We start from the raw sequence: 140212 nt of genomic DNA, 5'->3' as shown, positions 1-140212 counted from the left end.
GACCATTCCTAACAGGGGGAGGTGCAAGCAGGGCCGAGGAGGGGCTGAGGAGCAGGTTTCGAATAATTTCCCTGCCTGGCCTCAGGACAGGGCTGAAAGAGCAGCCGCCTGTGAAGGAGGCAGGAGGCAGGAGGCAGGGGTTTCAGGGGCCCAGAGGGCCGAGGGGTTCAGAGCTGGCCCCTCCCAGCCCGTCTGCTGGGCAGCAGGGGGGGGGGGGGAGGGGGGCAGGCAGGGGCAGCTCCTGGGGGTGAACAGCGGGGCTGGGGCCGCGAACGCCTCCTCGAAGTCGAGGCCTGGCTGCTGGGCTCACAGCAGAGGAATACCAGAGCGTGCGTGCGAATGTGCGAGAGAGAGTGTGACCGTGTGCACGTGACTGTGCGTGGTGCGTTGGCCACCTGCAGAATGCCCAGAGCTTGTCAACCCGCATGCACACGCGCGTGCATACACGGGCACGCGGACACGCAGAGACGTGCGTTCACACGCACCCACAGTACGTTCACAGACATGTGCACACAGGTACACGCAGGTACCCGTGCCGGTCGGAGGTAATGTGACAAGACGCTCCAGAAGGAACAAAAACACGTAGAGGCTGCGGGCTCCTGGCTGCTTGTCGTCAGCCCCGCGGAGTTGAGTCGTGACGGAAGCAGAAAGCCACTGATTTGCCCGCTGACCGATGTGCCACGGAAGGGCCCCTGAAGTCAACTGTCCCGGTGGCTGTGCTTTTCTGGCGGCAGAGAAGTGGAGAGCCGGGTGCCTGGGAGGACAGGGGCAGATCTGGGCTCGGCCGGGCTGAACGTGCTAGAGATTCCGGTCCAGCTGCGTGAGACCCAGCCCCCTCCTTCCCTGCAGGTGACAGAGGGCAGGGGGTGACAGTCCCTCCTGCTGGCCTGCAGAGCTGAAACCTCAGCCTGGCTCTGCTCGGTGACCTTTGGAAACTTGAAAACAGAGCTGGGGGTCATCGCATTGGCCCTGGGTGCGGTGGGGCCACCCCCTGGGCCTGGGAGGCCGCGGCCCTCGCCAGCTTCTTGGCTCCTGGGTGGGAGAAGGCTTCCTCCAGCTTCTGGCCGGGGCGCTTCCCCACCTGGCTCCCCTGTGCTCTCCTCACATCCAGCCCTCCACCCCTGCACACGGCCTGCACCTGCACTGCCCCTTTCTCAGGCCCCCACCCAAAGGCCTGCCCCTCCTCTCTGGTTCAAAGGCCTGCCGCCTCCTTGCACGCTTTTAAAAAAATTTAATTAAGATGTGTTTAATGTTTATTTTTGAGGGAGAGAGAGACAGAGACAGAGCGCAAGCAAGGGAGGGGTAGAGAGAGAGAGGGAGACACAGAATCTGAATCAGGCTCCAGGCTCTGAGCTGTCAGCACAGAGCCCGATGCGGGGCTCGAACCCACGGACCGTGAGATCGTGACCTGGCTGAAGTCGGACGCTTAACTGATTGCGCCACCCAGGCGCCCCCCAATATACCTTTTTTAAATGAGCCTTTTTTCCTCATGGAATTTGCCCCTCCTTCTCTCTTTCTACCCACCTTATCCTGGGAGGAAGCTTTTTGGTAAGGAGAGCTTCCTTTGCAGGATTCTGGCCAGGGTCCGGCTAGGAGAGGATGAGCCTCTAGCCCGCGGAGGTTTGCAGGAATGAGGTGTCCTGCGGGGTCTGACTTCAGGACGGAGCGAGGACCCTGGGGTGGAGAAGGGGAGGGGACCAGGGAGAGAAGAGTCCCCAGGAATATTCGCACCGTGCCGCTCTCTGGACGCCGTAAGGACCCAGTGCACCCACACTGAGACTTTCCTTAGAATGCTTCAAACCACATGGTCCCCGATGCTACAGGGACAGCCTGCAGGTGACAGACAGGCAATGGAGATGCTGCTTGACCCGGCCTGGGGCTCTGAGGGCCCAATCTCAGGCCACGGTGCAGATTCCCTAGGTTCCCTCTGTCCTGGGGTGAGGGGAGACGGTGCCCGTGGTGGCAGCCTGCCAGTGACAGGGACCACAGGGAGCCAAACGGGAGAAATAGTGGACGGGGCCATGGTGGGGGGTGGAGTCAGGATGGCCCAGGCTCCAGGTGGCCCACTGGAGGGCGAGAATTCAGCAGGAGGCCCCCTACCCACTGGAGGGGCCGCCTGTACCTGCCCCAAAGACAGCATAAGGCCTGCTCACCGGGGTTCCCTCCGCACTCAAGACGAAGCCTGAACTTCCCGGAGCCATGCTTGGTCCCAAGACCATCCTCCCTTGTGAGGCAGTTGCCTGAGCAGGCCCAGTGTTCCGGTCCGCAGCCCAAGGTCACAAAACCAGAGCGGACCCAGGGTTTGAATGCAGGCCTCTCTGACTCCAAAGCAATGCGATCATGACCGCGTTGAGGTGGTGGCGGCTGGGGGCTGGGGGCTGGGGGCTGCTGGCTTACCCTCTCCAGACTGTTCCGGATGCTCCCTCCGCCTTGCGCCTCTGGTCCTCACATAGCCGGCAGGCCGCGTGTTATTTGGACCACTGTTTTATGGACAGGGAAACGGAGTTATCATTGAGGACTGGACAGGGAGTATTTCAGGGGACAGAAGAACAATGAGAAACGGTGAAGGTAGTCACTTGGGAGATGTTTACCAGGCAGCAGTGTGCCCAGAGCTGGGCCTTCCGACTACAAAGATGGAAAACAGTGGTCCCTGAGCCCGAGGCCTCCTGGCACAGAGGCGACACGCTGTAGCAGGTGCTCTAGGAGGGTGGTGAGGACAGGAGCCACCAGCTAGGAGGACGCACACGGCACACCAAGGCATGTGGACAATTGCCACGAGCCCTGGGACCCATCAAAGTAGGGGAGGGACAATCAGATCAGCAGACGGATAGTTTCTCCCACGCCCCTCCCACCCCAGCACTTTGGGGACAGCATGCTTCATCTGTGGCGGGAAGAACGACATTGATATTTGAGACAACACTCAGTGGAACCCAAGCGTACCCATTTCTGTCCATCCCTGGGGGGGGGTTCTGGAACAAGGGCCTCACATCAAAGCCCAGTATTATCTGCTGCCTTGATGTCTAGTGATGTCTCCTGCGCAGAAGTCCCCTAGACAGACAACTGTTCTTACCAGGCTGATGGAGCATGATTCCCGCTTGTCCCTGAGCCGTGGGCTTTAGCTTTTCTAGCAGTCCATGGAATTGTTCAAACAAGCCAATCGCTTCCTACCAGAGAACCAGAGGTCACACCATCCTTTTGATACTCCTTTAAAAATTTTTTTAAATTTAATTTAGGGGAGGGCAGAGAGAGAGAGAGAGAGAGAGAGAGAGTCCCAAGCAGGCTCCTCGCTGTCAGTGCAGAGCCCAATGCAGGGTTCAGACCCATGAGCTGTGAGATCATGACCTGAGCCAAAGTCAGATGCTTAACCGACTGAGCCCCCCAGGCACCCTGATACTCCTCTTGAGACCGAGTCTGTCTCCCAAAGCCCACAGCCACGTTCACTCTGTTCCCGAGTGCAACTCCCTGCATGGTGTGTGGTGTCCTTCCCCCAGGCCGTGAGTACCTGTGACTAATAAACTCTGGAGAATCTCATCTGTCCTGTCCAGGGCTGGGTGCTGTGTGTTTAGTCCTCCCTCACTGACAGGGTCAGGGGGAGGTAATTAAACATGCGTGCCTGGTTCTGCAAGGAAGATGCATCGATGGGACTTTATGGTGGAGACGGCAGGTGGGGGCCTCTGAATGAGGCAGAGTTGCACTGGGAGAGGAGAGAGAATGTCCCTGAGCAAGGGGCAGAGAGTCCCGGGGAAGCAGGGCTGTGGGTGAAGGGTCCCGATGGGAGAGCCCCTGAGAACCGCTGGGGGTGGGGCCTGAAGAAGGAGGGCAGCGGGGGAGAAATTTTCCTTGACTGGGTTCTCCGAGGAATTCAAGAACAGAGGATATTCGCTCACGATAATGATCAGAGCTTCTTTAGCATGTGGCTTGTGTCGGGTGTTGTTTTTGCTGCCTCTAATTTTCAACTTTGCCCTCAGAGCAAAGTGCTTTTCCCATTTCATGGATGAGGAAAACAGAGGCTGGAGAGGCCAGTCCCTCGCCCACAGAGACCCACAAGACCCGTGGGGGGTGGAGTCTGGCTCCAAATCCATGTCATTTCGGCCACAGAGGCTTCACACCTCACCATTGACCTTCATGCCTCCGGGTGATGGGAAGACTGCCGTGTGGCCGAGGCGGGCCAGGGTCCCAGCTGACCCACCTCCAGGATGTCCTTGTGGCTCTGTGTTCTTCGTTTTCATAGACTGAGGAGTAGCCCTGGGGGGAAGCCGCTGGGGTGCGGTTTGGTATGGGCATCGTGTTTGGGTCACAGGGCCCCTGGACTGCCTACCTGGCTCTTTTTCGGGGACAGCAGGTAGTATCCAAAGTGACATTTTAAGCCAGGGGGACTGGCAGGGCAGAGAGGCAGCCTGCAACGTACAAGGCACGTGGGGAGGAGGAAGAGGCTGGAACTTAGCTTCTGTCACTGCCTTTTGGATAAGCTTGGCCTTGACACGGTTGACATCAGAGCACGACTGAGGGAGTTTTCTATTTGCATCGTTTTCAATTTATCTTTTGCTGTTTTTTTCTGATGCTTTGAAGAGGTTTTAAGTGCCCATCAATAATACTTTCCAAATGTTCACAGATGTTAGGTAATTGATTGGGTCTGGCATCAGAGCGTGAATGAGGACGGAAGGAGAGTGCCTGAGAGGCATCCTTAGCATAGTCAAACATGCTCTAGCCCTTTCTCCGTCCAACTAATGGGTTAGTGGTGTTAATCAGGGCCAGGATTGGGGTCCCCGGCAGGGAGGACCAAGCACCGACTTGTCTGCTCTTGGTTTCCTTTTAAAGAATGTTCTCCTTCCCATTTTATTCTATTTCTGAGAGGGAGTGATAACAGGGAAGGGGCAGAGAGAGAGGGGGACAGACGATCCAAAGCGGGCTCTGTGCTGACGGCAGCGAGCCCGATGTGGGACTCGAACTCACAAATTGTGAAATGATGACCTGCGGCGAAGTCAGATGCTCAACCGACTAAACCACCCAGGCGCCCCTCCCATTTTATTTTTAAGTGAAATCCAATGTTAATGATAATATGCCTATAGTTGAAAACATCAAACAATAACAAAAAAAATTACAGCCCCACCCATACACTGCCCAACCCTCGGTTCTGGGACAGCCAATTATAACTTTTCATCTTTTTCTTCTGTGTTTCGTCCCCATGATTCTAAATGCTATGCTCACGTTGTTATTTTCTTGATTTATTAAATGTAGATATTATCTATTTATTTCCTGTTCTGGTAGGTGAGGGTTTAGCTCTCTTATATTCCAACTCCCACCCTATATTATTTCCCCAAATCCTCTCGATATGGTTATATAACTTTTGTTGTTGTTGTTAAATAGTCAGTGTTTACATTATTATACATATGTAAATATTGCCATTTTCTTTCTTCTACAGCTTTTTGTTTTTCCTGGTGTTAATCATTGCCTCGGTTTTTCATTTGTATAGTTTTCAATTTAGCTTTTGATGTTTTCCCACATGCTTTGAAAAGTTTTCAGATGCCTACAAATAGTATCTTCCAAATGTTCATAGGCATTAGATAATATATCTGTTCCATTCTTTTTTTGGAGACCTTTCTTTTTGCTCTGATCTGCAACCATCCTTTCCTTTAAAAAATGTTTATTTTTGAGAGAGAGAGAGAGAGAGAGTGAGTGCAGGGGAGGGGCAGAGAGAGGGGGAGACAGAGGATCCAAAGCAGGTTCTGTGCTACAGCAGAGAGCCTGATATGGGGCTCAAACTCACCAACCATGAGATCATGGCCTGAGCCTAAGTGAGATGCTTAACCGATTGAGCCACCCAGGTGCCCAGGAGCCATCCTTTCCATCATTTTTTTCCTTCTCCACCATTCTGAGACTTCCTCTCACTATTTTCCTGTGGTTGAGTCTCCTGTTACTTGGATCCTATGTTTTTGTCTAACTTGATTTATTTACTCATTTTGCTGTAGCACATCCTCCAAAGCTTTCATAGAAAGGGTAAGTGGGAGTAAGTGTCCTGGTGACTCTGAAATCCTCCTATACAGAGGGTCCTACTCTGCTTCATCCTCCCACTATGATCCATGATCCAAAGAGACAAAGTGGTCTAGAACGAAATCTCAGGCCAGAGCTAGATGAGTTCCTGATGTCAAGAAAAGGACAGGCTGTGGGTCCTCAGTCTACAGAGGAGACTGCCTCTTACATCTGCCCAGGGTTCGTTCACCCTAGTTGGACTGGCCTTGCAGATAAACCCCTGCCCTCCCAATCAGCCTGCTCAAGTGCTAACCTGATCTCATGATTTCTACCTTCTGCAAGATCATACGGAATGAGCTCCCGCCTTGGATACCAGCTTGGGAGTTCAGCCTTGGGTGAGCCTCACACACTCAGTGGCCACAGATTTCCCCCCATGCCCTGATGTTCTTTTTCTGCAGAAAATAACACCCCCTCCTACCCCTATACAGCCTACTTCCCTTCCCAGGCTTGTCTCTACTTTATGTCCTAAGGCAGTTCAGGTGGAAAGTCTCTGAGCCCAGAGTCAGAGGCCTGGATTTGAACCCTAAACCCAGCAATCATGAAGTGGTTACTCAGCTCCATTCTACAGCTGGGTAAACAGAAGTTCAGAAGTTCATATGTTCCCGTGGTCGAATGAGAACATATACAAAAGGATTTCTATGGTATTTGAACACTACACAGAGTTTGGGATTATTGTTACTTTTGAAAGAAATCAAATCATTCTTGGGGGTCCAGTCTATCAGCTAATTTGCCAAGTTACTGAGATGTTCAAAGTCTATTTTACCTGTGGGCAGGTGCTATGCCGAACGGAGTGACTTTCTTGAAGCTAGAGGGACCCAGAGTTTCCAGGAGCTCATTTAAAGCATGAAGAAAAAGTGTTTAGAGCAGCAGAAGCAGCAGCACAGCCTTGGCTGAGCATTAGGCTTACCTGGGGAGCTTTAAAAAATGCTGTGCCCAGGTTGTGCCCTGGGGCCCTTAAATCAGAGTCTCTGAAGCAGGGTCCTGGCATCAGTATTGTTTAAAGCTTCCAGAGAGTTCCAGATGCAGTCAGAGTTAAGAAACCCTTGCATCATGGGTTCCCTTAAGGGAGTGGTTCTCAACTCTGGCTGGACATTCAAACCCCCCTCATAGGGGGATCGTGGAAACACTGATGCCAGAACCTCACCCCAGAGAGCATTTGACTTGGGACAAAAGCAGCCCAGGTGATTCAAATGTGCAGGCAGGTAGAGGAATTTTGCTGCAAGGCCATTATCGCCTTTCTCGAAGACCCCCCAGGAATTAGAGGGCAGAGGCTGAGTGCGGGTGTCTTGTGATCCATGGAGCTTTAGGGTGTAAAATGTGCTTTGCCCGGAGGAGTCACAGGGAGCTGATGTTGCCTCTCTCTACTTCTTGTTCTGTCTCCACAGCTGCCACGGGCGCTTCTTTCCAAAACATTTCCTCCACCGTAGTCCCTGCCAGTGCACCAGACCTTGCAAGCCCAGGGGTGACAGAGTACCGCCTTCCAGCTCAGCTGGAAAATGCTCTGTTGGCAAAGTGGGAGGGGCCAGGGCTGGAGGGTGCACTTGCCAAATGTGTGCCTGCAAAAGAGTCTTGAGTTGGTTCCTTGGTTCCTCTGCCCACCGTAGTGGAGAGGTCAACCTGGTATCTGAGGACACTCAGAGATTGCATGCAGAACACCTCAGCCCTGTGAGCATGCCATGATGGGGAGGGTGGTTATTGAGAGTGGAAGGCACTTTTCCCCCCCACTGGATAGAGATTAGGGGATCTGGCTTTGTCTTCCTGGAGAGAGGAACTTTCTCATTGTCTGAGCCATGGCTTGCTTATTGCCTCCAGGTGTACGGAGCATCCTCCCAAAGGGGAGGTAAATCCATTCGCCTCCTGGTCCACATAGGACTTGCTGCAAAACAGCAGGGTTTGGGTTCCACTTCCTGGGCACCGAGGCAACAATATCCTGGGATGGTCGTTGTGAACTGTTGGGTTCGCCCTCGCTGAATTAAAGCTAAGTGCCAGGCACTGTTGGGCTGCCAGCATTCCTGGATGAAGAGTACAGTCCATGTGTTTAGGACCCCCAGCCCCACCCCTTGTGCCATGCTGGCTGGAACCTGGACCAGGCTCAGCATCGAAGCAGGTGGGTTCTGTGCTGGCATTTTCACTCACTCACTCACTCACTCACTCACTGTTGACTTCAGACCTTGGACAGCGCTTTTCTCACCTGTCACATGGGGTAATAACTGGTTTACTTAACAGGATTTTGTGAGGCTCAAACATGATAGTGTGAGCGAATTGGCTTTGAAAAGCATTTCCAAGGCATATAAACACAAGGGATTATAGGGCGAGGTCCCTCTGGATCAGTGGTGCTGTGAAGCTGTGTGCACAGCTCACGATCCCCCATGGAACTGGAGATTGTAGAATTCATTGCCTTTGGAGGCTCACTTTGTTGCGTGTGCACAGAGGAGAAGAACGGAGGTGGCGGGGAGGGGCTGGCCCTTGCCTTTTATGGCAGTCTGGGAACTTGAAACACTCAAATCCATCATTCTTAAAAAGCTTTTTATAGTCCTTCAGAAGCTTGTGTCTCTGCAGATCCACACATCACAGGTACACAGCTAGAGAGGGCTCGTTAAATCAGGAGCTAATGCAGGGGCTAATTAAATGCTTCTGACACTTGTTACCATCTGCCGAGCTGGAGTGAAGTCTGAAAGTTCTGTGTGTTTTATGAAAGCCTCAAGCCACCACCACCCCGTGGGGGCTGAGCTCTCGTGGTTGAGACCTAGAACTAGGGAAACAATATCAGAAGACAAATTTGATCCATAAGATTAAGGCACAAGCTGTGGGGATTATTACAAAATTGCTTCAGTTAATTAAAAAGGAGAAAAGCTTTGAAGTAATTTACTAGTGTTTATGCGTTTTGTCCCAGAGTGGTCTCTGCGGATATACCAAATTCCGGGACTGCGTGGCTTTCTCTTATCACTGACTGCAACAGAAGAATCTGTGAGATTAATTATGGACATTGGTTTTCTTGATCCTTCAGTAACTTGGAAGAAACCTGGTTAGTCGGGCTTTGAAAATTGATCGACTGGTTTTTTTTCCAAAGTAGCCCCTCCCTCCTCCAGTAAACATGTGAAATGTTCATTTCTTCTTCTTCTTCTTCTTCTTCTTTTGATGTTTATTTATTGCTGAGAGACAGAGTGTGAGTGGAGGAGGGGCAGAGAGAGAGGGAGACACAGAATCCGAAGCAGACTCTGAGCCATCAGCACAGAGCCCAACGCGGGGCTTGAACCCACAAACGATGAGATCAAGACCTGAGCTGAAGTCAGACGCTTAACCATCTGAACCACCCAGGCGCCCCGTGAAATGTTCATTTCTACGGTTGAAGAGAGGTGGATGGATTGTCGTCACGTCCCCCCATCCCCTGTGCTCCCTTTCTCCCCAAAGCCTTTTCTGTTTATTGGTTTTTAGATTTAGATTCAGTTCCAGGAGAAAGGAATAGGAAGGATTTTATTCAAAAAGAATGGGTTGTCTATTTTTTCCTTAATGATTTGTAAGGGTTCTTGATATATTCCAAACATGACTCCTTTGTCAAATACATGTATTGCACATCTCTCCCTCCACTCTGTGGGTTGGCAGTCCCTGAGAAGCAATCAGTACCTGACAACTTCACAAGAGAGAGAGAGAGAGAGAGAGAGAGAGAGAGCCCGCATTATAGGGTACTGATGATAAAGGCTACTTATAAAGTAGTCTTACCAACACATCAAACCTGAGTGTGACTGCGCTGCCTGATCTAACTGCTAATCCATAGGAAACATGGCAGACAGAGGAAACTGGGAAACCACACCACAGCTCCTGGGAATCTCTACAGGACAGGTGATCCTCCTTTTCAACAAATTAGCTACAAGGAAGATGGGTAGATTATAAGAAACAAGAGCCATCCCCACCAATTACAGTGCTTGAAACTTCTTTGGGTCCTGATGACAATAAAACCGTAAACCAAAAATTAAGACACTTGGAGACATTTGAACACTGGGTATTCGATGCTGAGAAGTCAAGGTTATTTCTTACAGGTGTGCTAATGATGCAGTGGTCTTTGTTTTGAGGAGTCTTTCTCTTTCAGAGATGCCTCCTGAAGTACCTACCTGTGAGTGAGGTTGCTGATTTGCTTAAATACAGTCCGATGGGGGCCAGCAGGTGGGGGATAGGAGGTTGCTGAATTCACCAAGGGTTGATCATTAGCGAAGCTTGGTAACAGGTCCGTGGATATTCACTGGAGTGTCTCCGTGTGTAAGGATTTGAAATTTTCCACAACGAAACGAATTTTTAAGCAAGTGGTCTGCTTTGAGCCAGGGTGTCGGGTGAAACCTCACTAAAGTCTCGAGAGCAGCAAGTCCTTCCTATGCCCAGAGTGTGGTTCTCTGGCTTAACGTGCTGCTGGTCCTTAAGAGTCAGCCCCGTGTACTGCCCCACCTTTGGCAGCTCCCTTCATTGCGTGAGGACGATGTGAAGGCTTCTAGTTGCCTAGCAATGGCTGGCAGCAAATCGATCCCCCGCTCTGCAGCACAGCAGTCGAATATTGATTATCTGGGTGATTTGGAGATTTGACTCCCTGGATGAACAAATTTTTTTCCTGGGCGGTTGATCAGGGCCATGACAGAGCGTAAGCAAGAGACATTGAAGAGAAGGGCTGGAACCAGGTGGCGAGGCTGGCAAGGAAAAGGAAAGAGTGTAGGGCAGAGGGTGGAGAGAGCAGCTGACTGATGTCAGCAAAGCCAGTGGTGTCCCTGAGTGCACAGCCCTCGAGCTCTGCTCTCCAAGACCTTCCAGAAGGGACCTCCCTGGATTCAGCACCGCCGCGGCTGGACAGAGCTTGGGGGAGGCCGGGTTTCTGAAGGTGGCCGTCGCCACTGCACTTTTCCCGAGGGCTGGAATGGTCCTTGTTATAGCTGGCTGGCTCAGGCGGTTAGCACATGATGTTACGGAGTCTAAGTCCCAGCTTGGAGCCTGGCATTGACCGATTGGCTTGAGCCGTTGAGATAGCTTTGCTCTGCTTATAGCCATATTGATAAGCAATCGGGGTGGCTGTTTGCTGGGAAGCCTGGTAAGATAATGGGCCTGACTCCATGTAATGGGACCTTCAGTCCTGGCAAAGCTACTGGAAGTTTCCATTCTTCTTTGGGCACGATCAGCAACGCCAATTGCTGCCAATTTCATATTCAAAAGCACAGCTGGGGAGAATGTGGAAGGAAAGGAAGCCTGCCCCCTTGAATTAGCTAACTATTCTTGTCTAACAACCCATTCCAAAACTCAATGGCATACAACAATAAGCATTTCTTCCTCGCTCATTTGTCTGTAGGTCAGTGGGAATTTGGCTGATCTCGTTCGGGTTCAGCTGGGCTCGGCTCCAGGATCTGAGCGGGGTCTAGACCTGCTCTGTGGAGCTCCTGTCCTCATCAGACCTGGAGTTTGCTCAGGCCGCATTCTCGTCATAGGACAATGCCGGTGAGCAAGAGGACAAGCCCATACACGTGAGTTTACTTCTACCCATTGTCGTATCACATCCGCTAACATTTCGTTGGTCGGAGCAAGTCCCAAGGTTAAACTCGATCTCATCGGGGCAGGGAATTATGCTCTGCCCACAGCGCACATGGTGACTACTTCCCGAACGGTAATTTAATTTACTTGAAAAGTGGTCTGTAGTTTAGCTGGAACAGTCCTGAAAGAGACAGCGACGGAAGAGGGGAAATCGACAGTGCATATTCTAGTTAGCAATTGCATAGGGAAGGGTCTGTCTCCGTCCCTCCTGCCCTCCATGGGTCCCTGAAGGTAACTGATATAGGAACCCCGCAGCTGCTGGTAACTGGTGTAGGGGGCCGAGGGAACCTTGGAGACTGGGGAAATGTGCCCGCGGCTTTATTGAGCTGAGCAGTCTTACAGCATTAAAAGTTCTCCTCATGTGTGTGTGTGTGTCCCTCTATTTATAGACTCTTGGGTGGGGGGGCAGGGATAAGTAAGGCCTCCATCAACACCAGGCAAAGAAGGCAAAGGGATTGTCAAGCCTGCCAAAGATGTATCAAAGACGCAGTGGTGTTTGCATAGAAATCTCTGGCGTGTAATAAAGGCTGGGAGGAACAGGAAGACTGAAATTAAAACACAGGCTGGCTAGTTACTAAACACAGTGTTTCCTGGGAGGCGCTAGCAGCTGTTTAAATTCCAGAGCATGGAATAGCACGTAACTCTGTCTTCTTCACCTGGCGACACCACAGGACTCTTGGCTGGGCACTGACGCGGAGTCACCGGGTAAGCAAACCCATCAGGGTCCGACAGATTCCGAGGTTGGTGCAAATAACACGTGTGCCCAGAAAGCCCCCAGCTAGTTCCCGTGGCTGCACCTCAGAGAGCGGGAGACGGTCTCCTTCCTCCTTCCTGGGAAAAAGTGAAGAAGAATGACATCAGCCCTGGCACACAGGGGAGCCGTGGACCCCTTCCCTGCCTCCTACCTGCCACGATGCTTTTTCTCCAAATGTAGGCTCAGGGGAAAAGATGGCATCATTTCTGGAAATGGGGGAGGAGGCTTCCCGCAGACTATAACAGTGAGCTAAGTCCTGACATATCTGTAGGCTAAGGAGAGTGTATAACAGCATTCCAGGCCGAGGAGAAAGCGAGACAGGGCAAGAAGTCCAGGTCGGTGAGGCACAGTATACAACGCCTTAGGGTCTGTGTCCGTCAGCTGTCGCCGCGGTGATGCTGTGGAACAAATAACCCCACGACAGAGTGGCTGAGAACAGCAGTTGTGTGTTCTTGCTCAGGTCCGTGGGTGGGCTGGAGTGAAGTCGCCGTGTTCCATGTGCATTCACCTGGGGCCCCAGGCACAGCAGGTACCCACAGGACGCCCTTCTTCTGGAGATGGCAAGGGGCAAGCTCAAGGGCATGCACTTGGCACCCCTGCCCGTGTCACCAGCCAGGAGGAAGCCTTCCCTCCTCACCTGCACCTCCATGGTGTGAGACGTCAAGATGCTGCCTTGACGCCTTTGAGCCTCACAAGACCCCAAAGGCCTTCCTGAATTTGGCTACTCTCACCAGATACGCTCCCCCATGGGAAAGGTTTCCCGAGAGCAGCTCCCCTATCAGCCTGACCAGCTGCACCTCACGTGGTCCTCACCTCATGGGTTCCATCTCCTGTCACCTGCAGAATTATTCAAACAAGCCAATCCCATCCTCCACGGGAACCAGGAGGAACCTCACCCCCCTGCTGCTATACGGCCGGCCTCCCAAGGCCCCGGGACTTCAGTGCTCCTGCGTGCAGCCCCCGCGAGGCCCTCTCCCCCAGGCTGTGAGTATCTGTCGCCAATAAACTGGGGACAACCGCATCCGTCCAGCGTCAGGTGCCGTGTGTTTGGCCATATTGCGCTATTTAGCGAAGGGTTCCCTCCTTCCCTGTGGAAGTGCTCGGAACACCTCCCTTCCTGCTCTTGTGAGGCCTTGGGTTGGTTACGTGCATTTGGCCCTTATGTCTCTTTCCCTCAAGGTCAGGGACGGCGTGGCCCCATCTTGGGGGCCCCAGCACCTTACCTGGCCCGTGCAATCAGTTCTGCAAACGTGCGTCGACCAGATGGTTCCTTCACTCCCCTCCCCCACCCCTCCCCAGCTCTCCCAAAGCCCCTCCTCCAATTCCTCACCCCTCCAAGACTCACGGCACCCTTGTAATTTGGGGCTACGTCCTACTTTCTCAGTCTTCTTTGTCCACACCTAGGCTGAGTTGGGGAATTCCGGGCAAACATTTATAGACCACCCAGGAGCCCTTGCAAAGACTTCCTCCAGAATCAATACCCGAAGGCCATTTAAACACTGTCTGAAAGCAAGCCAGTCCCCCCCCCCCCATCTCCCCCGCTCACCTCCCAACGATGTTTAATTTTTCTCTAAATGAACTTACACTGTGTCACAGCACATTACCGCACCTTGGAACATTCCTACCCCGGATCCGCGAGCAGCTGACATGCCGAGCGAAGGCAGCGCTTCCTCTAAGGACATTTTCCGGTAATGTAGCTGATTAAAATACAGCTGACTGCGGGAGAGGCACAGGCGCTCCCGCCAGCCAGCGTGAGCCAGGGAAACGCAGAGATAATGAATAATGGTTTGTGGCAAAACGGATAATGCGCCCGCTATTATATCGACCGGGGCCGCGGCTTCCGTTAATCGCGCTAAATTGTTGGGCTGGAGCTGTGTTCTGTCGGAGGCCTGGTGGCTGCCCTTCCCCTTCTCGGAGCGTCCATTTGTCTGAAGTTGGGCCCTCGCTTCTGCCTCCTGTCATTCCATTCAAATGAGCTGGCTACTTTTGCTGCCGGCCGTGTGGGAGTGTGAGTTTGGAACCGGGCTGGAGCCGTGCGTTCCATCTGCTGGCGGGCGTGCCCGCCTCCCACGGGGGTGCGCGCCACGTGCGCTGGCTGCCCGGCCGATGAACGGGGCGCTCGTGGTCCCGGGGAGCAGACAGACCCCCGTCCGTGGCGAGGGCGATGGCTCCGGCACCAGCCCCTGGGTCGGAGGTTCGAATCCGGCCTCCTCCACTTTGTGGCCCGGAGACCTTGAACCTCAGCCCCTGGAGGATAAAGCGGCGATACTCCTGTATGTACGTGAGACGGTCGTGGCCTCAAAGGGGCCACGTGAGGGGACTGCTTAGCACTGAGCTTGTCGCAAGGGAGGCCTGTGCAAAGGGCCACCGGGGGCAGAGGAAGCAATGGCCATTCCCTTGAAGGTCAAGGCAGCTTCACAGAGGAGGTGACCGGGAGCTAAGTCTTGTAGGGGTGAGTAAGGCAATGGGGCCAGGTCCTCGCGAACTGCCAGGGGCTGCCCTGACCCATCTCCCCCATCTGCTCACGCTCAGAGAGGCCCTGAAACGTGGAAGGTGCCATCGCCTCCGGAGACAACTTCGGCCCCCGATCGGAGTCTCAGTCCCCTGCCCTGTAGTGGGTGAGTCTGGGGCACAGCCCATGTGGCTCCTGGGGCCCCAGCAGGCTTGAGCCTGGGTTCCCGGCACGTCGTTCGCTGGTTTGTCTTGTGGTCCTGCCTCCTGGGGTCTCCCCAGATAAACGACCCACTTCTTTTTATTTTTTTTTAATTATTTTTTAATGTTTATTTATTTTTGAGACAGAGAGAGACAGAGCATGAACGGGGGAGGGGCAGAGAGAGAGAGGGGGACACAGAATCTGAAACAGGCTCCAGGCTCTGAGCTGGCAGCACAGAGTCCGACACGGGGCTCAAACTCACAGACCGTGAGATAGTGACCCGAGGCCAAAGTCCGAGGCTCAACCGACTGAGCCCCCCAGGCGCCTAAACGACCCACTTCTATATCCTGGCCTCAGGTTCTGCTTCAAGGGGAACCCAACCTGCTGGCAGTTGGCACGTGGCTGGGGGGCTGACTGGTCTGGGACAGCCACAGCTGGCCTCCGCGTCGCTGCCATCCTCCCCCGGGCCAGCCTGGGGCTTGTGCCCATGGCGGGGGCCCAGGAGAAAGCGGAGGCCGAGGCTTGGGGCCGACATTACTCTGGCCCCATCCTTGTGGTGAGTCAGGCAGCCAGGTCTAAGAGGTAGGGAGCAGGCTCCGCGTTGTCACAAAGGGTGTGGGTAGAGGGGAGCGTGGAGGAAATCAGTCCGCCCGCCAAAGCGCGAGGCAGCCTCTTGTGCGGAAAAAGCCAGGCCCGGTCCCCGCTCTGCTCCTCTTAGCCGTGTGTCCCTGGGTCGGACGCCGAACTTTATCCGCAAAAGGAGATGAAGGCCACTCTGAGGCTTCTAGGGACAATTCAGTATTTATTGAGTGTATGCTATGTGCCGAGCAGGTCTCTAGGTGCGGGCACTGGGACGGAGCTGCGGGAGAGACAAAGATTCCGGTCGCTGACACGGTAGCAGCCGGAGACCACGAACAAGCAGCATGCTAAGTAAACGGAACAGAACGGTGGAAGGTGCTAAGTGCCGTGGCGAAGCAGGGCAGAGAGGAACCGCGGGCTGGGGGAGTGTGCGGTGTCGGGGGGAAGGATGCGACCCGAAGTAGGGTGTCAGGCTTCACTGACAAGGTGACACTCGACCCCAGGCAGAAGCACGAGCCAGTGCAAAGGCCCTGAGGCAGGAGTGCGGCTGGCGGGTTTGAAGAACGATAAGGAGACCCACGTGGCTGGGACAGAGTGAGTGAGGAGACGTGGGTGCAGAGGTGACGGGGCTAGATTGTGAAGAGCTGGGGAACCTCCACAAGGACACTTATGGGGTAATATGGGAGCCCACAGAGAAGCCCGAGCATTTGGCTGCCACATGTGAGAAGGCTCCTGCCCTCTGTGCCGAGAATGCACTAGGAGGGCTATGCCATCAGGATGTGGCATCTGTGACCCGTGAGAGTGGCGGCTGGGGGTGGGGTGGGGGGAGTGCTGGTCTCCCTCCGGGTGTATTTTGAAGGGGGAGCCGGGATTTGCTGGGGGCTGGTTGAGGCACGGGAGGGGAAAGGGAGCCAGGAAGAGTGTCCTTACCTGAGCGCCTAGAACCGCGAGTCCAGACAGAGAGGAAGGAGACGTAAGGCAGGTGAGGCACAGCAGGGTGGGGTGAGCCCTGCGGGCCTGGGTCTGAGTCCCACTGCCACCACCTGCTGGCTGTGTGGCCTCAGTCAAGTTGCTGCCTTCTCTGTGCCTCTTTGCAAAGTAAACCATTAACGATGGCCTCTTCCCCCACGGGGCACATGAGGACACGGGGGCTGATGTCTGAGGCACCATGTATAGGACTGACTGGACACTTGGCCGATGGGGTCCCGAATTCTGGACAGGGATGCCTCTGTGACGAGTGGCGTGGGGCCCCTGGGTGCCGACCGGCCCTTCTCCCAGCCTGGCAGGGGCCCAGGGAGCGGGAGGCCCTCTCAGCTGCAGGTGGGGCTCCCCACCAGTCCCTCCCCAGGTCCCACCGACGACCCGGGGTCGTAGTTTGGGTCAAATGACCGCTCAGGAGCCACGGAGATTTTCCCCGAATCTCTACCAAATATTTACCACCTCCAGGCCCGGAGGGAGCCACTTGCCAATCGTGCCCTGAACCTGGGACCCCAGCCCCGGCATTGCCCCTCTCCGAAGACCCCTCCCACCCTCTACCCCCACAGCCCCGTCCCCCATCCAGGCCAGACCACCACGTCCCCCAGGGGTCGAGGCTCAATCCTGCCTGTGAAAGGTGACTCATTAAATGGACAATCAAATGCAAATTGGCGTGCACCCTTTTCCTGAAGCTTTTTATATAAGTAAACGGGCTAAATCAGGAAAACATCTCTGGGCAGACCATCTGTCTCGATTTGAGCTTTGAAAAAATACGGTCACCTAGCAATGTTCCCGTGTCAGACCCTGAAAGCGAAACACCGGGCGGGCAAGGGACCACCGGTCCCGCTCTGAAAGCGGGTGTGTGCCTCGGACCCGGGGTGGAGGCCACCTCCGGGGGACGAGCCCCAGTTCACCACACCGGCCACACGGACATGTGCGGGGGTTTCAACAGTGCTCTGCTGTTTTGTATTTTCCACGTCTCTGTGGCTGTCACTGTGGCCACACCGGGCTGCTTGGGGGGCGCCCCACGTCCCCCGCCCACCTGGCCCTCTCGATGCAGGAATGAGGTGCAGCCGCTAGCCGGCCTCTAGAGCAACCCCTCCCACTCTATGTTGCTGGCGGGGAGGCATCGGATCCTCCCCCCCCCCCCCCCCCCGCCCCCGTGGAACAGGTGTCCCTGGTGAGGCCGTGGGAGGAGCCACCGCAAGGGTGTGGCCCGAGGCAGAGGGAGGCGGGGCAGCTCTGCCTACGCCCACCCTCCCATTTCCCATCAGCACCTCCTTCGGCCTGAAACCAGTTGGAAGCCCCAGGAAAAGCCTGCAGGGTTCAGACCCCCCCGAAGCTTCAGCCCCAGAAGGCGAGGAATGGATCTGAGGGTGCACGGGGCCAAAACTGGCCCGGTCAGAGGTACACCGGACAAAACTCAGGAGGTACCGGGATAGTTTCCTAAGGCCGCTGGAAAAAAAATCACACAAGCCTGGTGGTTTAAAGCAATGTGTGTTTCGGGGGCGCCTGGGTGGCTCAGTGGGTTAAGCGTCCCCGACTTGGGCTCGGGTCGTGATCTCACGGTTCGTGGGTTCGAGCCCCGTGTCGGGCTCTGTGCTGATGGCTCAGAGCCTGGAGCCTGCTTCGGATTCTGTGTCTCCCTCTCTCTCTGCCCCTGCCCCCTGCTCACGCTCTTTCTGGCTCTCAAAAATAAACCTTTTTTTTTTTTTTAATTAAAAAAAAAAAAGCAACGCACATTTCATCTCTCGTTCTGGAGGCGAGGAATCCAAAACCAGTTACACTGAGCTTGAATGAAGGAGTCGGCTGGGCTGAACTCCCTCCGGAAACTCGGGGAGAGTCGGTCTCCTTGCTGTTTTGACTTCTAGAGCCGCGTTCTTTGTGACCCTTCTCCTGTGTTCAAAGGCGCAGGGTGGCGTCTTCGTGCCCCCGTCACTCTGAGGTTCCCCACACCTTCTCTTTTCCTTAAGGTCAAATCTCCCTCTGCCTCCTTCTCATAAGGACACCTGTGATGACATTCGAGGCCCTTCCAGAAAATCCAGGATCATCTCCCCATCTCAAGATCACTAACTTAATTGCATCCGCGAAATCCCTTTTGCCACATCAGGTTCTGTTCACCACATCCTGGGACCAGGAGCTGGATGTTTTTTTGGAGCGTTATCTAGCGTTTCACGGGTGTAACAGTGCACGGCGTCTGTAATGTCTAGCTGCTGCCATGTAACAAATTCTCCCCAAATTCGGCAGCTCACAACAGCAAACGTTTATCGTCTCACACAGTGTCTGCGGGTCAGATACCTTGGAGTCGCTTAGCTGTGTGCTTCTGGCTCCGGGCATCTCAAGAAATTGCAGTCAGGCTCTCGGCCAGGGCGGTGGCCGTGTCCGGGCTTGGCCGGGTGGGATGAGCCACCCCGAGGTGGCTCACTCACGAGGCTGTCGGCAGGACGTCCCAGCTCCTCACCTCGGGGGCTTCTCCACGAGGCCGCCTGAGTGTCCTCACTGTGGCAGTGGGCTGGCTGGCTTCCCCCACACCGAGTGTTGTAGGACAGGGGGGCCAGGCTGGAAGCCACAGTGCCTCTTCTGAGCTAGGCTGTATTCATTTGCTGCTGGGACAGAGCCCCGCAGGACTGGGCGGCCGAAACAACAGAAATAATCTTTTCTCACAATTCTGGAGGCTAGAAATCTGAGATCAGGTGGGGGAGGGTTGGTTCCCTCCGGGACCTCTCTCCTTGGCTTGCAGACGGCCACCTCCGTCCTGTGTATTCACATGAGCTTCCTTCTGTGCGATTCCGTGTCCAGATTTCTTCTTCTTCCTCCTCCTCCTCCTTTTCTTTTTCTTCTCCTTCAGGGAGAGAGAGAGAGAGAGAGAGAGAATGCACACCAGCAGGGGAGGGGCAGAGGAAGAGAGAGAGAGGATCTCAAGCAGGCTCCGTGCCCAACGCAGAGCCTGACTCGGGGCTTGATCTCATGACAGTGAGATCATGACTGGAGGCAAAATCAACAGTCAGATGCTTAACTGCCTTGGCCACCCAGGTGCCCCCTGATCTCCTCTTCTAATAAGGGTACAAATCCTATAGCTTTAGGGCCATGCATATGGCCTCATATTACCTTAATTACCACTTTATTTTTTTAAATGTTTATTTTGAGAGAGAGAGAATGCAAATGGGGAAGGGGCAGAGAGAGGGAGGGCAGAGGATCCAAAGTGGGCTCTTCACTGACAGCAGTGAGCCCGATGCAGGGCTCCAACCCACGAACCATGAGATCGTGACCCGAGCTGAGATGCTTAATGGACTGAGCCACCCGGGCGCCCTCCCTTAATTACCACTGTAAAGCCCCCCTCTCCAAATACAGTCACGTTCTGAGGTGCTGGGGGGGAGGACCTCCATGTGTGAATTGAGGAGAGGACCCCATTCAGCCTGCCGCACAGCCCCAGCGGTCTGTCTTCCCTCGGACGCACAGACCGTGACATGCTGCTGCTGTGACAGAGGGGACCAGACAAGGGTGTGAATACCAGAAGCTTCTCCCTCCCTCCCCCCACCCCCGGGGAGAATTCTTCTTCCTAGCTCTTGTAGGTGTTTCCAGGACTCCCGGTATGTGCAGCCGGCCACGTGCATGTGCTCGTAAGCGCACCAACCCGCTCTCCTCTCTGAGACAGCCCGCAAAGAGTGGCCTCCTCCCTGTAATACTCGTGTGCGAGCTGCTGCCCTTTACTGAACTGGATGTTCGCGTTGTGTCCGATATTTTGCCACGGCGTGTAACGCTACAAGAAATATTCACGTACTGCGGCCTGCTCGCGTGTGCTGGCGGATGGATGGGACAAGTGCCTTTCGGCAGAAGTGCTGGCCCACGAGCTCTGGGCCTGAGACCGAGGCTGTCTGATCTCTGAGCTGTTCCCCTGGACCTTCTCCCACTGACGCTCCTGCAGACCCCGCTTCCCCACCGCCCTGCTGACGGCCACCGGCTGCCACGGGCCACCGGCTGCCACGGCCACCAGCCCGGTTACTCCTCTGCCAGGCAGGCTGGTGGAAAATGCTACCTTGGTGTCGTCGTTTCCAATTGAGGTAAAAACCACAGAACGTGAAGCTAACCATTTTTTCTTTTTTTTAAAGCCGTTTCAGGCTCCGAGCAAAACTGAGCAGAAGGTGCCGAGATTTCCCAAATACCGGCCACCCCTACGCACGTGTGGCCTCCCCCGCGTCACACAGCACATTTGTCCCAACGGGGGAAGCTGCACAGACACGGGGGTGGACCTCAGGGTTCACCTTGGTGGTGTGCGTGCTGGGGGTTTGGACACGTGTGCGGCCACACGGTGGCATCACGGGGTCACGTGGGACTTGCGGGGCCCTGAGCTTCCGGTTCACCCTCCCCCCCCCCACGCACACCCCCCCAACGACTGATCTTTTTACCGTCTCCATAGTTTTGCCGAAATTAGCCATTTTAAAGCGAACAACTCTGTGGCATTTCATACACTGTCAGTGTTGTGCAACCACCGTCTAGTTCCGAAACGTTGTCTTTGCCCCAAAATAAACCTCCGTACCCATCACCACTCGCTCCCCCTCCCCCCTCCCCCACCCCCGGCACCCCCTTCCCCCCGGCAACCGCCAATCTGCTGCCCGTGGCTACAGATTTGCCTTTTCTGGGCAGTTCGTGTAGATGGAATCACATAATACGTGGACCTTTATAAACAATTTCCTCCACTTGCCATAAAGTTTTCCATTTTCACCCACGTCAGGGGGTGCACGGCGCCTCCCTCCTCTCCGTGGCCACATTTTCTTGATCCACCCATCCCCTCCACTGGTGGACATTCCGGGTGTTTCCATCTCCGTGTAGTTTTGACTTGCCTTTCCGTAGTCGAGGCTGAGGCTGAGTTTCTTCTCGCCTGTTCGATGCTCTTGAGGGTGAGTTCCAAACCAGGAGAGGGTGACAGGGGACAGGGCGAGGCTCAAAGGTTCACGTAGAGCTGCCCTGAAGTCTCTCGTTCCCACCCCTCTTGGGGTCAGGGGCCAGGACCTTCTGGGTGTCACAGGACAGTGGGCTTCTCTCGGGGACGTCATGCCTGGGCATCTGGTCTGGTGGTGGAGGGAGGGCCCGGGGAGGTCACCACTAAGAACCACTGTTTATTACTGGGCGTCTGGCACTTTCCGCATGTATCACCTCCTTTGGTCCTTGCAGCGGCTCTATAGGCTGGGTCACGACTGCCCTTTGTTGCTGAGGGGACTGACACGGGAGGTGTTACACGCCATGCCCTGAAGCAGCGCGTGGCCAGCAGGTGCAGGCTCCATCAGCAGGCCTGTGTGACATCTGCCCTGAGCATGTGCCAAGGCCCCCTGGGAGGTCTCACCCTCAAAAGGGCTGCCTCAGGGAAACCGCACACCCCCCTGCTCCCCATCCCCAGCACCTCACCCCCAGCCCTCTAGAGAGGAGCAGGATTTGCCTGTCTCATACTCCTTGTATTCGTAGTCCCCAGCTGCTTAACAAAACGCTCCAAAACGTAGCCGCTTGAAGCAACAAACATTTACTATCTCACAGCACGTGAGGGTCAGGATGTAGAGGTGGCTTAGCTGGTGTGGTTCTGGCTCAGGCTCCCCAACGAGGCTCTGGGCAAGCCATCAGCCAAGGCTGCCGTCATCCGAAGGTTCGACTGGGGCTGGAGGATCCGCTTCCAAGATGGCGCCTCTCACAGCTGTTGACAGGAGGCCTCATGGCCTCCGTGGTTGTTGGCAGGATGCCCCAGGCCCCAGGCACGTGGAGCTCTGAATGGGGCTGAATGAGTGCCTCGACAACACAGGGCCGACTTCCCCGGAGTGGTTGGCAAAAGTTCTTTTAATGTTTATTTAGTCTTGAAAGAGAAAGATAGAACGTGAGTGGGGGAGGGGCAGAGAGAGAGGGAGACCCAGACTCCGAAGCAGGCTCCAGGCCCCGAGCTGTCTGCACAGAGCCCAATGTGGGGCTCAAACTCACGATCTCTGAGATCGTGACCTGAGTGAAGTTGGTCGCCCGACCGACTGAGCCGCCCAGGCACCCCAAAAGTTCTTCCCTCTTAACACACTCTCTTCTCGTATTTCGTTTTCTGGGGAAAAAAGCGGAAGTTCACGACAGACCGATGGAGCCACTTCTCTTCCCAGCTCCCTCCTCTGAGGACAGTCTGGGGAGAGTCACAGGCAAGGGGAGGGGAGGGCTAACTGTGTAGAGCTGGGGTTTTGAACCTGATGTGCAGGGATCCCGAGAGGTTTGTGGATAGGATTTAGGGAGTCCGCGAATTTGGCTGGCGGGGGTGGGGGTGAGTGGATTACTTCTTTATTTTCACAAAAGTCTACCTGAAATGTAACATTTCCCTCCATTAAAATGCAGTCAGGGGGCGCCTGGGTGGCTCAGTCGGTTAAGTGCCTGACTTCAGCTCAGGTCATGATCTCGTGGTCCATGAGTTCAAGCCCCACGTCGGGCTCTGTGCTGACTGCTCAGAGCCCGGAGCCTGCTTCAGATTCTGTCTCTGTCCCTCTGCCCCTCCCCTACTCGCTCTCTGTCTCTCTGTCTCTCTCTCAAATATAAAAAATAAAACCTAACACGATTTTTTTTCAATTGTCCCAAATCTATAATTCAGCCTTTTCCCTTGGCAAGACTGAGCTCGACCCCAGGGAGTCTAAATGAGGGCGGGCTCTGGAAGCTGACAGCGAAGGAGGGGACCACCTGCTGGCCCCTGTCCCCTCCTCCCAGATTACCTGGGAGCCCAGGGTGACGCCGGCTCCTCTCCAGGTGCAGAGGCTGGGACTCCGCCAAAAGGACTGGTTTCTCCACACAAACACCTATCCCTAAGCCTCTATTATTTCTCTTTCTTTTTACAAACCTGAGGGCGCCATGATTCTAGGGACCAGGGATACAAACATGGGCCGGTTTGGACCTTGCCCCACCACCGCCCACCGCCGGGGGCTGGCCCTCTGGGCCTGGACTCAGCCTCCAGCCCTGCCTTGCCCACTGCCTTGATCTACATTTCCTCCCCCTGCCCCCGGGGGTGTGAAGCTGTTGCAACCCTAAGGCTCGCTGGGGTTGGTGGGACAGGGGGGTTGGGAGCACCAGTCAGATTGCTTCCAGCCCTGGCCTCTGCCCCCTTTCGGCTGTGGGGGTCTTGAACAAATGCCTTAGCCTCCGTGCCTCGGTTTCCCCCTCTATAAAATGGAGATAGTAATGGCATCGGCTTTGCAAGGTGGTTATAAGCATGTGATAAAAGAATAGCTTTTTAAATTATTTTAGAGAGAGAGAGAGTGCAAGCGAGCAGGGGAGAAGGGCAGAGGGAGGGAGAGAGAATCTTAAGCAGGTGCCACGCTCAGCACGGAGCCTGACGTGAGGCTCGACCCCACGACCCTGGGATCATGACCTGAGCCTAAATCGAGAGTCAGACGCCCACCTGACCGAGCCACCCAGGCGCCCCAGTGAAGAAATAATTGTAAAGTTCTCAGAATGATGCCCGGCCCAGGGGACACTCCACCTAAATGTTTGTTAAATTATATCCAGTCATTCACTCGGTATTTATTTAGGATGACCCCACTCTTTCATTATCATTACTTGTCCTCTTTTTATTCGTCCAGTGACTAGTCTCCATTTGTCCCATGGGCACCGAGTGCCTGCGGAAGCCCAGGCCCTGACCTCAGAAATGGAGACGCAAGGGTGAGCGGGTGAAGGCAGCTTCTGTCCCGGAGGACTTGCCCAAAGACCACGTCGCACATACACACACACCTCGCAGAAAACATCACCCTCCGTTTCCACACTCGAGAACGCAAGGCCTCGTCAAGGTTAAGTGCCGGGCCCAGACTTCATAGCTGGCAGGTGGCAGAGAAGGGTCCGACCCTCGGGGCAGTCTATCTTGTTAGCCCCTCCGACTCTTGGAGCCCCCCACCGGCCAGGCGTGGGCAGGAGGCGTCTGAATGAATGCGACATGCTCCTACCAAGCGCTGGTGGTGACAGATGGTGTTCAGCCCAGCTCCTCGGACGCCCCCACCCACACCTGCAGGGCCGCCTGGGGCTCATAGAAACCCCAGGAAGGAGAGTGGTTACGGGGAGGCTAGACTGGCCCAGCTTCTGGTTCCAGAAAGGCAGCTGGGAAAGCGGTCCGTGGGCGCACGCTTGGAGCAGCCCCGCTGAGCTCTGACGGTAGAAACGCTTGGGGTTTCAGGAAGATTGGCCCTCCTCCCTTTGGTGTCCAACACTGTAAGTGCTTTCCAGAATCTTCCCCCCAGGGGACAGCAAGGCAGCCAATGACCATCAGCACCCTCCAAGTGCGCAACGGGTGGGCAGTCCTCGTGGGGGATCCCTTGTCCCCAAATCCCTCCCTCACCAGGCTGGCTGGAGTCCCCAGGTTCCCGAAGACTCTTGTCCTGGGTGGGTGTAGGTGCCCCGCGGACAGAAAGCTTCTCAAACCCAGAGCTGTGTGAATGGGGAGTGTTTCAAGCCCCTCCCGGGAGGCAAGTTTGAGGGCAGGGATGGGGGGTCGTGGTGGAGGGGAGAGCCTGGGGCCCCGGGGCTCTATACTGGAAAGGTCAAGGGTGCAGACTCCGGAGACAGTGAGTCTGGTTCTCTACGCCTGCTGGCTCTGGATGGTTCTTCATTGGGGGCGGTGGGTTTGGGGTCCTGAGTCTCGGCTGAGCCTCAGGGGCCTGGGAAGCGTCAGCTCCCATGACAAGGAGCATCAGGGCTTTGAGTATTCACTTCTTAACTTCTCTTCGTACTGACCCGGGGAGGCAGACGATCCTATGGTCCCATTTTGCAGATGGGGAAAATGAGGCTTAGGAAGGTAAATAACCATGTCCGGATGACACGGAGGCGGGGACAGGGGCAGGGCTGGGACCACACTCTACTCCCTCACCCCCAGGACCATGTGGTCGGCCCTGCCTCAGAAACAGCCGATCTCGCGGCTTCCCAGAAACTGCTCCTGCGTTAAGCTTGGGGCAAGCGTTACACTTGCAGGGCCTAGGGTAAGATGGTATTTTAAGAAAGACACGGGGTGGGAAGACAGAGGCCAAAGAACTCCGAGAAAGCGACAGCTTCGGGAAGGGACAGCACTGAGTTGGCCTTGAAGGATTCAGGAAGACAGAACGGGAAGACGGCGTTGTGTTGAGGGGGCCACTTTAGAGAGGAAAGGGTTCTCATCTCTCATGACGGCACCAGGGACTTCTGTCCTCCAGGACCGTGAGGAAACAGATATCCGTTGTTCCAACCACCCAGCCTTCGGGTTTCTGTCCCCGCAGCCCAGGACCGACGAGGTCCGTCCATCTCATTTGGAAGCAGTAACTTTGCAGACGGAATTAAGGTCTCCACGAAGCATAGTGCAGAGGGGAGGGGGGCACCTGGGCGTCAGTGAAGCGTCGGACTTCGGCTCAGGTCATGATCTCACGGTTCGTGGGTTCGAGCCCCGCGTCGGGCTCTGTGCGGACGGCTCGGAGCCTGGAGCCTGCTTCGGATTCTGTGTCTCCCTCTCTCTCTGTTTCTCCCCTGCTCGTGCTCTCTCTCTCTCTCAAAAACAAATAAATGTTAAAAAAAAAAAAAGAAAAAGAAATTTAAAAAAAATAAGAGGGGAGGACGACAGAGGAGAGTGCCACGTGACAACAGAGATTGAACGATGGGTCCACAAGCCCCGGGAACGCCGAGGGTGGCCGGCAGCCCCCGGGAGCTGGGAGACCGGCCTGGGACAGACTGTCCCCTCCCGCCTCCCAAAGGACCAACTCCGCTGACATCTTGTTTTCCGGGAGTTCTGTCGTGTCGAGCCCCAGGCTGCGGTGCTCTGTTAGGCAGACCTGGGAGCAGAGCTCTGTGTCCCTCCCACACCTCACGGCAGGAGGCCGCGCCACCTGCGTCCCCCAAGGGGGACCCGTCTGTCCTGTGGGCACTGTGCTCTGGAGAATGAGCCCATCCTGGGCAGACCAGGCTCGCAGCCCTGAGCACAGGGCACTTGTGAGGGGGGCTGGGGGCAGGAGGCAACCGTCTGGGCGTTCTCTCTGGCCGCAGGCAGAGCCCGTGCCCTCTGGACGTCACGGCCTCAGCACGGGTACCAGTTCTGGAGGTTGACGGAGACGAGGTTGTTGACTCTGGAGGAGGGTTCGGGGCTGCAGCCACCAACACACGTAGGATCCTGTCTGCCTCACTTCCTGGGGAGAGGGTTTCTGTTTTGAGATCCAGCAAAGGTGAGAGAGGTCTCGTATCTGTTCTGGCCAGAGTCCCTCCTGCCCCTGGGCACATCTTTCTGTAAACGTGGTCCTTACTTTCATTAACCCCTGAACGAATACAAGAACTTGATCAGCACTGATTTCCTACACGATTTAAATCTCTCCGGAGTTTTGCAGTGACGCCCCTTGAACGTAAGTGACATGAGCCGACGCACGATCCCGGCACAGAAATAAAAATAGAGTCTATGTTATTTTACCTAAATATTCCTGTATACATGTTCTGATGTTTGATTTCTGGGCCTCCTGCCACCACGCTCAAATACCAGAATGTGCCTAGCTGCGTCCCAAGTTTGGGTTAACGCGTTTTTTTTTTTTTTTTTTTTTTTTTTTCCCCAAGGCCTTTCTGAGGGCATGGCCTGGAACGTTAATTTTGGAAGAAAACGCACCATGACAGCGGGACATGTGGCACTGCAGGCTGGGACTGGTCTGGAGCTGCCTTAACCACCTCCTGCCCAGAAAGCGGTTCCGAAGTGAACCGGCAAGCTGGCCCAGAACAGCTTCATCGTCACAAAGCACTCTGGGAAGTAATTAGCAGGTGCTTTTCCAGTCACTCGTGCGCAGTCCGGCCTTTTGGCTTGTCTTGACCTGGCCTGCCCAGCACCTGGGCGCTGGAAGACCGCAGTCAGCGGTGGGGAGTAGTTAACAGGGGAGCTGAGCAGCTGGCCTGGGGCCTCGGCCATCAGGTCACCAGACGGCAATGCCACCCCCCTCGAGGCCACTAGCTAAATGGGGGACAGACCCCGGTAGAGAATCTAAATACTGCCTGTCGATGGGATAGGTTCGAGCGGTCTCCGGGAGGGAGGCTGGGGTGAGGGGGGCAATCTAATGAAAGTCAGGAAAGGTTCTGGGGGGCTTCTCTGCGCAGCTAGAGAAGGCCCAGGGCTGGTGAACCCCATGGCATGAACCCCTTGGCATAAACATCCATCAGGATCGGCCCAGCCATGCAAACGTGCAGACTCCCGGTGCCTCCCAGGCCTACATCGCCAGGGACTCTGCACTCAGTGCTCGGTTTCCAGGGTGAGGCCGGCCCGCCCTCCCGGCTGTTGACGGCCATGCCCCAAAGCTGGTGGCCCTCTGGGCAGGGGAAGGGCTCTATCCCCATTCACCTGCTCCCTTTGACCTCGTCCCCTCCCCTCCCCACCCCCCCAGCTCCCGCTCTCTAGCCTCCTGTATTAGACAGCATGCTTTGACTGTTCCCGTATTCCTTTCCTGTTGCTGCTGTAACAGGTGACCGTGCGCTTGTGGCTTAAACAACACGCACAGGTCACCTGACCGTTCTGTGGCTCCTAAGTCAGACACAGGTCCCCCTGGGTTCCTTTCTGGAGGCTCTGGGGAGGACCCGTGTCCTTGCACGTTCTCGCGGCAGAATTCAGCCCCTTGGGGTTGTAGCACCGAGGCCCCGTTTTTCTTTCCGGCTGTTGTCAATTTCCGGAGGCCCCCACATCCCCTGGCTCACGGCCCCTTCCTCCACCTTCAAAGCCAGCGATGCCCCGGCACGCCGAGCTTTCTTTCCCATCACGGCCAGGGGAGGGCCTCCGCTTGTAAAGGTTTCAGGGGAGGAAAAGCTTCCCTCTCTCCCCTCAAGAACAAGGTTCTAGGGCCAGGGCCTAGGAGCTGCACTGTCAAAGGCCCGTGCGCGAGACAAATGGCACACAGATTTCATCGGATGCTAGAATGCTCATGGTTAGGTGCACAGAGGACATCAGAGCAAGAGGACGAAGGCCCGGAAGGGCAGTGACACTCAGGGGACTTAACGTGTCACTTCAACAGAAGGCAATAGCTTATGAAGAAGGGACAAGGTGACAAAAAGTGCTTGTGAGCTCCTAGGGGCAGAAGGTGAACACATGGGGGAAACCGAGGGACGGTAGGGTTGTTTGGTGAGGTTTCGTTTGTGCAGACTTAACTCGGCCATCCCCGCCTCTGGTGATAAATGCTGTTCTTTCCTTCCAGGGGCAGGACAGGGAGCACACTTCCTTCCCAGGGCCGGCTTCCTGGGGGGCCCCCTGTGTGTCTAATGCTCCACTGGCTGAAATCCTGAATAATGTTTGGACAAGAGGCCCCACATTTTCATGTTGCATCGGTGGGGGGGGGGGGGCTGTGAATTATATCGGTGGTCCTGCCCCTTCCATATCGGAATTTGGGGCTCTCTTGGCGGTCACTCCTTCTGGAACACAGGCACGGGACCCTGTTTTATCTACACCCGACTTCCCAGGGAGTTCCTGCTCTATTACAGGACCCTGCAAACGTGGCCGAATGGATGAGCTTCCCAAGCAGCCGCGACTGGTCGGGTCTGCGACAGATTCAAAGCCAGCGCCCTCCCGCCTCCAACAGGCCGGGGAGGAACTCCTCCTTCTGGTTCCAGGTCAGCACCTCTTCCAGAAGCTGGTAGCTGGCAGGCAGGCTGGGACGCTCCGTTTCGTGGGCGGCTAGAGCGAGCGTCTCGGGCCCCGAACTCCACTCCTGGGGGAGAGTATGACAGCTGGGTTCACACTTAAATATCCTAAAATCGATGCTGTGAGATTAATCTAGGGTAGAGTCTCACTCATGCAAATAAAACCATTACTTTGCTCATGTAGTGAGCTTGGCAGAAAAGCATTTGGGGAACAAAGTGGGCTGGTGCGTGAGGAGTGTGGGCAAGGGAACAGGCTGATCCAAAGAGGGGCCTGTTCCAGAAGGGGCCGTCGTGTGTCCCTCCTTCCGCAGACGGGGAGAGGCCTTGTCTTTCCGTCAGGCAAAGCAGGTGAGGGTAAGAAACCAGTGTTTTGGGCCTGTCTACCAGGCCCTGTGTGCCAGGCACCAAAAATAAGGCACAAACAGGAATAAATTTTTGGTTTTGACACTTTAATTTCATCCTTTTCCCCTGAAGCTCCAGACTGAGCAGCTGTTTACCAGGAAAAGAAATTCAGAGCGAGGCAATAAAAAAGGTCGGAAGGTGGGAGCAGTCACCGGCGTGTAACTGTATCGACCGCATTTCCAGTTTCTGGAGACGATCTCCGAACCTCTGCCCTGCGTGCATATGTTGGACGTCCCTGGGTCCCCTCGCCTTGGCGTCCCGCTTCCCTTGACCTTCTTCAGCCACACCCTATGGCCAGAGGGGACGTGCTTTTCGAATACAGATCAAGGGGCACCTGCATGGCCCAGTGGTTTAAGCGTCCCACTCTTGGTTTGAGCTCAGGTCATGATCTCACGGTTCGTGAGTTCGAGCCCCACGTTAGGCTGTGCGCTGACAGTGTGGAGCCTGCTTGGGATTTCCTCTCTCTCTCTCTGCCCCTTCCCTGCTCTGTCTCTTAAAAAAATACTATACAAACACAGATGGATCAATCCAGAGCCCCCTCCCCCTCACTCTCCTAAAAAATATCCTTCTGTATCACGATGCACCTGTCCTGATCACTCCAAGGCCAGCTATCAGACAACTTGGGGTGTCTCCTGTGCCCTAGAGCCTGCTGAGATTTTTCAAAGTAGCCAATCCTAAACCTGCTTATTCTGCCTCGAACGTTCCTTTCCACGGAAACTACGCTAAAGGCAGATGCGCACAGTTCTCTCTTCTCCCTGTGCCCCTGACCGAGCCTGGTGCTTCCCCCTGAGGCTCCCTGGCAAGAGGTATACCGCCTCTCTTGGCAAACTGTGTGTAATGAACTCTCTTTCCAATGGTGGCCGTCTCCTGATCTATTTCTTGACCGTAACTCGAATTTTCTACTAGCACACCACGTTTTAAATCAGTAACAAACACTCGGGCTCCCTGCCCGCTTGGAGGTGAGGCAGGAGAAGTAAACAAATATCTCTTTTCAACCGTCCCTCCATGCATCTATTCATCCAAAATTTATTGAGCAATATGGTGCTTGTAAAACATCTCCCAGAGTGAAGCTTGTCTTTTTACTTCGTTACACTGTCCTTTTACTTCGTTACACTGTCCTTAAATTTCCACGGAGTCCAATGTATTTCTCAGATTCCGCACCATTGGCGCTTTGGGGAATCGTGAGTCCTTCTCTGTCTTGGCGTCATAAAGATGTTCTGTGCTTTCTCCTAAGAGATCGAGAGTTTTGCTTTTTTCTCATTCGGGTCTTTAATTCATCTGGAACTTAGGTTCACGTGTCGTGTAAGGGAAATACACATTTTGTGTTTGCCTTTCCGCTCCTGCTCACTCTTGCCTTCTGCTGATCTGTACTGGCATTTGCCAAATTGCCACAGAGTGACCAACTGCCTCTGGCTTACCTATTCTACCCTCTTGGCCTATTTTTCTTAGATGCAAACCACCACTGGTTTATTACCCCATATCCCTTTAGAGCGAGTATGTACATCTGGAAGGGCAAAGGTCTCATCTATCGTCTTCAAAATTGTGTTGGTGGTTCTTGGACTTTTACCTGCAGACGTGGTGGCCGGGGTGGGGACCACAGGATGAGGGCAGCGCTCTAGGGATGGTGAAACACCCAGACAAACGGAGCGTGGCTCCCTGGACAACCTCACGGACTGCCGGTGTTGGCTCTGGAACACCTTCAGACACTCACGTGAGGAAGAAATCCCCATTTTCAATTTCACCATCAATCTGCATTGATGCCAATTCAACGCAGCCAAATATTTACCCAAAGAAATATTTTTTCCCTTGTGTATTAGCTTAGCTGAAGGTCCTGGTAAAATACCGAATCAAAACGATAGAACAGGGCATCCTTATCTTGCTCTCTTGGCTCCAAGGAAAATAATTCTAGTGGTTTATCATTAAGTATGATGCTTTTTGGTAGGTGTTTCTTGGCAGTTTGAGAAAAGTTCTGTCTAGGGGTGCCTGGGTGGCTCAGTCCGTTAAGCATCTGACTTTGGCTCAGGTCATGATCTCACGGTTCGTGGGTTCAAGCCCCGCGTCGGGCTCTGTGCTGACGGCTCGGAGCCTGGAGCCTGTTTCGGATTCTGTGTCTCCCTCTCTCTCTGCCCCTCCCCCGCTTGAGCTCTGTCTCTCTGTCTCTCTCTCTCTCTGAAAAATAAATAAACATTTAAAAAATGTTTTAAAAAAGAAAATTTGTGTCTATTCTCAGTTCGAAGAGGATTTGCTTTAAAAACTCATCAGTGGGAAAAATCGCGAGTGGAAATTGTATTTCAGCAAATGCCTTCTCTGCATCGAATAAGATGATTATGTATATGGACTTTCCCTTTAATCTTTTAATGTGGTGAATTACTTTAGCAGATATTTCGGTGTTAAACTGTCTTATATTCCTGAGTTAAAGACTCTGTGCTCACGATAAAGCATTTATATATAGACTGCTGGATTTGGTTTGCTAATTTTGATATAGGATTTGTGCATCTGTGTTCCTATTTTCCTTGTAGGTACTGTTTCTGCCTCCTTTTGGCATCACAATTCTGCTGCCCTTATTAAGAGGAGCCGGGGAGCCCCTCCTCCCGCCCCTGTCCCATATTTCCCCGTAGGAAATTTCTACGGAACAATTTGTATTGAATAGGGGTTACGTGTTCCTGAGGGCTTGATAAAGCTTGCCTGTAATGCTGTCCGGGTTGATGCTTTTTTTTTTTTTTTTTTTCAACGTTTATTTATTTTTGGGACAGAGAGAGACAGAGCATGAACGGGGGAGGGGCAGAGAGAGAGGGAGACACAGAATCGGAAACAGGCTCCAGGCTCTGAGCCATCATCAGCCCAGAGCCCGACGCGGGGCTCGAACTCATGGACCGCGAGACCGTGACCTGGCTGAAGTCGGAAGCTCAACCGACTGCGCCACCCAGGCGCCCCTAAACACTTTATTTTCACTCTTACTTGCCAATGACTGTTTTTAGTTCCTCTTATTACTACGTTTTTCCATGTTTGGAAATCTTGCCCTTTCACTGTCTTCAGTTCTAAATACTTGAGACTTTTTATGATGCTTTATCATCTGAATTATTTAGAAATGTGCTTTTTAGCGTGCAAACATTTGGGATTTCTCATTTTATTACTTAGTGTCAGGAGGTGATCTGTACAATATCAGTTGAAATTTCCTCTGCAACCTGATATCGAATTCAATTTTGTTAAATGTCAGATTCGAGTCTGAAGGCAATATTTAGCATCTATGTCCATCTAGGTCAAGCTTGTTAAATGACGTGGTTTAAATTAAGCTGTGATTTGCTGACAGAGACATGTGAAAATTTTCCCCTGTGATGATGAGTTGTTGATTTCTTTTACAGTTTACTTATCTAAATTTTTTTACCATTGATTCATTTTTTGAGAGAGAGACAGAGAAAGATAGAGCTCAAGCAGGGGAGAGGCAGAGAGACAGAAGGAGACACAGAATCCGAAGCAGGCTCCAGGCTCTGAGCTGTCAGAGCCCGATGTGGGGCTCAAACTCACCAACCGCAAGATCATGACCCGAGCCGAAGTCGGACGCTCAACCGACTGAGCCACCCAGGCGCCCCAATAGGCAAGTTTAATATGTTTACTATCATAATCACTAACATATATGGACTTAACTGGTGTATTTGGACTGACATCTACTATCTGATCAAGTCTTTTTTCCAATTTTCCTCTCCCATCTCGCATATTATCGTTGGCTAACATTTTAGCTTCACTTTGTCTTTAACCCCCTTGATTCAGCATGATTGTAACTGCCGATATAACTATTAATTATAGCCAATGCTCATTAGGTTGACTATCATTTAAATCCTCCTGGATTTCATTTATCCTACAACTGAAGTTCTTGCAGTGGGGATCCATGAATAGCAAACTTTTTTTTTTTTAATTTGAAGATCTAATTGTCTTTATCATGAGATTCATAAGTCAGGCAGCATCCCATCCAGCAAGTAGAGGGGAGCTCTTAGTAGACTCTTTTGTTTCTTTCTCAAAATCTATCACAGCCGTCACTTTCGGATGATAGTTTAGCTGGACATATAGTTTAGGACAACAGATACACCTCTCAGTACTTCACCGACACAACGGCACTGTCTTCTGACATCCAGTGGTGATGCTGAGAATGCCATCAATCCAGTTGTCATTTCTTTTCGGGTAGGTAGTCTTATCTCTTTGGCTTCCTTGAAGATCTCTGCATTTTTGATGCTTTCTGGTTTCTCCACGATGTGTTTTTATGTGTATTTCTTTTTACTTATCCTGTTTGGGTAGTGGGGCACTTACTCTAAATACTCATTCCTGCAATTATGGAAAACTCCTGTCACTTTTCCATTTTGAAAAATTTGTCCCTCCATCCCCCCATCTTAATTTTCTCCTTCTAGACCACCCATAAGATGTATGCCCCACCTACTCATTCTATTGTGCACGTTTCTTAATTGTGTTTTCTTATTTTTCATCTCTTTATATCTCTGTGCTGCATTTTGGATGATTTCCTCTTCATTATCTTCTATTTCTCGAATTCTCTCTTTAGTGTTGTTACCTCTATTTATCTCATAAATTTAATTTATAATTCCAATGAAGATATATTGTACCTCTAGGTCTACTTGATTAATTTTCATGTCCTGTTACTCTTTTCAAAATGTCCTATTCTTGGGGCTCCTGGGTGGCTCAGTCGGTTGAGCGTCCGACTTCAGCTCAGGTCATGATCTCATGGTTCGTGAGTCCGAGCCCCGCGTCGGGCTCTGTGCTGACAACTCAGAACCTAGAGCCTGCTTCCAATTCTGTGTCTCCCTCTCTCTCTGTCCCTCTCCCCCTCACGCTCCGTCTGTTTCCCTCAAAAATAAATAAACGTTAAAAAAAATTTAAAAAAACAAAATGTGCTATTCTTTCTTTATGGCTCCGAGTCTTTCTTTTACTTCCTACGTCATTTTATTTCAATACACTTTAATTGTATCTCGGATGTTCAGATTGTGAAAATTAATAAAAGGGAACTTCATTTAGAATGAAGCCTGGAGGCCGCAGGGGAAGGTCTCACTCCCTACCACTCTTGTCCATTACAGACTCAATAGGAAAAGACCACAGCCCAAGTCCATACTACCTTAGCTACTGTTTTATTATCCCATTAGGAGGAAGGAAGGTTTCCTCTTCCCCCAGCAACAGCCCAGCCAATTGGAGACAGTCACAGCTCAGCCAATGAGAGACAGTCACAGCTCAGCCAATGAGAGACAGTCACAGCTCAGCCAATGAGAGAGTAAGAGCCCAGCCAGTGAGAGATAGTGTATGTGCCTGTGTGTGAGGGCATCACAGCCCAGCCAATGAAAAACCACCATACTCCCAGTTGACTCCAATGGACTTTCTGTTTAGAACAGCCCCCTTTCCTCTATAAAAGAACTTCCGCCCCTTGTTTTGCAGACGTACTTGTGGTTCTGCCAGTCCCTGCGTTTCCTGTGATGCAGTTCTCCACCGTTTTCCGAATGAACCCGTTTCTGCCGGGCAAATAACTGGCAGTTTTGTTTTTTTAAAGTTAAGATTTTCTGTGAATTTCAGTTATGGGCCAGCTGAGTCTTCTTTTGTTACTCCTAACGTCTCTTTCTTTGTGGTGGTTTACTTACGTGCATGTTTTGTAGTTTTTCCCTTGCAGGTTCACATGAGAGTATTTGGTAGTCTGGTGCGCTCTAGGTCACAAAATTGTCCCCGTAGAGCAATTTCATATTTGCTTCTGCCAGGGCTCAGGCATTTAAATGGCTCGGGAACAGTTTTTTTGTTGCTCTTGAGACTTGGGCTTTCTCCGCCTGGCAGTGTAACCATCGCACCTTGCTCCTGTGTTGGGCGCCGGCCCAGGGTTTTGATTTCTGACGGGTGAGTTCGTTTCTATCCAAATCCCTAAATCCCTGGCCCAGGCGGTGGAGTTCTGCTAGCTCTCTTTGTACCCTCTTCAGGACAGCGGTGAACCCTCTTGAAGACTCCAGGCTTTAAGCTGGGGCTCATGCCAGCTACCTCACCTTGAGTGACTCTAGATGTCACCTCGGGTCCCCGTGTTAGAACCTCAGCCCCCATCCCCAGATCCGAGGGGTGGCAGGATGTTGGCCTTCTGCTTTCCTACTCCAGCTTTTACCCCTCGATTTCCCATCCCGAGGACTTTCCTCTCTTTTTTCTGAGTGTGGATACTCATTATGAAGACCATTTGCTGGTGGTGGTATATTTTGTTCTGCTCCTCTTTGTACTAGGAGAGGACAGAAAAGCCCCCATTCGCTCGGTCTGCCATGTGGCTGGGAAGCCCTTCTCTCCTTCCACTCACCTGTCCTCCACCTGGTTTTGATATAGACACAGGTCGCAAAGAGCCTTTAGATGGAGGAGGCCAGAGGGAGGGGCGAGGATCGGCGAGGGAGAGGAGGGTAAGTAATGACGGAAGGACGCATGGGCTGAGTGGTCGTGGGGGCGATCTCCATAGGGGTGGATTTGGGGAGGCCCCGTTCGGGGTCTGAGAAGGGCCTACTTGCGTAGGCAACCCAGGTAGGATGATTTGACAGACCCCTCCAAAGAGCAGACGGCCTGTGTCTGACTCAGCATTATCACTTTTCTTTTTTTTTTTTTTTTTAATTTTTTTTTCAATGTTTATTTATTTTTGGGACAGAGAGAGACAGAGCATGAACGGGGGAGGGGCAGAGAGAGAGGGAGACACAGAACCGGAAACAGGCTCCAGGCTCTGAGCCATCAGCCCAGAGCCCGACGCGGGGCTCGAACTCACGGACCGCGAGATCGTGACCTGAGCTGAAGTCGGACGCTTCACCGACGGCGCCACCCAGGCGTCCGCATTATCTCTTTTCAACTCTGGCATGACCTCATGGGCGTCAGGACGGCGGTTATTACCTTAGGTCAGCACCACGGTCTGGCCAGGTGGGCCACCTCCTTCCGGCAGAGATCCATCCAGCCTGTAGACCGTCTCAGCCCCGAGGGAGCACACTGAGACCCACGGCTTTAGAATTTGGGCCAGAAAGAGGACGCTGGAGGGCGAGCCTCACAGACAGCCGGCAAAGCACTAGGGAGAAGGCACCAATCTCGCATAAGATGGAAGCCTGCCCGCTTCCGATCTCCAATCAAACCGAGGGGACAGGAGAGGCAGCTGTCGCCAAGCTGCCGCAGCTCCGGAATCATTGTTGAGTAATTGCCCGGTACTTCAAGTCCGGGATGGGGGCTCTTTAGGCAATATTTCATGGGAGAGATCTCGAGCCCTCATCAGGACAAGAAATACGGTTGTTAAACAGGCGGCTAATGGTGTCCCATTCATCTGGTAACAAATCTGTGAGCTTCATTAAGCTGACCCGCCCGGCCTCAGAAGAGGAACGCAGAATTAGCCGGAAGGAAGAGGTAAGAAGCCGCTGCCGGGGAGGTGGGGTGGAAGAAGCTCGTCTTCGAGGCGGCGATTCTGGAACACGGAAGGGAAAGAATGGGAAGTTCGTTTTCCTCCCTGCTCCTTACAAGAAATGTTGTTGACAGGCTGTGAAGAGGAATCCCCAGCGAGCGCATCTGCCCGGCACCCCCCAAAGACCACCAAACCCCATTGTTCAATTCCCACCCGGGGCCGCCACTCCCCCCACCCCCAAACCCAGAAAGCTGCTCTGCAAAAAAGCTGCACCATCAACGTGACCTCTGGGTAATCAGAAAATCAAGAACAAACTTGCCTCATCAGGAGGAAGCTGGGCACCTCCCTGCCCTGGGAAATCTATATGTAAATTCAGGCAGATCTGCGGTCTTCCTGGTCCATCAGGCTTGGTCTCCAGCCGGGTCCCAAGATGAGGTAAGACAAAGCCGGCAGCAGATTGTGGTGCAGACCAGGAACTGTCAGGATGTGGGGTCTCGGTTTGGGCGGGGCAGGGGGAGGAAGGTCAAGGCTTCTTCCCAAAGCCGCGTCGAATGGTCTCTGCTTTGTCCCGGAGAGCCCCAACCTGCCGCTCACTCTTCGATCCTTAAAACTGTAATGGACACTTGAAAAAAAAGAAAAGAAAACACACGCGTGGAAGAAAATCAGATGGGGGGCACCTGAGCGGCTCAGACAGTCAAGCATCCGACTCTCGATTTCGGCTCAGGCCGTGATCTCACGGTTCATGGGATCGAGCCCCGCGACAGGCTCCGTGCTGACGGTGCAGAGCCTGCGTGGGATTCTCTCTCTCCCTCTCTCTCTGCCCCTCCTCCACTCTCTCTCTGTCTCTCACTCTCAAAAATAAACATTTAAAAGACAAGAAAAGAAAAATCTTTTCAGATAACGCAAAGCAACTATTTCCACAGCTGGGGCAATTCCTCCGCCGTGCATTTTGGTCGTGCGTCACTATTTAAGTCACTGGGTCACTGGCCACTCCCAGTGCCCCTGTGCTTGGAGGCGTGCGGCCTGCCTCCGTCCTTGATGTCCTTTTACATTCAGCATGGCTCAGCAAGGCCGTGCGACCCTCCCCTCTCAGTGGCTCGCTGTGAACAAGGTTTGTTTTTAGCTCGTGCTGAAAGCCCGTCACAGATCGGCTACAGCCGGGCCCCAGGAGACGGTGGAGGCAGAGACTGGAGGCAGGGGACGCCAGGAGCTGGAAGAGGTCTTCCCTAGAGCCCTCAGAGGGGGCACAGCCCTGATTTCTGACTTCTGGTCTCCAGAACTGTGAGAACATACATTCTGTCGCTTTAAGTTTGTGGTACTTTGTTGGGGCAACCACGGGAACCCAACACAGATTTTTATCCTTGCTCTAGGACCCAGGCTGAGGGAGCAGCCTCTCCCCAGACCACTGGGGTTTTCATCAAAGGGAAAGAAAACAAGACACCAAGCTGGTTCTCAGAGTTGCACACAAAAGCGACCCCAGGGCGCCTGGGTGGCGCAGTCGGTTAGGCGTCCGACTTCAGCCAGGTCACGATCTCGCGGTCCGGGAGTTCGAGCCCCGCGTCAGGCTCTGGGCTGATGGCTCGGAGCCTGGAGCCTGTTTCCGATTCTGTGTCTCCCTCTCTCTCTGCCCCTCCCCCGTTCAAGCTCTGTCTCTCTCTGTCCCAAAAATAAATAAATAAACGTTGAAAAAAAAAAAAAAGCGACCCTGTCATTCTGCTCACATTCTGCTGGCTGGAACAGGTCACCCGCATACCCGTGGTTTCAAAAAGCAGAGAAATGTAATCCCCTACCCCAGAAGTTGGCCACACGGCAAACGTTTTATGCCGTGGGCTGCATGGTCTCTGTTCCAGCCCCTCAGCTCTCCCACTTAATGAGAAAGCAGGCACAGACCAACGTACATCAACGCGTGTTCCAATAAAACTTTATTTATCACACCCAGGCAGGGGGCCACATTCTGCTGAAGGAAAGGGCAGTGGATACTGCTGGGTCACGGGACAGCCTAGCAGACCTTTCTTTGTGTTTTTCACCCCCTCTCCGGTTATCTATCGCTGCGTAACAAATCACCCCGAAACGCAGCCGCTTGGAACAACCACCATACTTCACGTTGTCTCTCACAGTCCTGGGGGTTGACTGGGTCCATCTAGGGGGCTCTTACTGGGATCTCTCGTGTGGTTGCTGTCAGTCAGTGGCTGGAGCTGCAAACAAAAAGCTCACTCGCGACTGCATGTAGCCGGGGCTCCCGGGCTATTTAACTTTTTTGTGTGTCTCGCCACCTGGTTTCCACAACATGGCACCCCTTGCGTAGCGGTTCAGGGCTCCGCAGGCCAATGGAGAGAGCGTGCGTGCGAGACAGCGCCACCTGTGGCTATTTCGACGAAATTCAGTTACAACTGAATACAATTCGAAGTTCAGTGGCCGAGCCACGCTAGCCACATTTCACGTTTGCAACGGCTACACGCAGCTGGTGGCAACCACGCCACAGGGAAGGCACGCGGCCTTTACTGGTGGAGTCTCAGAAGTCAAACAGCATCCTTTGCAACTCATTGTGCTCACAAGCCCGCCCAGGTTCGAGGGGAGGGGAAATAGATCTCCCCTCCTGATTGGGAGTGGCAGGGTTCTAGAAAGAGCACTGGGAACCCAAAATAGTGCTATGGCCACGTTTAGAAAAAAAAGAGGCCCAACGGGCAGGACGTCGCAGGGGCCTAGAGAGAGATCACCTCCGGGTAGCTGAGGACAGAGCCCAGACCCTTCGCCGGGTGAGGTTGATTCTTCTCTACACGGTACCTAATTCCTGGGTCGTGAGGATTCAACGAGCTAATCCCGTAGCGTTCACCATGGTGCCCGACACATAGTGAGCGCTCCGTAAATGTAGCTACCATTATGTCCCAATTTTATATGTAGGAAGAATGCTGCATAAGTATGCTATAGACTGAGTGTTTGTGTCTCTCCAAAACTCATCTGTTGAAACCTCAGTGGTGGTTGAAGGTGTGGCCTTTGGGAGCTGAGTAGGTCATGAAGGTTGAACTCCTTGTGAATGGGACTCATGCCCTTACAGAAGAGACCCCAGAAAGGTCCCTGGAACCTTCCATCGCATGGGACACAGCCCCACCTCCTCCCCTCCCCATCACAGGCCTCTGGCCTGGAGAAGTCTGAGCTGGGGGAGGGGAAAGACAACCAAGGCCAGTTGGGAGATGTGACTGATGTCATGGGCTGAGTATTCTAAGACTGTCTCTGTGACCCGAAGAGACCATGGTGCGGTCACCTAAGAGAAGTTGCCCAGAAGCCGTGGCATTTGCCAGCCTTTCCATCCCTGGGGGAGGGAAGGTGATTAAGGGGCTAAGGGGAGACACAGATAAGGAAGTGCTTCATTTGACAAGAGTCAACACGGACATTACACCTCGAAGCAGGATTGGGGATATTCACCAAAACACGAATGGTGGTTATTTGGGGGGGGGGGTAGGCATGAGAATTGGCTATGCTTTATTCCGTGTGTTTTTCCCTATTTTGCACTTTTTCTACTGGGGATCGGAATCACTTACATAATTGGAAAAAAATACCTTTTCGTTTTTTAATTGCGTGAAAAGTATGCACGCAGGATGGGGGGGGTCTTTTCTCTGTGGGGGCCCAGTCCTGGAGAGTCGCCATCCTCCTGCCTGCTTGGAGGAGCCTCCGTGGACCCGTCAAGCAGCCTCCAGCCTGCGGCTCCTAGGTTTTCTCCTTTGGAGCTACATTTGCTCTGCACGTGGCATCCCTCCCAGGGACAGGAGCCCAGGAAGGCAATTTGAGGTGGGAAATATTGTAATCAAGCCCAGGACAGTGGGAGAGTAGGAGAAAAATAAAACCTCATTGTCTCGGAAATTTCTGGATGGCTCTGGGTTAATTGCGGTGTCAGGAACCCTGTGTGGGATCTACAAAGCCCACTCCTCCGCGGTGGCCGGGTCAACTTCTGGAACACTCCTTAATTAATATCTGTCCTTTTCCGCGGTGGTTTCTGGGTCCCTCATCAGCCAATCGAACGGTTCTCCTGGAAACAAAGACTCGCTCGGAGGTGCCGGGCTTCTGGTAATTTCTTTCCCAGATCTATTTGTCTGGAGAAGAGTTCACTGAATGGCATGTCCGTAAATTCCATTCCATGGTCGCAAGAGCACTGGGGGTGGGGTTGCTACAGCGACAGGGATGGGCCACACTATTAATTTGTAGGGAACAATGATGGACGTCGCTGGTCCTCAGCAGGAAGACTGAGGCTCAAATGACCATTGTCTCTCCCAGTCTCCTCCCGCCATTTCCAGGTGAGGGGGACACATGGATGCCCGGCCGGCGCAGGCGCAGGATGAGAAAATCGCCCAAGACCTCTGGGGGGGTCCCAGATTGGTGCTGTTCCCGGCTCCCGGTTCTTTCCAAATGTGCTTGCGCGCTGCCTCCTGTTTCCAGCTCTCCTGGGAGGCGGAGCACGTGTAGAGCTGTGCATTTAAACAAATAAACATCCACCAACTTCCCAAGAACAGACTGGGAGGAGCCAGGTCCCTGAGGCTGGGAGGAGGGTGGATGGGAGGCCTCAGAGGGATTTCCAGGCATCTGCGGCTGCCTTCACAGTTATGCAAAACTGATGGTGATTTTCCTGGCCTCTGAGGAAGAGGCCAAGTGGAAAAGCAAAGCCAGGCCGCAAAGGAAAGGCTGGAAGAAGCCCACCTCTGCGGATCCTGAGGCGGGACTGTGGTCACCGATTCCAAGAACCCCTCCACCTCCCACGTCAAGGTCTCCGGCACGCCCACCCCAGGACCTGAGACTTCGCTCTTCCAGCCTGTCTGGGGCGCAGGGCCCTCCCTCCCCACAGCCCACAAAACTTGAACCAAACTCGGTCCTGATCCAGGAAACCCAAGAGCCAGTCGCAGGGTGTCGTCGGTAGGATAACAGCCCCCCCCCAAAGACGTCCACGTTGACTTCTAACAACTTTTCCCTTCTGCCGTCCACGGAGCCAAAGGCCCGGAGCCCCTCCCGACTGCCCACACAGGTGAAGGAGGCGACTCCTGTCCCCCGGGATCCGGTCAGACAGAGGAGCGGTGACAGCCAGCCAGAGCCCCGTGGGGGTTGCCGGAGCCTTCCCCTGGGGGAAGCCAGCCAGCCCTGGGGGTGGCGGGAGGGCTTCCTAGGCAGGGGACGATGGGAGCAAACTGGGAGCCTCGGCATCTTGGTACTTTGGGGGGGACTGTCAGACAACGAGGGAGGCTGGACCTCGGGCAGGAGCTGGGGGTGGCGGGGGTGGCCAGAGATGAGGCAGGAAATAACAACCGGGTGCCTGGTGCCTCCCTCGGAGCTGAGACTCAATCCTGGGGCAAAGCGAACCCACCGAAGGGTTCCCCGCGCCCGGCCTGACGTTTGGACGAGAGGACGAGGGACGTGCGCACACGTCGGGTCTGAACGTTTATGGACTCTAACTCGAGCTCACAAACCTTTCAACAAAATATGATCTAGTCTAGGCCTTTATCACACCTCGAAGGGCAGATTCAAGTTCAGAAGTTTCAGACAGCTGTGCTGGAACGTGGTGGCACCAGGCGAGACGGCTGGGCCTTCCCCCTTTTCCTTCCCACCCCCAGCCCCACACCCCAGCTGCGTCCGTGCCGCTTGTGAGACGGGCTGCATCCACCTGGGTGCCGACCACCTGTAGCACCTCAGGGTGGGCGGGGCTTCTGGAACCCCAGGCTCCAGACCATGGTTTAGACAGGGGGCAGCGGGTATGTCCTGTTGGTCCCATGCTGAAGCGTGGAGCCTACTTGGGATCCTCCCTCTCCCTGTCTCTCTCTGCCCCTCCCCTGCTTGCTCTCTCTCTCTCTCTCTTTTTTTTTTTTTAATTTTTTTTCAACGTTATTTATTTATTTTTTTGGGACAGAGAGAGACAGAGCATGAACAGGGGAGGGGCAGAGAGAGAGGGAGACACAGAATCGGAAACAGGCTCCAGGCTCTGAGCCATCAGCCCAGAGCCCGACGCGGGGCTCGAACTCCCAGACCGCGAGATCGTGACCAGGCTGAAGTCGGACGCTTAACCGACTGCGCCACCCAGGCGCCCCTCTCTCTCTCTCTTAAAATAAATAAACTTAAAAAAAAGTTTTGGACACTGAGGCACAAATAAGCTTCCCCGCTGCCGGTGTTCAGCATGACCTCTGTCACTTACTGATATGTCTGGAGGGTGTCCTGTTCTGGAGGGTGGCAGAAGCTTCACATTTGGGACCTCACAGACTTCGCCCTAGGTGTCTCTCCCTGTACCTGGTTCTGATTTGCATCCTTCTGCTATAATTAAACTATAAACAGAAGTTCAGTGCTCTCCAGAGTTCTGTAAGCCATTCTAGTGATTTATTAAAAATTAGGGGGTATTGGGGCGCCTGGGTGGCGCAGTCGGTTAAGCGTCTGACTTCAGCCAGGTCACGATCTCGCGGTCCGTGAGTTCGAGCCCCGCGTCGGGCTCTGGGCTGATGGCTCGGAGCCTGGAGCCTGTTTCCGATTCTGTGTCTCCCTCTCTCTCTGCCCCTCCCCCGTTCATGCTCTGTCTCTCTCTGTCCCAAAAATAAATAAACGTTAAAAAAAAAATTAAAAAAAAAATTAGGGGGTATTGGAACCCCCCAATTTGCAGCCAGCTAATCAGAAGTGAGGGTGGCCTAGGGACCCCCAAACCTGCAGCCGGTGTCCGAAGCAAGGGCAGTCCTGCAGAAACCTGTGACATCTGGCACAACTCTGGGTAGGCTCCCGGCCCCTGGGGAGGGTTTCCCCAGGGGAGGATGAGCGTGGGGGCCTTCTAAAGTTGGGGCCCAGGGAAGGGGTCCCTCTTGCCTGGGTCTAAGGGTGGTCCTGAGTCGTAAGGGGTGGATAGTTGGGGTGACTCACGGTGGGACAGCACATGGATGGGACTGGAAGGGGGCAAGCTGGTCCGGGTGGCCAGAAGGCTCTGGGCAAGGACAGGCAGGATAGACGAGAAGGATGCTAACAAAGGCAGCATCGTGGCTCTGCTAAACCATCTCTCAGGCCAACCAGGTGTCTCGGGGCAAAGGCCACGCCCTTGACCTGAGGGCTGGCTGGGTCTCAAAGCCCAGCATCATCTTCCCCCACAGAAGCGCACGCAGGGTGCTGCCTGTTGCCTGGGGAGCATTCGGCTGGATCGCGACCCACCTAGGCTTTCCCTCGCGACGACGATGCTGCTCCCAGCTCTGAACACAGAGAAAAGCGAAAATCAGATTCACCCCCCAAAAAGGATAGAATGGAGAGGGCTTATTTGCATTATCATCATTTCTTTTTACCTTGCCTAAATGTTCCCTGTTAAACAGGAAGCACCCGCCCCTGGGGAGGGGGCATCGGAAATAGAATGCAATTCACAAAATCGTGACTCGCTCCCAGGTTTCGGGGACCCCTTCCCTACTGCACTGGTGGACTCCACCTGGGCTCGAAAGGATTTGGGGGGGAGAGAGAGGGGGGCGGAGGTGGAAGCTGTTTGCGTCTGACCCATCAGACAGCGGCCCTGAGGCAGGGTCCCCAAGATGCAGACCTCGTTCCTCCTGGGTGGTCTGCAACCCTTGCAATTTCGACTATTATATTAACGGATATATATTTTTGTAGCATTTTCTATTTCTGCTCGTGAGCTTTTATTCTTTTCAGTAAAGGAGGGTTGTCAAATGCATAACAGAATGTGACTTCACATTTATAGCTGACTTGGCGGGGCTCCAGAGACGCGCTGGGCTGGCGTCAAGTCACGGGGTTGGCGAGGGGGCGTGGTTAGTAGCAGGCGCCCTGTGCCGAGGACCCCGGCATAGCGGGCACCCCCAGTCCGGGGAGAGCTGGCAGGGGCAGACCACGTGGTCCAGGCTCTTATCACCTTTCTCATTTAAATGCATTCTCAAGTTGAAGGGGGGAATCCGGGGCCATAATTTTTGGTTCAGAAAATACAGGGATGTGGGTTTGGTTTTGTTTTGTTTTTTTCCTGCCTGTTCTCTGCCTTCCCCGAGATGGACTTGTCTTGACTTCTCTTCACAGCGGGGGTCAAACTGGTCCCACACATCTAGGATCCGAGCTTTGCTCTTGTCCCTGAGGGCTCTGAGTGTCCCTTAGTTACCTGGTCACTGTGGGGCCCCATGTCCCTGCACAGCAAGGTGGCCGGTGGGTCTCTTTCCCCGCTTTCTCAGGAAGGCTGTTTGCAAAAGCCTGCCTGGTGCATCTCGAACAGCGGCGGGTCGAGAAGATGCCTTTTCTGACCACTTGGTTGCCAACACACGTCAAAGCTTAGCCCGCACAAAGGGCGTCCCTTCCTTACCCCGCCCCCCCAGGTTGAGAACAGTCTCTGAAGGGTGTCGGGGTCTCCCAGCCAACCCTCCGTGACCGCTGAGCCTGAAGTGCTGAGGGTAGAGTAGTGGTTTCTCTCCGAGCTTGGGCCGGGGTCTCCCGAGTGGATGTGCACCCGGCCCAGCCGGTGGGCACGCGCTCTCCCTGCTCACACGGGCCCCGCCGTGAACACACACACCAGTGCGTGCGATGTGACTAGCGTTCTGGGGCCTGGGACGCTTTGCGGGGAGCCCCATCTGCTGTGTGTCATCAGGCAGCCCCTGGGGGTGCCATCCACTGGGATTCTTTTGCGGATGATGAAGGTCCGATCCTCCTCCCCGGAGCCTGGTTTCCTTGCACTGTCCTTCCTCCTGAGAGGCCCCCACGCTGGTTCCTCCCGGCTGACTCTGTCTGTTGGTCCCTTCCGGCTCCTACAACAAACTTCCATCGACTGGGTGGCTTATCCACAGAATTGACTCTCAAAGTTCTGGAGGCTGGAAGTTGGAGATGAGGGTACCAGCTGGGCTGGGTTCCGGTGAGGACCGAGAGCGGGGCAGGTTGCAAAAGGCCTCTTTCTTGGGCCCTCACGACGCGGAAAGCGAGTGAGCTCTCTGGCCTCTTCTGAAGGCGCCAATCCCCTGCTTGAGAGCATGACCCAGTTACTTCCCGAAGGCCCCGCCTCCAAAGAACATCACATCAGGGACTTCCCACGAGCACCTCAGATTACTCTTCCCATGCTCACCCCTGACTCAGAAGTCTGCCTCCTGGAGAACCCAACCTGTGACAGTGGGTGCCAGAAATGGTCCCCAAACACCCACGCTAGGTTGGAATTTGGGGTCGTGGTAATGGACGGAGCACAGATAGATCTTGGCACAGGGAAGAACATTTGTTAGAATTTTACCCAGCGGGGGGAAGAGAGCGCTCCTGCTGGTGTGATCGTCTGGCTGTTGATAAAATGGAGGAGACACTTACCAGACAGGGACAGTGGCGCTCTGGGAAAAGGTAGAGAGGCCCACACCTCGCTGCTAAGGGCCCGCACCGCCACCCTCCAGACTTGACAGTTTCCCTTGCGGAAACACACATCCCTTGCAGAAGCCGCCCCCACCGCCCCTCCTGACCCCCGAGAAGTAGGGTCAAGCTGCAGTTCAGCTCAGCTGAGGACACAGAGGAGAAGGATCCCGCCCCAGCGGAACTGGGGAAGCCAGCCAGCCTGTCCCTGCGGGAGCCAGAAGAGAGCACAGGGAACTCTGCGTGGAAGGTGTGTGATCGCAGGCGCGGAACACGCAGCCGGGGAGGGAGCAATCTTCCGGGACTCGGGGAATCACCTCCTCCCCAGCGAGGAGCCCAGGGGATGATGCCTACACTGTTGGGACCGTCCTGGAAGCACAGGAGGGCGACACCCGTGTCACTGAGCTAGAACCGCCACAATTCCATGCGGCCCAGGGAAGGAGGCATCCAAAGGCCAGACGCAGGGGTGTTCCAGGAGGTACACCGAGTAAGGACGGAAAACTGCCAGGTGAGCACGATCCCCAGGGGGGGCCTGGAAGAGGTTTCCCAGAGCGGGAGGCGTGGGTAAGAGGCCACCGGTGTCACTAGAAGGCGCGGTGGTGACTTCTCTGTGAGCTACAGTCAGTGGTGGGAGGCGCCAGTGGCCCACTGGAGTGACTGACAGCGGTGGGGTGGGGCAGAGGACCCCCCCCTCCTCTGCTCCCCTCCTCCCCCCTCCCCAAAACAACAGAGGCCACGCTGCCGGTCGTACTTAACCCTCAGCATCCCGATGGGTGCAATTATCTCAGGGAGCGGAGAGATCACAGAGGAGCCTGACCGGTATGAGCTCCAAGGGGGCCTCCGGGCCCTCTCTATGGAAACTACAAACGCGTGCACCCTCGGACCCATCCAGTCTGCTGGCCGCGTGTCCCACAGCTGTCCTATGTTAAGAGACCTAATCCAAAACCGGGAAACAGGCCTTCCATTCCTGCTGGGACATGATGTGCCTGCCACCTGCACACGAGGGTCATCTGATTATATAGACATTTGCACCTTGCTGTGACCTACTTTTTTTTACCATTAATTAGGGTATTTGGCGGCTCTGAAGGGCAGATAGCAACTTGCAAAAACCTGTTAACTATGCAAATGATTCTTGTCTAATAACCATTCAAATGAATTTTGTCTGGGAGAGATGCAAATGATTTTCCGGTAGAAAAGCTAGTCCCAAAGGTTACAGTTTCATTACCCTGGAGGACGTTCGTGGGCTTTGTACTTAACACCCCTGTCTTGCTCCAGATTTCTCCCCGAGCCTGTATGTATCCAGGCTCTTGGATTCTCTTTGAATCCGCCTGCTGGTTCCTTCGTTAAGGAGTTCAAGAAGCCTTAGATACATACTCACTTTCTACTGGTGGAAGAACCACACTTTTCACTTTTTGAAAGTTAAACGTTGACCTCCGGCACATGGATTCACAAAGGCATTTGTGGCGTTGTTGCCTGTGAGAGAGAAGTATCGGGAGCTAATGTAGATCGGTAAGGAAATGGTGAAGTCAATTATGGTGCGTGGACACCGTGGCAGGATACGCAGCTCTTACGAAGGATGGAAACACTGTGGATGTATTTACATGGGGCGATCTCTGAGATTTAACGTTAAAGTAAAAAATACCAAGGTTGCAGGACAAGGAGTATGAGACGAGCTCATTTGGGCACAAGAAGGCCTGGGTGGCTCAGTCCGTTAAGCATCTGACTTCGGCTCAGGCCAGGATCTCACAGTCTGTGAGTTCGAGCCCCGCACAGGGCTCTGTGCTGACAGCTCGGAGCCTGGAGCCTGCTTCGGATTCTGTGCTTGCCTCTCTCTCTCTCTGGCCCTCTGTCACTTGCTCTCTCTCTCTCTCTCAAAATAAATAAAAAATAAACTAAAAAAAAAAATTAAAAAGAAAAAAGGATTCTCTCTCCCCCACTCGCACACACTCTCTCCCTTTCTAAAATAAAAAATAAAATAAAAAAGTAAAAGATAAAACTAAAAAATTAAGTAACTTGCTCCAATCCATGTGGCTAGAGAAAGGGGGGATGGGAATTCCAACTTTCCACCCTTTTGACTCCAAGGTCCAGATGCTAATGGGGCTGCCGCCCCTCCCCCCCCAGGTCCCTGCGGGACCCTCATCCACTGGGCGATACAGCCCAGCCTTCAGAAACCAGTCAAGTCCACGCCAGGCAGCAGGGGAGATGTTCCTGAACACCCAGGCCGTGCAGCCTCAATCCCCACCCACATTTATGTTCCAGGAAAATCGTGAAGACCGGGCTCCCTCCAGGGGTCTCGGTGCCCTTGAAAGGGGTCCCTGGGGATCCCTCTGACCAATCCCGGGACAGCTGTGGGGCTGCACCTGGCTCCTTCCTCTCTTCCAGGTTATTAATTCACCTCGATTAGAGCCTCCCTCAGGGTTGGAGGAGGAAGAAGAGCTCCCCCGCAGGAGTGGGTGCCTGGCAGGGCAGGGATCCTGAGGCTAAGGCAGAGCTGTTCCCCACCATCCCCGACCTGGTCCGGAGGAAACACCATCTGATGAGTTTCAGAGCAGTAGCTGCTGTCTATCGAAGGCCCATGGCGGTCGCATGCATTCGCACATCATCTCTACTTTTTCAATAACCGTTTCAGGTAGGGACGATCATCTTCGATCATCTGGTGAGGAAACTGAGGCTCAGAGGATAAGCCACCAGCTGGTAAGTGGCAGAGTTGGACTTTAAGCAGGGTCTGAAAGGCACACACGGCAGGGTACCCTACACACAATGACAGGATTCCCACCCCCTGCCATTTGGCAATGGCCCTGAGGGGCAGCCAAGCCCCTGAACTCACGTGACCCTCCGCCTGGGCACTCCCAAGGCCACGGTTGTGACCCTCAGCAATTTTGGAGGGTGAATCCTGGGCGCCACTCCCCACACCCATTGTCTGGAGACACAGCCACATTCTTGTTGGTCAGGATTCTGGCTCAGTCCTGCCTCACCTGCCGGGCCCCGGCGGGCCACCTAACCCTGTGTGGCTGCCCCAGCCAGGAGTGCGGCCTCCAGCCCTCGCAGCACCGAGCAGGGATTCGTGCAGCATTTAATCACATTTGCAGGGCAGGGGGGCCAGCAAATACAGCGTTACAGAAGGTGGGCAAAACCCAAGGAGGGGGGAAAGAGTGTAATGTGAAAGGAAAGGACCAGAAAGTAATGTCCAACTTAAAAAAAATTTTGAGAGACAGAGAGAGAGCACACACGGGGAGGGGCAGAGAGAAGGAGACACAGAATCCGAAGCAGGCTCTGGGCTCCCAGCTGCCAGCACAGAGCCCATCGTGGGGCTCGAACTCACAGAGTGCGAGATCATGACCTGAGCCGAAGTCGGACGCTTCACGGACTGAGCCACCCAGGCGCCCCAGTAATGTCCAACTTTTAAAGGAGTGTTCCGACAATGTTGGAGAGAACACTTTTAAAAATGTTATTATTATTATTTTTGAAAGTCTTTAATGTTTATTTATTTTTGAGAGAGATACACAGTGCAAGCAGGGGAGGGGCGCACACACACACGGAATCGGAAGCAGGTTCCAGGCTCCGAGCTGTGAGCACAGAGCCCAATGCAGGGCTTGAACTGGGAGATCATGACCTGAGCCACCCAGGTGCCCCTATTATTATTATTTCTTTAATGTTTATTTATTTTTGAGAGAGAGAGAGAGAGAGAGGGAGACAGAGGATCGGAAGCAGGCCAGCACAGAGCCCCGCTGGGGGCTCGAACTCATCAACCGGGAGAGATCATGACTTTAGCCAACAATCAAGAGGCAGGTACACAGCCCACCGACCGAGCCACCCAGGCGCTGCAGAGAGCATTTCTGAAAAACACCTAAGCTTAGTCTCCCGCCCCCTGGCTTTCCCAGCAGACGTGTGTCCCCAGTGTCCAAAGAGGGGGGCGGGGGTGGCGGTCTGGGTCAGAGGTAGCACCAGGAGGGGCTGTGGGAAGGGGAGGGGCTGGAGGGAGGAGCGGGTGGGGGGAGGGGCTTCCACAAAGTCACCGGGTGGGTGGCTGGCACCGGAGAGGAGCGCCTGCCCCCAGCCGGGCTCCTTCCCACGCGCCGAGTTCATTAAATTCCACCCCCCCACCCAGTCCCCGCATGGAGGTCTATTTGACACTTTGCAGGCAAAGCAGGAGGAAGCCTCGCTTTGGGAACTTTCCATTCCCACCACCAAGGGGAGGCTCCGGCCCGACCCGGGAGGGAGAGGAGACAGGGGTGGGAGTAGGCCCGGGGCGGGTGCGGTCCCCTGGCGCCTCCCCCCTCCCTCCGGCACACAGCCCCTCCTGCATAAAACAGGAGGGACCTTTTTCCCAACAGCTAATCAAAAACTCTGAGCCCAGAGATTGCAAATGAAGGGCCCCCGTCAAGTCATTTCCCTTGCAAACGAAGCGACTGCTCGGCGTTTTCTCCTCGTTAAGACCTCATCACGCGGCAGTCGACCCAGGAGCTCGGCTGCCCCGCTCGTCCCCGGGCCCCCCGCCCCCGCAGCTACTCGGCTCTTTTCCCGTGAGCTTGACGAGTCCCCAGGAAACAGATTGAGCTGGCGGCACCTCCGATCCCTGACCCGCCACCTCCCCTCACTGAGGCCCCGGACACTGGGCTCCCGCCCCCACCCCGCGATAATTAGCAGATTTTCAAGGCCAGGGGGCCCCCAAAGCCCAGCCCAGCTGGAGAGATCGGCCGTGGAGGTCAGTCTGTGTCCGGTGTCCAGCCTCTCGGAAGTGCAGGGACTGAGTCTTTGTGGTCGGGGTGGAGAGGCCCGGGCTGGGGGTTCGGGGGAGCCCGGGGGCACGCACAGCAGATCTGAAGGCAGACCCCGATGGGAGCCCTGGGGGAGGCACCGCAGCTTGCAAAGCGCAGCCCCAAGTTAAGTCCAGAGATGAAGAGAGAACCAATTTACTCCCAGGGTGCCTCCAAGTCTCGCTGTCTGTAGAATGGGATAATGAAATTCTCTGCCTTTGCGACTCTTGATCTGGGGGTCGTGGGTTTGAGTCCCACGTGGGGTACAGAGATTACTTGAAATAAAATAAAATAAAATAAAATAAAATTAATTTTAAAAATATATTCTTAATTATCTGCCTTGTAGGGCCTTTGGGAGGGGTAAGTGACTTGATCTGGGTATAGCACTTGGCTCAGGACCTGGCACTTGGAAAGCACCCCATAAACGTTAGCCATGATCTGTATTAATATCCGACCGGTGCCCTCACACACCAGCACTACTGGGGACAGCTGTCCGTCCTGTTGTAGAATCATCCAGTTAGCAGCCTCGTGTGCCGGGATAAGTTGCAGAACCACTCTGTGCTCCTCATCTGTAAATACCAGGCCTATTTTGTGGGGTTAGCTAATCAGTAACAGAGCTCAAGTATCCTTAGAGGCACAATCCAGAACCAGGTTCCTACGTCCAAATCCAGACACCCTGCTGTGTGTCCTTCTGCAAGCCTCTCAGCCTCTCTGTGCCTCAGTTTCTTCCCCTATAACACGACAGATGATAACAGTGCCCACCTCCAAACTGCAGCTCAGTTTGGCTCAGGCGATTAAGTGTCGGACTCTTGGTTTCGGCTCAGGTCGTGATCTCGCGGCTTCATGGGATGGAGCCCCGCGTCAGGCTTCCGCTCTGACAGCGTGGAGCCTGCTTGGGATTCTCTCTCCTCCTTTCTCTGGCCCTCCCCCACTCTCAAAATAAATAAATACACATTAAAAAAAATAAAGGAGAACATCTTAAATACAGAGAACAACCTGAGGGCCGCTGGCCGGGTGTTGGGTGGGGGGATGGGCTAAATGGGGGATGGGCATTCAGGAGGGCACTTGTTGGGATGAGCTCTGGGTCTCGGATGTTAAGGGACGAATCCCTGGGCTCTACGCCTGAAACCAAGACCACACTGTATGTTAACTAACTTGAATTAAAAAAAATAAAAAAGGAACGTAGGGTAGGTACGCAGACAGTCAGGAATACTGAAATGAATGTACAAACTGCCCACGGGCAATAAGCCATTGCATTGTGCCAAACTCAGCGCACATGCATTTTTGTGAACAAGGGTTATTTGCATCATTACCAGTTTTCTACAAGTTACAGAGCTGTCAGTGAACGCAAAGATGACAAAAAGCAGAGATAACCCCAGAGCCGTGCTAGACAGGACACAGAGTGGTAGGGTTGGGGCTTTGGGTCGGTTGCCTTTGCCACTCATCCCAAGGTCTTTCTCTGCATCAGTGAGTTCGTCTACAGAGTGACTGGTATATCTAATAAGTGCGATATACGTTCTTGTAGAAGATAACGTGGAAAGAAATGAAGACGAACCGCACGCGAGCAGGCAAATACTATGGATTCCGTTTTGCTGCAGGCCCATCACTTTCGCTTTGGCAGAAACCCAGGCAGGAAACTTCCTGGTGAAACGGAAGGAAAAGACTCACTCGGGGGCACCCGACAGCGGCTGCTGAGCCAGGCGCAGGGGGTCCTAGGAGATGGGTTAGAGGTGCATCCCGGGCTCTCTGTGGTTGATGTGAGGTTGGAAGAGGGCCCAAAAATTAGGGGAGGCCAGCTTCCTGGGCCGGTGACTGCAGATCATGGTTGGTGTCCTGGGAGGGGAGAGGCAGGAGCTTTTGATTTGCTTTGGGTCATATGTCCCCAAAAAGGCCCAGCAAGGGAGACAGGTGACTTCCCGAGGAAAATAGGGATGCTGTTACCATAGAAACAAGGCTAAGATACTGGGTCACCAGGAAGACACTGGTGTCCACTCAACAGCCCCAGGACACGAGTGCTGTGGAAATACCTACGTTTCCAACTGGGACACAGAGACTCACAGAAGGTAGGATTCAAGCTCAGGTCTGCCCTTGTTCAGAGCCCGGCTTCTTCCCCCCGTGTCCCTTAGCCTTGGCCTGCAGGGAACCTGGTGGCCCCTAACATTCGGGCACGGCTGAAATCCCACCTGCTCTGCCCAGCGCGGCCCACAGAGCTCTCTCCTCCCTCTGGGCTCAGGTTTCTCTACTCCAGCACCCTTGACCCGTCTGCATCACTCATTGCCTTGTGCGTGGCCTCTTTCTCGAGCTAGGACAAGCTCTTGGAAGTCATCTCCCAACGGAAGGGCTGGCTTTAGACCCTCCCCTCCTATCACAAGGTGGGGCTGGAGATGGCTCACTGGGGCTGCAGCCTGTGCTCCGTAGGTGGAATTTGATCATTTACTTCCCTGAAGGATGGAACACGATGCCGCTAGTGAAAACAACATTAACCAAGGCTTTCTAAGGACAAAGTAAAATGCTTGTGGTAGGCTGTTAAGGAACGCAGGGAGGAATAGCCTCCTAGGGTCTCCAGCTGGGGTCTATGCGATTCACAAGAGGAGAACAACCCAGAGCTGGTTAACATGCGGGAGCGCCCAGCGAGGAGTAACTCAAAGGGGTTGGAACTCTGGCTTCTACAGCATTTTAACAAAACAACAACAAAGCTGTAGAGAAGTGACAAGACCAAGGGCTCTGAGCTTCTAAGGGCAGTAAATTGTGGGGAAGCAAATATATGCGGAAGCTGATGGAAGACATAAGGGGCTGCCTTCCACAGGGTTTGTTAGCCGGACTCCTCTGGTGCCTCTCTGGGCTGGGAAGGGTCCGTGTGTCTTCCTTTCTGGTAGTGGGGCGGGGGCAACACCTTTACAAATGCTTATCCTGCGTTGAGGCAAATAGGGAGAGAGCAGAGAATTTTTTTTTGTGCCTGCTTCTTCTCAGTCGCCTTCAGCTCAAAATAATCCCGACGCCAAAGTGGCATATTTTGGGGTAGCATACGCTGCTACCCTTCGGGAAAAAGGACAAGAAACAAAACCACAGAGATAGGATGATATCGGCTGTGGAAACATATCCGTATCTGCACAGAATACGCGGGAGAAAATATGCTAAAGTAGAGGGAACAGTAGAGTAGGTGGTTTTTTACTTGCTTGTCTGTACCGGTCTAGATTTTCCAAAGTTTCTATGTTAAGTGTTGTAGACATCTGTCATTGTGTCCCTCTGCCCAGCATCTGAACCCTTCCTTAGTCTGGGAACATCCTAGCTTGGCAGGCATGGGCAATGCCCTGGTCGATTTCTCAGACACCCTTGTGGCTGGAACTCACACACCTGATGCAGTTCCACCAATCAGAGAAGAGACCCCCTGCGGCTCCACCAATCAGGGAAGAGACTCCCCTTCACCTCCACCAATCAGAGAAGGGATCTCCTTCTCTGGAAGAAGCAAGACCAGTGATGGGCAGCTGTAGTGGTAATTCCAGGGCAACATCTGTTATTTGCAACCAAAAACCCTGATTAAAACAAACAAACAAACACCAACATTTTAAAAGGAGATCTTGAAATCTAATGGCCTGTGATCAAGGAACTGCTACTTACGATCACAGCAGAATGATCACAAAGGACAACGAGGAAGATCTGTGGGAGCCAGTTGGTAGGGTTGTTCATATTCTTGTTGTTGAGTTTTAAGGGTTCTTTGCATATTTTGGATCACAGTCTTTTTTTAAAAAAAAAATTTAATGGTTATTTATTTTTGAGAGAGAAAGAGACAGAGTGTGAGTGGGGGGAGGGGCAGAGAGACAGGGAGACACAGAAGCCGAAGCAGGTTCCAGGCTCCGAGCTGTCAGCACGGAGCCTGGTGCGGGGCTTGAACCCATGAACCCCAAGATCATGACCTGAACCGAAGTCAGACGCTCAACCGACTGAGCCACTCAGGCGCCCTGTGGGTCACGGTCCTGTATCAGATGTGCCATTTGCAAATATCTTCTCTTAGTCTATGACTTGTCTTCTCATTCTCTTGACAAAGATAACGTTTTGGTAAATCAAATCAAAGCTTACTCCAAACCCTGCTTCTGAGCGTGGCAAGAAGTTTGGAGTTGGTCACTTTTTGTGCCCTCTGCCTTCTCAGAGGTCACACAAGAATGGCGAAGCCCCCATCTTTATCCCCACGTGGTCCCCATGGAGATGCTCATCATCCAAGGTTCTCGTGGCCCAAAGACTGGCAGCTGTATGCCTGGAGCTAAGCTTGGGTGTGGGTACTCCTTTGCCAGGGCTCCCAAGGCCAGAGCTCTGGGGACCCATCTGCACATCCTTCCCGAGAAGCTACTCTCTGCGTGCCCCCAGCCCCAGAGCTGCCCACCCCTCAATAATTCGGTCTTCTGGACTCAAAAAATATTCCCCTTGCCCTTTGGTGTGGACTCTGAGTTCTAATTCTTTTCCAGGGAAGACAGATGACACATGCTGCCTGACCCAAGAGTGGTGCCTTTGTTCAAAGGGGGTTTTTCTGAGTTCGCCCAAGAGGGAGAGATCCTGGAATTCTGCCAGGAGTCTCCCCCTGGGGGAAGACTTTCCTTTCCCCACTCCCAGCACTGCCCCTGGCCAGCTGAGCCACCCTGCCCTGTGCTCCCATCACACCGGGGCTGCAGCTCTTATGGTGGGGTGAGAAAGCCACTCATCTGTCCCTGCCATGGTCTGTGAGCTCCCTGAGGGCAGGACTGGGTCCTCTTCATCTCCCCAGCATCTGAATCTGGCACAGTGACAGGCACAGGTGGAGACAGTGCATTCCCCACCCCCCCACCCGCAGGTGAAAGTGCAAACTCCAAATCTTGGGTTGGTGCTGGAGGGTCATCGCCCTTGGGAAGCTCATAGCCTGGCTGGGCTGGGGATAGGTGCTGGGACCCTCGGCCTTTGAGTTGACCCCACTTCCCCAGACTCCACTTTGGCAACTTTCCTCTGCCTATGCCCACCCCCACTGGTTAGAGGCTCCTTTGAGGTTCCTCTCGCATTTTCATTAATTTCTATTGAATAATTAAAACCAGGAAATTAATACTTTCAGCCTAAACCTGAATTGCAGTGTGTGCTTTTCATAATTGTAATTCTGCTGGAGCATTAAACATTCAAGTAGCCTTCCTTCTCCAGAGACAGAGGGGACAAAGCTACGTCTTGAGGGCTTAACTCATAGTGCTTGGCTCTGGTTGTGCACGCAGACATTGCTTTTTAATTAATGGAAGGATGGATGGAAGGACAGAAGAAAAGACGGGTGGATGGAAGGAAGGAAGGACAGAAGGAAGGACAGGTGGAAGGAAGGAAGGAAGGAAGGAAGGAAGGAAGGAAGGAAGGAAGGTTGGATGGATGGATGGATGGATGGATGGATGGAAGGATGGCTGGCTGGTTGGATGGAAGGATGGATGGCTGGTTGGATGGATGGATGGATGGTTGGATGGATGGATGGTTGGATGGAAGGATGGATGGAAGGATGGATGGATGGAAGGATGGATGGATGGATGGATGGATGGATGGATGGATGGATGGTTGGATGGAAGGATGGATGGAAGGATGGAAGGATGGAAGGCTGGTTGGATGGAAGGATGGATGGATGGATGAATGGATGGATGGATGGATGGAAGGATGGAAGGCTGGTTGGATGGAAGGATGGATGGATGGATGGATGGAAGAATGGATGGATGGTTGGATAGAAGGATGGATGGAAGGATGGATGGATGGATGGATGGATGGAAGGATGGATGGCTCGTTGGATGGAAGGATGGGTGGCTGGTTGGATGGAAAGATGGATGGATGGATGGGTGGTAGGATGAATGGAAACAAGGCCAAGCCAGCTGTTTGGAAGCTTCCAAAATTAGGTATGACCCTTGCTACTTTCTGGGTCAGAGCAAACTTTGTTCCTTTTATCAAAAGGTAATTGAAATTTCAGGACACCACGAGGCTAAGAACCTGGACAAAAAGATTTTGCTTTTCCTTTATTTCCTGTCCAGTGCCACATGACCTCCCAATGAGATGTTACCTGCCCTGCTTCCCGCCTTCTCCCGGAGGTAGGATTCTTAAAACGACAGCTTACTGATGAGGGGGAAGCAGAGAGGTGGGGCCACAGCTCTCAGCACAGCACCCTTTGGGGACAGCCAAGTGACCACTCTAACAGGCGTGGACACCCTTCTAATCCTTCTTCCTATTTCTCCCACTCCTGGCAGAAATCCGGGGTCCTCTGTCGTCCTAACACAGCTTTCATGAGCTTTATTTGGGACTCAGAGGGATAAGCGTCTCCTGACTTTAGAGAAATATAGAGAAAAAGCGAGCAGGGCAGCTGCCGACGGTCCACGTTCTCAGGCTGAACTCTGGGAGGGGCCCTGGTACCCTGATGTCTCCTGTTAGTTCCATCCTTTCCCCCAAGAGAAGGGGAAGGATGAAATCATTATCGAGAGTGACTCATAGCCTCATGTGGCGGGTTTTCCCAAGGGGGTCTCAACAGGAAAAGAATAAGGCTGATGTCGTCAGGAAGCGAGCAGAAGACCGGGTTGGAGAGAGATGGAAAATGGAAAGCTGAGTGGGAGGCAGTCCCTGGGGGAAGCTGCCTCCCAGACCGACCTTGGGGGCCTCTTGAGAGGTTGGGGGATGTAGAGGGACGGGTTCTCCAGGCTCCACCTGTCCTTGTTCAAGCCTGGGATGCCCAGGCTCTTAGGGTGCAGTCCCCAACCTGACTGATCATTAGAAGCCCTGGCAGGTCAGGGTTCCATTAAAGCATTTCTCCCTGCCATTTAAATGCCTCTCCGTTTGGGGATCAACCACTCAAAGGTCTAGTCCAAGGCCAGCACAGGGCTAGAGTTTAGGATTCTTTGTAGAGAGAATGGGCTCTGACCACTACTCTCCTTCTCTCTGGCTCTGCTGCACCCATGCAAGTCTCTTTCCTCCACCTCTCAACTGCCTCAGGGCCTTTGCACGGGCTGATCCTTCCACCCGGGATGCTCTTCCTTTTGGCTCACTTCCTCGAGCTTCCTGCCCAAATGTCGTCTCAGTGAGAGGTCTTCTTATAAACCTCTAACCACCTTCCCATTGCCCATTCTCCCTCTCCTCCTTGCTAGAGACTTTCTCTATAGCAGGTGTTCAGTATTAGTTTGTTGTCTGTGTTCTACCAGACACGATATAAGTTCCATGACAGGGGGCGCCTTCGTTTGTGCATAGCTGTATTCCCTGAACAGTGCTGGACACGTAGTAACTTCTCCATAAACACTTGCTGAATGAAGGAGTGCATCCGGACCACCACGGGCGAGGGAAGGAGCCCAGCTCACTGAGAAAAGGAAATAGGGAAACGTCCCTTTGTAATCAACTGGCACACAGGGGCCAAGTGGTCTGAGCTTGGCCCCTGGGGCTTTGTCCTGCCCCTTCGTGGAGGGTGGGCACCTGTTTCTAGGGCATCTGGTTCCATCCCCACTGGTGGCCACAGGGCACCAGCCCTCTCAGAACTGAAGACCAACTCTGATCACGGGGGCTCCACTCCCCTGGACCCTTCCTAGGCTTCCCTGCTGCACCCTTGTCCCCATGATGAGGACCCTCGCTCCCACCTTTCCAGGCCCATCCACAAAGCCAGGATCAGAGGGAGGTGTGGGGGTACCCGCACTGGGCAATAGAGCCAACTTGTTTGTTTGTTTGTTTGTTTGTTTCAAATCAATGTTTAAAAGACGCCACTTTTAATTATGTTTGAGTGCAATGTACCCTGAGGCTTTTTGTGGTAAACCGCTCTCCATAAACACAGTTTATCCATTGATTATTATTAGTTATTTTCTTGAGCGTGGCTAGGGGGAAGCAAGGCCCCACTCGGCCCACAGCGTCACGTTGCCCATCGAACCCTTGGATGAGTGGGGCTCTGAGGAGTGGCCTGGGTCAGCCCTGACCAGGCTCGCCTGGGCCTGGGGTGGGAGAGAGAGCAGGCCATGCCGCCAGGACCTCCAGACCGCAGTGGGAAAGAAAGCGGAGAAGGCTTGGGGGGGGCCCTCCACTAGGGTGAGACTTCGCCTACAAAGAAGCTGCTTCATCGGGCAGGGGTGGTTTGTGGCTTTGGCCGAAGGGGGAAAGGGAAGAGAATCACTACTTATGGACCAGTGGCTGGGCCACCTTGCGTGGGGGATAGACCCGCTCTCTGGAAAAGAAAATGCGAATGACACATAAAAGCCCTGATTGGTAACATGTGCCAATTTGCACAGCATAGATACTCCCACCACGGCCAGTTTCGAGATACCAACAATCTAGCAACTGGCTTGTAAAATTCCTGAAAATTTAACAAGCACCTCTGCAGGCCAGTGGGAGCTAGCCAGCCCCAGGACCCTGGTATGTGATAGGATTCAAAACTTCCCTGCAGGAGGTATGATGGTTAATTTCATATGTCAAGTTGATGGGGCCATGGGGTGCCCAGGTTTTTGGTCAAACATTATTCCGAGTATGCCTGCGGGGGTGTTTTTGGATGAGGTTGGCATTTGAATTGGTAAACTGAGTAAAGCAAATGCCCCCCCTACCCTGCCCAGTGTAGGTGGGCCGTGTCCAATCAGTTGAAGACCGGAAAAGAACAAAAAGGCTGACCCTATTATGAGTAAGGGGTGTGGGGGGGGTCTCCTCCCTCCTGACTGCCTTGAGCTGGGACATTGGTCTTTTTCCATCTTCAGACCTGAACTGAAACATTGCCTCTTCTTGGGTCTCAAGTCTGCTGGCTTTGGGACTGAAACTTACACTCACCTGGTTCTTAGGACTTTGGACTCAGATAAACGCTTAAAACCATTGGCCCAACCTGGCAGTCTCCTTAATCACAGCCACTTCCTAATAATAAATCATATACATATATATTCCATTTTATTGGTTCTGTTTCTTTAGAAAACCCTAACTAATACAGAGGTGGTTGTGGTCACCAGAATAATGGTTCCCCAAAGATGTCCGTGTCCCAATCCCCGGAACCTATGAATATGTTAGATTAGATTATGTGATGGTTCATTTTGTGTGTCAAGTTTGCTGGGCCACAGTGCCCAGATATGTGGTCAAACATGATTCTGGATGATTCTATGAGAGAATTAACATAGATGAGATGAGATTGGATGAGATTAACATTTAAATAGGTAGACTTTTGGGGCGCCTGGGTGGCACAGTCGGTTAAGCGTCCGACTTCAGCCAGGTCACGATCTCTCGGTCCGTGAGTTCGAGCCCCGCGTTGGGCTCTGGGCTGATGGCTCAGAGCCTGGAGCCTGTTTCCGATTCTGTGTCTCCCTCTCTCTCTGCCCCTCCCCCGTTCATGCTCTGTCTCTCTCTGTCCCAAAAATAAATAAACGTTGAAAAAAAAAATTAAAAAAAAAAAAAAAAAGAATAAATAGGTAGACTTTGAATAAAGCAGATTGCCCTCCAGGGTGTGGGTGGGCCTCGTCCTATCAGTTGAAGGCCTGAGTAGAACAAAAGACTGATCTCCCCTGAGACAGAGAACATTCTGCCAGAAGATGTTCTTCAGACCTGAGCTACACGGTCAGCTCTTCCCCGGGTGTCCAGCCTGATAGCCCACTCTTGAGATTTTCGTGCTAGTCACTCTCCATAATCACGTACGCCAGCTTCTTAAAATAAATCTCTTTCTCTTTATACTGATGTAGATGTCTATATATGTCTACACTCCTGTTTCTCTGGAGAGCCCTGACTAGCACACGTGGTGAGGAAGAATCAAGTTGCAGAATTTGAATTGTTAATCAGCTGACCTTAAAATAGGGAGATTGTGCCGGATTATCTGGGGGGTACCGTGTGATCACAGGGGTCTTATTTGCAGAAGGAGGAGACACGAGAGCTGGTGCCAGATGAGATGTGGGAAGGACTCGACCCGCCATCGCCAGCTCTGAAAATGAAGGAAGGGGCCACAAGGCAAGGGACACAGGTGGCCCCCAGCAGGTGGAAAAGGCAGGGGACACAGATTCTCCTCTAGAGTCTCCAGAAGGAGCGTGACCCTGCAGGCACCTCATTTTAGCCATGAGACCCATTTTGGACTTTGACTGAAAAATAATATGTAATAATAACATAATAAATTAGTGTTGTTTTATGCCACTAAGTTTGCGGCCACTCATTACGGCAGTAACAAGAATCAATACGAATACGTATTATCTGCACTTACCCAGCGGTCCCCCGGGGGGCGCTCAGTCGGTTAAGCATCTGACTCTTGATTTCAGCTCGGTTTATGATCTCGCGGTTTGTGGGTTCGAGCCCCGCATCAGGCTCTGTGCGGACAGTGCGGAGCCTGCTTGGGATTCTCTCTCTCCCTCTCCCTCTGCCTCTCCCCCGCTCTCTCTCTCTCTCTCTCAAAAAATAAATAAACTAAAAAAAAAAAAAAATTTGCATCCAAACTTACCTAAACGTTGGGCTAGAGCTCAGAGAAGTTGACTGCTGAAGGTTGCAGCCACTGACAAGTGTCAAAGACAGACTTTGAGCCCAGGGCCGGCTGATTCCAAGGCCCAAGTTAGTGTGTGTGTGTGTGTGTGTGTGTGTGTGTGTGTGTGTATGCACAGGAGCACATGTTTACTCCACGAGAGAAGCCACTCTTTAAATGTAAACCCCCCTTTGGAAGGTCGCCAGCTTAACCCCATATCACCCTAGATAACTGAAAGCTTTTCTTCTTTAAAAAAAAAAAAAAAAAAGAGGGGCGCCTGGGTGGCTGAGTCGGTTAAGCATCTGACTTCGGCTCAGGTCACGATCTCGCGGTCCGTGAGTTCGAGCCCCGCATCAGGCTCTGGGCTGATGGCTCAGAGCCTGGAGCCTGCTTTCGATTCTGTGTCTCCCTCTCTCTCTGCCCCTCCCCCATTCATGCTCTGTCTCTCTCTGTCTCAAAAATAAAGGTTAAAAAAAAATTAAAAAAAAAAAGATTTTATTTTTAAGTAATCTCTACACCCAATGTGGGGCTCGAACTCACAACCCTGAGATCAAGAGTCGCACGCTCTACCGACTGAGCCAGCCAGGCGCCCCATGGAGAGCTTTGCTTTATAAAACACCAGGAAGTAAAAGAAACACCACAACCCATGTGTCCAGGTGAAGGTTCTAAGGGACAAGGGGGACCTAGGACGAGGGTACGGAGCCTCCGGGGGTGTCTCGTGTTTTCCCACAGAGCCCTCGCAGCTTTGCCCCAGCCCAAAACTCCAAAAGCCAAAGGCCTAAGCCCCCGCCAGCCCTGGGGTCCCCCCGACAAAGAGTCCGCAAGGAAAGGGTCAGGCCTGGGCGGCCAGGGCCGGCGCGGGTAGCTGGGAGTTGACCAGGAAAGCAAATGGCCTCTGTTCTGGCTTCACACCCAACATGGGTAGAATCTGCCTGGCTATCCCTCCGGCATCATGCGTCTCTGGAGCCCGATATCCAAATATGTGCAGAAGCCAGGGCTGGGCTATTTTTAGCAGAGAGTCAGAGGGAGGCCATCTAAGGCTCAATCAGCTGGAGGGTTGCGGTCCCAGACTCAAGCTGGGAAGTCGGGCTCCAGGCACGTCCCCCTCCTGCTCCAAGTACCTGGGTGCTGCCCCCAGAGGCCCCGGACCCCCAGTTTTGGGTGTTTTGTGTGTCTGGAGGGGACAGCGGTGTGGACCACAGTCGGCCAGCATCCCTGGGGCCAACCTTCTTTTTCCTTTGGAACTTTTACAGAGCAACCACCGTCCTGCCCTCCAGAGAAAAGACGGGCTGGGCTCTGTGCTGGGGCCAACCGTCTGGCCAGGGGCCATTTGACTCATGACCCTGGGGACACTCAGCTCAAGCCTCTGGGCTGGTGGTGACCTCCCTCTGCTGTGATTATCCATCCTTAAAGGCAGCAGAAATCTGACCTGTTCTGTATGGGTTCCTGTGACCACTGTAAAAAAAAAAAAAAATGATCACAAACTGGGTGGCTTAAAACAACAGAAATTTGGGGCTCCTGGGTGGCTCAGTCTTAGGTTCAGCGTCCGACTTCGACTCAGGCCATGATCTCGCGGTTCGTGAGTTCGAGCCCCCCATCAGGCTCTGCGCTGACAGTGCGGAGCCTGCTTGAGATCCTCTCTCTCTCCCTCTCTCTCTCTCTGCCCCTCCCCTGCTTGCGCACTGTCTCTCAAACGCTCTCTCTCAAAATAAACTTAAAAAAAACCTAAACACAAAAAAAGAAAGAAAAAAAAAAAGGAAAAGGAAAAACAAGTAAAAAAAAAAAAAAAGAAAAAACCAGAAATTTATTCTCTCCATTATGGAGGCCCAAGGTCTGAGGCCTGAGGTCTGAGACCCGAAGGTCGGCAGCTCGTGCTCCCTCGGGGGGGCTGGAGGAGAGGAGACTTCCTGGCCTCTTACAGCCTCGGGGGCTGGCGACAATCTTTGGCATGGCTTTGTTTGTGGCTGCCTCTGTCTGCACATGGCTTTTTCCCCGTGTGTGTCTGGGTCCAAGTGCCCCTGTTGTTATTTTTATTTTCACGGTTTAATGTTGATTTATTTATTTTTCAGAGAGAGAGAGAGAGAGAGAGAGAGAGTGGGGGAGGGGCAGAGAGAGAGGGAGACACGGGATCCAAAGCGGGCTCCAGGCTCCGAGCTGTCAGCACAGAGCCCGAGGCGGGACTCGAACCCACGAACTGCGAGATCACGACCTGAGCTGAAGTCGGCCACTGAACCGACTGAGCCCCCCAGGTGCCCCTTGTCTCTCCTGTTTCAGGACCCCAGTCGTTGGACTCTGGGCCCACCCCCATCCAGTAGGGCTCCAACTTTATCACGCGTGCAAAGGCTCTCTCTCCAAATGAGATCACATTGGCAGGTGCTGGAGGTTAGGACTTTGACATACCTTCTGGGGGACACAATTCAACCCACAATACTCTCCATCTCGTTCTACCCAAGCACAGCACCCCCCCCCCCCCGCCCCCAGCAGCTGTGGCCTGGAGAAGACCCTCCAGGCTTGAGGTCAGAATATGTGGCATCGCTTCTGGGCAGCAGTGGCGGTCGGGAGCCTCAGGGCCCTCAGCTGCCAGGAAGGGGCGATGAGCCCCTTGATCCTGGAGCACCTGGAGGCAGTCCTGAGCCTCAAGCCCAGAAGCCCCCCTACTGCCCACTCCTGTTTCACCCCCCTCCTCGTACCCGGGCCCAGACTGCAAGAAACCAAACTGGCAATGCCTCCCAGGCCTCTGCAGAGACCGCAGGGCCCCCTGCCCCCTCCGCTGCCCTCCAGCCTCCCCAGTCCTGGGGAGGGGTGCTTGTCAACAGCCTCCCAGGGTTCTCTCCTGCCCTCGAACTTGGGACTCAAGTCTTGGAGTCAGCTGGGGCCCGTGTGCCTTCTTTGCTCTAGGCTGGCCCCCTCCTCCTCCTTCTTCCTTCCCAGGTTCATTGGCCACACCCCCACGGGCCCTGGGCTGTGGAGACGGGAGGGAGGGGCAGGGCAAGTGAGGCCTCCCGAGGGTAGGTCCTCGACCCCATGGACCCTCTGGGAGCAGAGCCAGGAGGTGGGGCTGCAGAAAGGAGCTACCCCGTCTGGATGTCAGCCCAGGGGTTCACATCAGATGCTCGGTACAAACACCCGGAGGGGAGCTTTTTCAAACTTCGGATGCCAGGCCCTGCTCAGAGACTGGGTTTCACTGGTCTGGATGCAGCCTGGATGTGGGGGTGGCGGGCGCTCCCCCGGTGATTCCAAAGGCTGGGGAGGGGCGTCATCGGAGACTGGTTTCCTCACCTGTCAGCGGGAGGATGACGTCACCTTATGGGGGTGGTGGAGAGGCCGGCCTGGGCCAGTTACTTCCTCCCCAGTCCAGTGGGTGCTGAGGAGGGGGGGCTGGGCACCGGTCCAGGGGGGAAGGGCCGTAGAACTCACAGCCTCCCCCACCCAGGCATCTGGTCCTACATCTGGCCTGCAGGCTCTTCCCAGGGTCCCTTTCCCCCCTTCTCGCTGGCCAGCGCCCCACACCCTCTGCCCGCCCCACCCCGCCTGAGTTCAAGGCTCCTGTACAAAGAATTCTTAAAACCCAACAGTAAGAAACAAAGAACTGATTGCAAACTGGGCAGGAGACCTGAAGAGACCCCCTCACAGAGAAGATCACAGATGGGGAGTAAGCATACGAAAAGATGCCCCCGCATCCTAGGCCATCAGGAAATTGCAAATTAAAAATCAATTAAAAGTAGAGGGGTCCCTGGGGGGCTCAGTCTGTTAAGCGTCCGGCTTCGGCTCAGGTCATGATCTCGCGGTTCCAAAGTTCGAGCCCCGCATCGGGCTCTGTGCTGACAGCTTGGAGCCGGGAGCCTGCTTCCTCGGATTCTGTGTTTCCCCCTCTCTCTGCCCCTCCCCTGCTCGCACTCTGTCTCTCAAAAATAAACATTAAAAAAACTTAAAAAATAAATTAATTAAAAATTTAAAAAAATGACAAGTTGGGTGTCCGACCGTCAGCCCTGTGTCTGAAGTACAGTATGGCCAGTATCAGCCAGTATTTGTCATGATCTGACTCAGGCTTTTATCAAAATTTATTTGTGCTCTCTGACCTCGCGGGGGCCAGCCCGAGGTGAACAGAACCGGGTACAGCCCTGCTTGTTGAGCAGGGTCCCTGGAGTCATGGTGTGGGGCACCCGCAGGGACTTCCCTTGGGCAGCCTGACCCAGGGAGCACCGACTCTCTAGCCCCAAGCACCCTGCGTGCTCCAAGAGACACCTGCAGCAGGGCCCCAGGGCCCCAGGATATCCGCGCCCCCCTCCCCCCACGGCCACGCCCTGGCCGTCCCAGGAAAAGATAAGAAACAGCACACTGCTCTCTGCACCTCACATCCCAATAAAATATTTATTATTTCAAGAAATAAATCTTTAAAAAAGAGAGAGAGAGAAAAGAGTGTCTCTATTGCTTTCCCCCGACGGGCCAGGTCCTTGGCGACCACTGAGTTTCTGCGGCTGCAGGGGCCACCCAGGCCCAGAGAGGGGTCTGGCATTGGGAGGCACCCCACCTCGGCCCCACGCCGGCTCGCTCCCCTCTCCCGGCTCTCAGGGCCCTGGGCTGCCTCCCTGGCAGGGTGGAGGGTCAGGCCTGGCTGGGGGGGGGGGGGGGTGGGGGGGTGGGATTATAAAAGGGGCTGGGGTGGCAGTGTCTCTGGAGGCCTGACCTGTTTATTCGGGCAGGGCTCTGGGCCTGGGGAGGAGGAGGAGGGGGTGTCCTGGGGCCGGGGCAGGCATGCCACACAGAGATGATGCTTGGGTCCAGAGGCGGTTGGAGGCTAGAGGAGGCTGGAGATAGGGACACGCAGCACTGGGGGGGTGGGGTGGGGGGGGGGCTACCTGGGGGCTAGCGGGCCTGGGAAGCCAGGGACTAGACTGGACGTACCATGGGCTACAGCTCCGTCCCCAGCCTTTGCCTACAAGTGATGCTAAGGGGTGGGGGTCCCAGAGCCTGCTGGGCCGGGAACTGAGGCTCTGGGGACAAGTCCATGGCCTGGAGTTGCAGTCATGCCAAGATGAGTTTGGGCAGAAGCCCAAAGTGGAGAGAGCTCGAGCAAGCGGGAGAGAGAGAGACGGTTCAACCCAGGGTCTAGGCGGCCCCCGCACTCCCACTGTGCCCCCCAAGTATAGAATGGTGGGGGGGCGTTGCAAAGGCAGGCGGGATGGGGCTGAGAGGAGGCATGAGCAGGGTCCCCCAGCCTGGCCTTCCCCCCGTCCCTTGTCCCTCTTGACCACAAAGGGACAAGACTGACCCCTCACACGTCACTCTCTGGACCCTTCAGTGGGTCATCGGGCAAGTACGGCCCCTGCTCCCTCCCCATACATCCTAAGGCCCCATCGTGGGCCCAAGAAGGACCAGGGCCCTCTCTGCATCTGGTCCAACATGGGCTCTGCACAAAGCCAGGGGCCCCGACCACCTGCTCCGGCCAGCGGGGCCCTCTGCTTGGCCACCACGCTGTCACGAGCCCCCGGATGAGGAGGAGGAGCCTGCCTGGGGCGGCACCCGGCACCTGGACAAGCTGCCCCCCCCCTCCCCGCGTACACTTCCTGGCCAAGGAAGGAAGCTCCAGTCTGGGGGCGTCGAGGGGCGGGCGGGCCGCTGGAGCTCGGAATCTGCTGGTGCTTTCTCCTGCGGCAGGGAGGGCAGACGGGCGGGTGCCCTCACAGACAGTCCTGGCACAGGGCCACCTGGCCCTTGCGGAAGTCTCGGCAGGGACAGAGCCGGTGGTACTTGGTGCTGGAGCCGGCGCAGCTGAACAGCAGCGGCTCCTTCTGCAGGAAGCACTCGCGGCCGGGCTGGGCGAAGGCCGGGTACAGGTGGTTCATCTCCGACTCGGTGCTGTCACAGGGCACCTGCAGCCTGGACAGGCACGGCGGGCGGCGCTCACTGCCCCAGCCTCGTGCCGCCCGCTCCCCTCCCTGTCCTCAACGGGGACCCCCGTTTCCAGGAGGCCCGGGGACAGACGCCGGGCTACCGCCCCCCTCTGCCTGCTATGAGAAAGGACAGGAGGACGGCTGGGCAGGTGGGGCTGCAGGCTGAGCCACCAGGAGGACCCCGGGGCAGCCTTCCTGGCCTGGACCTAGGAGAGGCTCAGGGAGGGGTGGAGGGCAGGGATCTGGCAGGGGGCGGGGCAGTGATGGCACGAGGACCAACAGGTGTGCTGCACTGGGCCACCCACGGAAGGCAGGTGGGGGCGGGGGCGGGGGCTCACTCACTTCTGGAAGGCGTCCCGGCTGTTGAGGAAGGGGAAGAAGGAGGGCTCGCAAATCAGCCCATGGTCCAGGCAGGCGTCCGTGCAGGCCCTCCCAGCGGTGGCCAGCCAGGCTCGGAGGGAGTGCGCTGGGGGCCAGGCCCCGGGCGCCGAGCTGGCGTTTTGGGCCCACTCCAGGTGGGTGGCATTGGGGGCCAGGACGAAGGGGCTCTGTGGGGCTCGGGCCCCTGGCGGGACAGGGCCTGGGGCTGCACAGAAGTCCTGCAGGAGGAAAGCGGCGGGCGTTAGAAGGGGAAATGGGACGCTGACACCGGGGGGTGTGGCCTCGCCACCACAACAATCGTACCACATCGGGAGCTTCCCGAAAACCAGGCCAACCGCCACGCGTTATGCCATTTTTTTCCCCCTCGTGACAACCCCATCAAAAGGGTACCACTAGGCCTCCAGCTATTTCGGCAGTTGGGGGGCGGGGGACGGAGGCTCAGAGAGGTCAAGGAATCTGCCCAGGGCGTCACAGCTGGATGGCAGGGTTTGATCCACCCTGTGCTACCTCATGCTTTGGCTAGACTCAGGGTTTCTACCCTGAGGCCCATGTGCCCCACCAGCGGTGTGGACGGGGGGGGGGGGGGGGGGGGGAGGGGGGGGCTCTCCCGGCAGGGATCAGTTTCGGGGACCACCCGTAGGGCCCAGCAAATCCTTTCCTGTGAGTTTCCTGATGACATCCCAAAGGGCGGCTGGGAGCTGAGAGTCTCAGGTTCTAGCTTCTGGCCCTGACCCCACCAAGCTCTCTCTGCTGCAGGCCTCAGTGCTCCTGTGTGCCAAGCACTCTCCAGCCCTCAGGGCTTGGGGGCAAGGTGCAGCCAGAGGCCACACGCTCTCGGTCTGAATATCAAGTAGCCATCTACCTGTAGTTCCGCTGCCCGGCTGGGCCCTAGAGCTTGGAAGGACCACCCGTGGGCCCTCAGGAGGCTCAGATCCCCTGGGTTCTCAGGGCGGAGGACCTGGTCCCCAGCCCAGTCTCATCCGTGGGGGTGGAGGGGGGGGGTTCTCCATACTCCCCAGCCAATCAGTTACCAGACTTGTCCACGACTTCTTTATCAAAGTAAAAATAACAGTCTGTTTCTGTGTTGTGGTATGGGGCTGGGCTCTCGAGCTGGACGCCCAGGGCCGCCCCACCTCACCCCCAGGCCTGGCCTCCTGGCCTGAGCAGTGCAGGACCGCTCCCCTGCATCATCTCCGGGGAAAGTACCCGGACGGACAGGTGAAGAAGGGGCGGGGATTTAACGGACACAGAGCCCTGGGTGGAGACAGCATCCTCGGACGATGGAGCGGGCTAGGCCCCCTCCTCGGGGCTGATGGGGTTTGGGGAGGACCCACCCCTGGGGGCGGAGAGCGGGGGGCCCACCTACTTGGTGCTGGATGTAGGCGTGGATTCGCTCTAGCATCCCCTCACAGCTGTACTCGTAGGGCAGGTAGGGGTCTACCTGTGGGAGAGACGGGAGGACACATGGGGGAGGAGCGCCGGGCCCCTCCCCGACACGGCTGCTGGGGGCCAGCCCTGCTCAGCACTGGGGGCAAAATCTGGTGCGTCCGGAAGCCCCTCCCCCCACACCATCTCCCTGGCCCCTCTGGATCAGCTGGAACACCTGCCTGTGGCCCTAAGGGCCATCCCACCCCCTGCCTGCCCCCTTCCCGGCTGCCCTCCCTTTGTCCTAAAGCTCAGCCCCCATCCCCTCCTGGGCTGTGATGCCTGCCCTTCCCACAGCCAGCCCAGATGGGTTCACCCTCCCCTCTTAGGTGACACCTCCTCCAGGAAGCCGTCCCTGAGCCCCAGCCCCACTCCTGTCCAGGACCACTCTCCTGGGGGGCACCCTAGAGTTCCTCCAGGGTGGAACTGGCACCTGTGTCATCATTTCCGATCTGTCCCTCGTGTCTCCCAGGTTACAGGCCCCCTGGAGAACCGGGACCTGCCCGGCACAGTGCCCGGTATACAGTAGGTGCTCAGCAAGTAGCACCTCCGGCTCTGCCCGTATATTCTGCCCAGAAGGTAGAACGTTCACGAAAAGGAACACAGGGGCATCTCCCGGTCAGGTGGAGCGAGGAGAATTTGTAAGGCTTCCTGCCCAGGCCAGGCACCTGGGAGCTACGTAAGACACGAACCCCCAGACGGAGAGGCCACAGACCATCTGTCCGAGTACCTGACGGTTACAGAGCAGCCTGCACTGGGGATGAGCAGATGAGCCGAGTAGCTGGGGCCCGAGGAGCAAGGGGAATAGGGAGACACGGTGATAAAGGGGGTGTCCACCGCCCGTGAGTGGGCACCCCACTTCCTTGCCAGTTACCTTTCCTGACCAAGCCCTCTCTGGTGACCCCGGCACACAGCCACCTTGGCTGGACGGGGCCGTGGAGATAGCCCATCCCAGACTCAGAGAGCAGCCTGTTCGGGCCTCCGACCTCGCTTCTCCCCAGTGTGTGTGCACGTGTGTGTATAAGATGCAAAGTGCATCTCTCTCATAGGTGCGTGTGTGTGTGTGTGTGTGTGTGTTGTGTGTACGTGGGGGCGTGGGCGCCACACCCGGCCCAGCCCGATTCCAACTTATGCCCTTTCCCTGTCCGCAGCTCCAGGTGCTGTGATCTGACAGCTCTGCCCCAGTGGGAGCGGCCTCCCTCCCCCGTCACAGACGGGCAGCACCGGAAGCCCACTCAGGTGCACTGGGGGGGTCCTGCTTCCCATTAGACCCCACCTCGAAGGGCTGGAGGCCCATCCTGGGCCCTCTGCCTGGGGGGCATCCCCGACACTCAGGCTGAGGGGGGTGCCCGGGGAAACAGCAGCTGCTCCCCTTGAAACGAGTGCAGGCCTCCAGAAGATTCTCGGGACGAGAGCCCACCCATCTGGTCTTGTCCCCAGTTCTCCCTGCAGCTGAGAGCACTATTCTTCATCCACGGGCGGTTCCAGAACCCGAGAGAATCCAGGTCCTATACCCCAGCCACCGGCAGCCTTCGCGGCCCCAAGCGGTGCACGGCCCGGCCCCGACCTGCCCTCAGCCCTGGGGCTGATGGCCACGATGGACCCGGCAGCCGGCTCCTGCCCAGCGGTTCCCTGGACACCTCCAGGGTACCAGACCTCAAGCCCCGGCTAGAGATCGGGGCCCGGAGGAGAGAGTTCCCCTCCAAATGCCACTCGGCCTGCTCCACAGCAGCAGCCCCCCACCCCACCCCGAGTCACTCCCGCTGCGCTTTGAAGCCCACATCACACGTAATTCGCATCAGCCAGCCGCGTCCCGCCTGCCATGAATCTCCACCAGAGGAGCCAGCCTGCCTGGAAATTACCCCCATTAGGCCTAATTACAGGTGCTCACGGTGTAATCCGTCTCGACAGGCTGGCAGGTGCTGGTCCTGCGCTGTAAGGAGAGCGGGAGACGGGGGTGGGGGTGGGGGGTGACAGGGGTCTCTCTCACCTCCTCCCCGTTCCTCACCTTTCTTCCCCCCGCTCCCTGTGAAAGGCCCTGGGACTTGCCGCACAAGCTGTGTCCCCTGAGGGTGGCCCTCATTGGTCCTCTCGGCTCCTGCCAGCTGTCCCCAAATCAGTTCTCCAAAATACCATTGGGACACATACCCAGGCTGCTTGGTGAAAAGACAGCTGCCAGGGCCACACCCGGTCCTTTAATATCAGATGCCAGGCCCAGGAACCTGCATTTTAAACGCCTGCCCGGGCGATTCTTGGGTAAGGGGGTGTGAACCGCCCGGGAGGCAGGCGGGGGTGGCGGGACCCCCGGAGGGGCTGAAGGCAGCAGGCGGGCAGGTTCGGGGGACCACCTGTCAGTCTCCGCTTGGCAGATCGGCAAAACCTTGGTTCCTTGACCCTTTTGTTATTGTGATTTTTTAAAATTAACTCATTCCCAGAATTAAACAGACGTTGGAGCAAAACAAAACAAAAAGGTCAAAAGAAAAAACAGTGAAAGGTAAGTGTTCCTCCCATCCCGGACACCCAGGCCCTTCCCCAGGGCAGCGTCCGTTACCGATTTCTTGTGTGTCCGACCGGAAAGAACCCACGAACGGAAGAGGACGTTCACTCGCAGGCCCCCCCACAGCCCGGCTCTGTTCTGCGGACGGAACATATTTCCACTGCTCACTGAGCTTAGCAATGTCTCCTGCAGGCTGGGCCGGACCTGAGCCCTGGGGGTGGGCTTGCTGGTATGTCGTCTACCCCCTGACCTTGTCCCCTGGGTTAGAAGCCTTGGAGGACTGCTTTTCAAGGGGAGGGGAGGAGCGGGAGGAGGATGGGGGGGGGGCCTTCCCATGCCGCGCCCACCTGGAACGCAGAATGGGCCCCGTGTCACCGCTGTGGGCTGGGGTCGGTCAGTTTCGGGCTTTTCTCCTGCGTTGAGGCCGCCTGGGGAGCCCCTCGCCCACTACGACTGTCTCTGGCTGGCTCTGCCCTGCGAGGGTCCCCAGGTGCAGCCCTCATCCACCCAGTGATGGAGGTCACGCTGGGATGTGACCTGCCCCATAGGTCCCCGCCAGCACTGATGGCCAGGGGCCAGCTGGGGTGACCTACTCTGTTAGAAGCTGTCTCATTCTGTCACTCCAGGACGCTCCCTCCTGGGATCACTTTCCAAATAACCGACTTGTGCCCCCGGGTCACCTCCTGGAGGAACCCGATCGAAGACGGTCCGTGGCCCGGAGGGACTCACAGCAGAGACTGCCTCAAGCTGACGCCGAAGAACGGAGTGGAGGGCGTCACCCCCTCACTGCTCAGGGAGGTTCCAGGGGCTCAGCCACCTGGCAGGTCGACCTGCCCGTGTCCCTGACGACTACCGACGGGCGCAGGCTGTGACACAGCTGTGTTCTTCCGGGTAGCTATGTTCTACTAGACAAACATCGCCCCCAGACAGGAGGGGGGAAGGACGAGGGTGTGGTCAGTGGAAGAACGGAGCAGGCCAGGGAGGCGGAGATTTTCTGGGGGGCTTCTGATGAGGGGGGACAGACGCTGTTCCGCGTGGGAGTGACTGGTGGTGAAAGGAGGGCGATTAAAAACAAGCCGCGGGCGCCTGGGGGGCTCGGTCGGTTGAGCGTGCAACGCTTGGTTTTTCTGCTCAGGTCATGATCGCACGGTTCGTGAGATCAAGCCCCGCATCAGGCTCAGCGCTGACAGCTGGAGCCTGCTTGGGATTCTCTCTCTCCCTCTCTCTCTACCCCTCCCCTTTTCCCTCTCTCTCTCTCTCTCTCTCTCCCCTACCCCCCCTCAAAAAAAAAATAAACTTAAAGAAAACGCAAGCCTGCCTCACGGTCAGAGCAACCAGGCAGGGCTCTGGGTCCAAAGCTAAGCCGGTAAGTCCCCCGGGGCTGGGGTGGAGGGTCTCTCCCTGCCGGTCTATGCCCTTGAGTCTGGCAGTGTCCCCAGCTCCCCTGGGGCAGCAGTGTCCTCCTGGGACGTGGCTGTCCTTGCAGAAGGAACCGGTGTTTCCTGTCACTCATTTGTGGTGGCCTCACCAAGACGAAGGCTCGCCAGGTTTCCGGGTTTGCCCCAGACCCAGAAGTTGACCCTGAGCAGTGCGTCCCCTCCCCTCCCGGGGGAGGGCACGCTCGGCAAGGAGGGAGACAGGTCCAGAGGGATCATGGTGAGCAGAGTCGGACCCCTTTCCAAAATGAGGGAACCAGAGAGCACAGGGGGCCGTCAACAGTCACCACTCCCACACACGTGCCCCCACTCATGGGAATGCCCACACACCTGCCGAAGGAAACCCGGAAAGTTCTCCCCCTTGCTACGCGAAGGGTGGCCCTGGGCCCGGCACCACCCCAGACCTGCTGAATCCCAACCCGCATTTTAACAAGACCCCCAGATGGCCTGCCGGCACGTTTATAGTTTGAGACACGCGGACAAAAGGCCACAGAGCCACACCAACAGCAGAGTTCAAAGACCCTCCAAGCGCTACTCCTGAGAAACATTCACTCAGCGCCTGACACGTGCAGGCAGTGCTCACAGGGCTCAGTCTCCGAAGGTGTTTAATAAATGATTCCGGATCCAGGGCTGCCATGTACGGTTGTGCAGGTTGCTCACAGCACAAAGGCTTTTTTTTTTTTTTTCCTCCCCGCCAACTCGAGTTGGTAAGTGGGGACCACCCCACCCCTCATCAAATTTCCCAGCCCAAGCTTACGAGTCTGAATTCACCAAGAGGGGCACCTTTTTCTAATTACGGCTAAGACCCACAGTGGTGGCTGATGGCAGCCCTGACTGGATCTGAGCCTCACCTGGGTTCTCATGATGGCCTTGATGGCCGCTTCAAACTCCTCCGAGTTGTTGTAGTCGACGGTCCACACGTGGGGTTTGCCAATGAAGTTCTCTGCGTAGGGGTGCTGGGAGAACAGCTGGCGGGGCAGAGAGAGCAGCGATCTCCCCCTGTGCCTGCCTGGCCGGGCTGGGCTAAGGGGATGCCCCCCCACCAACTTGTCCCACGTGTCCTTTCACCCCAGGCCTGTCTCCCTCTTCCGGGTGATGCGGGGGGCCCCGCGTCAGACCCTCCCCACTCACCTCTCTGGAGGTGGGCTTGCCTCGGAAAAACTCGTGGTTGAGGGAGCTGTGGGGCGGGCTAAAGCGGGCCTGTAGGAAGACGCAGCCGTTGGCGATGGCCTCCAGCGGGGCAGGGCCCTCGTAGGGGAAGCCGAACCCTATGAAGAGCTGAGGAAGCCAGGGGGCACAACGGTCAGGGAAGCCTGGGCACCGCAGCCCAGGGCCCCAGGGAGCCAGGGCGGGGGGGGGGGGCATCCACAGGAGGCGGCCATGTGCCACGGCACACACTTCCCCCTCTCTAGGCCTCAGTTTCCCCATTCGGGAAGAGGAGGTGTGATTCGGTTATATCAAAGGCCCGTTCCTGCTGCGGCGGGCTAGGATTCTGGAGGGGAAAAGACAAGGGTGAGGGTCTCAAGCTTAGGAGGTTTCAGACCCACACCTACAGCTGAGCTTAAAGGACCTTTACCCACACATCCTAAAAACGATTCACTCAGCACCTAACTTGCGCCAGGAGTGCTCACGGGGCTGGCCCCGCTGGAAGGCGATCAATAAATGATTCCGAACCCCGGGCTGCAGTGTAAGGTTGTTCAGGTTGCTGACTGCACAAAGCCGCTCCTCCTCGCCCAGCCCACCCACAGACACACATATCCAGGGGGCCTGCGGGAAGAGCTATGGTTAGAGCAGGAGAGGACCCGAATGCTCGCTGGAGGCCCCCCAGCCTCAGCTGACCCCGATCCCTCAGGGCCCAGCACCAGAGTCAATGCCCATTGTACCCGCTGCTGCTCCAGGAATACGGTGCAGAACTTCCAGAAGCAGTCAGTCCGTGGAACTCCAGCCCGGGCACGCCCTCAGCCTGCCATGCCTTCAGCGGCTCCAACAGCAAGTCCTGGCCCGGAAGTCCACCGGGCTGCACCGGGACCGAGGGGGTGAGGACGGCGGGGGGCGGGGCTCACCTTGGCCTTGCGCAGCAGCTGCTGGAACTCAGGCTGTGGCAAGAGACCGTGGTTCTTCACGAAGGCCGGGACCTCGGGGGGCCGCTGGCTCTCATAGTACACCGTGCCGTGGATCTCCATGTACTTGTTCAGGACGCCCAGAAACTTGTCCTTCCCCTGGAAGAGGAGGGTTGGACATGGGAACCTCGCCCCAGATGCGGAAGGCAGAGCCGTCCAAAGAGACAGCCCTGGTCTGGAAGCCAGAAACTGAGGAGCCGTCAGCCAGCTGCGTGACCTCGGGCAAGGCCCCTCCCCTCTCTGGTCCTCATTCTCTTCATCTGTGAGTTGCAGAAGTTGCACTAGACCAGAGAGGCCGCAGGACTATTTTTAGCCACGGAAGTGTTTCCTTTGCAAGGAAACCGTATAGGGACTCACATTTTTTTTTTTAATTTTTTTTTTCTCAACGTTTTTATTTATTTTGGGGACAGAGAGAGACAGAGCATGAACGGGGGAGGGGCAGAGAGAGAGGGAGACACAGAATCGGAAACAGGCTCCAGGCTCCGAGCCATCAGCCCAGAGCCTGATGCGGGGCTCGAACTCAGGGACCTCGAGATCGTGACCTGGCTGAAGTCGGACGCTTAACGGACTGCGCCACCCAGGCGCCCCGGGACTCACATTTAAATACACCCAAATGAAGCCGCTTCGCCTCCCCGGAACCCCTGATGACCTCTAGGAACACCTGAGGGGCTGTGGGGCCAAGGTCATCTCATCCCTCCTTCTCTGTCTCCCTCCATCCTCCACCCATCGTCCATCCATCCACGGAGCACATTTTTATGGAGCACTTGCTATGTGTTGGCACCGAGCTCAGGCAGGGCCTTCGTCCTCCAGGAGGACACCTGGGAGTGAACGCCCGCAAACTAGCAAAGGCTCAGCCCCTCCAGACGCGAGTCCCAGCTCCAGGCTCTGCTTTCGATGTGGAAACAGGCCCAGCCTGGGGGGAGGGGGACAACAGGAAGCAGGGCACAGAGGAGGAGATGACAGCTCAGCCACCAGGCACCCGTCGGACCCCGTGGCCGGGGCCCTGAGCCGGGAGGTATGGGCAGCGTGGGATCTCATCAGGAGTTAAGATTGGGATCTGCCCCGGGTTGTACTTCTTGGGGGCTTCTGAGACTCACAGAAGAGAGGAAAGAAGCTAAGGAGAGGAACTTCGCCATCATAGAGAAGGCCGGGCCAGGGGGGGGTTTTGTTCAGGGAGGGCAGGGCCTCAGCAGGCCAACAGGCCGGAAAAAAGAAGGCAGGTTCTCTCTGTCCCGCTGGCTAGCCATGAGGTCAGACAGCAAGGAGCTTCAGCCCAGGTTGTGTCTTGTAAACCGCGGCTCTTGAAGAAAGTTATCGACGGACATCAAGATAATGAACAGTTCACGTTTTGAGACGCCAAACTGCACACGTTTTTCGTAAAAAAAGCCTTCCTCTCCGGGTAATGGTGTAGTAGGTGAAGCATATCAGCCCTGCCTCTGATGAACGACCAGGAAAGATGTGGAAGTACAAAACCTTGTGCGAAGGTGGTGAAAATCTAACAAAGCGTGAAGAATTACAAGGCCAAGATCTGAGAGACGAAGGGCAGGAGACTGTTGAGGTCGCTGCTGAGACCAGGGTTCCCCCACAGGGGCACCTGCTGATTCCAGAGTCAGCAGCAAGGAGGCTTGAGCAGAGCTTCTGGTCACCTTGCAGAGCTGGGGGACAAGTCAGAGTTCGGGGTCTGCCGAGTTGGGTGGCGGTGGCGGGGGGGGGGCTGATGGAAACTTCACCCTTCGGGTTGGAATTCTGAGGAATTAATTACACGCTGGTAGAAAGGGTGGGTCGGAACTAGAGCAGCCCCTGCAGGAGCTGAATCTGTCTTAAATAGTCTCGATCACTCTCACTGGTCTGAGATTGCTGGGGCCCCAGCCACAAGCCAAGAGTGTCCGGAAGAAGACAGCATCATCCTTGACCTCGAGTTATTTCTACAATTTTTTTATATTCATTTTCCAGAATGAAGGAGGAGGAGGAGGAGGAGGGGGAGGAGGGGGAAGGAGGAGGAGGAGAAGGAGGAGGAGGAGGAGAAAGAAGGAGGAGGAGGAGGAGAAAGAAGGGGGAGGAGGAGGAGGGGGAAGGAGGGGGAAGGAGGAGGAGGAGGAGGAGGAGGAGAAAGAAGGGGGAGGAGGAGGAGGGGGAAGGAGGAGGAGGAGGAGGAGGAGGAGGAGGAGGAGGAGGAGAAAGAAGGGGGAGGAGGAGGAGGGGGAAGGAGGGGGAAGGAGGAGGAGGAGGAGGAGGAGGAGGAGAAAGAAGGGGGAGGAGGAGGAGAAAGAAGGGGGAGGAGGAGGAGGGGGAAGGAGGGGGAAGGAGGAGGAGGAGGAGGAGGAGGAGGAGAAAGAAGGGGGAGGAGGAGGAGAAAGAAGGGGGAGGAGGAGGAGGGGGAGGAGAAAGAAGGGGGAGGAGGAGGAGGGGGAGGAGAAAGAAGGGGGAGGAGGAGGAGGGGGAGGAGAAAGAAGGGGGAGGAGGAGGAGGGGGAGGAGAAAGAAGGGGGAGGAGGAGGAGGGTGAAGGAGGAGGAGGAGGAGGGGGAAGGAGGAGGAGGAGAAGGAGGAGGAGGAGAAAGTAGGGGGAGGAGGGGGAAGGAGGAGGAGGAGGAGGAGGAGGAGGAGAAAGAAGGGGGAGGAGAAAGAAGGAGGAGGAGGAGGAGAAAGAAGGGGGAGGAGGAGGAGGGGGAAGGAGGGGGAAGGAGGAGGAGGAGAAGGAGGAGGAGGAGAAAGAAGGAGGAGGAGGGGGAAGGAGGAGGAGGGGGAAGGAGGAGGAGGAGGAGGAGGAGGAGGAGAAAGAAGGGGGAGGAGGAGGAGAAAGAAGGGGGAGGAGGAGGAGGGGGAGGAGAAAGAAGGGGGAGGAGGAGGAGGGTGAAGGAGGAGGAGGAGGAGGGGGAAGGAGGAGGAGGAGAAGGAGGAGGAGGAGAAAGAAGGGGGAGGAGGAGGAGAAAGAAGGGGGAGGAGGAGGAGGGGGAAGGAGGGGGAAGGAGGAGGAGGAGGAGAAAGAAGGGGGAGGAGGAGGAGGGTGAAGGAGGAGGAGGAGGAGGGGGAAGGAGGAGGAGGAGAAGGAGGAGGAGGAGAAAGAAGGGGGAGGAGGAGGAGAAAGAAGGGGGAGGAGGAGGAGGGGGAAGGAGGGGGAAGGAGGAGGAGGAGGAGAAAGAAGGGGGAGGAGGAGGAGGGTGAAGGAGGAGGAGGAGGAGGGGGAAGGAGGAGGAGGAGAAGGAGGAGGAGGAGAAAGAAGGGGGAGGAGGAGGAGAAAGAAGGGGGAGGAGGAGGAGGGGGAGGAGAAAGAAGGGGGAGGAGGAGGAGGGTGAAGGAGGAGGAGGAGGAGGGGGAAGGAGGAGGAGGAGAAGGAGGAGGAGGAGAAAGAAGGGGGAGGAGGAGGAGGACCACCACAGCACTACCACCACCAATGAAATCCCAGTCAAAACCCCAGCAGGCTTAGAAGAAACAACTTGACAAGAGAAGAAAGCGGGCAGACTTACATTACCTGATTTCAAGACTTATTGTAAAAGTACACTAGTTAAGGCCGTGTGCTGTTGGCGTCAAGACAGATGAATGGGATAGAACAGAGAGTACAGAAATAGACCCACACGCGCATGGCCAATTGATTTTTGGCAAAGGCACAAAGACATTTCAGGGGAGGAAGGATCGTGTCTTCAGCCAATGGTCACGGAACGTTGCGCGTCCACGTGCGAAAGAAGAAAACGAATTAGAAGTTTAATCTGCCCTTCGCATCATACACAAAAGTTAATTCACGACGGATCATAGACTTAAATGTAAAACCTAAAACTATCAAACACTGGGGAAGACCCCTTGTGACCTTGGGTTAGGCAAAGATTTCTCAGATACGACACCAGAAGAACAAGCCATAAAACACTGGACTTCGTTAAAATAAAGAACTTTGTGGGGCGCCTGGGTGGCTCAGTCGGTTGAGCGTCCGACTTCAGCTCAGGTCACGATCTCACGGTCCGTGAGTTCGAGCCCCGCGTCGGGCTCTGTGCTGATGGCTCAGAGCCTGGAGCCTGCTTCCGATTCTGTGTCTCCCTCTCTCTCTGCCCCTCCCCCGTTCATGCTCTCTCTGTCTCAAAAATAAATAAATGTTAAAAAAAATAAAAAATAAAAAAAATAAAGAACTTTGCTCTCTGGAGAAGGAAGACAAGCCTCAGACAGAAAATATTTGCCAAGCATGTATTTGATATGGGACCTCTATTCAGAATGTGTAAAGAACTTTAACAACTCAACGATAAAACAAACAACCCAATTCTTTAAATGGACAGACTTTGAAAAGACCCCCAAAAGGATATAGGGAGGACAAATAATAGGGCCGCAAAAATATCTTCGCCATCATCAGACGTAGGGGACTACAAGCGGAAACCGTACGATATCATTGCACATCTGTCAGAATGGCTCAAATGGAAAAGACCGGCCATGGAAGTATTGACGAATTTGCAAAGGAACCAGAACTCTCACACGTTGCCGGTAGAATCATAAAACAGTACGACCACTGCTCAGCACGGCTCTGAAAACGTTCAACATAGTTCTGCTGTTACGATTCAGCCAATTCACGCCTAGGGATCTACCCAAGGGAAATGAAAGGATATGTCCGTACAGACGTGTGTACGTGGATGTTCATAACAGCTCTGCTTGTAACGGCCAAATACTGAAAACGACCCCAACGTCCACTAACAGGTGAACGCACACAAAATATGTGCTGGGTACCTCCATACAATGGAACACTATTCAGCCGTAAAGAGGAAACAATTGTTGATACATGCGATAACACGGATGAATCTTGACATAATTATACTCGGTGAGAAAACCCAGACCAAAAACTGAGCATATACCAGAGGAGTCCATTTATATAAAATCATAGAAAGTGATATCACCACTAACCTGTGGTGACAGAAAGCAACTCACGGGCTGTCTGGCAGGGAGGAGGGGACAGGCAGGAGGAAGGGAACCTGGGTGACAGAGGCACTATCCTGATTGTGGCGATGGTTTCACACGTATATACACGTATGTCGAGACTATCCATTTGAAACGTGTGGTGGACTGCACGTCCAGGCTCAGTAAAGCCTGTTAAAGATAGATTTAAAATTTTTTTTTACTGTTTATTTATTTTTGAGAGAGAGAGAGAAACAGTGAAAATGGGGCAGGAGCAGAGAGAGGAGGGAGACACAGAATCGGAAGCAGGTTCCAGGCTCCGAGCTGTCAGCACAAGGCCCGATGCAGGGCTCGAACTGATAGACTGAGATCATGACCTCAGCCGAAGTCAGACACTTCACCGACTGAGCCACCCAGGCATCCCAAAAACAGATTTTTAAAGAAAAAATTTAAACACCTTGATTTTTAGAAGAATCGGGTGCATGACAATATGATCAAAACCCAAGAGAAACAGACAATAAAAAGAGACCCATAGAAGCTCTAGAAGCTGGAGTTACCAGATACAGACCTCAAGATAAGTCTGCTGAATGTAGTCAAGGCAATAGAAGATGAGGTTTGAAACCAAATGGAAATATTAGAAGTGAGAAATATAGCAGCTGAAATTAGGAACTGAATGGATGGATTTCACCGCAGATTGGACCCAGCTGAAGAGAGAATTCGTTTCGTGAAAGAACAGAAGGAAACATCCAGAAGGAAGCACACCGCAAGGGTGGAGATTACAGAAAGGAATGTAAGAGACAAAGAGGCTATGTATGTGGAAATAGAGACCCAGAAGCAAAGGAGAGAGAGAGAGAGAGAGAGAGAGAGAGAGAGAGAGAGGCAGAAGCAATACTTAGAGAGATAACTAACTGAAAATCTTCTAAGACGAATGACAGAACAAACCACAAATTCAAGAGCTCTATAAACACCATGTAGGATAAATCAAGAAAAAGCCACAACGAGGCACACCATAGTAAGTCTACTGGAAACCAAACACAAAGAGGTCATAAAAGTGAGCAAAGGAGGACAACAGTTTGCCTTTATTCTTTTTTAATGTTTATTTATTTTTGAGAAAGAGAGAGAGAGACAGTGCGAGCAGGGGAGGGGCAGAGAGAGGCGGAGACACAGAATCTGAAACAGGCTCCAGTCTACGAGCTGTCAGCACAGAGCCCAACATGGGGCCTGAACTCAAGAGCTGTGAGATCACGACCTGAACCGAAGTTGGACGCTCAACCGACTGAGCCACCCAGGCACCCCCTTTCTTTTTTTTTTTAATTTTTTAAATAAATTATATATTTTTAAAATGTTTATTTAGGTTTGAGACAGAGACAGAGTGTGAACAGGGGAGGGGCAGAGAGAGAGGGAGACGCAGAATCTGAAGCAGGCTCCAGGCTCTGAGCTGTCAGCACAGAACCCGACGCGGGGCTCGAACCTACGAACCGTGAGATCATGACCTGAGCCAAAGTCAGATGCTTAACCGACTGAGTCACCCCAGGCGCCCATGACAGATTACTATTAAAGGAATGGCAAGGCTCACAGAAAGGACAGAAGCCAGAAGACAGTATTTTCGTAATGTTGAAAGAAAATAACCACCAAGCTAGAATTCTGTACACAGCGAACATATCCTCTAGGAACAAGGGTGAAGTAAAGGCATTTTCAGGGAATTAAAATCAGAGCACCTACGTTGGGGGGATGTAATTAAGTACTTTAATGTTCTTTTATTATCTAATAAAAGGTAAAGGTACTGACTTATACTAGACTGTGATAAGTCAAGGATGCATGTTATCATCTTTACAGCAGGCACTACGAGACTAGGAGAGAGTATGAGTCAGCTAAGAGGGCGTGAGTTTCAAAACACAGATCGGTGTAAAAGAAGACAAGAAATGAGAAGGAAAAGAACGTGGAACAGGAAAGAAAAAGAAATAGAAGTCAGCTAGTGAAATGGTAGCTCCAAAGCCAAATATATCAGAAATCACACTAAATATAAAAGGGCTATGTCTCGTAAAACTAAATATGCTCACAGAAGGAGAAGCAAACCATGAATGTAAAGTGTAGAGAGAATGTCTCTACACCCCCATCAATTTCCTCATTCTGTCGCAGGAGGCAGCTGTTAGAACGGTTTCTTGTGCACCTTTTCAGATCTTTGATGCACTCAAAGCATAGTTACATTTTCCTTAAAACACATGCACAAACGGTTCACGTTATATATATTGTTCAGCAGCCTTTTTTCACCCGTACACACACATATTTATGTGTGTATGCACGTGTATACGCATGTATGTGTCGTGAATGTGCATTATGTATGTGTGTATAATGCGTGTGTGTGTTATGCATGTGTGTGTGCACGCATGCATGTAAACTTTATTTTTAAAAAATTTTAAATATTTATTTTTGAGAGAGAGAGAGACAGAGAGGGTGAGCAGGGGAGGGGCAGAGAGAGAGAGGGAGACACAGAATCCGAAGCAGGCTCTAGGCTCTGAGCTGTCAGCACAGAGCCCGACGCGGAGCTCGAACCCACGAACCACGAGATCATGACCTGAGCCAAAGTTGGACGCTTAACCGACTAAGCCACCCAGGCACCCCTGTTTTGTCTCTTAAAGTCCTCATATGAGTGAAGTCATATGATATTTGCCTTACTCTGACTAATTTCGCTTAAGATAATACCCTCTAGTTCCATCCACGTAGTTGCAAATGGCAAGATTTCATTCTTTTTGATTGCTGAGTAATACTCCATTCTATATATATACACCACATCTTTATCCATTCATCCATCGGTGGACATTTGGGCTCTTGCCATACTTTGGCTATTGTCGGTAGCACTGCTATAAACATGGGGGTGCATATGCCCCTTCAAAACAGCACACCTGTATCCCGTGGATAAATGCCTAGTAGTGCAATTGCTGGGTCATAGGGTAGTTCAATTTTTAGTTTTTTGAGGAACCTCCATACTGTTTTCCAGAGTGGCTGCACCAGCTTGCATTCCCATCAGCAGTGCAAAAGAGATCCTCTCTCTCTGCATCCTCGCCAACATCTGTTGTTGCCTGAATTGTTAATGTGAGCCATTCTGACAGGTGTGAGGTGGTATCTCACTGTGGTTTTGATTTGTATTTCCCTGATGATGAGTGATGTTGAGCATCTTTTCATGTGTCGGTTGGCCATCCGGATGTCTTCTTTGCAGAAGTGTCTGTTCATGTCTTTTGCCCATTTCTTCACTGGATTCTTTGTGTTTTTGGTGTTGAGTTTGATAAGCTCTTTAGAGATTTTGGATACCAACCCTTTATCTGATATGTCGTTTGCAACTATCTTCTCCCATTCCGTCGGTTGCCTTTTAGTTTTGCTGATGATTTCCTTCACTGTGCAGTAGCTTTTTATTTAGACGAGGTCCCAATAGTTCATTTTTGCTTTTGTTTCCCTTGCCTCTGGAGATGTGTTGAGTGAGAAGCTGCTGCAGCTGAGGTCAAAGAGGTTTTTGCCTGCTTTGTCCCCGAGGATTTTGATGGCTTCCTGTCTTACGTTAGGGCTTTCATCCGTTTTGAGTTTATTTTTGTGTGTGGTCTAAGAAAGTGGTCCAGGTTCATTTTTCTGCATGTCGCTGTCCAGTTTTCCCAGCACCACTTGCTGAAGAGACTGTCTTTATTCCATTGGATATTCTTTCCTGTTTTGTCAAAGATCAGTTGGCCATACGTTTTGGGTCCATTTCTGGTTTCTCTATTCTGTTCCATTGATCTGAGTGTCTGCTTTTGTGCCAGGGTGTGGAGATTATTTAAAAAATAAAATCTTGGGGCGCCTGGGTGGCGCAGTCGGTTAAGCGTCCGACTTCAGCCAGGTCACGATCTCGCGGTCCGTGAGTTCGAGCCCCGCGTCAGGCTCTGGGCTGATGGCTCGGAGCCTGGAGCCTGTTTCCGATTCTGTGTCTCCCTCTCTCTCTGCCCCTCCCCCGTTCATGCTCTGTCTCTCTCTGTCCCAAAAATAAATAAAAAACGTTGAAAAAAAATTTAAAAAATAAAATCTTAAGGAGCACCTGGGTGGCTCAGTCAGTTTAGCATCCGACCTAGGCTCAGGTCATGATCTCACGGTTCATGGGTTCAAGCCCCATGTCCAGGTCTGAACTGACAGCTCAGAGCCTGAAGCCTGCTTCGAATTCTGTGTCTCCCACTCTCTCTGCCCCTCCCCCACTCACACTCTCTGTCTCTGTCTCTCTCCCTCTGAAAAAAAAAAACATAAAAAATTTTAAGCAAATAAAATAAAAAAATAAAATCTTAAAACTACATTTCCTCTTAATACATAAAGGTCCTCTGATATTCCTTTATTCTACAGTTTCTGTGATCCTATTTCATTTTTAAAGGCTATTTGAGACTCTCTAAGTTAGAAAAAGACAGATATGGCATGACCTCGCTTATATGTGGAATCTAAAAGAGGGGAGCTCATAGAAATGGTGGCTGCTGGGGGCTGGGGGTGCAAAAGTGGGGAGAGGCCGGTCAAAGGAACAAGCTTTCAGTTGGAGGACGCGTGAGTTCAGGGACCTAATGAACAGTGTGGTGACTGTGGTTAATAATACTGTAGGGTGCACTTGCCATTTGCTGAGAGAACGGATCTTAAGTGCTCTTACCACATGCACACACGCACACACGCACACACACACACACAGATGACTATGTGGGGTGAGGGTGTGTTAATCAGCTTGATCGTGGCGTTCCTTTCGCAATACATGTGTATATCAAGCCGTCGTGTTGTACAACCTAAGAACCATACAATTTTCCCTTGTCAATTATTCCTCAGGCAAGCCGAGCCGAAAAACTCCAGAGCTCTGGGCTAACTTCGCGATTTATCCCTGGGTCCCAACCTGCCATCTGAAAAGGCCCCCCAGACGGGTCTTCTGATAACTGGCCTGTTTCCTCCAGCGGCAAGGGCAGGCCTACCTTCTGCCCCTCTTCCACCCACCCCTGCCCTACTCCTGCTCCCTGGGCTACACGCTCTCACAAAATAGCACCCAGGTCTGAGCCACAAGCCCTGTTTTCTGGGCACCCAGATAAGACGGGCCTCTGGCACAAAATTCACCCAAGGCCTCGCCCTGATCCCGGCTGCTGCTCCCGTGAGGAGGTGAGGGCCTCAGTCTCCCCCGCCCCGCACTCCTGTGCCACCTGTCCTCCTGAACCCTGGGTGGCGACTGTCCCAGGATGCTCCTTTCATGCTGTTCATCAAGCCACCTCCGGCTTCCCCCCAGCCACAGAGACCAGAGCAAAGATGTCTTTTTTGGGAGGCAGCTTCTTTGAGGTCCCTTGCAGAACAGCGTCGCTCCCGGCTATCACAGAGACGCCTGAGCTACAGATAAAGCCTTTCTCTTCCCAGACTTCATAACCTCTCATCTCTTGGGGCAGCTCTTTGGCAGTGTTGTTCTGGAAGAAGCAGATGCGGCCCGCCCCATGGCAGCTTGCTCATTTGGCATCACATGAGAATGACCTCCATCCCTCCCCCTACACCCTGTGGGGTCGGGGTGGGGGGGGGGACTCAAGAGCACCCCCCGCCCCCGCCAGGGGATGCCCTGTTGAGAACAGAGAGGAACAGGAGGAGAGACTATGGCAAGCGGTCACCGTACCTGGAGCTGCCTCGTTGCCAGGAGGACACAGAGGAAAGAGGAGAGAGAACAGGTCAGTGAGCAGTGAGCACATGACCTCCCGCACAGGTACTGCTTCCCCGGGGACCCCGTCCTGAAGATGGGGCTCTAATCCTTAGCCTCTCCTGCCTTCTGCACTCCTGCCTCCCACCCCGCAGCGCCCCCAAGTCAAGCCTAAGCCCCCTTGCCGGGCTCACAGTGTTTATGGATCTGTTCCTAGGGAGGGTGGCGGGTCAAGGCACAGTCCTTGATAAAGGACATCTGAGAGCGTTGCACAGCAGGGGCCGAGGGGGGCAGGTTAGCAGCCCCCAGGCTGGGTATTTTCAGTGGCAATTAGGGACCTCTCTCTTTTCTGACCCATCAGTGGGGGACAGTTCTACATCCAGAGCTGGGGGGTGGGAGTTCTGGAGGGGGGGGGGCGTTCTCACCTTCCAGATACTCGCCTCCTTGCCATACACCACAGCCATGTTGCTGGCCTTGCCGCCTCGGATGAGCTGCTTCTCCGTCTCGTTGAGCTCCTCGGACACGAAGCCCATGAAGGAGTTGTCCGGGGTGTGAGCTGCGGCCAGACCACGGGGTCAGGAAGGGGCTTGCCACACAGCCACGGACGCGCCCCGGGTCTACCTGCACTGGCCCCATCAGAGGGGGCCCCGTTAGACAGGGACGGGGACAGGGGGCGGGTGGAGGAGGGGCAGAGCACCCATCAGTGTCCTGGCCCCGGGCCTCTCCCTCCCCAGAGCGGAGCCGTGAGCACAGGGAACCCTGGGAGGTCCCCTTGCTCATTTGCAGACAGGCACAGCCAGGACCCTGTCCCGGTCAGAGTCCTCCCTCCCAGGTTCGCTCAGGAACCGCGGCTTTGGCTCCTCCCCTTTTCTCTCATTGGCGACGCCCATCAGCAGAGCCGGTACCTGGTGGGATGTCCCACGCGGCCTCCATCACTGCCGCCCTGGCCCGGGTACCATTCTCTGTCCTGGGCCACTGTGACGGCTGCCTACCCCCATTTCCACCATTCTCTTGGCATTGCCTGTCAATTTTAGGTCCTGAGCAACGCTTTCAAATCTAGGTCAGACCAGGTCCGTCTGCACAAAACCCTGCGGTGGCCCCAACAGCCAAAGTCCCTACCACAGTCTCCAGGGTCTGCCCCCGTGCCCCCCTCGGCAGGATCTCTCACTACCTCCTGGGACCCTGCCCGGTGCGCTCCCTCTCTCCGTGCGTGCTTTGCCTACAAGACCCTGCCGACAGGTCCCTCCTGGCCCTGGTCACTCTCTGTCCCTTACCCTGCACTTGCTGACCCAAACATGATATTATACATCAAATGGATCGTTTATCGGTGTCAGAATGTAAGCCCCGTGAGGGCAGGGGCTCTGCTCGGCTCACCTCGCTGTCCCCGGCACCTGGGAGGGGGAGCCTGGCGCGCTGGCTCATGGGTGCGTGGGCACATCCTGACTTCCCCCACCTCCAAGTTTTTTGCCCCAGCCGTTTCCTCTGCCTGGAGCGCCTTCTTCCCCTGACGTGGATGAGAAAATGCTCTCCGGCCTCAGGGCCCCAGTCATACGACACCTCCTCCTCTGGGCTCCGGTGCCCCTCTCTTTGCGGCCCCACCCCCGTGGTTCTGCCTCTGCTACGGTACAGCTCACACTCTGACCTGCTCCCTTGTCCCCAGAACGCAGCGCACGGGGTGGGGGGGCAGGGAATGCACTTCAGCCTCTCTCGCTGTTCCACGATCGTGCAACTTAGCTCTGTCTGCCTCAGCACCCGTGCCACGGATTCGCAAGGCACAGGGTCCCTCCCATCGTGTTCAGGACCTTGGACAGAACATTTGTTGAGCCCAATGACATCCACTCCGCCTTCCGGGGTGGGAGGGGCTGCGGCGAGCAGGTTGGCAGAGACCGCGCGTCCTCGATTTCCCAGAACAGCCCTGGCCCAAAGATGCCATTTCTTCATCCCGCGAGCGTGTTTTCACATTTTAGCATTTCTGACACGGAGCTGTATACTTCGATCCAATGTGTCGATTTCACGTACTGTTTCTACCCACAAACCGTCACAATCAATGTGTGGAGCATCGTAGAAGGAAAGGTTTCCTGCCTAAGTGCCCCCAGAAAGCTCGTGGATTCTTGGGTCTGAAACTCCAGCTGTAAGGAAGGGCCTTTGCTGACCCCAGGACAAAATGATCTCTCTTCTAGAGCTTCCAGAGCATAAGGAGGGGCCCCGGAAGCCTGGAGTTATTTCTGTGATGGTCAGGATGCGGGCAGCTCTCCTGTTTCAGGAGGCTCCACCCAGATTGGGAAGCGGGGGGTGGGGGGGGCCCAGTTGGCCCGCCCAGCCCCATCTCCCTCCCTCTGGCCCCACCTGCTTCCCCCCACCGACACCCCAGGCCTCTCTCGTGATTGCCATTTCCTCCCTACTCACCCAGCCGAAGAATCCCTCATTCTACCAACCCTGCCCAGTTAGCAAACTAGTGGGACAGGGAAGTGTCCAATCAATTAGAGTAACAGAGACCAAGAGCCAAGAGCTCGTGGGGGCAGGGGCAAGGGTGAGCCCAGAGAGGCAGCCACCCTGGGGACACCGCCTGGCTAGATGCGGAAATGAATCTGCTCATGAATTCTGCCCTGGACCCGCAAACTCTCTCTTCCTTTTTTGTTCCGTTTCTTTAATGTATTCACTCAATTAACATTTTCCGAGGACCTTGATAGGCTCCAGGGAGATAAATCAGTCAGTGGCCCCCCTTCTGAGCGGTTCATAATCTATCAGGGAGAGATCAGTGTATGAGCAAGTAACTCTAATATACTTCAATAAACGCTTTTGTAGAAATGGATTTAAAAGTTATAAAAACAGGGGCGCCTGGGTGGCTCGGTCAGTCAGGTGTCCGACTTTGGCTCAGGTCACGACCTCACAGTTTGAGTTCAAGCCCCGCGTCGGGCTCTTGGAGCTTGGAGCCTGGAGCCTGCTTCAGATTCTGTGTCTCCCTCTCTCTCTAATCCTCCCCTGCTCGTGCTCTGTCTCTGTCTCTCGAAAATACATAATAAAACGTTACAAAATATTTTTTAATTAATAAAATAAGTTATAAAAACAGGTGAATATATTGCACCCACATAAGATGAAAGAAATCAGTGGAAGTGATAATAAATAAAGGAGGCATTTGAGTTGGGGTTTTAGAGGATGAGTAGGAGTTCTCCAGGTTTGGAACTCCACATCCAGCGGGCCCCACCCCACATAAATCCTCCATTTTTTCAGTGTAGATTATTGCAGAAGCCTCTTAACCCATATCCTGCTTCCCCCTCTCCTCTACCACTGCCCCTTACCACTATCCCCATCTCCTTTCCCTCCAGAGTCTGGTCCCCACAGAGCCACGTGGCCTCAGACCTCCGGGCCTCAGTTTCCTCCTCTGGGCTCCAAGGAACCATCCCACCTTCCCAACCTTCTGGGATCCAATCAAGCCATCACCTATGTGCCGAGAAATTGCATCTGCCACTAATGTGTCCTAGAACCTGGAGATGAAGACAAAAAAGGACCCTAAGCGCCCCAAAGAGGCGCATTAATTTGACAGACGAAATAAATAGCGGGTACTTTACTTCTACGCAAGTTCCTGGGACCCTGCTCGGAACCTAGTTTGCTCTGAATTTAGACACAGCCTAACAAAGGTGCTTATCTGGCTTTCCAACCCAGAGCCTTCAAAGAGCCACAAATTAGCTGTGCAAGACGCTGCTGGAGGCAGCTACACTGACAACAATTAAATGTGACAGCTGATAGCTGCCCAATGAGGAGAAAAAGCACCACATCAAACAGTGACAGCAGAAGGGGCCACTTAGCAAGGGGACCCAGCTCCGCACACCTCTGCCAACCCCGAAGGGCAGGCTCGTGCGCTCCAGAGCCAGAGAGAATTGACCCTTCGTTGTCAAGAAAAGATTAAATTATCTTCACCACGCTGCAGGTAAGAGGGCAGGTCAGCGTGTGTATATATTTTAGAGTCTCATTAAAAATAGCTCTAAGGCTGAGCTCTAACCACACTCCTTGCCTGGCACCCACTGTCAGAGGGTTTCCACAGGGACCCCAGCCCCCAGGGTTACTTCTCATTATCCCCAATGCTGGAGACTACTGGAACCTTCCAGAACCTTCCAGAACCTTCCACTTCTTTCCACATCTGCCTTCACTTCATCTGGTCCCTCCACTTAGAAGAGCCTGCCTGTCCTGCCCCTTCGCCACCCCCTAGAGCTCCCCAGTGCACTTTTGGCCTCTCTTTCTACAAGGTCACCGAATCCTCGTTGTTCTGGAACGTGTGCTCAGCATCTCTCTGAGAGCAGCCTGTGATTCTGGAGGCAAAGGCCACTTCCTCCGTGTTGGAAAGGTCACCATGTTTCTCTCAAGCCAGGCTGGAAGCCCCCACCCCCGCCCTTCCCTCCAGGCTGCTCCCTCCACGCTGCCTGCTCCCTAGACACCACAAGACACTTCCTGTCTGGGTCACACATTTGCTGAAGGGGGAACAAGGCTTTCCTGGGGCAGGCAGGTGCCTGGGCCTGCCCTGCTCCCACACTGGCCCGGGAGAGGAAAGCCAGGGAGGAATAGGGGACCCTGCTCCTCCCATGCACCCCTGAGAGCCACGAGGAGGCCCCAACTGTCCCTGACCGCCCCCCCCCCTCACCACCACATCCTGCGCCCGGGACACTCACGGAACATGGTCATGAACTGCTTGGGGTTGAGGTTCCAGTAGCCCCAGTTGGTCCGGTATCCGTGCAACGTGGCGTATTCCTCATGGTTGTATGCGGGTTCTGTCCCGAAGGTGTCAATGACCCGGATTCGGCATCTGCTCCCCGCCCCGGGGGTGGGGGGGTGGGTACCAAGAACCAGGGTCAGCCACCTCCTGTGTCTCCCTGGGCTGGGTTGCCCCAGCAGGGGCACTGTAACCAGCCAGTGGTCGGGTGCTACTGCAACTGTGGTCAGAGCTTGGGCTCAGACACTACTTAGCTGTGTGACCCCAGGCAAGCGCCTTAACCTCTCTGGGTGAGCTCCACCATCGGTCAAGTGAGGATAACAAAAGCCCACCTGTCCCAGGGTTGTGTGAACCATAGACCACTCAGTCAGGAACTGTTCGTTATTTCGGCTGCCCCAAGGGAGCCTAGTGGCAGGGGGGAGGGGGGGTCCTGCCTGGTTGGGGGGGGTCACCTGTAGGATTTGCACTTTCCTGAGCAGGGAGCAGCAGTCATTCGAGTACACAGCCCCCCTGCTCAGGAGCCTGACACCCCCAGGATGCGCCTGGCCTGCCTGGGCTGCGATGCAGAGGGCAGGGCCCGGGGGGACCAGCCACTACCATTATCCCGAATATTGGAGCCTACTGGAACCTTCCAGAACCGTCCAGTTCTTTCCACATCTGGGGAAGGCAATGCCAGCTTGGCCACCTCAGGTACACCTCCCAGCCGGGCGGAGGCTCTGTCTCGGCCCCAAAACCTCCCCCTCTGTCCGTCCCACCCCTGGGCGTGGGCACCGGAAGGAAACTGCTGAGACTCAGACACCCCTCCAGGAAGCTCCCTCACCCCGCTTCCTTCCCGGTGACCCAGAATTGTCCACAAACTGCTGAGGTCGGCACTCTTCCCCCAGAGGAGGGGCCGGGGGTGGGAGGCAGCGGCACCGAGCGCATGAACAACACGCATTAATAATAAAAGCAATAACAGTGCCTGTCACTTTTTTTTCCCTAATAAAATCATGCGGGACAGTCAATGGGACTGGAGCAAATGTAATAAATAGCAGGGCTCTCGGTGCTAAATTAAACCCAGTATCCCGCTGGCTGCAGAGACGGGAGCCTTCGCCCAAACCCAGGGGAGTGGGGTGGAGGGCGGGCGGAGGAGGGGGTGCTGAGCCCCCACAAGCCGAGGTCGTGGCCCCCCTGGAGTATGCCACTCCATCCACTCCTCCCCGCGATTCCCCTGCCCACCCCATCCAGGTCACCTCTGAGCCCCGCCCCCAGGCTGCCCTGCAGCAGAGGGGCAGTGAAGGGAGCCCCCCACTCCGAGTATTAATTGAGGAAGCAGGGGGGCGGGGCAGAGCTCCTCCAAGAAGGCCAGTGGTGGGGGAGGGGAGACAGAGGCAGGGCGGGGCTTCCCCCCCCCCCCCCCCCGACCGACTGCGACCACGTGGTCCAGGGACAAGGCAGTCCCCCCACCCTGGGGCCAGTGTCGGCACCACCCGCCGGAGCTCGCTCACCTGTACTTCTTGAAGGATAATCCCATATGCTGCTTCATCTGCTGCAGGCCGTGGTAGTCGGTGTAGATGAGGTCAAAAGGCAGGGGCATGGTGAGCGGGCAGTTCCCCCGGCCTGGCGGCACCCCTAAGTTACTGAGAGAAGAGCCCCTCAGAGCCTGAGCCCCAAGAGGGGCCCACAGGCAGCAGACCCCCACCTTCCCAACCAGCCTCGAGTCTGGGGCACCTGGACCCCCCCCCCAGTTCTTACAGCCCAGGATAAACACGGCGGGGGGGGGGGGCACCGTAAAGGAAAGTGAGGCTGGCACATGAGTGCTGGCAGACTTGGAAAGGAAGTGAACAGGGTGGCCATGTCCAGTCGTGTAAGTTTTCCACTGCACAAGAGACTTCAACGAGATGAAACAGGACTGAGATCCAGTCCGGGCTAGCTTGCCAGGCTGTGCCCCTCACCTGGGCTGCTTGCCACTCAGAAGGGGCACCTTTTGTTGATTTGCACAAATGTGCTCCCCGCAGGCCTGCGCCCGCCCAGAGGGGGCACCTTTATCTAGCGTTCACAAATCGCCATCAATGCCCACTATGGTCCTCAAGGTGTCTTCCTTGTTTGGAGCAGAAGCCCCTGCCTCAGAAGATAGAGTTCAGCTCTGCTGACTGGCTCCTGGCCCACAGAGATGCCCAGCCCTGCCCCCCCAGGGTCACCCAGCCTGCTAGATCATTTACACAGAAGCTTTCTTCTGGTGACCCAGTGCCAGAGCCTTTGGGTCATGTCACTGGAGCCCGGAGGACACGGCCACAGCCGCCCGTGTAAAATCTTGGCATTGGACTTCCCTGCCCACCACGCAGGAGCCCCGGCTCAGCCTGAAAACCCACCCCCCTGCAGGGGACAAGGAGACATTTAGATCGCTCATTCAGTAAGTCTGTACTGAGCCCCTGAGCCAAGCCTGGCGTGGAAAAGCCCCCTTTTTCTGTGGGGACCCCACAGCAGCCACCCACCTCCCCTGGAGTCCCACCTCCCTTGGATGCGTGGTTCAGGAGACCTCCCAGTGAGCCCCTTCAGGGATCCCCATGAAGAGCAGACTCAGGCAGGGTAGGGGAGGAGCTTTGACAAGGTCACGGCTCATCGATGGCAAAAGGCCACGGCTGATGAGCTCTCTGGGCACATCTCGGGCTCCTAGAGCCAATTCAAGCCAGGTGGAAAAGTACCAGCCTGGACGTCTTTGCGTTCTCTTTGCTCATGCTCTGCCGGCCACCATCAGAAGCTGGGGAGGGGGGCGCTGCGTACGTTGTCCCCAGCGTACGTTGTCCCCTGCGCACACTGACAGAAGCTGCGCCTTTTCAATGCCGTTTATGGTAACTGATGACAAGGCCATGATGGAAAGGTGTCAGGGGAGGCTGTGTGTGACGGGGATTGGGGACATCAGGGGTCGGCTGTGCCCTGCAGAAAAGGGCAGCAGGAGGCGGGGTGGGGGGGGTCTTTCCCTGTGCCTGCTCCCCACCAGCCGGTGCACCCCAGCCTCACCCAGCTTCCCCTGCGAAGCGTCGAGAGGAGAATGCAAAAATCGAACACCCAGTGTCTGTCTCATTTCTTATCTATATACGTAACAGTGGCCGAGGGTCCCCTCCCCGACTCGACCAGCTCCCGTGTGACTCCCCTCTCCAACTGGACCACCACACGGGACTCTCAAACCCAGGACTTCTAAGGCAGGGCAGCCTTCGTCAGCTTTTGCCGTGGTTGTTGAAATAACCCGGAATGAGCACAGACCGCAGGGGTCTGGAGCCATCACAGGAAACGGCTCCCACAGCCTGGAGACTTCATGAAATATTTGGTGGTATTTTTACGTGGGGAGCAGATTTTCGCCTTCTACTCCCCAGGATACCTCTGTCGTTTCCTTTCAAGCACGGGCTTTCTCTCGCCCTCTGCCCCCCCCACCCTCCCCCCCCAAAAAAACTCCTCCAGTAAAACTGATGCTCCAGAAAGAAGCATCATTTTTGTGCCGGGCTGCAGCAGCTACCTAGAGAGAGACACCACCTCCCTCCCCCGATTCCCTGCACTCATTGGGGAGCCACGGACAGAAGGACAAGACGACGAACCCCCTCTCCCTTCCTTGCAGAAACCAGGAAGGGGGGGGCCTTCTCCTCCCACAGGAATCGGGGCCTGGGAAAGTCAATTAACAACCCTAAAGTACAAACTGTAGGTGGGTCCGGTCGCTGCTACGGGCACCGTAAGAGGATTACTTCCCCACGTTACATTTGTGGTTGGTTTCTAGGCAACGTGTCCCTCTGTGGCCACACGTGGTGCCAACAAAGTCACGGGGGCTTCCTTTGGTTGCCCGAACCCCGACCACAGCCGTGGCCCCTGCCCCAAACACCACGGCCGCCGAGAGGCCAGCTGAGCCACACACAGCTCTCCCCCGGGAGAATGGCTCCGCGCTGACGTTCTAAGGCACGAGCCCTCATCATCTTTGTCCCTTGACGGGGCTGACATTTTGAACAAGGAACCATTCTGCACGGTCGCAGCTTATTAATTCATTTAAATCCTTTCATCTGGGAGATCAGACTCATTCTTCTCCTGCTCCCCTCTTTCTAGGCTAGGAAAACAGAGAGGTTTAGTAATTTAGCCAGGGTTGCACAGCCAGGAGGCTGTGAAGCTGGGATTGGGACCCAGGCAGTGGGGCTCCAGAGCCCTCCCCCTCCCCCCACTCCCACCCGCTAAGCTCTCCTGCGTCTCCAGCACGGTGGCGGATGGTCGGACCACAAAGACATCCCCGAAACCCGAGCCCCGGCTGCCAGCAAAGATTGGGCTCCAGTCCCAGTTCTGTTGTTAACCTCGGGGGAGTCATAAGCCTCTAGGAATTTCATTTTTCTCCTCGGGAAAAGACAAAAATGCCTCCCTCCCGGGGTTCCTGGTAGGATCAACCGAGGCGCGGTGAGTGAGCGTTCTGCTACGTATCGTTTCTTCTTGTCAGCATCTGCCTTCTGCACTTGTGGGTCCGGCAACTCCTTCCTGAACCACACACAACCCCCTCGCTCAAGGCCCGTCATTTCTCACCTCGCATCTTGAGGTCATCTCCTCTCTGCTCAGTGTCCCTCCAGTCTTGTCTTTCCACACTGTAAACCTGGTTCCAATCCCTCCCAGAAGACTTCTCGCTTCTCAGCCCTTGCGTCCTCCTCCTCCAGGAAGTCTTCCTTGGATGCCGCGCCCCTGTGCTCCCCCACCCCTTGCTTCAACCCCCGCCACTCTGCACTGTCCTGAGTCACCTCCTTCCAACCGGGCCGTGAGGATAGGCCCAGGCATCTTTGAAAGCCCAGAGCTGGGACAGCATCTGGCCCGATAAGCCCCTGCTGTGTTCAGGAAGGAATAAACAAACCAATGAATCCGGTGAACCCTTAGGCTGAAAATTTGGCCAAGGAAAGTCTGTCTGGAGAGAGGTGCCGGGTGAGGGGAGACAGGTGTCTCAGAGGGGTAAGAAACACCCTGCTCTTCTGAGGAGTGAGCAAGTGTCCTGGGACACCCCGGGACCCACACTAGTGGACCTCTGTGCCCTGCAAGTGCGCAAGCCATCCCGCAGGAAGGAGAGGAAGAGAGACAAGCTGGCCCAGAGACTGCAGACCGCCTCCCAGGAGGAGTTAACGCGGGGCCGCTCTGTCTCCCCGGCCCTTTCTAGAAAACAAGAGTTTTCGATTTAAAGAGACTTCACTGGAGATAAGTGTGGCTGCTCATTGCTCTGGTCACAGGGACTCAGAGCCCTCCCGGAGGACAGCGGAGAGGGTCAGCCCCGCCTGGGGGTTGGGGGAGGACTGTGGTTTCATCACTTGTCAGTTAAGTTCGCCTTTATGGGCAATTTTATGCTACGTGGTTGGTCGGAGCAAGGGTTGGTCGGAGCAAGGGTTGGTCGGTTGGGGGAGCACAGGGGCGGGGCATCCAAGGAAGACTTCCTGGAGGAGGGGGAGGACGCAAGGGCCGGGAAGCGAGAAGTCTTCTGGGAGGGATTGGAACCGGGTTTACAGTGTAGAAAGATCTCTCTAGAATAGAGACAAGACTGGAGGGACACTGAGCGGCGAGGAATTGAAAACCGCTGCCTCTTCACAGCCTTTCAGCCAAAGGTGCCCATGGAGGCTCGGCCGGGCAACGCCACCTTCCACGCGGGCTCCTCAAAAGGCGCCTGCCCAGACGTTTCCTCGTTTCCAATGCCAGTTCCCTATTCCTCTTCGGACTTTTAGCCCAGGGCTGTGTCGGGGGTGGGGTGGGTGAGGGGAGGTCGAGGAGCCTCCCCACCCCCAGTGCACCCGTGGGGTCCCCCCCGACCCGGGTCAGTCTATTAGGGGAGGCAGCACCTCTCCATGGAGGGACATGACACCATCCACTCAGCACCTCTGGTCCGCACACTACCGTCCACAATGCTTCGGGAGGATGGGGGAGTCTACACGGAATTGCCCAAGTGGGTGCCTGGATTATATTTCTAAATGGCCCCGGGCCACCTGAGCCGGGAGCCTGGATACCGGATGAAAGGGGCACAGGGATCTAGGGAAGTGGAGCTTTTCCACGGCTCGCCTGGTGATCCTGGGGCCGCCACACCCAAGCCGAATTAATCCACCCTGCAGGGGGGGAGGGCGGTGGAGGGGTCAGGGTTTCATGGGGACAGAATTTCAGTTTGGGGAAACGAAAAAGTCCTGGAGACGGATGGCAGTAATGGCCGTATAACCTTGTGAACGCACGTAATACCGAACCATATACTTCAAAATGGTTAGGAGAGCAAATTTTGTTATGTGTATTTTACTATAATTAAACCGTTCACACTCAAGGGACCACGCGTGCCCAGCCCCACAAGGACGTGCCGGGCCCTCTGCCTCCCAGAGGTGCCCGTGTCCCCACCTTCCCCAGCTCCCCCGGACTCCCAGCGGGCTGTAACGCAGGGGTGCAGCACATATTCGCAGGAGGGGAGGCTCAGGCGAAACAGAGGGGCGGGGTGGGGGTGGGGGGGAAACAATCTATGCCCAATTGAAAAAAAAAAAAAAATCCTCAGCTGGGAATCGAAATGCTGAGCTCTGGCTCCGTGGAAAGCGCTCCTGGGCGTGAGCTCCAGCACCAATGTGCCCGGTGACCTTGCACAGACCTCAGATCGTCCTGGCGTCCGCCTCCGGTCCCAGAACGTGGTGCTCGGACTGATCTCCACGATCCCTTCTGGGCTAAAAATTCTCTGGTTTTATTTCTCCCTGTGCCTTTGGTCTGTGGCTGGAAATAATCTCTCCAGGTAGTGCTTACATTCTGGAACAGACTATCCTCCCTCCCTCTCTTCTCTGTGTGGGAAGGACCTAATTAAAAAGAATTCTCACCAAGTGCTCAGAGATCTTTGGCTCCCGGTGCTAGGCGCATGCAGGTAACTTCTGCATTTCCAGACCCATCTCATTGCTGGGAGCACACCGGCCGGGGCCGCCCAGGACTGTTCCGCCTCCCAGGGGACCTGCGATCCCTCCTACCCCATCCAGTACCCGCCTCCTGGGCACTATGGTGTTGCCCCCCTGTCTCTCTAGGTCTAGGTCCACGGCCTGTTTCTAGGGCAGGCCTCTGCCTCTTCCCAAGAGCAAAGGAGGCAGAGAGAAAGGACCCCGGAGAGTTAACAGGACATCTAATGAACTGCTTTAAAAGGGAGGTCAGGACCACCAAAGAGAAAGAATTCTATTGTTCTGCGGCGTTTTCTTCTCTGGCCCAGGACCAGCTCAAGAGCAGCCAGAACTAAAGGCAGAAAAGGAGCAAGGGCCAGAAGGTTCTAAAAGAGAAACACAGGAAGCAGCAACCCCCGCCCCGCCCCCCGCCCTGGGCATTAGGACCACTGTCCAGAGCTGATGCTTTCGTCCCCAGCACGACTTCCTATTTAAGCGAACAGCTAAGAATAGTGCCACCGCTCCCAGGAGAGCGGGATGAAACCACGGATTCCTTCCTCCAGTTCCCGGGGGGTCAGAACAGGAACACGTCACACGTCCCTCTGGCTGCTCCCTGCCTCCTTCCTTGCAGACAGGCCCCAATTTATATAACGCGTGTCTGTCTGTAAATGCACAAAGCAAGCGTCTCTCGTCTAAGCTGTGCCTTAAAGATAGCAGGACGGTGGTTCCCAGGCCCGGCGCAGGTTATAACCACTGAGATTCCCGGATGCCCAGGCCCAGAGGGGCTGCCTCATCACTCCGGGGTGGGGCCGGGCTTTGGGATGTTGGGTTCCTGGTCCCCGGGTGATTCTCGTGCGCCAGGGGCTCTCACGATCCTATCCGGTCCCACAAAGCTTTTTCGGGGGCCTTGAGGGCACAAGATGGATAAGCCGCTGTTCTCAACACGGTTAGCACAAACCCCGTGGGAGACGTGGGTTGAAGGAGAGACGAGGTCCCGGGGCGCTGCACGTGCACGGCTAGGGGCCCTGGGTCACTGGGGAATAGCTTGGGAAAGACGAGTCCGGCTCCCAGGAAAAGGCCTCCCTTTCACCTAAGCTCCTTTAAGAGCTCAGAGAAAGCTGGAAGGACCACAGGGGGTCATTGGTACCACACTACACTTCTGCCGGCTTCTGCGGGAATAAACGAGTCCCAGGCCGGCCGAGCCCCGGTTCTGAGGCCGGAGCAGCGGGGTTTCCTCCATTCGGTGGGGGCTTCAGCCTCCACTGCCCACCTACTCGCTCTCCAGCCGCCACATGACAAGATCTCCTCTGTCTCTGTACTTGGTATGGAGAGGACACTGGACCCCACCTCCCTTTACGAGAACCCGGGGCCCCCAGGCTAGGCTTCCTCCCAGGAACAAATCTCGCCTTGTTCACGAGCCTCAGGAGGCAGCCTCTGCCTCATTTCTCACCTCACTCCCCGTGGCCCTGCCCACCCCACCGGGGTTGCACGGACCTTGCCTGAGAGCCTGCAATTTCCTTTCAAGGTCTCCTCCTTTGCGGCCCTCTGGCCCAGCGGGGACCAGGCCGGAGCTGGGAAAGGTGACTCAGCCGCTGCGTGCGTGCGGTCTGGTTTATCAGCCCGTGTCGAGAGTTGGTCAGATTCGTAAGAAACAGACTCCCACTCCCTGTGGCTCAGTGCAGCACAGAGCAGGAGGCGCGGGCGGCCCTTGTAAGCAACCGTCTCTCCTGGACCCTGAGGAAGGATGCAGGGCTCCGCGGCAGAGGTCCCCCACCTTGCATGGCGCTCAGCGGCACTGACCCCGTCCCACCGCACCGGAGATTAAAATGCCTCGTTGGAATCCAAGGAAAGGGAAGGAAACAGGAGAGGGGAGAGCGGATGGAGTTTCTTTAGCCGAGATTAATCGTCTGCCTCTCAAGCCTCCGCGAGGAACGGGCAGCAAAGAGAAACAGCCACTGTTTACAGGAGTCCGATAAGTGCCAAACAGAAGCCAGATGGGCTCGCCCTTCCCGTTTCTAATTTACGTACTTTATACGTTATAAAATGTCTCAAGCATCTGGAAGGTTCTAGAAAATAATATAACGATACGACAAATCCTTCTATTCCCATTTCCCAGCCTTGTCAAGTCGTCACTTTTTGCCACCTTTGGTTCAAATCTGTCCCCACCCCCCCCCCCCCCCGCCCCCAGGGGATAACACGCCGCAAATCCGTGTGGAGCCCTGGGGTGTGTCTGTCTTATCCACTGTCCTCACGTTTCCTGCCCTCCACCTCACCCCCTGCCACCTCCTGCTCTCTCCCCCTTCCTTGGGGGGCCATCCCCGGGGGCCACCAGGCACCACAGTATCCCTATCCTGTGTCTTCAACTGCTCCCTTTCGGGCTCCGTCGCACGAGCACTTAAACGTGCCTATGCTCTCCCACCTCGAGAGGTAAGCGAGCAGACCTCCCGTTACGGGGTGAATCGTGTTCCCCCAAAAGGTGTTGAAGTCCTAACCGCCCCCCCTCCCCGGTACCCAGGAATGTGACCTCATTTGCAAACAGGGTCTTTGCGGATGATCGAGGGAGGGACGTTAGGGCTGGGCCCTAATTCGACATGAGAACTTGGACACAGAGACAGACACACACGGCGGGGAAGGCGGCGTGAAGGCACAGGAGGAGACGGTCACCTGCGAGCTGAGGCACACCTGAGGCCACCAGAAGGTGGCCGAGTCCCGACGCAGGTTCTCACAGCCTCGGAAGGAGCCGGCCCACTGGCCCCGGGACTTCCACACCCGGGGCGCCGTGGCCTCCACCACCGTGAGACAGTAAGTCACCCAGTTTCGCAACACTTTGTTTTGGCAGCCCCCGGGGAGGCTGCGATTCTGCTGTCGCCTGCCTCCTGGCCTCTCCTCCCCTCGCAGCGAGGCTCCTCCAAGAGGCTTCATGTCTGCTTCCTCACCAGCCCCCTCCTCCTCCAACCCACCCACGTCTGCCGTTCATCCCCACAGCTCAACCACCTGGGTCTTTGTAGGGTCAACAAGGACGTCCACGCGGCCACATTCAGTCTCCTTCTCACTTTCGGTGAGCATCTCACATCACTGGCCACACCCTCCTTCTAGAAGCATCTGCTTTCTCTATTGGTGCCCTCGGCTCCAGACCCTCCCGGCCACTCCTCAATCTCCTCTGGCAGCACGTCTTTCTCCAAGAGGACTTTCGCTGTTACTGTTCCTTAAGGCTTTGTGCTCAGGCCTTTCCTCCCATCCCTTGGCAGGGGACGGTAGAACCCTCCACCCGGTGGCTGCTTTGAGCCGGCTAGTTCGGCCTAGTTCAGGCCAGTCTGAGCCAGTCACGGCCAGTCACGCCCTGAGGCCTGCCTCACCTGGCTCCCAGAGCGTTGGGCTGCGCGAGGGGGGCCGAGATGTGGCCCCCGCCTCCCTCCTTCTCTGGGGATCCTCCCCGGTATTTCCCTGCAACAACGCTGCTCCAACAAAAAGGCCAGGAGACTGATTTCCACGGGGTCCCCGTGCTTGACGGCCGAGAGTTTTCCCTTCTTGTCCTTATCTAAACATTCTCCTCTCAAACTTTCATCATTTGCCAGTTAAGTCAACTAATTTTCTACTAAACCCAATTTCACTCATGGATGGAGGAAGAGCTCAGCAATTTTTCCCCATGCCATGTACTATTAATGGTGCTTGAAATTATGCAAATAAAATTAATGAGCACCGCCGATTCTGGGCAGGCAGGCAGGGAAAGGCTTAATTTAAAATGCCCACTGTGGGGGCGCCTGGGTGGCTCAGTCGGTTGAGCGTGGGACTCCTGATCTAGGCTCAAGTCATGATCTCACGGTTGGTGGGTTCGAGCCCCGCGTGGATCCCTGCGTCGGGCTCTGCACTTTCGGTGCAGAGCCTGCTTGGGATCCTCTCTTCCCCTCTCTCTGCCCCTCTCCTGCTCCCTCGCTCTCACTCTCAAAGTAAATAAATAAAGTTAAATAAGGAAATAAATAAAATATGGGGCGCCTGGGTGGCTCCATCGGTTAAGCGGCCAACTTCAGCTCAGGTCATGAGCTCACGGTTGGTGGGTTCCAGCCCTGTGTCGGGCTCCGGCCTGGAGCCTGCTCTGGATTCTGTGTCTCCTTCTCTCTTTCTCTCTCTCGGCCCCTCCCCTGCTTGTTTGCTTGTTTGCTCTCTCTCTCTCTCTCTCTCAAATAAATAAACAATAAATAAATAAATAAATAAATAAATAAATACATAAATAAAATGCGCACTGTGCACGGGGCATTCACCGGGATGAGTCGGGGCGTGGCCAACTGGAGGCTCTGGGCCCGCCTCTCCTTCCCTGGTGCGCGGTGGGCGTGGCCAGGGCCGTGCATGCGCGCGCCGCTGGGCGCACTGTTCTTGCCCCACCACCAGCAGCAAAGCCAGATGTGGACTCTGTGCATTGCCCCCAAACATCACTCCAGTGAGCTGGTTAATTAAAACACCAAAACACGAGAAGCAGAGAAAGGCGGCTCATCCGTCCGTCCTTGCTGCTCAGTCAGTGGCCAAGACATCTGCCACGAACATCTGTGAGCGAACCACGGCATCTTCGTCCCACTGCCTTCCCCGCACCCGCCCTTTACCCAGACCGGGGAGACGTTTCTGCCACAGGAGCCGAGCTGTGGCTCAGGATCCGGATTGCCTTCACATCTCCCTGACCTATTTTCAAGTCAACCCGGTGCCGCCTGCAGGGAACGGCTCCCTCCCGGATGATTCTCAGGACCCACAGCAACGCCGTGAGTGCATTCAATGGGATCTCTGCCCCCGACCCCTTGCCAGGCTCAAGTGCTCACCGTCTTGTTATGAGTTGCACCGTGTCCCCCCAAAATTCATGCTGGCCTTCTAACCCCTACTAACTCGGAATGTGCCTTTATTTGGAGACAGGGCCTTTGAAGAGGTAGTCAAGTTGAAATAAGGCCATTAGGATGGGTCCCAATCCAATAGGAAAGGGGTCCGTGTAAGAGGGAGAGATTTGGACACAGACATACAGAGAAAAGGCCACATGAAACTGAAAGCAGAGCTCGGGGTGACGCTTCACCAGCCAACGAGCGCCAGAGATCCCCAGCAAACCGCCAGTGGCCCCGGGAGAGGTCTGTGACAGATTCTCCCTCACAGCCTCAGAAGGAACAGCCCTGTTCACATCTTGATCTAGGACCTCTCCAGAACTGAGAAACAACAGCTTGCCGTCGTCGAAGCCACTCAGTCTGTGGGGCTCTGTCACGGCAAATACGCAGCTGTGTCTACATCCCCGCCGGAAGGAAAGGCCTGCACTTAGGTAGCGCTGGGTGGTCTTGGCAGAATGAGCTTCAGGAGCTCACAGCCCTGGCCTGCATCTGTCACGGGAGAAAAGTACATCCAAGAGAGGGCATGGGGCACAGTAGCTGCCAGGTCAGCAGGCTCCCACCTGGAGGCGTGGCAGGCCCCACTGTCTGGGCCACTTCCAAGGGATGCCTCCTTGGCCCACCCCTGCCACCAAGCATAGCGTGGGTGCTCTGGGGAGGAATCCAGGCCCTCGGGACCTACACCGGAGACACAGAGGGCAGTTCTCGTGAACAAGTCATGAAGGCCGGCTCGCACATTTCTACAAAGTCCCAATCCCACAGCAGCCCAGACTGTGGGGGTGGGGGGCTCCAGGGGGTGCTTACAAAAACCACAGCCTCAATGTTTCCATTTCTCGACCTTCACTCCTCATTAGATCATCTGGGGAGCTTGGGAAACGTAATAATGACACCCACCCCAGACCGATTAAATAGAGACACCAAGAGTGGGGCCCAAATGTTAGTATGTTTGCAGCCGGTGACAGGGCCGGGGGGGCGGGTGGAGGGTAAGAATCCCCACCTGAGATGTATTCCGACCACAGCTAATGCTGTTAATTTTGTAGACATAACCGGATTATGTCTCCTGGAGATGATAGTTTTTTTTTTTTTTATTCCTTTAGCTGTTTTGGAATTGTTTCTGATAACAGATTTAGAAAACCCCTTCATGAGACTGTTCCCTGAGGTGTCTGGGCTGTTGACACAACTCTGCCCTGAGCAAGAGCTTCTGCTCACACCTACCTCCCACGGGGGACCGAGGACAGAGCTATCTGGGCACAGCCTCGGGCCTGCCCATTTAACAAACTGCAAATCAGGAATGGAGCAACCTTTCCCCGGAGCCCCTGTTCCTGGGAATTTCAGATCCACAGGAGCCTGGCAGGAGGGGATGTATTGGCAGGAAGATATGGAGTGCCTGTGGGGCGTGTGAGTGTGTGTGTGTGTGTGTGTGTGTGTGTGTGCTTGCACATGTGTTTGCCTGTGTGTGGGTATGTGTAGGGATAGACATGTACGTGTGCATGCATGAGGTATGCACAGGGGCCTCACGCATGTGCACACACACGCACATGGGCATGCATATACGGTTATGCGCTGGGGCACGCACGCATGGGCACATGTGGGCATCATGTGGGCGCACGCATGTAGTGAACGAGCTGGCAGTAGGAGGTATTTCAGACCTTGGTACCTTACACAAGCGCCTCACTTTCAAGGCCTCCTGAGTGCAGTGAACCCCACCTGCACCGCACTGGCCCTGGGATAAGCAATGGCAGTAACTACAGGCTCAGTGCCAGGCCCAAGAGGTGGCCAGAGGAGGAAGTGCTCTGGGCAGGTAAGGACTCAGGGTGAAGGTTGAGCGAGAAGACACCTCAGCCCAGGTTGAGAAGCAGAGTAACTGAGGTAAATTCCTATCTCTTATGAAGACTTGTCAAATACCTTCTCTTCCCTGGGGGGATGATTCGCTCAGGGTGGTTGATAGGCTGTCACAAATGCCTGGGAGAGGCCTGCCCATTCCCTCAGGGAGCAGTAAAGGAAGGAAGTTCTCATGTCTCTGGCCCCAGAAGATGCAGGGAGGAATCAAGCTGAACCCCATCTGATAAACGTGAATTCGTCTAACCTTGAGGCAGGTCAAGGTGTCAGTAATGCTGATAGGATGCTTCACACTCACAGGGGACTTTGTGTGTGGCAGAGCCTGGGATGAGGGGTCCGGACAGCCCTCACCCCCTGGATTCTTTCCACTGTATCTTAGGGTCTCTGATGACCGAGGGGACAAGGGCCCCTAGACCCTTGCTTGCTGCTCTGCCCAAGGCAGGTCTGGCTTGTGGCTAACCACAACCCCTGCTGGTGCCATCCACAAACTGCCCAAGACTTCTTTGACTTTGCAGACACAGGCTCCCTTTTCTCTTTTCTTCACCTCCCCCCCACCCTATCTGGCTTTCCTGCAGGAAGCGTCCAGGCCAGGCAAAGATGCCTCTTTTCATCATTTGCAAAAACGTTAGCAGCATTTTGCTCCACAGTGTTGATGCATCTGAGTCCTCTGTTCAGAGGGAGCTGGAGGTGAGCAGCAGTGTGTGCTGGCGGGTGGTGAGTGGGCACACTCAGCTCTGAAGAGCCCTGCACAATGTGAACAGCTTGGTCTGACAACAAAGTGCCACCAGGGTGAGAGTCAGAGTGAGGGACATGCTGGTTCCCTCTCCCAGTGCTGAGTAGCTAGTCTGCAGGTTCAGCACCAGCACTCAGGGACAGCTCCCTGACCAGTTCCTTCCCACTCTGGTGACCGACCTCCTGTCAGATTTTGGCAGGGGCTGGGGGTAGGGGGGTTGAGGGGTAAGGGATGTGCTACTCCCAGGTGACAACTCCTCCCCCAGAACCTGCTGCCCCCAACCTGGGATTGTGTTTCCCAGTGCTGCCACACCATACAGCCCCATCATTAGTCCCTGTCATCTTCCTTCTTCCCCCTTCAAAGTGAACCCTTATAGGTATTGTTCCTCTCTGAAGACACTTCACCTTCCCTAGGCCTACTGCAGACAAGTGCATCGGTCTAAAACAGTGACTCCAGCAGTGAATCACAAGCCACAGGGATAAAAACCTTCAAGCCACTAGGTCATTTAGTGGCCTCCCAGCACAACCTGGTATCAGCCTCCTTCTCCCCGTAATCCTCCATCCATAGAGCTGGTCCTAGTACCACCCTCCGATCAAGGTCACATGGAGCCCTACTCGAGTTACTGGCAGACTCCAAGTTCAGGGGAAAACTGAGAGGATGAGTAGCTGCCCAAACCACGCTGACCTAAGATTGTCTATGGCTTTGTCCCCGCCAGTATCCTCCGCTCTCCAATGCTCCTGTGCTACAGAGCATCAGCATTTGTGGCCAGGACAAAGTGCTGATCAGAGACATCCAGAACCAACAGACCATCAAGATGGCGGGCAAGTTCTGGACAGGAATCACACGTTAGCTTGAAAACCACCTCAGAGTAAGTTAATGGGCTGATGAAGGAAAGCCGCGTGTAGCAACAACTCTGAGGCCTTCCTTAGTCATGCCCTGGGGCCAAGTTAGAACAGTCTCATCCAAATACCAATGAGAAAGAGGAAGAAAAAATCCAACCATAAATCCCTAACCATAAAGAGAAAAAGATCGATGCTTTTGATTACATTAAATTAAGGCTTTCTGTTCCTTGGGGGGAAAAAAAGAAAAAATGACAGAGACAAGCCACAAATTTGGAGAAGATTTTTAAACAGATATAACTCACACAGGATTTATACCCACAATATACAAAGAACTCCAACAACTCAATAAGGAAAAGATAAACAACCCAACAGAAAGGTGAGCAAATAACGTGTGTGGGCATTTCATCAAGGAGAAAGAAGGACCAACTTATGACAGAATGCTCGGCCTCGTTAGTTGTCACGGAAATGCAAGTTAAGAACATAACAAAATATCATGATACCACTCGACACCACCCTCAGTTAGGAAGCCTGATTACACTAGGTGTGGGTGAGAACACAGACACTGAGGACCTCCAGTTGGTGGGGTGAAATCGGTGCCATCACTTTGGAAAACAGCTGGCATTATTTCACACCATTAGTCCCAATGATTGTGCACCTTAGTCCATCCCAAAGAGAAACTCAGTCTATACCATGACACAGGTTCCCCAGGTGACATGTATAAGAGTGTCTACCATAGCATCATTCAAGATAAGTTACAAAAGCAGGAAAAAGATGTCCACAGTCAGCAAAAACTGATAAATAATTAAGGACCATCCACATAATGAAATATAGCAGTGAAAATTAAAAAAATAGAGCTACTTCATACAACATGGGTGAATCATCGAAACATAATAATGGGTGAAGAAAGCAAGTCTCAAACGTTACATACAGTAGATGCCATTTGCACAGAGCTCAAAGCAAAAGAAAAGTAAACCGTATGCTGTTTATGGATACATGACCATGTAAAAAATTAATTTGTTTTTTAAAAGCAAAGAAATGATAAACACAGAGTCCAAGTTGCAAGTTTCCTCTGGGGGGGAGGCAGAGGGATCAGGGAGAGAAGGGGCACCAGGTGGATACAGGAGTCCTGGGAATATTCCTTCCTTCCTTCCTTCCTTCCTTCCTTCCTTCCTTCCTTCATCTTTCTTTCTCTTTTTCTTTCTTTCTTTCTTTTAAATTAATACTTAAAATTTTTTAATATTTTATTTTATTATATTTTGAGAGAGAGAGAGAGAGAGAGAGAGAGAGAGAGAGAGAGAAAACATGAGTGGGGAAGGGGCAGAAAGAGAGAGGGAGACCCAGAATCCAAAGCAGGCTCCAGGCTCCAAGCTGTCAGCACAGACCACAATGCGGGGCTCAAACCCATGAACCGTGAGATCATGACCTGAGCCAAAGTCACTTCCTTAACCGACTGAGTCACCCAGGTGCCCCGGGAATATTGGGAGAATTCTGGCAGAATCACGGGAGGACACCCTATATTTGCACTTCCTAACATCTGTTACATACATTTTTGTATGTGTCAAATATTATATGATAAGCATTAATAAATAAATGAAGAAAAACTGTATTTCTAGATCTCACAGGTGCAGTAGTTAAGCCTAATCACACTTGCACACAGGCATGCACACACACATACACACAATCCTTCCCCCTCTCGTCACCACCTCCCACCTCTAAGAGCATCAGGGGGACCCTGGAAAGGCAAGCGTTGGGGAAGGAGAGGCATCAGCAGCCCACCTTACCACCCCCCAGGTCTTGCCAGCCCCCCAACCCCAGAACAGGCCCAGGAAGGAGTCCAATTCCAGAAGAAAAACTCCAAGACTCCACCAAGCCCCCCAAGACGGCAGGCAAAGAGGACCCCAGCTACATGACATGGCTCAATTCCACAAACTGGTATTTGTCAGCCCCTGAGTACAAACACCAGGGCATCTGTTGGCCCAAGATGGAGAAAAGGATCCTTTGAACAGCACTATGCAAATATACTTCCTTGGCGCATCCCAAACATGACCAGGAACCGACATGGAGAGGAGCAGGGAATTAGTAATGTCACTATCCACAGTATACCAAGAACCTCCCAGAGAACTGCAGGCAGAGCAGTGGCCCCCGGGGGACAGGTTCCCCTTCCTTCCCTGCCCTGCCCTGCCCTGCCCTCCCCTCCCCTCCCCAGCACTCACCTCTGCAGCTCCTTCAGGGACACTGTGATCCGCAGGCCATGGCCCAGGACATAGAGAGTGGCCAAGATGTCTGCCCACTGCACCATCTCCCCCAGAGGCCCGCCCTTCAGCACCCTTGGGCTGAACACGTCACCAGACTCCTCGGTCAGGAAGCCAATGTGAACGAGGATCTAGGGAGGACACAGGGTCAGCACGGAGGGAGGACACAGGGTCAGCACGGAGGAGCAGCAGCTCTTGCCCTGCCACCCCCAGGGAGACCTGGCCAGCAGCAGATGCTGCCTCCAGGCTGTGCCTGGGCAGGTGTTTCCTGGCACCAGAAGGGGGACCAAGAGGCAGAGTGACTGCACTGGGCACTGGGGATAAAAGTGAACAAGATGTTCACATCCGGCTCTCAAGGCGCTTACGTTCCAGATGGAAGAGGTAGACAACAGTAAACACAGACAAGAGATAATTTCATGAAATGATAGGGACTCTGAAAGAAATAAACAGGGTGATGTGAGAGTCAGGTAAATATTTATTGATGGATGGATAGATAGATGGGTGGATGGGACAGTGGGTGGGTGCACAGATGAATAGATGATGGATAGGTGGTTGGATGGATGGATGGATGGATGGACAGATAGATGATGGATGGATGGACAGATGGGTGGCTGGCTGGCTGGATGGTTGGATGGATATGTGGGTGGATGGATGGATGGATGGATGGATAGAATGGTGGATGGATGGATGGATGGATGGATGGACGGACAGACAGGTGAACAAATGGATGAATGGATGGATATATGATGGATGGGTGGTTGGACGGATGGATGGATGGATGGATGGTTGGATAGGTGGAAGGATGGATGGACGGATGGACGGATGGATGGATGGATGGATGGATGGATGGATGGATGGATTGATGGATGGATGGATGGACGGACGAACCTACAAATCTCCCCCAAACAGGCTACGTTATTCTCAATATTCTAGGCAAATGCCATGACTTTTCTGCCTGAAAAGCACAAGATGTCTACAGAAGGCAGAACCCCTAAGCAGTGTGGGAGAAGGCTTGTCATTCTACCCCAAACGTGAAAAGAGCCGGGGCCACCATATGCATCTATCCTGACTCTGCCTCTCCTGTCCCAGCTAAAATTTAAATAAATTCAATAAAACCTTTTCAAAGACAGACTCAGTGCCTACTTGTAAACCTGGGGCCCTAAGCTCATTTCCTAAGCTCTGTGAGCTCAGCTCCCTGAATGCACAGGGAAGCAGTACCTGCTTCTGGTCCCTCCAGACGCTTCCCAGCTTCTGTGCCAGCCGCTGGGCAGCCAGTGCCCACTGGGCCGTGAGCCTCTTGGTCCGTTTCTTCATGAAGATTAGAGACTCCTTCCCACTGCCCATCAGCTCCAGGAGGTGGGACAGGTTGCTCCGGAAAACTGCCTGGAGGGGGGCCCAGACCTGGGTCCTCCAGCCCTCAGCCCCCAGCTGCACCATCACTGTCACCTGCTGCCCCTGGGGACAGGGGCCCGCACCCTCCCTGGGAGGCTGGGGCCTGCTCTAGCTTCTCCTGCCCTTTGTAGAGGCCGAGGAGCCCCCACAGTCGGGGAGCCCTGGTCTCACCCACCAACACTAACCCCCCAGCCCAACCTTCTGTCTCAGCCCAGCCTTCCGTCCCAAGCCCTTTGGGGGTGGGCAGCTGTGACAGTTCTCAGGGGTCTCAGCTGCGACACAGAGGCAGCGAGGGTAGTGGTCAGAGCTGGTACTCGGATGGCAGGAAGTCCGGGCCACCTTTCAGTGGAGCTGGAGTAACGAGGTGCCTTGAACAAGTTAACGCCACTCCCTAAACTCAGAATCTCCATCTGTTCAATGCGGTCGCATAAAGGCTGCTGGGAGGTTTAAGTACATATAAAGCACCTGGAAGCCTTCCAGAAGCGACAGCTATTGTTACTATTATTCTTTTCCATCTAGGGGGTGCCTCCGGGGCCCCAGCTTGCCCCTCAAGGAGGCCACGCCTTGCAGCATCCCCAGAAGGTAGGACAGGCAGGCACGGCTGGCTGGCCTCACTCAGGGTTCCACCTGATGACCCTTAGGGACGCCCCATCTGAGGAGACCAGCTGGCCTGTCTACCAGCCCCTCACGGGCCTACCCACCTCCCACGCCTACCTGGACTTTGGGGAGGGGCTTGGGGGCCATCTGGGTGGCTGTCTGATTCCTCCAAGGCAGCGGGGGACAGAACCACTCGACCTCGCTTAGGTAGATGAGGAAGGAACACTCGGTGCCGTCCACCCCGAAGAAGGCGTAGCAAGGGTCAGAGGTCCAGCGGGCGCGCATCCACTGTGGAGAGGGCCAGCCCAGGCCAGGGTGCTGGCACCAGCCCCACCCACACCCTCGGCAGGCTCTCGGCATGCATGTCCTCGGGGACCCTCAGGGCGGGACCTCTGCCACACTTAAAGAAGCAGCAAGGGCCAGAAGCAGAGAAGACAACTAGACCAGGGCCCCACGACCCAGCCCTGTGTCCTGGCTGCTGAGAACCTCAGGGAAGGCCGAGCAGGACCACCGTCCCCCAGGCCCGGAAAGAGGAGGACCCTGGGAGAACAAGGCCAGGTCACGACACATTCAGGGACAGCTCCAGGCCATACAGTGGGAGACACAGCAGCTCAGGGCTTGGCTGGTCATGGGGAGCAGGATTCAGCTGAGGCCAAGGTCAGGAGCAGACTCCAAGGGCACAGGGACAGGAGTCAGAGCAGGCCCCACCCACAGTGATCCCCACATGTCACCGAGGAGGGGGTCTGCAGTGCCTCTGCTCTACCCTCTCAGGGAGTTCAGAACCAGTGACGAGCTGGCTTTTACGCCACGGACTGCACCCCGCAGATGGACAGACTTCATGCAGCCACGGGCCCCTGGGGGTGAGCCCCCAGAGGTGGGGCTGGTGGGGTAGGGGGCTTTCTCAGCCCAGCTGGTTGCCAGGGTGGGGAGCAACCTGGGTTGGTGGGCCAGGCAGGCGGCCCAAGAGGAGAGGCCATCCCCCTGAGGCTGGTCTCTGCCAGCCGGTGCCAGGGTCAGGGGGCTGGGCAGAGAAGCCCCCACTAGCAGAACGTCAGGGCTAGTCTGGGGCAGAGCCCCTGAGGAGGAGCCTGCCCCGCCCCCCACCCCGGTCACCTCTACCCCCGCCCTCAGCCCCAGGCCTTACCTCCACCTTCCCTGAGCAATCGGGGAACTTGGGGTCACTGGGTGCCTCACACTGGTCCCGCCGGCCTTCAGACACTGCAGGGAGGGAAGGTCAGGTTGCTGAGGCCCCGGGTGTACGGAGGGGCCCCGCGAAGTGTTGGAGAGGCCTGGTCTGCGGTGGGAAGGGGTCACTGAGGAGCCCACACCGCCCTCCCTCCGCTGAGTTTTCTCACCTGAAAGGCCACCTGACAGAGGGCCCCCGAGCCCGGGTTCCCCCCTCTGCCACTAGCCCTCCCCCTCCAAAGCGGCTTCAGAACCAGTAAGGAGCTGGCTTGAATGTCTATGGACCCGTGTCTGGATAGGCAGACCTCACGTACCCACCCAAATATACTCAAAACTCTTTGAGGGGGACCCCCAGCCTGCTGCTCCCCACATCAGGAGAAATGCAGGGGCCACAGAGGTCCTCCAAGACCTCTGTCCTCACGCCAGGTCACAGCAGGGTGAACCCCAAATCATCCCACTTAGAGCCTGAGGCAGGAGCCAGGACAGATGCCGCGGGGAGCGGTCAGGGCCGCGCGGTACCCCGGCCCCCTGGAGGCAGAGGGGTGCCCTGGCCCCCACCCTTGCTGTGGAGAACCAGGCTGTGACGCAGGATCTGGTCCACCTTCACGGCGATGTCTGAGACGTTCTGGGCGATGGCCTGGATCCGCTCCATGAGGCCGGCCCCCGGGGGAAACCTAGGTGGGAGAAGCCAGGGGTGAGCGGGCACAGCTCGCCGCGGTGGCCCTCCCGGGAGGGACTCAGCACGTGAGCAGGGGCAGCGGGCCTGCCGTGCTCCTGGGGACCCAGACGCTGCCCTGCAAGGGACTGAAACAGGGAGACGGACGGCGCTGGGCCAGCAGACGGAGGCGTGTGCCCTCCCCCGCCCCCGGGGCTCTCTAACCACCCACCGCACACGCCACACGGGAAAGCCCCCACTTGGTGTGTCAGGCCCGCCGGCCGGTCATCCCCACATGCGTGTGCCCTGCATGTTGGAGGGCAGTGCCTGAGGCCGAAGCAGACAGAGGAATTCTATTCCAGAGCCTGGACAGGATCTGGCCCGGGACCCCCAGGCGACAGGAGCCCTTTCCCGGGCATGGCCGGTTGCCCCGAGTCTACTTCTCCATTTCCTCCCAGAGGGGCTACGTCGTGCCAAAATAAATTCCACCCAAAGACGCCTGGGGACTTGCCGACTATTAAGCCTCGAGTAAATTATCGCTGGGCTCCTGGGCATGAATTGTTCCCAGGATCTCAAACACATTGCCTGCCACAAACATCACGGCCCTCCTCCCTCCACCCATACTCGCGTCGCCTTTATTTTCGGAGAATTTATTTCCTGGCGTTGATTACTGCTCGGCTCTCGGAGCAGTTTATGAGGCATCACCTGCAGGATGCGTCTCCTTGCAAAGACCCGTGCCGAGGTGGCCCCGCTCTGCCGGCCGGCGCGTGGGCCTTCTCCAGAAGTCGCCTGCCCTTCGCGAATACGTTAATTCCGATCTCTGATTCGCACCTCGTCCTCTGGCTCTGAGGGCCCCGCTCAAGCTCCATTAATCCCTTTACAAGGACGGGGGCTTGAGTGCCGCACAAAATGGGAATTATAGGAAGGAGGACTTTTCCAACCTGGGTTCCTCTCGGGGGATCTGTCTGCCCGGGGAGGCACAGCGGTGACAGCTGCCCACCCCCGGGGGCCGCCTTCCTAGAGGAGAGGACAGCAGCGGCCCCATCCACGGAGGGCGTGGGAGGCCGGTGGGGGCCAGGAGGACATGGAGGTAGGGTGGCAACAAAAGGAAGAAGGTGGCAGGAAGGGGCAGACGAACCCTCAACACACACACACACACACACACACACACACACACACGTGCACATGCACACGTGTGTGTGCATACACATACATACACAATCCCGTCAACTCCCTCAAAAACAAACAAAAACACTAATGGGATTTGTACCGGATTCCTGCGGCCATTGAAACAAATGACCACAAATGTATTCTTGCAGCTCTGGAGGCCAGAAGTCCGGAATCAAGGTGTTCGAGCCCCGCGTCGGGCTCTGTGCTGACGGCTCGGAGCCTGGAGCCTGCCTCGGATTCTGTGTCTCCCTCTCTCTCTGCCCCTCCCCCGCTTGAGCTCTGTCTCTCTATCTCTCTCTCTCTCTCTCTCTCTCTCAAAAATAAATATACATTAAAATTTTTTTTTCTTTTTTTAATGGAGAAGACAAAGTCACTCCCTGGTGGAGTCTCGTGAGGCCGGAATGAGGATACGGAGCAGTAAGGACGTCTGCTTCTCTGGGAGATCAGCCCTGCACGTGTACCCGTTCCTGCCCAGGCCGCGGTGTGGCCGAAGCTGCAGCCAAAGGGGTTTGGGCCAGACCAGCGCTTGTCTGTCTTGTCTTATCATCACTCCCGAGGGAGCCCTGGGAGACATTTCCCCCTACTCGCCCTCCTCCGTGAAAAGTGAAAAACACAGACATGCTGCCTCTCCGTTTACACACGGTGGCCAGGGGAGGGCCACAGGCCATTGGGACGTCTAAGGTAATTTCTCCCTCAAGAAGCAGGCTTCACCCTTGGGGGTGATACGCACCCACGGAGGATGCCTGCTTTAAGCCAGAGGAAGGATTCCATGACCCTGACGTCCGCTGGGCTCTGCATCAGCCCTGAGTGAGCACGCTGGGACTGCTTTCCTCGCTGACATGTGGGGACAGCACGGACATTCCTCCGCCCGGAAGGAACACTCAGACGACCGCAGGAGGCAGCCACCGGGAGGAGGGCCCGGAGCTCGCAGCTGCTGGGCCAGGGTCGGTGCCCAGCATGGGAGGCCAAGCACAAGGCGGGGTGCTCCCGGGCACCCCTTCCAACTTCTAACCGAGACCCCAGAGCACAAACAACCCCTGTCAGGGGACCAGCGGGGGTCCTGCTAGGTCCCCAGAGACTTTGGAAGGGACCTCACCCCAGTTCAAGCCTTCCTGAAGGATCCTCTCCCTCAAGGCTCTGCTCTATCCATCCAGAGATCTGGTTTTGGGAGCCAGATCTCTCCTCTGAGCCCTTCACATGCTGGGGTGTGGTTGTGACCAGCTGGACCCCCGGCGGAGTCCTGGGGCGCCTGGCTGTCTCAGTCGGTAGCGCGTCTGACCCTTGACTTGGCGGTTGTAGGTTTGAGCCCCACAGTGGATGCAGAGATTACTTCCAAAAGTTGTTTTTAATTAAAAAAAAGAAGAGGGGACACCTGGGTGGCTCCGTTGGTTGAGTGTCCGACTTTGGCTCAGGTCATGATCTCACGGTTTGTGAGTTCGAGCCCCACATCAGACTCTGCACTGAGGGTGTGGAGCCTGCTTGGGATTCTCTCTCTCTCTCTCTCTGCTCCTCCTTCATTTACTCTTTCTCTCTCAAAATAAATAAACTTAAAAAAATGTTAAAAAAAAAAAAAAAGGAGGAGAAGGAGATAGAGGAAGAGGAAACCCCCAGCGGAGTCCCGAGTTCTCAAGGACAGGAACGTGCTTCTGGATGGAGACTGGGCACTGTCCAGCATGGGTCATGTGCCCAGGGCTCCAGCACTGTGCTGGGCTGAGTCGTGTCCCCCCCCCCACCCCCCACCAAGTTCACATCCACCCAGAACCACAGAACGTGACCTTATTTGGAAATAGGGTCTTTGCAGACGTCATTCGTTACGATGAGGTCATGCGGAATCAGGTTGGCCCTCAGTTCCGCTCCTGGTGTCCTTATAAGAGAGCCATGTGGAGACACTCAGGGGAAGGCCGCCACGGGACAGCGGAGGCAGAGGCCGGAGGGACGCGGCCACAAGCCAGGGACTGCCAGGAGCCACCAGGCACTAGAAAAGGCGGGGAAGGATCCTCCCCTGGAGGCTTAGGAAGGAACGGGGCCCTGCTGATACGCAGATTTCAGACTTCAGCCCCCAGAATCAAGACAGAAAATTTTTGTCGTGTTAAGCCATCCGGCTCGTGGTCATTTTTCTGGTGGCAGCCCGAGGACACTAATACAGAGCTGAGGGCAAATGGTTTTTAGTCCATCGCAAAAGGAGAGTCCAGGTTCTTTTGGGCCCCTGCTGTCAGACTTCCTCTCCACTAACCTCTCTGAGCTCAGGGGCCAGCTCCTACCACAGCTGGAGAATCTCGAGTACCTCACAGGGTGATGCCCAGGATATCAGGTGCTCAGCGACGCTCGAACACAATAAATGCCTGACACGCCTTTCCTCCCTATCCGCAGCAATCGCCCCGGCCCCCAAAGGAAGCGTCGCAAGTCTGACCGCAGAACAAAGCGCTTCACGTTTCGGAGGATTTTCGCACGGGAAGCGTTTCTCAGGCAGCATCACTGGCAGGGGCTCTAACCTGCGCAGGTGACATCCGTCCGACTTAACAATTCAGATGTGACGCCACCGCCATTATCCTGGACTTCGCATGTGGGCAGCACTTTCATTTTCTGTGTTTAATTTTATTGAAGGGAGACAAAGAGACTGAGCGGGGGAGAGGGGCAGAGGGAGAGAGAACCTAAGCAGACCCCACCCGCAGCGCAGAGCCCCAACGCGGGGCTCGATCCCGTGACCCTGGAATCATGACCTGAGATGCAATCGAGAGTCGGATGTTCGGACCGGCGGAGCCACCCAGGCGCTTTTATTTTCAAATAATACGTGATTAGTCTCGGGGCGCCTGGGTGGCTCCGTCGGCTGAGCGTCCGACTTCGGCTCAGGTCATGATCTCGTGGTTCGTGAGTTCGAGCCCCGCGTCGGGCTCTGTGCTGACGGCCTGGAGCCTACCTCGGATTCTGTGTTTCCGTCTCTCTCTGCCCCTCCCCTGCTCACGCTCTGTCCCTCTCTCTCAAAAATAAATTTAAAAAACATTAAAATATATATATATATATGATTAGTCTTCTCTCCCTGGGAAGCTCTCTTAAAGAACGACAGTGAAAGTAGATGCCACGAGACCGCAGACCACAGCCACGGCCTCGGAAGCTCCCAAGTGCAAAAGAAAAAGGGGGGGGATGGACCAGGACGTCCGAGCAGGGGCTTCCTGCTGAGGGGGCCCCAGGCAGTTCTCTCCACGGCATCAGGATCCCTTCTAATGGTCCCATCGTACAGAGGAGGAAACCAAGGCACAGCAAGGCTGAGTGACTTGCTCAGGGCCACGGAGCTATTAAGTGGAAAAATCAAGTACCAGTTCACCGGCAAGGGGTCTGTGCTCAAGGGTGGGCACAGGGGGTGGGGGTGGGGCAGGCTGTCAGGACCAAGGCCGCGATCTAGGGAGTGACATCCCCGGGGTGGAACCCTCAGGACCGTTTCTGCCCAATGCCCCTGCCCCCCCTTTGCACTTAACCCTGTAGCAGCACATTATTCCCGAGCCCGACCCCGCGGCTCCCCACGACGGGTGAGGTTCTCCGGCCCCAACCTGTAAGCTACGGGTGCCGGGCAGGGGCAGAAAAGAGGGAAGCTCTTAGGGCCAGCAGGCCCTCAGGTCAGCTGGGTCCTACCATCCCTCCCAGCTGGGCAGACGCTCCACGAAGAACCACAGGACCTTTTCACATCCCGCCCCCTGTCTCCAAATGTGGCAGTCACGTGGTAGTCTCAGGACCACAGGGCTGGGCAGACAACGCAGGCCGGGCACCTGCCCCCTCCAGGTCTACGATCTGGGCCAGGCCCTTCCTTGCCTGAGCCCGGGGCCCTCATGTGGGAATCACGGACCTGGATAGAACCTTCCTCACTGGGCCACTGCTCAAGTCAAAGTACATAATAAGTACCCAACAGAGAGAGGCTGCTAGTATTATTTATTATCTTCATTAACTATTATCACTGTTGCTTCAGCCAGCTCTCCATCAAAGTCCACTGAACACCAGAACTCAGCCCTCAGGGCGGAGGGCCACCCCAGGCTGGTGTTGGCTAGAAGAGGCCCCCGACCTCCCTCTCCCAGCAAAGGGGCCCGAGGGGGCCTGAGCCAGCCTGAGACACAAAGTCTGCAGACAGCAGGCAGGGCAGAGGCGGGAAGGGGAAAGCACGTCCCAGGATCCGCGGGCAAGCTTCCGAGGAGGCCACCGCCGCCCCTACCCCACGGAAGAGTGCCCCCCCCCCGCCCACTCTAGGAGCTCTTACCTGCCCTGCCTGGTGGAGCCGCCCCCTCGGGGTGCCCAAGCCCATCACACTGCCTTCGTGGGCCCACGAGGGCCCTGAGGGCCTGCCCGGGTCTGGGAATCGGCATTCCCAAATTAGCCGGAGAGGACCCCAGAGCCCTGCCGGCCTCGCCCCTTACTTTATGGAGGGGAAACTGACCGGGAAAAGACAAAATCACAACGACGACGTCCTTGAGGTGGCATGCAGGCTGGGGACAGGGCAGGGACTCAGGCCGTGGCCCTCTCTGCCAGCCCTTGCTCCTTCCCACTGCGTCTGCAAAACACGAAAGCACGCCCGGAGCTCAGGACACGGGCCCGTGTGATTTCTGCACAACCAGGAAGCGACAGGCACGCGGCCGACCGTTTCTTCCCTGCAAAGGGAAAGAAGGCCAAGCCGGGCCCCTGGTCACCCTACTCCCCAGCCCCGGGGAGCCACTGGGACAATACTCCAGGATCCACAGTATTCCGGCTCTCCTGCCTGAGCACCCCTCACCTCGCACCCACAGGCGGACCGCCAACCCCTCCACCAGAGCACAGGTGGCCTCCTGGACAGGCCAGCCCCCAAGGCCACCCGTGTTGCAGCCAGCCCCCGGCCACTGCCCCAGTGCCCCTCCCCCCCTCCAGAGAGGCAGCCAACACCACAGCCAGTCATCACAGGGGCAGGACACAGATGCCACGTATCTGTCCCTTCGGCCGGCCAGGCTGGCTGGGCTCCAGTCATCTGCTGGCTTCAGGCCACACCCCCCCCCAAGAGGCCCCCTTGAGGCCCCAGCCCCTCCTCTCGGCCCCTGAGCCACCCTCATTCCCTGGCCCCTTGAACAAGCTCTCCTGGACGCCTGGGGAAGGAGGTTGAATTTCGTGTTCCTCCCATGATTTATGAGGGTTGCATTCAATTAACAGGGTATCGATTCCCGCACAGCTGGCCAGCGTGCTTGCTGGGAGTTGTTATTTTATTACGAAACGGGTCGCCTTCCTTTTAAAACACCGAGACTCAGCCCACAGGTGCCCACAGACACGCTGGCCAGGAGAGAGAGACACGTTCGGCGAGAAACACGAGCGTCGTGGACGGGGAGACGCGTTCTCTCTGCGGCTGGCTCCCTCCCTGTCTGTCCCCCTCTCACGCATACCACACGGGATGGAAAGTGTCCAGCCTTCCGTGCAACTTTACCGCTCTCCTCCTCCACGTCTTTGGCCCCCTTCACCCCCGTCCAGAGCCCCTGATGCTGTGGGGGGGGGGGGGGGCTCTGAACTTGACCCAGGATCTTCTAGCCCCGTCCTAAGCAAGAGCAGAGAGCATTCTCTCTTGCACCAAGAAATACACATACACATCCATCCACATAGATTTATATTAGAGCAATAGACAGACAGACAGACGGATGACCTCCCCACTATTGACGGGAACAGAGCCGGAGTCGGGCTTCGTGCGGTTTCAGCACGTGCGGAAGGGGTCAGTGCCCCATGAGCGGGGCAAAGCGGGGTGGCAAAGCTGGCCTCGGGGACACAGGAGCCAGACTCCAGCTCCCACCCCCACACCCCAGGCCTGGCTTTCCCCCGGGGGATTTTTTTTTTTTTAATAGCTCACGTGTATATTTTGTTGAAGACACATGGAGACCCTACTGTACAGGTGTATCTTGCCTGTCTTACAAACAGCACACAGTTGGATGTTGAGAATCTCTGTCTTTGTTAGGATAGTTGACTGTTCACACTTATCCTCATATTTGCTAGGTTTCCGCCCTGGAAGCCTGACTGCCCTTGTCACCCAGCTGCCGGTCCCTCCCCACCAGCCTGGCCTCTCTCCAGCCCAGGGGTCAGACAAGCGCCCCCACCCCCACCCCGATCTCCACAGGGAGGCTGTCCTGTTAGGGAGGGGCCCCGCACAGGGTGGGACATAATTGAGGCACGCCTTTAAAAGCAGCCCCCCCCCCGGGGGCACCTGGGTGGCGCAGTCGGTTGGGCGTCCGACTTCAGCCAGGTCATGATCTCGCGGTCCGTGAGTTCGAGCCCCGCGTCGGGCTCTGGGCTGATGGCTCGGAGCCTGGAGCCTGTTTCCGATTCTGTGTCTCCCTCTCTCTCTGCCCCTCCCCCGTTCATGCTCTGTCTCTCTCTCTGTCCCAAAACTAAATAAACGTTGAAAAAAAAAAAAAAGCAGCCCCCCCCAAAAAAATAAAAAAATAAAAAATAAATAAAAGCAGCCCCCAAAGTGGTCTTCCCAGGTTACGTGCCCCCTGCCCTGCTCCCCACCCTCCCACGTAGGCCTCTTGGCTCAGGCCACAGGCTTTGCTGGCACGCAGGTGGCCAACAGCATCTAGGAGCATTTTCGAGTTTCTCTTTTTTTTTTTAATGTTTATTTATTTTTGAGACAGAGAGAGACAGAGCACGAACGGGGGAGGGGCAGAGAGAGAGGGAGACACAGAATCGGAAACAGGCTCCAGGCTCTGAGCCGTCAGCCCAGAGCCCGACGCGGGGCTTGAACTCACGAACTGTGAGATCACGACCTGAGCCGAAGTCGGACGCTGAACCGACTGAGCCCCCCAGGCGCCCCTCTCTCTTTTTTTTTAAATGGAAAAACCCTCCTCTCCTTACCCAGACAAGAATCTCGACACACCTCCTTTCGGTCATCTCCGCTGCACTGTTTAACTTGTAATCCAACTCTGTTTATAATTACAGAACCTGCTCTTTTCACAGTGTCCCTTGTCCCTAAAATCCCCGCAGGTCCCCGTCCACGTCCTATTTGAGGACGGCATGAGCCCCACCCAGTCACCACAGTCAGGGCGCCGTTTCCTTGCTGGTGGACATTTCAAGCGTTGCTCAAACATCTCTCTCTTTTTTTTTTCAGACTTTATTTTATTTTAAGTAATCTCTCCACACCCAACACGGGGCTCGAACGCACGACCCCGAGATCAAGCATCGGATACCCCACTGCCCGGGCCAGCCAGGCACCCCGTTGCTCACATTTTTTGACGCTATAAAAAAGGCGTCCGCGACCAACGTGTTCACAAACGCGTTTCTAAGTTAAGATGCTTCTCCTAAGACGGATTCCCAGCACGAAACCACCAGGTCCAGGGCCGTGACCACGTTTAGGGTTCTACACTCACACGGTGGCCGGCGGCCCCCGGGGTTCAAGCGGCTCCTGCTCCCAGACGCCACAGGGCAGCAACTAGGCACCCCCACGTGGGCCAGCCTCCTCCGGGTACAGAACGGGAAGTCGTCTGGGACGGGGATGGCCGCAGCGCATGTGGCTTCTGTCTCCCTGTGACGCTACACGTGCCAGGTTCACATTTAACAGAGTTCCCAAGGGCACCCAAACTACCTGTCTTCCCTTCCTCCTTCCTCCCTTCCTTGTTTCCTTTCTTTTTTTTTTTAATGTTTATTTATTTTTGAGAGAGACAGAGACAGAGCTTGAGCGGGGGAGGGGCAGAGAGAGAGGGAGACACAGAATCGGAAACAGGCTCCAGGCTCTGAGCTGTCAGCACGGAGCCCGACGCGGGGCTCGAACCCGTGACCTGTGAGATCATGAGCCGAGCTGAAGCGGACGCCCAACCGACTGAGCCACCCAGGCGCCCATCTTTCCTTTCTTCAGCAGGCACTTACTGAACTCTGGGATCCAGAAGTCAAACAGGCAAAACCCCTGCCCTCACAGAGCATACATTCCAGCTCGGGAGACAGACATACACAAACAAATCATGGAAATACACAGGGCGAGGGGGTGATAAGCGAAGAGGGATGGGGAGTCCAGGAGAGTGGGTGCAGCTTGACATAGGTCCTCGGGGAAAGACTCACTGGTGACATTTAAGCAAAACCCAGAGGAAACCGTGAGAGTAAGAAAACTGACTCACTTGGCTGGATCTGAGGAAAGAGCATCATTCCAGGCAGAGGGCATGGCCTGTGCAAAGGCCCTGTGGCCAGAGGGCGACCACTGTGCTACAGGAACAGCGGAGAGGCTGGTGGGCTAAAGCCCAGAGAGTGAAACAGAAGATAGCAGGGGAGGTGAGCCAGACACACAACAGGGCTGGGTACACGGGGTCACAGGCCACTGGGTATGATAGGGAGCCATGCAGGAGGAGGCACCTGACCAAATTGGTATTTTAAAAAAATTTTTTTAAATGTTTATTTATTTTTGAGAGAGAGAGAGAGAGAGAGAGACAGAGCATGAGCAGGGGAGGGGCAGAGAGAGAGGGAGACACAGAATCCGAAACAGGCTCCAGGCTCCGAGCTGTCAGCACAGAGGCCGACGCAGGGCTCGAACTCGCGAGCCGTGAGATCACGACCTGATCCGAAGTCGGACGCTCAACTGACTGAGCCACCCAGGCACCCCGGTATTTTTTTTTTTTAGGTTAGCTCCATGCCCAATACAGAGCTTGAATTCAAGACCTTGAGATCAAGAGTCGCATGCTTTACCGAATGACCCAGCCAGGCACCCCTGAATTGGTATTTTAAAATAATCTCTCTGGTTGCTGAGCTGGGAATCAGTGGGGGGACGGGGACACAGGTGGCGGCCGTGGGGAGAGGTGGGATTCTGGGCACATTCTGAAGGTGGAGACAATTTGCTCACGGACTGGATACAAGTGAGAGGGAGAAGGGTCAAGGCCGACTCCAAGGTTGGGGGTCCAGGCAATGGAAACAGTGGGGCTGGCATGGCCTGGGTCGGGAGGGCTGGGGAGATGGGGGGGGCTCGGGTGTACCCAGGAGACACCGCATTTGAGTCATTCCCGGGACCCCCAGGTAGGTGGGCAGGTGGGTACTTGAGACTGAAGACATAAACTGGGACATCTAGAGTCTGTAGACCGTTTCCACAGCCATCAAGTTTGGGGTTTGCTCCCCTCACTCACCAGGTCCTCTAGACGTTAACCCTCTGCTGTTATCTCTTCCCGCCAGATGAGGACAGCGGGGGCTCGGAGGAGTCACATGACGTGCTGCCGGGCCACCGCCCCAGTCAGCAGCCAGGATTCAGACCCTCCTTGTGGGGCCTGAGCCGCTGGAACTTCCAACAGACACCTGCTGTGGTGACTCTCCAGCTGTGCCCCGGGCCAGGTGCGGGATCCCCCTCCCCAGCAGGGTCCCATGCTGCTCTTGGAGAACAGGGCTCCACCCCCGGTCCCCCTGTGTCCTCTCCACCCATTCCGGAAACCCCGGCCCAGACTCCACACACAGTAAGCGCCCGGCAGATACGGACTCACGCTTGACTCGAACGAAGAAGACGGCCTGAAACGTTGGCCGTCTTTGCTGCTGCAGAGAAGCCTTATGGGAAATTCAGAGATCATTACTGTTTGGCTTTAGGGTACATAATACGATGCCATTTGCAGCAAATCTGCAAATAACCCCTAATTAGGTTTTCCTAGGCTAAAAAAGCAAATTTGCTTTCCCAGAGGACATGCCAACCACGCGGGGGCGGGGGGAGGCAACAGTCCAGAAGCTTCCGGCAGGGCAGGGCAGGAGGAGGACAGAGGAGGTAGTGAAGGCCACAGATCATTTTGAGGCGGGGGAATCCAAGCGCAGGGAACAGAGTCTGCTGGAAGCACAGCAGCACGATCGCAGGTTTCTCATCTGCCCGGCCGCAGCCAGGTCAGCCCCGGGTGGGTCAAGGTGGGCGGGGGGCTGGAGTGTCACGCGGGAGGTGTGAGCCAGCAACCCCCCCCCCCACACACACAGACACACTGCGTGCCCTGGACACGCCCATTTCTCTCCCTGAAACAAGAAACAACAATGTCCCTGAAATTTACAGCTCTGCCTATGGGGTTTGATGGGCTCTGCTGGTCTTGATGGATTGTTGCTACTTCCCCTGGTCGGGGAGGGAGCTAGGAGGTGGCGCGGACTCCCCTCCTCCCCGAGGCAGGGCAGGGGAGGGAGGGAGGGAGGGAGGGAGGGAGAGGCCAGGATGGGAAGAAACCAGAGAGGCGTAGAGCTGCTGACAATAGCTCACCCCACCCCCCAGCGTCCAAAAAGGCAGGCCAGCTGCCCCTCTGCTCTGTCGCCCACAGCTGGGTGCTCAGTGGAGAGGCGACAGCGTCCTCTGCCCTCGCCCTGGTGACCTGTGGACAGACCGACAGACAGCCCGGAGGGGCGGCCGCAGAGCTGGGGGCAGGCAGGAGAGGAGCAAGGAGGAGACAGCGGGGGTGAGGGGTTGGATTAGAGGGACGATGGACGGACGATGGACGCCATGTACATGCCGAAGAAAATGATCTCATGCCCCAGAGGGAAGGAACTCCATGGGAGCCCAACACCTTTGCCTCCCTCCCCCCATTTCTGCCACCAGCTCCCCCGCTTCCCTTTTCCACACAGCAGTTAGAACTATCCTTAAAAAAAACCAACAAAGCCAGCTCCTATCACCCCCTCTTTGTGAGCCCTCTAGCAAACTCCCACGCCTCTTAGAATAGTGTCCTCAATACTCACCACAGCTGACAAAGCCCTACGCCACCTGCCCTGTCAGCCTGTCCTATCCCTCACCACCCTCCGCCATGTTGCCTTTCCCATTGGTTCTTTTTCCTCCAACACACTAAAGCTCATCCTACCCCAGGGCCTTTGCACTTGTTCCTTTCGCTTCTTCAAATCCTCTACTCCCAGCTCCTCGCGCGGCTGGCTCCTTCCCATTGTTCAGAATCAAGCTGAAGTATCACCAACTCAGAAAGGCCCTCCCAGACTGCCCTGTGGGAACAGGACACCCACCCCAAACCCTTCAGAGCACGTATCGGTATCTGACATCATCTCATTAACCTCTTTTTCTCAGTTACTGCCTGTCTCCTCCACAGGAGTGAGGACAAGCTCACCACTGCGTCGCCAGCACCAGTAGCCTGGCGCTTAGTGGGTCCAAAATATATTTCCTGAGAGGATCTGTCTAGTTTGTTCTGTCAGGCGCTCATCCCGGGATGGTGAGAGAGCGTCTAACCAGGCGCCCAGCACCCAGCCAGGCAGCCGACTCAGGAGCCAGGCACTGTGGCCGGTTCCTCACACTACGAGGTTCCAGGACTGTCCTTTTGGTGTCTACATTTCCCAACCCCCCCCAAAAAAAAAAAAATCAAGGCAAAGATCTAGTGAAGGATAGTCTCCCCCCGAGCTGTAAATTAATGGATGCAAAGTGTTGCAAAGGAATAAAAACTAACCCACACGCAGCCACACGTTCAATAAGCAGCCACCAAGGGCACAGGGGTCAGAAACGTGAGCTCTGGAGTTAGCTGGCCTCGGTCCAGAGCCGGGCCCGGCCCCTCAGCTGCCGGGCAACTTCGGGTGAGTTCCGGAACTTCTCTGCACCTCACTTCCCTCCTCGACGCGGCAGAGATTAAAGCACCCACGAAGCGGGGGCAGAGCTGACGACACCGTTGGGGTTGGACCCGACCGGCTGTCAGGACGCTCAGTCAGCGGGGCCCGTGTGAGGTGTGTCCCGTGACCAGCAGCCCGGCCCGCACAGGCTATGTCAGCGGACCCCACGCGGCTCCAGAGGAGGGGTCCGTGCCACACGCCCCCTCCCCCGGCCGGCCGGGGCCCCACAATGACCAGGACCGGCCGCCAACACTTGAACTTTGACTCTGCGAAACTCCAAACAGCAGGTGCCCGGAGCCTCGGCCTTTACCTCCCACGTGCTGGCTGAGGTACGTCCTTCCTACACGTTGTCTAGAAGCGTGGATTTCCACTGGGTTTTTCAGCCGTAGAACATTCTTAGCAAATCACACCGGCCAAGGCATAGCTTTTCCTAAATCGTGTTGAGTGCCGGGTTCAAACTTACTTTTTAGCAGTTAGAACACGTTGCGCAAATCCACGTCACAAGGAACCCCAGTGTTGGAAAGAGATCAGGCGGAGCCCGTCTCCCTGGGATGGGGCGCGGGGTGGGGGGGCTGCAAGCCCTTCCCTCCACAGCCCAGTCCGAGGGCCCTGACTCCGCGCTTCCTCATTCTCTGGGTTTCCGGGCACTTAAGCACCCAAGACACCATTTGGTGTGGGCCCGCTGCTGAGGCCCATGGGACTGTGGCCCAGACTCTTGGAGATGTTTGGATATTCTGGACTCGGGAGGGAAATATTTAGAACGAATAAACCAAGAAATCCTTTTTGGCAAAAAATGACCCGGGCCCATCGGTGGAGGACGGGTAACCACCGGGGCCATCCCACCCCCGCATGACCGTCAGCGTGGACAGAGCTCAAAAGTGCCGTGTCGAGTGAAAAAAGCAGGTGCAGGAAATGCACCTGTGGGATGCCCGTGAACCCCACGCACCGCGCGTTCCCAGCATGTGCTTATACAACACGCATGTGCCGGGAGCCATTGACGCCTAACTCGGGAAGGCACCTGTCTCCACGGGGAAGCAGGTAAAGCGCCCCCCGGCCTTCATCTCTGGTCCTTATTAAGAAGGGACAAGAGGGAGTCAGGACACCAACACGGCAAGACGTTAACAGCCGCTGAATCTGGTGGTGGAAACGCGCTCTGGGGTGGTATTCTTGTGCGGCTTCCGTATTTCTTAAGTTTTCTCCATTAGCAGAAAGGGGGCTGACCGATAGCACCCCCCCCCCCAGCTCTGGGAGAGCATTTGGAGGCTGCACGGCAGGCAGTCGTCCCCTGCTGTCCCTCCCCCCCCCCCCCCCCCCCCCCCCCCGCCCCGCACGGTGTGATCCACCCCTCCCCCACTCCAAGTGCCACTCTCCCTGCGGGGACCCCTTACCTGTCCGCAGCAAAGTGCCCGTCGCCAGAAGCCCGGTGCAGCTCAGTGCCGTTCTCCAGTCTGGCCAGCGCGTCCATTCGCTTCGCCATCAGCTCCAACAAATCGCTCATCTTGCGCAGGACGCCGCGGGACTCCGGCCCGCCCAACACTGCAGACGGCCCACGGGCACAGTCAGGCTCAGCCGCAGCCCGGGGGCCCCCTGAACCTGGCGGCTCAGACTCCAGCCCCGCTCCCACTCTCCCAGGCCAAGGAGGGGTCGGGAGAGTGAGCCCACCCCACCCCTCACCCCTGCAGGACAGGAGATCCCCCCCCCCGCTTCGTTGTGTTGGGGTACAGAGCCCGGGGCCAACCTGCTCTCTACCACCTGGGTGACACTGAGATCATCTTAACCTCTCTGGGCCTCCGTTTTGTCGCGTGCAAAATGGAGCTTTAGACATCATCTCAGGTCTGTGCAGAGACGGGAAAGGGCCGGTTGGGGGAGCAGGAACCCCAGGGTCCCCCAGCACTAAGGTCCAGACAGGATTTCTGGATCAGGGCTTCCAAAAATGTGGCCAATTGCCCACTCCGCACCTGACTCTCCTGGCCAGGTTGTTAAAATCCGGATTCTCAGGCCCTAGTCACCGTCTGCCGATTCACATCTGTAGGGTGTGGGGCCCAGGGGTCTGCAGGCTGCTGGCCACCCACGTGGTGTGCATACACAGGAGAGGTTGTGAACCCACGTTCAAGGAGCTCGGGGCACTGTTCTCCTGTCAGCCTCTGGCAGACCCCTTCCCCACCCCACCCCCCCGGACCCCAGCATAGAAAACCATCGCGAACTCGTCCTCTCAGTTGGCCGTTGGATTCCCAAAGATCAACTCCTGGACTGAGGGGCAAGAGAGACCTCGTGAAAAGCAAAATTAACTAGAAGCGAGGGGCTTCAACCGAGATGCCATTCATTAACCAGCCCAGATTCTCCACGATTTCCTAATTATTCCCGATCATCGTGTCACACGTGCCCGGGTGGGAGAGAGGTCCCTGCCTCCCTTTTCAACCAAATCACGTGGAGGTGTTGACGGCCCCTCCAAACAGTCCACAGGTACTCGGTTCCAGGTGCCACAATCCCCAGCTTGGCTCCGTGAGACTCCCCGGGGCCAGGCTCTGAGCCTCTCACAGCAAATGAGCCCTGTTATGGAGACCTGAATGCTTCCCGGGGTTTCCAGGGGTGGGGATGGGAGGGCCTTAGGTCGGGTTCTCCGGAAGCAAAGCCCAAGACCAGAGTTTAAGGGCGAGGCTTTTATTCGAGAGGTGAAGGAAACCCCGGTCAGGGAGCGAGGAGATGACACAGGGAAGGGGAGGCAGCCCAGAGAGGGCGAGCCACCAAACTGGGGGAACCAGCAGGTGCAGAGCCTGCCCCCAGAGTTGTCCTCTGGGGGTGGGGGGGCCGTGAGGGAGCCAGGGTATGCGCTCAACATCTCCTGCAGTCACTGTTGAGGGCTGCTCCCAGGGACAGCCCGGCTCTGCTACTCTCCACCTGCCGTGGGTGGCACAGCCAGCTCCAACGACTGTAGGAAGCCCCGGGCAAAGAACCACGGTCACCGGACGCTGCCAGTCTGCCCGTGTGCATGGGCATCGTGAGGGCCGGGGGGCGGGGGACCAGCGGCACTGGGGCCCAGTGGGCTCAGAGGGGCTCTCGCCCACCTCTGCCACCAATCCCCGATGTGGCCGTGTGGCCAAGGGCGAGTCATGGCAACACTATTGGCCTCTGTGTCCCCAACCCAAGGAACAATAATCCGATGTCACAGTGCCAAGAGGGGGCAGCAGAGAGCATGGCAGGCCACTAGGAAGTGGGGGGCAGGGGTGGGGAGAAGAGGGGAGACAGGAGGGGGCTGTTCTCCTCTGTTCCAGGCATTGGACTGAGCTGGGGGGGGGGGGGGGGCGGGGGCGGCAAGGAAGGCTTCGTGTCACCAAGGCTGCCTGTGACATTTCTGCTTGGATTGTCCCCCGTGTCCCCTGGCTCTGGGGCCTGGCCTGGCCCAGTGGCTGCTACCACTTTCTCTCACTCCTGGCTGGGGTCCCCTGGAAGCTGAGCCCACCTGAGGTCAGAAGGGAGGCCACCAGGAGCCGGGGAGGGCTCATTCACGTGCTATGGAAGGAAGTACCAGCTGGCCACCAAGTCCCCAGCAAGGCAGAGCTGCAGTTTCCTTAAAGAAGCCAGGGTCCCGGGCTCCAAAGCGCACACACGCACACACACACACACACACACACACACACACACACACAGTTACCCAAGAACAACAGCAGCGGACGGTGTTGGAGAAAATGCACATCTAGAGGAAGGAAGTAAAGACGCACTGTCTCCACCCCGTCTCCATTCCCGCACCAGCAGCTGAAGTAGCTAGAAGTCTCCCCACATTTCCCCCCCTTGGAAAGACTGGGTAGATTTTTAACAAACCAGTCGGGATTAGGAGATTTCACCATCGCGTGAGGTGAAGCCAGTTTCTCCCACCGCTCCGCCCCGCCCCACTCACTCAGTACTCAACCAGTCAATCAATCCAAGAAGATATAAATAGCTTCCTCTCTCTTTCAACTCCGCAGAATCGGGGCCAACGGTTAGTCTTTCAAATCGCTCTCATCCCTGAGACCCCCACCCAAGTCCATCATCCAAATGTAACACCTGGCTTTCACGTGATGCCCGGAGCACAGAGTAAAACAAGAGGGGGGGTTCCCATCATCTCAGCTAGAAAAATAGGGGAACATCAGATGATCTGATCTGGCCGCTGCTTAGTACTACTCTTGGAGTTGTGCAGTGCGCCACCTGCACGGCCTCCCGGGGCAGCCCTGATGAGCCGATGCTCACAGCTCAGGCTCAGGTGGCCTCTTCCCCAAAGGTGCGGGATGAAAAAAGGAGAATGAGACCACGGCTGGGGACACCCTCAGTCAGAGCCCGTTAACCAAGCCCCTCTCCCCCAGCCATGACCTGGCCAGAGCACTCAGGCCCAACTGGACCAACCACAGAGTCTGGGCAACAGCTCGCTCCTGCAGGCGCGGCACCCCGGCGATGCTGAGCCCATATCACTGCTTCTGGAGCAGTGCTGTGCTCCCTGGAAGGCCTCGGGCCTGGCACCCGGGCCCTGTCACACTGCCGCCCCTCTCTCTGAGCCCATCCCAGGCTTCCTCCACTCCTCCTCACTGCCTGAGCCCCTCCCTGGAACCACAGGGACACAGCCTCCCCACAGACACACCCTGAGCCCCACTGGGCAGGCTGCAAAACAGCTGCTGAGGCCAATAACCGAGAGACGCGGCGACCCCAAAAGCCAAGCAGAGTCAGAGCAGGACAGCGGCCTCGGGCAAGCCGGAGTAGGAGTCGCGAAGCCTGGACTCCACCCGCTCGGCTGCCAGCCGCAGGGGTGCGGGACCGATAGGTGCGCCACTTTCCCTCTCTGGGCCTCAGTTTCTCCTCCTCTAAAATGAGGGCGTTTGGGGCGCCTGGGTGGCGCAGTCGGTTAAGCGTCCGACTTCAGCCAGGTCACGATCTCACGGTCCGTGAGTTCGAGCCCCGCGTCGGGCTCTGGGCTGATGGCTCAGAGCCTGGAGCCTGTTTCCATTCTGTGTCTCCATCTCTCTCTGCCCCTCCCCCGTTCATGCTCTGTCTCTCTCTGTCCCAAAAAGAAATAAATGTTGAAATAAAATTTTTTTTTAAATAAAATAAAATAAAATAAATAAAATAAAATGAGGGCATTGGACTTACTGGACCCTGAGATTCTATGGGCTGGGACTGCCGTTGTGGCTCATCCCCTAATTGCCTCTGGAGATGAGGGTGATAGGAGAAGAAAGAACCATTTCTCCCAAAGGTGGCCGAATCCCCTTAGGGCGAGAGCTCAGGGCCAGAGCAGAGGCTAGATGCCCAGGGCAGAGGGACAAAGAGCTAAATGACCCTGCATATTCAAGTAGGGAGACTGGAGATTCCTGGCTCAGCCTGGGAGAGGAGGAGGGAGAACGAGGCAGGGGGCAGGGGGGGCAGGGCAGCGCCCGTGCAGGGGTGGGGGGGAAGCGCCAGCTGCAGGGATGCAGGAGGAAACTGCCATCTGCTTGCTCTGCTGAGCAGTGGTCACAGCCCCCATGCCATTACCCCCACCTCTGTGCAGGGGCTTCCGGGAAAGCATGCCCTTCCCTCTAGGTCAATGCCGGGGACACCGAGGACGTAGGAGGGGAGAGGCAGGAGATCAGAGCAAGAGGTGGCCAGGGAAACGTAAGCCCCCCAGAGAGTCCTCAGAGATATGTGGGGTTCGGGATGGCCCTTCATAGGAAGGATGAAGCCAATTCTTAAAAAATGTCAACAGATGGGGCGCCTAGGTGGCTCAGTTGGTCGAGCATCCGGCTTCGGCTCAGGTCATGATCTCGCAGTCTGTGAGTTCGAGCCCCGCGTCGGGCTCTGTGCTGGCAGCTCGGAGCCTGGAGCCTGCTTCAGATTCTGTGTCCCCCTCTCTCTCTGCCCCTCCCCCACTCATGCTCTGTCTCTCTCTGTCTCAGAAATAAACATTAAAAAAAATTTTTTTTAAATGTCAACAGAAAGGGTAACCCCAGAAGACCCGAGGGCTGAGGGACGTGGCTAAGGACACAGAAGGCCCCTTTCCGATGGGTCTGTAAGGCTACCTCCATCGGACCAGACCAAGACTGCAAGACCGTCCCCAGCCCCTGGGGGACTCAGGGTGGCCCTTCTTGTCTGCAAATGGCACAGACTAGAAGCTCCAGAGACCTGGGCAGCCAGCTCCCCACCACTTGCAGAGGATCTCTGGGGCACGGAGCTAGTCCCCTGACTGCCACCACCCACCCAGGGACTGTCAGCAGAGCAGCCCCTGCCACGGCTTGCCCTGAGTCACCTCACCGCTCTTGGTGTCGGCTAAATTGAAATGTATTTAATGTGAGGCCCCAGCGTTGTCTCCATATTTCCATATAAATAAGGAAAGCTGGGAAGCCAGGAGATACAGACAGAGGTGCTCCATTTCCCACCAGGCCCCCTCTGCTCCCTCCTCCACACTCTCTGTGTCTGTCTCCCATCCTCCCTTGTCCCCACCCCCCAGCCTTGTCCTTTCTTGTCCCCACCCCTACCCTTTCTAGCTGGTTCCTGGAAATGGAAGGAGCCCCCCTTCGTGTCAGGTAGAAGAGACCTCCCTGGCCCCCCATCTATTACCAGCCTCTGACAGAAACAGCCCCCTAGCACCGTGGTCGGAGGCCAGAGACAGCCACAGAACAAGGAAATATTTCTCTGATGTTCCCCAGGTTCAAATCCTGGCTGGGGGTGGGGGGAGCAGGAAGGGAATCTGCAGCAACACTGGGAGGGAGGCCTCGGACACAACTTCCTATCGGGGCCCCTTGAGCAAGTTCCTCCCGAGGACAAGACAGGGGAGGTGGAGCCAGGAGGCAGGGAAGAGGGACTGGGGTTTGGTGAGGCGCATGCCCCAAAGCCTCCCCCCGCAAGGCCCAAGCCCCTTGCAGCAAGAGGGAATTAGGTTACATTTCTCCCAGTCATGCTGCCCGCCAGCTTCCTTCCCCCTGGATCTTGAGACGAGTGCATAGCATATAGAAGGAGATTTTTATCCCCCAAATAGCAAACTTTATCACAAAATATAAACTGGCCCAGAGGGGTATCTGGAGCCTCCCCAGGGAGACCACCGTCGACCGAGGCTACCGTCGCCCCCCCCCCCCTTGTGGAGAACACCCTTCTTCCATCCACCTCTCCCCAGCCTCGTCCTGGGGTGACCCGCTGCCCTCACAAGTTTGACAAGCCGGGAGAGGACAGACTGTTTCCCCAGTTGGGCTCAGATGGGTCTGTTGACCGATGCAAGGATTTTTTTTTTTTTTTTTGGATAAGCATAATATGATGCATCCACACAATGGAATTTGCACGACAGCCGTGAAGACAAATGCCGACAGCCACACACCAGGAGACGGGCGGCTCTCACAAACAGAGTCGTGAGAGGAAAAGGCACACACAGAATCCGCCCCCCACCCCCACCCCCACGCAATTCCACCCTCCGACAGTCCGAAGAAGAGGAACATCTCGTCTGCGCTAGGAGAAGTCAGGGTCCTGACACCCCTGGGGCAGTCATCCGCGGGAGGGGGCAGGAGGGGGCAGGAGGGCACTTCCGGGGGCTGATCACGTTCTGTTCCTTGATCTAGGCTGCTGGGTGCATGGATGCATTCGGTCTGGGGGCACTACAGTCCAGTAGAAAGCGGAATGCGCACACGCACAACACATGCAGACACACACATGCCTCCAACCTAACTGCGTGACCTTGGGCGAGTCCTCTCCCCTCTAGGGCTCCGCCCACCCCCAAGACACAGATCTGGCTGGCCCTGGACTCCTACGGTCTCTGCAGGCAAAACTGCGCAGGCACAGCCCCGCAGGGCTCCCGCAAGCCCCTTGTGCTCTGGGCCACTGGACCCATCCCCTGCCAGGGAGATGAGCAGGGGGACCAGAGCCCAGGCATACACCCCTCCTCCCCTCCCCCAGCCCCCAACTGCCACCTTCTTGGATCCCTGACCTTTCTGGAGACCCAACTTCCTCGAGCCCCTTATCGCAGCCACCCAGACACACACGCCCCCTCTCCAGGAGTGGCAGCCAGGGAGCTTGACCGGCGATCTGTGCAACCTACCTCCTCACACTCATCCACCCCCCTCCCCACCAGTGACCTCATACCCGCCCCCCCAGCTTCCCCTCAAGTGCGCCTTCACAACCGCCCCGCCTTCCGTCTTCCAGCCCCTATTCACACGTATACCTCCTGTGTAGACATCCCAGCATCTCCTCGGCCCTCTTCCCTAGACAACCTTTTCCGCACTGTCTCAGACTGAACACGTCCAGTAAACACGGATGGAACATGCGCCGTGTGCCAGGCGCTGCGAGAGCCCCTCCATACGTGTTATCTCAATGCTCCTGGTGGCCGTCCTCGGGGGCGCAGGCATGATCCCCGTTTATCAGAGGAGACAACAGGAGCTCGGGGAGACTGAAGCGAGTCTCTGCAAGTCAGAGCTGGGACACGCTAATGTACATCCAGGTTTGAATGACTAAAGAAGTACACGTGAAACCAAAGGAAGAAATCTAATGAGGAGACACCAGATGGCCTAACCAGGGCCCCTGAGAGCATCCACCCTGGATGACAGCCCATTCTACTTAGGGTATATTTGCCAGTGGGAACAGGGGAGCCACATCGCCGAGCCCTGGGGCGGGGAGGGGGGAGGCGGGGCGAGAAAGTGGACTTCAGACAGACATCTCTGCAGAGTCGCCTACCCAGCCAGCCCGATGAATAGTTCCAGAAGCCTCATGTGTCTCAGCTGCCCCACTAACCTGCGTGTCTCCCGCCCACTGTCACCAAAAGAGCCTCTAAGAAACACTGAGCAAGACTGCACTGTTCACCGCTCTTCCTGGAGTAGGAAGAGAGGGGAGGAGGGCCATCCTTGGGGGTTCTTCCTGGTCATGACCCCGTCATGCCCCCAGCGCTGTGAGCTCATTCAATCCAGCCCCCGAAGACGGTCATGACTTTCCTTCTCTGTAGGTGTGCTAAGTGCCATGGCCAATCGTATGCAGCTGGGGGATAACGAGCCAGGGTACAAACCAGGTCCATCTGGTCCCCAAAGCCCATGCTCTGAACCTCTGTTCCACTCCCTCACATGTATTACGTGGGCAAGGAGCCACGAAGGTCTGGACTGGGTCCCAAGGGTTCAGGGATAAGACACACGAGCCATGACTGGGTCTTCCCTCTGACTCCGGCCCCCACCTCCCACCCCCTCAGCCGTGGCCACAGCCTGGGTCAAAAGCACAAAGTATGTGTGTCTCAAAGGGACGAGCGTCATATTCGGAAACACTCTCCCCCAACACACACACTGAGGAAACAACTCAAGCAGCCCCTTCGGATGCCTGGGAGACCCCGACTCAAAGGCCCTTCCCTGGCCCGAGAGTCCGCACCAGAGGAAGCCTGATGATCACAGCTCTGGGGCACCAGAGCAGCGTGCAAGGTCACGCGGCCCAAGCCACGGTCCCTTTCCAAGCACACATCCATAGACGAGGTGGCCAGGATCCCTGGGACGGAGACCCAGGAGGTCCCTTGAGTTCGCTAGGTTCAAAGGCCTCCTTCTCCCAAACCCACAAACACCTGCACCCATTTCTGAGTCACTTTCCCCACCGAGATACCTTCTGTGCGGATGGTGAAGGGGGAGTCCCCCGGGCGCCGGGCAGAGAGCTGGCCTCCCAAAGACGTCATCAGGAAGCACAGTGAGAAGAAGCCGATACCCAGGACAAAGAGCCTGCAGGGAGCGACAGGGCGGGTCAGAGACAGGTCAGCGGAGTGCACCCCTACCCAGCAAGGGCTCTGTACAAATGAACGGGTGAGGGTGTGAGGATGAAACGGGGCTGAGCTCCTGGCCAGGTCTCTTGTCACAGCAGAATAAAGAGAAGTGGACTACAAGGGGCTGGCCGCGAGCCTCACGCAAAACCCCAGGGGACAGTGATACAGGCACAGATCCGGCAAGTTCTAGACTCCAGACAGAGCCTGGCTCACTAAGCAGGCTCAATGTGTGATCCCCAGGCCAGCAACAGCATCACCTTGGAATTGGTAGAAATGCAAAGTCTTGGGCTCCAATCCTAGGCTTACTGAATCACTCTGGGGGTGGTGCAAGCAACACGTTTTAACAAGCTCTCCAGGCAATGCTGCTACGCGCTGAAGTCTGAGAAGCACGGGCATAGATGGAAACAGCAGGACCCGATGCCAGCCAGAGGGCAAGTAATTGGTCCAGACAAAACCCACCTGGATCCCATCAATCACCTGGGCTCAGCTCAGCACTGTGCACACAGGTCTTGCCAAGGCGATCAGTCATGAGCTGGCTTGAACACCTCCTTATCATGTTCGAGGCGGGTGGCGTGTGCCTCCATTCTTACCAGAGGGTACGATCTACAAGGCCAGGGCCATGTGGCCACCTTCCAGGCCCAGATTACTCCCAACCCACATCTTCACCGGGCAGGCACCTAGCAGTCGTCAGCTTCCGGACTGACCGATCAGGGAGGCGGATGCCTGAGCACGGGGTGTCATCTGGGGAGCGCGTTATTGCACGGATCAGGAGAGCTGGTCAAAACAGGACCCTTGTTCGTCCCTTCAACACATAGTTGATTAGTTCCCAGGTGCCAGGCCCTGGGGTAGCCCCAGGGGGACAGCAGGGAGCCCCACGTTCCTGCTGTTTCCGTACGAGGTGCCGGGCCTCAAACAGGAGAACTGAGCTAACCAGCACAGTCCCAGGGAGGCCAGAGGTAGCAGCTTCTCGGGGACCTTGAATGTATCAGAGGACTTGCAGAACTGGCAGAGCTAAAAACGGAGACCCCCGCCGCTCTGGTCAGGGCGAGGAACCCCATCCTATATGAGGCCAGGCTCACCACAGGGAGCCCCACAAGTCATGCTAGAGACCTCCAGCCCTCTCACCTCCACCCGCCACCCTCCACTCCACATTTGTGTGCGTCCCCATGCAAGACTTGCTTTATGCATTTTAATCTTCATTATTTGAAGCTGGCAGAGCAGTATTTAATTAAAACTTGGCCCATTAAAGAAAACACACAATTGCAGAAGAAAATAAAAACACAACAAAATTCCCACCCCATATTTAAATGAAGCTGTTAGAGATTAAATTGGAGAGGGGGCACAACCCCAAAGCAGAGAAAGCACTGAGGGCTTCCCCCAGGAGGTGACAGGAACACAGGCGACCCGGCACGAGACACTGCTCCCTCACCTCTGAGGGACCCTCACTGCATTCCACCAAGCTTGAGGATGGGTCCCTGGGATCCCAAGATGAAGCCAGGCTGGTCTCAGGACAGCAGCCAGAGAAACAGTGTAGGAGGCGGGTGGTTGTGCACCCAGGAAGATTCTGAAAGAATCAGCTATCGTCTCCCGGCCTGAGGACAAGGACGGATTCCTCAAGTTTATTGTCTCCCGCTCCCTCAAACCCCCTCCCCAGCTGTGGGGTTGTATTTAGAGCCAGGGCTGAAACAAACCTGCTACGAGAAAGGGATCTAAACTTTTAGCCTAGAATCTGACGCCCCAAACACACCTCATCTGAATCTCTCTCTGCCAGACCCCAATCCTAGGGCCATTGATGGTGGATTCCAGTAAAAATGGTTTCGTCCGTCTGTGTATCCATTCAAACGATATTCCGGGAGCAACTACAGAATGAGGCTCTGGGGAAACTAAAGGGAGCAGGGCTCCCAGCCTGGCCTTAAAAATTAACGGGTAAAAAAAAAAAAAAAATTAACAGGTAGAGGTGATGTGGTTAGAGGCCAGCCCCCCTCCATCTGAAGGGGACACGAAGATTCCACTGCTGGCTGTGACTCTCTGGGTAGCCTAGGAAGACCCTAGGTGAATAAACAGAACTTGAAGGGAGGGGAGTCTATGCAATACCACCTCTGAATCCTGGCTTCAGATAAAAGCCTGAAAGAGCCAGGACCCCAGAGGGAAGGAGCTCTGGGGAGTGGGCGCTGTCCATGGTGCTGGCTCCAGCAGCCGCCTCCAATTGCACCAGAAAACTTCCAGCCAAAGCTCGGGTCGGTTGGCGGGCCTTCCCATGACCTGGAGGGCGGGACGACATGGGGTGGCAGAGACCGGGAGAGGACCCTCTCAACGGTCAGTGTCAGCCAGGCCTTCGAGGATTTCGCTGGAGGAGTAAGGTCCTTTCCAGGGACGCCCACTTCCCGCCCTGCTTCCCATGCGAACCTTGCGTCAAGCCATCCCCCTGCCTCCTGCCCGAGGCCCTACACTTGGCACCGCCACCTCTACGATCCTCCCCTCCCGCATCCCCCAGACATCGGCGGTCCATCATGAGCCGCGCTGTCGGGAAGGCAGGCTGCCTAGCTCCACACTACAGGCCCAGCCCATCCAGAGGCTGGAGGTGCTGGGGAGGCCGGAGACACCTGAGCCAAGGTATTCCCGTCTGGGGGCTGGAGGGAGACCAGCTGGAAGGGGCGGGGACGCCGGCCAAAGGCCTGGAGGGGAGGGGCTCAAAACCCGACCCTCCCACAGCCCTCCTGCGCCTCTTCCTGCCCAGCTCCTGCCCCAGCGGAAAGGAGCCGCGTCCACACCGAACCTGTGGCCGCATCCGGAGTGCGACCACCGCCCCGCCCTCGCCGCTCCCTCGGCGCCCTCTGCCACCCAGCCCCGCTGGGCAAGGTGGCTCTCCGACCCCGCTGGGCACCCATCGCTTAGCGTCTCCTCCCCACCCCCAGCAGCAGGCGGGCTCCGCGGGCTCTAGGGAGAGGAGCCCGGGGTCTGGGAGGGGGGAGGGGCCTGGAGAGGTTCGACAGAGCCCAGCTAGACTTGGCCCCCCGAGGTTGGGGCGAAAGGATCCGTCTTCGCCTCTATCCTGCCTCCACGTTCCCAGAGGTCCCGGCTCCCGCTGCCCTGGCGCTCCACAGCGCCGCCCCTGCCACCAACTCTCCACGGACGCTACGGAGGGTCGAATTCCCAGCAGAAAGGGGGGTGGGAGGGCGTCCTTGCTCCATCTCGGGGAACCTCCCGTGAGAGACAGGCCCGCACGCCGCCGCGAGAACGGGAGCGCGAGCAGAAGACGAGGGCAAAGCGGTGGGACAGGTGGACGACTCAACCCAGGGCTCGACTCGCACGCGGGGCGGGGAAGCCTCCCAGCGCCGCGCAAGAACTTCGCCGCCGGGGTGGGGCCGTCTGAGAAGTGGGAAGGACCCTGAGGGGCGGGGAAGGGGCACCCTGGCAGAGGCGACTTACCGGGCCCAGGGCCACAACCCGGGTGCGCTCTGCCCCCGTTCCCACCCTCGCACCCCGAGTCCTCGCCACCCCGGGACACGTCTCAGAATTACACGCCCCTCCCCACCCGAACCCGAACCTCGGCCCCATCCCTTCTACAGCCCCGCCGGCCATCACAAACACGAACCGCCGCCCTCTGCCCCTGGGACGGGCACCCTCGCGGGGAACGACCTCGCCCACCCCTACCCCGCGCCCCCTCGGACAAAAAGACCTCCCCGCGCCAGCCGGGAGAGAACTTTACCGAAAGGGTCTCAGGGTGACCAGGCATCTTCTGACCATTATCTTCCCATCCGGGTTGACTGTGATCATTGTTCAAACTTGTCTGGGCGAGGAGCCGCGGGCAAGGCCGGACGCACCGTCCCGGGCCCTGCTCCCGCCGCGTCCGGGCCGCGAACCCGCGGCGGGCCGAAGCCGGGTCTGAGCGAGGCCGGGAGGGAGGCGGGGGGGCGGGGGCTCGGCGGCTTCGCTGCTCGGGGTCGGCGCGGCCTGGGCGGGCGGGGAAGGGGAGCGGCGCGGCTGCCGGAGGGCGGCGAGGGCGCCCAGCCGGGCCGTCTCTGCGTCTCCGCCCTCCCCGCTTCACATTTTTAGGGCCGGGAGGCGGCGCGCTCCCCGACCGCCGGCCGCGCGTCTGCCTGCTGGGGCTCGCTCGCTGGGCGGGACGGCGCCGCGGCGCGCAGACGGGCTCCCCGCCGCGGGCGCCCTCATCCCCGGACCCGCGCCCTCGGTGCCGGCTAGAGGCGGCCCCGGGCCCGCGTCCCGGCCCCCCGCGCCTCCGGGCCGCGCCGCTCCCCGGCCCCGCGCCGCGCCGCGCCCATGGCTCTCGGCGAGGGCGCCCCGCGCCCGCCCTGCCGCCCGCTCGCTCGGCTGCCCGCGCTCGGGTGTCCGGCGTCCGGCCCCGCGCCGCGCTACGCGGGGAGGCGCCGCATTGTTTCCTCGGAGGAGGCGGAGGAGCCGCTGCTGGGGCGGCCCTGGAGCGGCCGCCGCGCTTCCTCGGCGCGCCGGCGCCACCTCGTGGCTGCGGCCCGGAAGCGCGCCCTCCGGGCCGGGTGTGGGGGGAGAGGCGGGGGTCCCTGCGCCTCCCCCCACCCGCTGTGCCACCTCCCCGGCCCGGCCTTCGGGAGCATCCCGCGAGCCACCAGCCCCGCTTCGGCTCCTGCGGAGCACAGAAAAGGTCGGCGCTGGGAGAAGACCCCCTCCGCCTCCCCACTTCCTCCGGCGGCGCCTGGGCCCTTCCTCGCGTCGCCGCCCCTGCCCCTATCTCCCCCGGTGGCCTTCTGTCCTGGCCCCTTCACACCACCTCTGATGTCGCTTTGCAGCCCTCACCCATCCTCTGGCCCTCTCTGGTCAGAAACTGCAGCGGCTCCCCTTTGCTTACTGAGCTAAGTTCAAACTCCGCCTCTCCCGCTTAGGCTCATCCACTGAGCCCAGAAGTCAGGGCGCGCGGTGTTGACCTGGGCTCTGGTCTCAGACGCTCCGTTAACAAGTGGCCGACGCCGGCAGGTCAGGGACACTTCAGAGCCTCGGCTTCTCCACTATGAAATGAGAGTGACCTGAGGTTGGCCAAGGCGCTTTCCTACTCGATAAAGCATTTACGTGCCCTCGACCCCGCCCCCCTCCACTTCTCGACTTTGGGGACGTGTTTGCCACTACAGGCGTGGGTCAGCGGCTTCCACCGGCCCAGGAGGCCAGTGCAGCAGACGCGAGAGCCAGGCCGGCAACAGACAAAGCACTCAGGCAGAAATAGTACTTGCCAGACCAGACCTTGACCCAGCACAGACAAGGAAGCACCTGCCAGGAGGAGCCCAAGGCCTCGGGCCACGTTAGAAGGATCTGCATGACCCTGAATCTTTCCATCCCTGGCCGTGATTCTGCAGCCTGGTTTAGAAGAGGAGAAAAACCTTTATTCTCACGCACCCGGCCTCGGTCCCCTCCAGCTGGGGCCCCATCCCCTTTGCCAGCGCACCTCCCGGCCGCGCTTCTGAGCCATTTCTCACCAGCAGTGACTCATGCTCCTGTTTCCCCTGCTCCTTCTTCATCAAAATTCACCTGCCCCGTGTTCCATTATCTCATCGCCTTGCTCTCTGCTAATGTGAAAGCCAATGATGAATTGATGTTGGCGGATTAATGTGTGACTTCAGCTAGGTAACAAATTTGCATTGAACAAGGACATGCTGACCGTGCCTCCCTGCAGGGGAGTGACGGGGGCGGGGAAAACTTGGGCATCGTGGCAAGCTGGCCCAAGAGCGATCTGAAGGCACGGGTCGCTGCCAGACCCACACCTGCCACACACCCAGGCACGAATTTAACCCCTGGAAGGCAAGGTGAAAGCCACGTCCGCGCTCAGTAATGAAGGGGCCCTTCCAACTGTGTGCCTCTCATGTAAGTTTGGGGGTCGCGCTTTCCACACTTCAGGCCGAAGGGGAGGAGGGGCACAGCCATGTCTGGTTTGGCTCACAAGGTGGGAGAGGGTCTTCCCCACCGGCTCCGGGCCTCGCCCTCGCGCACGTGGCCTTTGAGACGGGCAGGGGAGAGTGCTCGCTGCCGTCTGACAGCATGCTGTGGCCAGGCAGGGAGGCGGGGGGGGGGGGGGGGGGGGCAGTCAAAGATACTCTCTGAGCCCCACCACCCGGCCGCCTCCTTTCAGACTGTCCCCCTTCTGCCAGCCTCTTGCCTACAGCACAGACCCATGTGAAAGGTCCTGCTTGCTGCCTGTTGTAGACTTTAGGAGGAAGTTTGCGGA

At 55.8% G+C, this 140212-nt stretch overlaps 1 protein-coding gene and 2 long non-coding RNA genes across 6 annotated transcripts; 2 read left to right on the top strand and 1 right to left on the bottom strand.

Annotated features, from left to right (window-relative positions):
* Window positions 1-35002: 35002 nt before the first annotated feature.
* Window positions 35003-38539, top strand: LOC123382061. Of its 2 annotated transcripts, XR_006589827.1 has the most exons (4): window positions 35003-35438; window positions 35904-35974; window positions 38066-38223; window positions 38313-38539. It is a non-coding gene; the product is annotated as an uncharacterized LOC123382061 (long non-coding RNA). The 2 variants fall into 2 exon arrangements; XR_006589828.1 differs by lacking the exons at window positions 35003-35438; window positions 35904-35974 and adding an exon at window positions 36283-36947 and having other exon boundaries at window positions 37077-38223.
* Window positions 38540-65771: 27232 nt separating this feature from the next.
* On the bottom strand, window positions 65772-139576 carry MGAT5B (alpha-1,6-mannosylglycoprotein 6-beta-N-acetylglucosaminyltransferase B). 3 transcript variants are annotated; one of them, XM_045044558.1, is made up of 18 exons: window positions 139467-139576; window positions 133851-133963; window positions 125684-125831; window positions 111515-111630; window positions 110916-110989; window positions 109889-110059; window positions 109001-109165; window positions 107744-107913; window positions 91888-92019; window positions 90360-90493; window positions 86121-86251; window positions 85675-85680; window positions 75116-75271; window positions 74184-74330; window positions 73904-74020; window positions 69061-69135; window positions 67656-67912; window positions 65772-67299 (listed from the first exon to the last, which is right to left on the bottom strand). In XM_045044558.1, the coding sequence occupies exons 1-18, from the start codon at window positions 139478-139480 to the stop codon at window positions 67101-67103; spliced, it is 2325 nt and encodes a 774-aa protein (XP_044900493.1). In that variant the 5' UTR covers window positions 139481-139576; the 3' UTR covers window positions 65772-67100. The 3 variants fall into 3 exon arrangements, with proteins under 3 accessions (XP_044900493.1, XP_011287704.1, XP_011287705.1); XM_011289402.4 differs by lacking the exon at window positions 139467-139576 and adding an exon at window positions 137714-137925; XM_011289403.4 differs by lacking the exons at window positions 85675-85680; window positions 139467-139576 and adding an exon at window positions 137714-137925.
* LOC123381922 lies at window positions 71101-72798 on the top strand. Its single transcript, XR_006589500.1, has 3 exons — window positions 71101-71375; window positions 71555-71845; window positions 72243-72798. It is a non-coding gene; the product is annotated as an uncharacterized LOC123381922 (long non-coding RNA).
* Window positions 139577-140212: the final 636 nt, after the last annotated feature.

Source organism: Felis catus, chromosome E1 (genome assembly GCF_018350175.1).
Source record: "Felis catus isolate Fca126 chromosome E1, F.catus_Fca126_mat1.0, whole genome shotgun sequence".
In the NCBI taxonomy this organism is placed as follows: Eukaryota; Metazoa; Chordata; class Mammalia; order Carnivora; family Felidae; genus Felis; species Felis catus.
The sequence above is the reverse complement of the archived record's forward strand: the minus strand, read 5'-3'. Positions and strand labels throughout refer to the sequence as shown.

What these genes read in the sequence shown, in the direction of transcription:
- MGAT5B (XM_011289402.4), bottom strand. Translation starts at nt 137,781, where the DNA reads ATGATCACAGTCAACCCGGATGGGAAGATAATGGTCAGAAGATGCCTG. An exon ending in TCTGGAGGGACCAGAAGCAG is followed by an intron (nt 107,914 to 109,000) that starts GTACTGCTTCCC and finishes TGTCCTCCCTAG; the next exon opens with ATCCTCGTTCACATTGGCTT. An exon ending in GCAGTTCATGACCATGTTCC is followed by an intron (nt 86,252 to 90,359) that starts GTGAGTGTCCCG and finishes GTCTGGCCGCAG; the next exon opens with CTCACACCCCGGACAACTCC.